We start from the raw sequence: 144,179 nt of genomic DNA on the forward strand, positions 1-144,179 counted from the left end.
AAAACATATACATAGATAACACAGATTCAGCTCATCATCAGATATTTTATGTGAATCAATGTGATTTTTAAGCACACTGAATGAGTCACTCTAGTATATACTTTTGGTCTTTGTGTCAGGAAATGTAAATGTCACCTAGCTTTGTGTCAGGAAGTTGCTGCCTCAGGAAATACTGCATCGCTATATCAAGTTCAGCAGAACATGAGCCAGCATGACATAAATAATACTTATCTCAGCCAAGGTACGACTTTCAATTCCTCTTTGGATGATCAAACCAGGAGAAATTATTTATCTTTGTTTTAACAACAATAAGAAGCCCCTGCAACCAGCAATGCTCTGCAGACCTATGCCCCTGTTGCTCTTGAAGGGGATGAATCTTTTTTCCTACCTCCCAAAATCATGTGGCAGGGTTGGACTAGCTACTCAAAATTACTATTACTGTATACAGAATCTGAGCACACACTAAAAAATATGTATGTAAACAGGCAATTATTATCCCTATATGTATAGAATTTTTTTTAATATACAAATGTAAAGATGATATATGTTTATAGTATTTTTGTTAAATTAAGGCTAGGACAACTGTTTTTTTTTTTTTTTTTAATATTGTACACCACCCCACTGTAGCATACAGGGTTCATCTTACCCTTATACTTAACCTAGAAGAAACTATATTATAGACTTCACTAGTGTTTTGGAGATTGCAGAAAGAAATGTCAATACAAAGGGTAATCCATTAGCAAATAAAATAAAAGACAGGTTCAACAGTTATTTCAAACAAATCTGCACTTTGAGTCACTTTATTACATAATCTTACTCTGAGTATCAGGAAATGGAAATGTCACCTCAGTGTTTGCCAGTAAGTTGAAATGTTACTTTTCTGTAGACATATGAGCACAGTTTGATTGAAAACCTAACCCTAACCCTAGCACCAGCCTTTCTAAAAGTCTAAGGTAGCATGACATTAATAGTAGCTGCTCTTCATCAGGCTGGCACTTACCATTCCTGTCACTGAAATGGCCTAAGACATCAGACACATTCTTAAAAAATATATATATGGCATATGCTGGACTTGATGTTAAAGAGTAAATTAAGACTTCAGGTGCTCTATTTTTGTTATCATGACACAAGGACAAAGACAAGCACACTATGCAGTTCACAGCTGTGCAGAGCAAACATTTGTTTTTTGCTGGCAAAATACTTTGAAAATAATTTGATTTGGAACAATTGATATTAGATTTTAAAAAGTTAAATTATTTCACCATCAACTTAAAAGCATTAGGGGTTTTCAAAAGATGAAAAATATATTCTCATAACAGACATATTAAGCTTATCATCAGATGTGTTATACAAATCACACTGATTGAGTCACTCTAGCACATAGTTTTGGTCTTTGTGTCAGGAAATGTAAAAGTCACCTATCTACGTTTGTCAGGAAGTTGTTGCCAAAGGAAATACTACCTCACTGTATTGAGTTAAGCAAAACATGTGCCTTTCTAAGCATGAGCCAGCTTGACATAAATAATACTCCTATCAGCCAAGGTGCGACTTTCAATTCCTGTATTAAAAATGGCCAGACTAGGAGAAATTTATCTTTGTTCAAATAAGAAGGGGATTAATCTTGGCATGCTGCAGTTAGGCATTCAGTTGCCTGGCCAAAATCTTCCCACATTTTTACTAACACATCTTTTCCTTTTTTCCTCCCACTCTTATTTAGGATGCCACAGCTTAGCCCCTGAGAGCTAGAATGAGGCCTAGGAGTTGCAGATGGACAGGGCAGTACTGGTCTGTCTGTCCTCAAATAGAGGTGGGTTGGGTGCTCCAGGTCCTCCCCAGTCAAGAAGTCATGTACCAAGTACTGGTCAGTACACAACTGAGTACACATCAGGGCATTGGACTGTGAGCAGACCATGATCCAACAAAGCCTGATTCAATACATTACATTGTATAAGTGCTGGGATGTAAAGGTGAGGTATACACTGTATGGCCAAAAATATGTCGATGCCTGACCATTGAACATACCATTTCAAAACCATGGCCATGAATAAGGTGTTTATCCCTCCATTCTTCTGAGAAGGCTTTCCACTGCCCATTCAGCCACAAGAGCGCAAGAAGTCGGGCACTAATGTCAGGCACAAATGGCTGGTGAGAAGTTGGTGTTCCAATTCAGGTGTTCAGTAAGGTTGAGGTCAGGGTTTTGTGCAGACCACTCAAGTTCTTCCACACCAACCATGTCAGCCATGTCCTTATGGACCTCACTTTGTGCACAGGGACATTTACATGCTGGAACAGGTTTTGCCTAGGCCTCTTAGATTCAGTGAAAGGAAATCTGAATGCTACAGCATATGAAGAAATTTTAGACAATTGTGTGTTTCCAACTTTGTAGCAACAGTTTAGGGAGGCCTTCATATGGGTGATATGGTCAGATGTCCACATGCTTTTGGCCATATTATGCATCTCTGGGATTTGCACACTTATCATCTTGTGCTGCTCAAAATTCAACAGAAAGGCTAAACTCATAGAACAAAGGTGGTAGTTAGGCCTCGACTTTCCCACCCAGTAATGTTTGTCACAGGTTGGCCATGGACTAGGAGCGGATGGGGTGGTTTGTGATCAGTAAAGCAATGAGCAATTTGTGCACTCCTAGAGGTAGATGCACTTCAGAGCACAATGAGCAGTACTGACCCTGACAGAGAGCAGGTAGTGGGTTCTATTCCTTGAGCAGGTGTGTTATTACCCTCCCTCATAAACCCCTTCTCAGATTATCAACTGAATGAGATATTTAAGCACACCTTCAATCATGGGGCAACAATTGATTGAAGTTTCTATGACTTGATGAGGTTGCATTAGGTGAGTCAGGACACCTAAATGGGTAAAACTGTAACACAGCTGTTGATTCCAAAGGGCCACAGTGTTGTTTCCCAGGTAGCTCATTATAACCCTGTAGGTACCATGCATCCAAAGATAGGGGGGCACACTTTTATGAAAGTACTTTTACAGTGACCGGAAGGGTGTAATGAGTATACATCACCCCCACAAGCCATAAAAAGGACTTCACCAGCCATTGTTCTGTCCAACGGGCAACTGGGATGGACTGTAAAAGAGAGAAGTTTGCTCTCCCTTAGGCTGATCACCATGCATGATTTGGCCAACAAGAGGCCTGCTTGTTGGGAAGTTTCAGTGTCCCTAAGCTGCACTCTCGAAACAAGTGCCACACCCTTCATATACTGTTCAATTCCTTGTTAGCCCCAAGCTCCACCCATACAAATTCGAGCCAATCAGGACTCCCTCACAGGCTTTATTTTAACTGCACCTGTGCCCACAGCTTCTTCCTTTCTGTTGTATGTGGCTGTACTGTGCAGAGGACTGAGTTTTTTACCCTTGCATGTGTGCGTATTTGACCATGAAAGTGCCTTTATTTGATATTTAAAGATTATTTTTGTATGATTTAAGTCTGGCTTAAATATTTCATGTTTGTATTTCCTGTTTAGGAATGTGTCTTAGTTCTTTAAATGTGCATTATAGGAGCTTATAGTATGAGTAAATAGCCTCATGTATTGTTTAGATTACTTTATTACCTGTGAAATTGATGTAACTCTGAGTTGCCTTGTACCTGATTTGGCACTGTTTATTGAGGCACTAAAACTCTATATTTCTGTTTCCTTGTAGAAACCACACACACATAACACACCCACACAAGTATACACTTTACCTGCTTGGATGTACAATAAAGACTCTAGTACCTGAGTTGACTAGACCTTTTCTTATTGACAGCCCCACTGGCTTCAAGCTAGCTACCTATGCATTCCCCCTGAACTCCTTTTTATGGTCCTTCGAGCCAGATCTCATTGATCAGTGGATATGTCTAGTCACTCCCTGCCCTCATTGTCTCAGCATGAGCACCCACGTCACCAAGCCCATCTCCCTGCACGTTATGATAATTTTATCCTGCAATATGCTTAGCAGTCACAATCTACAGCAGAAACGCCAGAATAGCAACCTCTTCATCCAGTAAATATGCCTGATACGGGTCCTCATTACTAACCTCGGAGAGAGGGTGAGTCCGATGAAGAGCTTGAGTTTCCCACAGAGGGAGACACTCAGGCCATTTCACATCCCCATTCAACCATTCAATCTGAGAGAGTACAAGTACCACATGAAGCTGAACATTCATATGCCCCTCCAACAGTTCCTACCCCTGACACCCAGTCTGTGCTCCTACAGCAATTAATAGAGGATGTAAGAAATCAGGGTAGATTAATCCAGCAGTCCATGCTTAGGAGTAGGTGTAGCACAGTCTAGATCACCATTTCCTTGCCCTGTTAACCTTAACCTTCAGCCAGTAGTATCAATACAAGCCTGTCAGACTATAGATGGTCATAGGCCCACACCTCTTCCACCTCAGCGGCAGCTTCCTTCTCCTCCTCCTGTAAGCTGCATCCCTCTTACTCAACCTAGGCCACAGTCTTTGCAGCCCACTCATCCTTCTGGCCGTGGTCAGTTTCTTGCCACATCTCAAGTTACCCCCCTCAAGTAATAACCTCGTGTATCCAGCCTATACACAGCCAAGTCAATCTGTTCCTGGTGTTATATCCTATTCTGCTCAACCAGCATACAATGTGCTGCCCCACCATCTGACATCTGCTGCTGAACTCCTTTTTACTGCTTTTCTCTCATGTGAGATCATAACGAGAGAAATGTTCCCCTCTCCCAATGGTGTAAAATCATCCAGTGTTACCCAGTATCATCAGATATGTTTTTGTCTTTCTTTTTTTTTTGGTGCAAGTTCACTTTCACGTTTAAGAATATGCGCTATCAACTTTGTTGGACAGCCGTGAGTTATGAAGCCAACTAAACTTCTTCAAGCACTGAATCCAAGGACGGATCAACCTGCAAAATGCAGCTGAAGACAAACTAATGCATGCTGCATCGCCATTCATCAGCACAAAACACTGAACAAGGACACAACTCATTCAAAGGGTGCATCGGCACTCAGACACTTGAGGCTTGAGTCGCATTCTTCTCATGCTCACGACAAACTAAAAACAACTCCAATAAGACTGTACATCTGGGTAGGAAAAGATAGCGTTCACTATTATTTCTTTCAAAGTGTTACTTTGTTGAGTAATTTGAAGCTGTAAACTGCTTGGTAAAATCAGCATTCGTTTAAACAATGGAATTCGTGCTCACCTCCGTGAATCTCCTTTCTTCTCTCTTTAATCTCTATCTTATCTTTGCATGCCATCTCACTCTGTTCTTACTAAAACTGTCTCTCAGTCAGTGATCTCCATTTATGCTGAGGAAACATAAGATCCATAAGAGCATTAGTCTCATTAACATTGTGGCGCTTTGGAACCTATTTTGTCATTGGAAATATTTTTATAGCTTCTAATGCTTGCCATCCGCCATGTGCAAGGCTTTTAAAGCCCCCACCATATTTCTATTCCCTGTTGTTCTGCTTGTTTCATACCAGGTATCTCATGTGATTCATGGTAATTAATGTTTTATAAGCTCAGTGCAAACGCGTACATGCAACTCTTCTTTGTCTGTCACCAATTTAGAATTATGTTCAACAACTCCAATATTCCTTTCTATGTATTTCAATAAATGCTATTATTGTACATTGTATTGCCTTTCAGATGTTTTTATGAGACTGATTAATTAAATTTACAGTGAACCATATATATTGCAGGCATGTACCTTGCAGTCCCAGTGCTTCCTGTATAAACCATTTCTCCTACAATTTCAAGTAAGACTGCAAGACACATAGGCATTCACAACTGGCATTAAAATGTGTCTCCTGTGACAACTTGTGTTCAGATTTCATATGTTTCTGCAGAAGAAAGGGTGTCAGGCACACTTATTACATCAGCCTTCTGCTACAGTTATTTTCAGGCAGAAATGTCCAGAGAAACCTATTTTGCCTACCTTTATGGACTGTTTCAAATGTTTTAATCATGTGGTCTGCTAATGAAACTTATAAACGCATCTAGAGGCAGTCACGTTAACAATACAAATGTTATTTGGCCATATGCATCCCAGACCACCTCCAAATGTGGTTTGAGTGATCAGATCACAATGCATCTTTGTGATGCATTTGACCCGTTCACACCTCTTGTGCGCGCACACCTCTCTCTCACTCTGTCTCTCCTTTGTCTGTCCTTATATAGAATTAAGTTCATAGTTAATAGTTGATTTGTGTTTCTTCTTTTCTATGGATCTCAATAAATGCTATACTACTGAACATTTCATTGCTGTGTTGTGGTTATTACTTTGATATTGCAGGAAGCCAAACTATTCAGAACTTAGCCTTCAGAAACTAAGTCATTGTTTATTATTGTTCTCAACTAAAATTAAGGTTTTAATAATTTTGAGTTGTTTGAAAGTTGGACATTATAGTTAGGGGTCCAAACACCAAAGGCGTGTTGTACCCTGTTGTTATTCTATGTTTTCTTCCTCTTCTTCTTCTGGCTAGAATGTCTCTGGGAACCCATAGAACTATCTGGTAAAAAGTTGTGAAATTTGGCACACTGATTGCGGAGGGTTTAAGGAGCATTCTGCCGAAATTTGGGCCAAGTGTTGCCAATGTTGTAGGGCCACCGTCGGGTCAAGTTTGGGCCTAACTTGAAGTACATTTATGGTTATAACTTTTGAACCATGTATCTAAAATTTAAAAGCCAGGCATCCCTAGATTTCCTGGGTCGAGATGAGTTCAATGCATACTATGACGTCAATTTCTGCCTAATTAGATTTTCTCCCATCTTGGATTCACTACTCTTCTATTCACTACAAATGTTGTCCAATCATCACCAAATTTGGCATACATCATCTTCAGAGTAAGCCTCACAAAAGTCATCAAAAGAAGTTTGAATACTCCAAAGGGTTTGCCTGTAATCGGCCAACGAATCTGATGGCAAAGCCACCAAACAGGAAGTGAGGCTGTATCTCAGCAACGACTTTGTGCATCTGGTAGGCATTTTAATAACATTTGAAAAAATGGCCATAGTTCATCAATTCTTGTTTTCAAAACACCAGCTCAGCTTCTCAAGGAGATCCTCTGTTGCAGCTTATCCAATCACATGCATTTAGGGCAGTCGTGGCCTAACGGATGGAGAGTCGGACTTGCAACCCGAAGGTGAACCAGAAGGTTGTGGGTTCGAGTCTCGGGTCCGGCAGGGATTGTAGGTGGGGGGAGTGAATGACCAGCGCTCTCTCCCACCCTCAATACCACGACTGAGGTGAGACTCTTGAGCAAGGCACCGAACCCCCAACTGCTCCCCGGGCGCCGCAGCAAAAAAAGGCTGCCCACTGCTCCGGGTGTGTGTTCACTACTGTGTGTGTGCACTTGGATGGGTTAAATGCAGAGCACAAATTCCGAGTATGGGTCACCATACTTGGCCACAAGTCACTTCACTTCACTTCATTTATGTAAATTATTTAGCTGAAGACAAATCTACAGACCTACAGAGACCTACCAAATCTACAGAGATTAGCTACAGGGCTAGGGAGGTCAGAAAAGGAAGAGTTTTCACAGATGATCTTAGATTTTTTTATTTTATGTACTCTCTCTGGTCTGATTAGAGAAATGATGAGTCCTGTTTAAAAAGTTGATATAAATATTTACAGATTGCATCATGCATTTATTTTCCTCATGTCAAATTCAAAACAGATGTGTCTCATCTGACACATCTCATTTTGCAATTATATATTGCCATGAACTAATCAATAATGGTTGCAAGTATTAAAAGGTAACTCTTCCCACCATTTAGTCATGTTAGTTATCTGGACTTTTGTGAGTAGAAAATATTACGTCACTGAACTTTCACATGTTGTTTTTTTAGTGAATGAATGACTGACAAAAACTAGTGATGATTTAAACAAATAATGTGCATTAATTCAGAAGGAAAAAAGTTTTCTGACACATTCATCTAATCATAGCATATTTTCATACAAATACTTATTTGGGTTAAGTCATTTTAGTCTTAGTTTGACAGGAATGCCTCAAGGGGTGTAAGGAAATTGAAATGACACCTTTGTGCTGTATTCAATTAAGCAGAACATGAGCTATTTCTATAGTTGTATGTGCTTTGCTCAGCCACCATGACAAAAATAATACTTCCTTGGTCATCACTTGCAGCTTGATGTCAGCTTGCTACAATGTGTTTGTCAGATTTGCTACTGGAAAACGTGAATCAAATAATGTGGATCAGTGAGTCATTAGAGTCACTGGCTCGTCATATTTACCCTGGTATTGTTCAGATTGCAACATTCAATAAGGTAATTTTGGTCAAAAATAAGATTCTGCATTCTCCTACAATGATTCCTTCCTGGATTATAATAGGGCATACAGTCAGGTCCATAAATATTGGGACAGTGAAACAGTTTTGGTAATTTTGCCTCTGTACACCACCACAGTGGATTTGAAATGAAGCAGTCAAGATGTGACTGAAGCGTAGACTTTCAGCTTTAATTCAAGGGGTTTAACAAAAATATTGCATTAACCGTTTAGGAATTACAGCCATTTTTTACAGAGTTCCTCCATTTTCACAGGCTCAAAAGTAATGGGACAATTGACTGATAAGCAGTTTCATGGCCAGCTGTGGCCTGTTTCGTCCTTATATCATGATAAATTAAGGAGATAAAAGGTCTGGAGCTGATTCCAAGTGTTGAATTTGCATTTGGTAGCTGTTCATGGGAACTCTCAATATGCCGTCCAAAGAGGTGTCGACGCAAGTGAAGGAGGCCATCATTAGGCTGAAAAACCAAAACAGACCTATCAGAGAGATAGCAGAAACTTTAGGAGGACCAAATCAACAATTTGGTACATTCTTTAAAAGAAGGAATGCACTGGCGAGCTCAGCAACACCAAAAGGCCTGGGAGACCACAGAAAACAACTAAAGTGGATGATTGCAGAATTCTTTTCTTATTGAAGAACAACCCCTTCACAACATCTAGCCAAGCCAGGAACACTCTGGAGGAGGTAGGCCTATTATTGTCAAAGTCTACAATCAAGAGCCACCTTCATGAATGTAAATACAGACGGTTTACCTCAAGATGCAAACCGCTGGTAACACTCAAGAACACAAAGGCCAGATTAGACTTTACTAAAAAACCTCTAAAAAAAGCCTGACCAGTTCTGATGCAAGATTAACTTGTACCAGAATGATGGGAAGAGAAAAGTATGGAGAAAGAAAGGAAGGGCTCATGATCCAAAGCATACCACATCATCCGTCAAACATGTGGAGGCAGTGTTATGGCATGGGCATGTTTGGCTGCCAATGGAACTGGGTCACTGGGGTTTATTGATGATGTGACTGTTGATAGAAGTAGCAGGATGAATTCTGAAGTGTACAGAGCTATACTTTCTGCTCAGATTCAGTCAAATGCTGCAAAACTGATAGGACAGCGCTTCACAGTACAGCTGGATAACAACCCAAAACATACTGTGAAAGCAGCCCAAGAGCTTGGAAATTAAATGTTCTTAAATGGCCGAGTCAGTCACCTGACCTCAACCCAACTGAGCTGCTTTTCACTTACTGAAGACAAATCTGAAGGCAGAATGACCCACAAACAAGCAGCAACTGAAGATGGCTGCAGTAAAGACCTGGCAAATCATCTCAAGGGAGGAAACTCAGCATTTGGTGATGTCCATGGGGTCCAGACTTCAGGTAGTCACTGACTGCAAAGGATTTACCTCCAAGTAATAAAAATAATCCTAATATTTATGATTATATTTGTTTGTCCCATTACCTTTGAGCCTGTGAAAATGGAGGAACTCTGTAAAAAATGGCTGTAATTCCTAAACGGTTAATGCAATATTTTTGTTAAACCCCTTGAATTAAAGCTGAAAGTCTACGCTTCAGTCACATCTTGACTGCTTCATTTCAAATCCACTGTGGTGGTGTACAGAGGCAAAATTACCAAAACTGTGTCACTGTCCCAATATTTATGGACCTGACTGTATATACAGTACTGTGCAAAAGTCTTAGGCACATGCAAAGAAATGCTATAAAGTAAAGATACCTTCATAAATAATGATATTAAACATTTGTACATAAAAAAGCCACTATTAAAAGCAGTAAACAGTAATAAACTAAACAAAGTCAATATTAACTGAAACAACTCTTTACTGTTTCAAAAATGCACCAGTTGTCTCAGGTACACTTTGTGCAGTTTTATAAGGAAATTAGCTGGTAAGTTTTTCTGAGCATCTTGGAGAATCTGCCACAGTTCTTCTGGAGACTCTGACTGTCATACAATACCTGTTTCTGTTTTTGCAGATAAAACCAGATAGACTCCCCTTTTTTTTTGCCTGAAAAGTGGTGTATTGTGTAATATGTTGCTTTCTTTACTGTTTTTTCTTTCCTGTAACATACATTTTTTTGTTGGAAAAATAATGGAACTTCTTATTGACTCAATAATGCAGAAGTCATAAAATAAACATTTAAGACAAAATTTGTATTTAAAAAAAAATTAGGGTGCCTAAGACTTTTGCACAGTACTGTACATTTAGCCATCATTCCAAGAGAACGATAGCACTCTTTGATAAGTCAGCTCCTATGGCTATTTGCTCATGCTAGAGTCTGCTAGTCTTGGGTGCACCAACTGTAAGCAGGAATTCTCTTGGCAACAAACACTCTAGATTTGGCACAAATAGAAAGATGGTTATAGCCTTCAGTAAGCCATGCAATGTGTCATCTGTCTGGGAAATTGTTTTATTAATATCAAGAAAGGTTATGAAGAAAGATAAATTGGAAATTCAAAAACTGTCCCACTAATTCACCCTATTTACAGTGGGCTCGGACATATAGACCCTTTCAGATTATATGTTATAGATTTAATTTAAAAATTGATTAAATTTACTTTTTTGCAAATTACCAAACATCAGGGTGGTATCACACCAGCCCCTGCCATGTGTTTTTGCCTTACTTATAAGCATTAAAAGTATTATAATGTATTTACCCCAAAAGTTATTTTTAGTATTTAGTATTTTCAGTAAAGTTTTTGTAATTGTTAGAATTATAATGATCTAATTATTTTTTAGCAAATATATAATGGAATAACAATAAATTTAGCTCACTGATGGCAATGCAGACTGAATGCTGGATAGAAAGATCTTTTTCTTGAAACCACGGTGCCATCTAGTGAAATTCTGTGCATAGCATACCTCAGAAAAGGTGAAGCTCAAACAGTTAAAAAAAAAACCTCTGCCAAATGGGATAAAGGGATGAAGTCCTTTGATGAAGAAAAAAGAAGAAAATGATGAAGCATTTCTGAGACAGTTGGACGATCCAGCAGTTTTAAAGCTTTAGAAATGGTTTTATACCCTTGTCCAGATCTACATCTCGCACAATTTGATCGCAGCAGTCTATAGAGCATCCCTTGAACTTCATGACTTGATTTTTTGGTCCAACATGCACTGTGAATTATGTATGGAACATGTTAGTCAAAATTAAGTTTGTTTTGCAATATTTAAATTTGTTTTCATTTCATAATAATGGATTTTATTTCAAAATGGCTTTTTTTTTTTTTTTTGCAAAAGAATACTTTTATTTCATAATGCTCTTTTTCATTTCACAATGTAACATTTATTTCATAATGTCACATTTATTTAATAATAATATGGAGTTTGAAAGCTGAAACAAGTATTAATGAAATTTGAAATTTGAATTATAGATATCACATTAAATATATTTTTTTTTCTGTTCTGTATTTACCGAATGTATATTTTAACATATCTTTCTTTGTTTTGAAGTTGCTTGGGGTAAGATTTCAGATTTTAAAAATTCAGAGCCTAAATACAAATCCCAAAAAAATCTTATATTATTTTATGCAAATTAAGTCAAATGTGAATCATCTGGAATTTCCTAGAGAAAAGTAGAAACTTTCAGAGCGGCCAAACACAGCATTTAGCCAATCACAGTCATCTGCCACACTCATGTCATAGAAAAGGAGAGAAAGGAGAAAGGAGCTGTTTAGTGGAGTAAAGAATTTGATGAATGAGGAATGAGTTAAGTGCATCTGAAGATTTACGTTCTTCTAAAACAGGCAGTTTCCCACAGTGATGTTAAGAACTTCGCATATGCCCAGTTGTAACTTTACCTAGTGTATATAGTTAATTAGGCTATGTTAACACTAGATTGCTGGCCATCATTAGCAGCTAACAGTGTATTAGTTAGCTGTTTTGGCATCAAAAACACGTACACCATCCACTTTAATAAGAACACCTGTACACTTGGTCATTTATGCAGTTATGCAATCATTCAGTCAGGTGGCAGCAGCACAATGCATAAAATCATGTAGATACAGGTCAAAAGCTTCAGTTAATGTTCACATCAAACATCAGAATGAGGAAAAATGTGATCTCTATGGCTTTAACCGTGGCATGGTGGCAGATGGGCTGGCTTGAGTATTTTTTAATAACACAGAGATCACATTTTTCCCCAATTCTGATATGTGATGTGAACATTAACTGAAGCTCTTGTATCTGCATGATTTTTGCATTGTGCTTCAGCCACATGATTGAATGATTAGATAACTGCATAAATGAGGAGGTGTACAGGTGTCGTGGTGAACGGTGAGTGTATAGATCATCCCTGGGAGCCCGGTTCCCTTTCATCATTAACTTAAAATGCATTGAGTAGGATTTAGCAACAGTACTTATAACACTCTATACAGTCTCTGATTTATCCCAGGGGTGTCAGTTGATTACCAGCAAGCTAATGTTAGCATAGCTGAACTAGCAAGAATGTTACCTAAATAGTTACATATATAATATACTGGGCATATACTAGTCATTGAGTGTTTAAAATGAAACTAGAAAACTAGCTATTTGAGAAGAACATAAAAACTTTTTTTTTTTTTTACTCCACTCCAGCTCTTCTATTCTCTACTCTTTTCTAAAAACCATAAGTTTAATGTTTCAACGAAAGGGTTGGAGCGTTTCTGTTTACCGTGTTCAGTATTTGAAGGAAACACAACATGAAGTCAATAGAGCATTAGGAACCTGAAGCAATAAAAAATATATATAAACCAGTATTACAGTGCGTGTCTGTAATACTTTGCCCCAATATTATTATTATGCCATCAGTGAGACTTTATGATATAATCCATTGCTCAGCACTAATAGATTTTTTGTCAAGATATTGATAGGTACATGATTTTAGCCTCCCATCAAACATCACGACTAACAGCCACTGCTTGGGAGGATAAGTGCTTTTTAAGATATAGACAGTGATGATGAAGTTGGCATTCATTAAGACTGACAGTTGTGAGCCTCTGAGAAGTCTTTCAGGCATGGAGTCAAGCAGCCTACACTTTCTCATTGCTTTAACTTGAAAAGAGAAGCTACGTAGTGATTATTTGCTTTAGGCTGAATGTGTGACAGGCAGATTACAAGAGAATGAAATAAATGTGGCATTATGAAATACATGTCATTATGAAATACAAGTCTCATTATCAAATGAAAAAGGTCATTATGAAATAAAAGTACTCTTTAAAAAAAAGCCATTTTGAAATAAAACCCAGTATTATGAAATAAAAACAAAATGAAATGTGATATTGCAAAATGAATAAGATGAAATAATATTTTATACTAATGAGTCCAATGTTATTTAATTGTTTGTGTTATTTATTTTTGACTCATTTATACATTTATTGCTCATTTGATATCGTAGGCATATTTATTTATTTATTTAACTTTTTTTTCCTACTACTAAAATGGCACTCCATAAATGTAGGACTAAACAACAGTGTGTGCTTTTCTAAATCCTGTTCAGTCAATTGAATTTGTAACAGGTGGGCTCCAATCGAATTCTAGAGACATCTCAAGATAATCAAAACAATGTGCAAAAATGTGCAAAAATATCTGAAAAAACATGATTTTTTGTCATTATGGCTTATTGTGTGTAGATTAATGGCCAAAATGTAATCTAATTTAAATAAAATCTGTAATACAATAAAGTGTACAAAAAGTGGAGGGGTATCAATACTTTCTTCTTTCGGGGGCAGTTGTGGCCTAGTGGATAGAGAGTCGGACTTGCAACCCGAAGGTGAACCCGAAGGTGAACCTGAAGGTTGTGGGTTCGAGTCTCGGGTCCGGCAGGGATTGTAGGTGGGGGGAGTGAATGACCAGCGCTCTCTCCCACCCTCAACACCACGACTGAGGTGAGACCCTTGAGCAAGGCACCGTACCCCTCTCCGGGCGCTGCAGCAAAAAAGGCTGCCCACTGCTCCGGGTGTGTGTTTACAGTGCGCGTGCGCACTTGGATGGGTTAAATGCAGCGCACAAATTCCGAGTATGGGTCACCATACTTGGCCACAAGTCACTTCACTTCACTTCCGGGCAAAAGAAATGGGCCAAGCCCAAAATGGTTATCTAATGCAGGTTTTGTGTCTATAAGATGTATTAAAAAGCCTTTGCTGTCTCAGAAAACATCAAAGACAGAATGAAGTTTTTGGCAGAATATGGAAAGTTTGATTCAGAGTGGTTCAGCAGAGTTGTGTGAAGTGATGAATCACTATTTGAGTTGCATGGTGATGCTCCAGAGAGGTGTCTTCAAAGATCTGGTGAGAAATTCAATAGTGAATACATCTCTATCACAGTTAAGCATGGAGGAAGAGGTGTCATGGTGAAAAGGCCTTTACGGCTGCTGGTTCTGGTGAGCTGCTTCACTGTGAAAAGTCAATTAATGCTTTGGAATACAGGAGAATATTGCAGAAAGGCTGGGTTCCCACAATTGAAAAGTTGTTTTCTAAAGAGAAACGATCAGATGTTAATTTTCAACAAGACAATGCTCCTGCCCACACTGCAAAGACCACCAAAAAGTGGCTTTAGAACAAGTCCATCAGGCTTGTGTTTTAGCCTGGTCAGAGTCCAGATTTGAACACTATAGAGAATATTTGCTCTCACATTAAACACAAACTAACCAGGAAACATTGTTCAACTACTCATCAACTGTTTGAAGCCATCAACATTGAATGGAACAATAATGGCTACGTTTACATGCACATCAATTGGGTTGCAGCCATATTTCAAATACAATGTTTCAGAATATTCCTGTATACATGGTTATTGTAAGTATGCTTGAGTTGTCATGCCTGAGTTGTCATAAATACCTAGCCTACAGCTAAGCACCTGTTAGCACCCACAATGCCTTGCAGACTAAGCATGCGCATATATCTCTTTTCAGTGGCTTTTCTGAATAAGGTGTTTACATGCAACAAATTGCCAGTTAAAACAGGCATATTCCAGGAGTGGGAATTTCAGAAAATTCCAGAAAATTGGGGAATCAAAATATTGTCTTAGTCTGAATCAGACAATCAGATTGCAGTGTTTATATGACTCAGTACTAATTAGAATGTTGTCATATTCCGGATTATCGGAATATTGATGTGCATGTAAACGTAGCCATTGGCTCTTCTTTCTGTAAAAAGCTGTCAAGTTTACCCACAAGGCATTACCCACATTTAAAGAAACCAAAGGGAAAAGCTATCCCCTACTAAGTTACTTTATCTGTTTGTTTATTTCTTGCTAATTTCCTGATTAATTATTTGTTGTTAAGATCACTGAAAGCCTAATATTTTGCCATTTTGGCCTTAGCCCATTTTTTTTTTCTTTGCCCAGGAGTGTAGGCTGATAGATATATTAGGACAGTTTTTGAATTTCAACCTTGTCTAAACTTTCTAATATTCCAAAAATGATACATTTCTAAAACCCTCAAGGTTTTGACTGTTTATTTACATGTGAAGGAAGAAGATTTCTATTCTGAAGAAGCATATAAATATGATGCCACCATAGACAGTGTGTGTTACAGTAACAGTAGTACCGCCTCAGCGTTTGAAAAAACACCTCAGGTGTGTACTACTCTTTCACCTAGGTGGAGTCAGCCTTCAGGTGTACGTGTATTGACACTAGGCGACAGGATTCAGTTCATTTTGTGGCGGTTTTAACAAGTGGTACATTATTTCAATCAGTAAGACGTCGACTTGTCAGCTAAATATTGACTACTGACCTCGGCAGTTCGAGTGGACTATTTTGGGAGGGGGGCGTGGCCACCTGCGTTAACGTGAGAACAGAAATAGTCTATAAACTACACTTGACTGAAGTTTACGTTCACGCTCGGAAAGTGTGTAATATTATTTATCTCTGCTATTGCTTGGGGGGAAAATGAAGAAATCATCTTCAGGTGAGTACGCAGTAATTACAGTCGAGTTTATACATTACCTTAAAAAGCATAACACGATGATCTTTTGACTTAATACGGATTAAGAGCTCACTCTGTAGCACTGCTTTCACTATAGCCATCTCTACAGACATACTGCACAGAATACATATCAGTTGGGCTGCACTAATTATGTTACATGAGAAAAACTATAAAGATTAGTTATATTTTATTACTGTAATTCATGGGAGAAGCTGGCAGACAGTGGCTGATAAACAGTTACAAAAGCCTGTAATCCTGCTTATCTTGTTTACTTTTGCCTACAGGGTGTGTCAGGCAACCCCACAAACCCCTAGTTGGCATGTACCTGTGCTACAGTTCCTTACTGAGAAACATCTGTGCAGGAAATTTCGACATGGCACTGTTTTTAGATCAACAAACTGACATTTTCTAATGCACATGAAGCTTTGCCAAGAGACCTGTCAATACACAAGACATTAGAAAGACACCTTCTTATTATTCTGCTCATACTGTGACTTTAACGTATATCAGACGTATGTCAAACACCTCGAGGTGCCTCAGCATTGTCTCAGTGTATTGTTTGGTGTGCTTTTGTGTGGTAACATTCAACTTCCTTTCTAACTGCTTAACTGGTGATGTTTTCCATTCATACTGGGGCGGTTACATGATGGCTTTACATTGAGAAAGGCTGCATGCTTTGTCCTCTGTAATCTGCACAGCCCTATAACCCCTCAGTACACGTTGTGTACACACTTATTTGACTGGAATGTAGAACGTCTTAATGTTAGCCAAAGTCATTGATACAGCACACCCAACTAGTCTCGCAGCACATGTTGGATCATGTAGTCTCCCTCTCTCTCTCCCTCTCTCTCTCTCTCTCTCAGTGTCTATCTATCTACCTATTGTCTATCAGTGTAATTTGCCCTGTGTTCATAGGCTGTAGAGTAGTTCAGCTTGCCTGTGGAGGAGAAAGACAACAACGAGAGAGAGAGAGAGATCTACAAAGCTTCAATCTAAGAAATCTCAAGGGAAATATTCTCAGCACAGCTTTCTTTTCAACACCCAAACTCATTTATTTAAATGTACTTATGACACAGACTCAGCACTACTGGTAAATGAGTAACATATAATATCAATGCAATAAAACACATTTTATTCAACAAGCATAATAGTGGTTGTCGGGATAAATTAGCATTGTTCTGGTCATGTGTGAACATTATACTCCAGATATCACATGGTTTCCTTAGATTTGTAACAGTATTCATATATTGGATTTAATATTACAGGTAGTGAATGACTGAAACTAAAATCTTTAGAGAATTGTTGGAGTCCTCCGAAATTGGGTGTGATATATCTGAACTTATTTGCCGCAAGGCTTTGAATCAGTCAGGGATTCCACTTACTCAACAGGAAGGGAATCATTATAGAGGGATGAATGAATGTCTTTGTTAATCCCTTTGCTGGAGAATTGCCCACCAGAGAGTAATCTTTGCTCCTAGCACATCTGAGCAGCGATAGCTTCTTTATCTCACTCTGTCCTCCTCCTTTGCCTAACCTGATCTGTCGCCACTGGGTTAACAGTTTATTTATTGCCAGGGCAAACATGATACATGGCCTGGTTCTAGTTCTAGGGCCTACACCCTAATTTTATAGTTCATTAGTTCATTTCGGGAAAGTAATATACGCACATATTAACAGTGCATTGTTTTGTTGTATATTGATTAGCCATGTGACTATATAGTTTTATATAGTGAGGAGTTAATGGCAATTAGACCTCTAAGCTTTTAACTGAATGACAAGATGGTTAACTGACAAAATGATGTGGTTTTGGTGAACGATAAACTTGCTCAGTATACAAGAGCTTTTTCAAATATTTTTTCAGTATACAAGTACTTATTCAGAGTTTTTTCTAAATGTTTCTGACATGGTAAACATATGTAAAAGCAGCCAGTGTCCTAAGCAAAGAATAAAATATGATGTGGAGTGCTGTTTTCTGTGTTTTCGGAATATAACACAGGGTGGTGTGATGTCCTAAATTTGATTATTTTCCTATAACAGCTCCTCAGGAAGTAGTTTATTCTTCTTATACCTCAGCAATTTGCCAGTGACTGCCAATTAATTTAAAGACAACACATCATACTTTTTAGCAATTTATAATAGCATTTAATGTTGGAAGCAACAGGTTAGTTCCTTTTATCATGTTATAACAGCTAGCAATTGTTCCCTTACTTTCTCTTGAAGTTAATAAGACAGAAAAAATGCCTCACACTATTACAAAGGCTTAGATTATGTGGAGTGTCTGCCATACTGGTCTCTGTGAATTAGCTGTCAGTATAGAAATAATAATGTATTATAACAAGCATACTAATATAAACCTATGATTTGAATTACAGCCGGCACTATTGCCAGACCTGCTGTTATAGAAAATTAATCAACACCAGATTTGAGAATTAAACAGTGCTGTATTTATATTACGGATATACATTATTTGGATTGAAAAAAAAATGTGTTCTAAACAGATACAGATACAGATGTGAATATTTTATTTGTCACATATGCATTACAGCACAGTGAAATTCTTTTTTTTTTTTTTTTTTTCGCATTTCTCAGCTTGTTAGGAAGTTGGGGTCAGAGTGCAGGGTCAGCCATGATATGGTGCCCCTGGAGCAGAGAGGGTCAAGGGCCCAACAGTGGCAGCTTTGCGGTGCTGGGGTTTGAACCCCCGACCTTCTGATCAGTAATCCAATAATGCAATTTGTTGTTATAATTTGTGAATGAAAAATGAAATATTTCTTCCAGGGCCCTGTTTTTTACCCCAGTGTTTTCCAGTATTTCTGAATTTCCAAATCTGAACATGAATACAGATATAAATATTTGTATAGTAATAATATAGATACAGATAGTGGCATTGTGTTACACCCCTAATATAAATAGGGTTAAAAGCAGACTGAAAGCATTTAACATCAGTATCTTCACATGAAAGATATTCTTAGTGGTTTTTTTTTTTTCCGAATGTTTCTGTTTAGCACTGAAAAGGGAAGTCCATTTTTCACACAAAAAAAATTCTACTAATTTCTTTCCCATACATTGACCTGTAGACTGGTAACAGACTATATTTTACAGAAGCCACTAAGATCAGTTGTTAGTGATACTGTTTCTGCTGAGCAAATTACTCTCAGCTTCTGTGTACTCTTTTGCTTAGACAGCTCTGGTTTTTGTGCTTAGATGCTCTGTTTTCTCCCATGAATTGGGGATGGAATTTAGAAGAACAGATGGTTCTCCCTCTGTCACTCTTTTCCCCTTTAGTTTTCTTGCTCAGTCCCTTTTTATTTATCTCACTCTTTCCCCACCCATCTCTATTTCTTTGAAACCAGATTGTGTGCTTTGTAATTATTATGTGCAGACGCAGGAATGTGGCGGGCTTCTGTTATGGCCCCTCACTTCTCAGGCCTGCTAGGAGTGCAATAGGACTCGTTAAAAATGATCTCAATTCAACTAACATGCTCCTCAAACCGTGTTTTATGAATGAACCCCACCACTATCTTCTTACTTAGTCTCTGTAAAATTGTATATTCTAAGTATAGCTACATATAGTAATAGATTCATAATTTAGTCCAAGGCAGATTAAATCTAGTGCTTGTCTCGGCTTTACACTTCTGAAATGTAGGTATTTATAGGATGTGTGGACACTTGTCAAAATCATTACTATGTCATTATCTGCATCTACCTGCTATCATTGTTGTTTCCTGTTGAAGAGTGAATCATGAGTGGTCTAAAGCAGTGATTTGATATGTACTGTATACAATGCATAAACCTGTAGATAATGATGGAGCAAACCACCCTTGAGTCATGGAAGAAAATTCCTGTCAGTACAAGATTTCATTCTACCCACTGAAACATATCTCTTCTTGTCAAGTTCAGTTTACTTTGGATCAAATAAGTGAGTGGTTCATAATTATACGCTTGGTTACCCTTGCCTTGTACATTGTTGTCTTTTGAAATGTAGTGCATTGGAACCCCAGAACTAGGACTGGGTGTCATAGTGCTGCAGGAACTTTAAGGGATGCATGTGCTGAACAGTGTTTTGCTTCTACTCACTTATCATTCCTGGAGGTGTTGTGAAACAGAGTAATGCTTGCTAGTAAAATAAAGTTGCCTGTGGCAACAACACAGACTACATCTCTGTGGGTGTGTTGTGCAAACGGTGGACCACCTCTTACTCAAATAGTGCCTCTATCAAGCGCCTGAAAGGGGAGGCTCAAATGTTTGCACCAGTATCTATGACTCAAACCATCGGCTCACAATATTAGTGTGTCCAGTCTTACAGACTATAAACTAATCATTTTCAAATCAACTTCCAAATAGGCTTAGGTGATATACTGCAACTTCATATTAGAGTAATCATCCACACAAATCTCCCATAGGAATATCTGACTCCAATGAGGCTTACTATATCTTTATTGAACATTAAAAGAACCAGAACATGTACAGAGTAAGGCTATACTTACATTACTATTAATTACATCTGTGCAAGAAATAGAAATACACCCCAAAAACTTTGTCAGTAAAATCGGAAAAGAAGGCCATGCTAGTATTTTAGCAAAAAATATTTAGTGACAAGGATATTTACTTACTTAAGGATCTTACTTAATTTTGTAGGCCATTTTTGGTGCCTCTAACCATTAAAATGAACATTGTTAATTTTTTCTAATTTTTTCGTTTTGCATATTTATAGGTATAGTAATATGATGTCATGACAGATTTTAAAGGTTATTTACAATCTATGCAATAAACAAATAAACAGAAAAGATAAATTTGTTTTTATTAATAATAATAATAATAATAATAATAATAATAATAATAATTGAAGTTGCAGGCTATAACAATAAAGCTGCCTGAACACATTTCTTGCCTTAAAAATTCAACCAAGATTAGTTTCTTTTAAACTTGCATCTTGTGCCCTCATGTGGTATGAACAGTAATGACACTCAGATTTAGAAGATATCAAAAGCACAAATAATTAAATAATACCATATACCCCATTCATTTACATGGAAGGCATGGTGGTGATGCACGTTACAACTTAAGCCTACTGACAGAAATGTTGAATTCTGCAAAAATAAAATTTTGTTAGCATGTCAAATCTAGGCAGAATTTCTCAGTGAGGTTCCATGTGCGTCACCCTGGCTGTGTTGAGGCCCGTGTTTGGGCCTGGGCCAGTGACAGCTCTGGCTTGTGCAGTCACATCCCATCTTACACGCTGTTGCTTGCACAAACTCTCTTTATGTACACTATAAACAGGAGTAGTCAAAATGACCTCTGGATCCAGTGGTGTGTCAGTTACACAGGGCTTAGGAATATAATGCTTCCATGACAGTATTTTATGTTGGATTATGTGTACCTTTTTCATGGAATTTACCTTATATTTATTGACGTCAGTAGCATCATTTGGACATATGCTGGGAATGGGAAAAGTGTTCAAACTGCTGATTTTGTCTTTCATAAGCTAATTCATGAGGTGGAGTGACATCAAGATGAAAAAGGGTTCATGATGAAACAAAAGAGTGTAAAAAAAGAACAATTTTGTAGTTTTTACAAAATGACTTTTTTATTTAGTGAGATGTTCTGTATGCTATCACTGCTAACATCAGATCACCTTCAGTTTTTTCAGTTCAGAAATGAGATGAGAAAATTCATTAACAAGTTTTATTTATTGACAGGCCCACCAGCCAGGTCCAGCAGTGGCAGGCTGAGGAGGCTAGAGAGAGGAGATTCTACTGGGGCCACGGGGACTGGTAAGTATATGCTGAAGCACTAAATCACAGCCACCAGTTGATAAACTAATTAATCCTATGAGTAGGTTGGGCATGACATGCAAATAAGCCTTCTTCTTAGTAAAGCTCTACAAGAGCCACACATATTTTTAGCATTGTCTGATGCACTGTAAGTGAGTAGCTTTGAGTCAACAGTTAATATTATTATATATAGAGAGATCATTTAATATCTTATAAAATATGAATATTTGTGTTTCTTTTGCAAAGACACAACTGTTGGCATGATTTCTTTTTTGTAAACATTTATTTATTGTTAAATAATTTTATGCAGTGGAAAATGTTGTGCTTAATTGTATAATTGTATAAACAGCATATCACTCATTAATCCACTGCATACTGTACGTTCAATTCATATCAATTAGATATCCTTCTGAATCCTTGTGTAGTAGTGAACACTAGTCCAGATTGTAATTATATTACCAGTAAAGAAAACTCAAGCTTGTTGTAAATGAAGCAATAGTACCACTTGTCACAATAATTCCCCCAACAATAATAGTTTTATTAAAGTTACGTTATTATCCAGATGGTTGTGATTCACAGTTCTATGTATTCATTCATTTATTCGTTAAGCCTAGTGGCGGTGTATGTACGTATGTCAGATGAGGTCATTCTGTCTGTGTCTGCTAGCAACCAAAAAGGCATTTCCTTTCCATGGAAATACTTTGGATCTTTTATTCTGTGTGTGTGTTTGTGTGTGTGTGTGTGTGTGTGTGTGTGTGAGAGAGAGAGAGAGAGAGGGAGAGAGAGAATATCTGTGGTGATGCCTCACCACTAAGTCTTCCTTTTGCAGTGAGATATATCAGCTTCAAATATATTTGTGTTTCTGTCTAAAGTGCCTGGGAGAACATTTAGAATCTGGTTCAGGTGCACTGTCAGTACATTCCAGTATTAAGATGAATGCAGTATACACATATACACAAGGCAAGACACTGTGATATTATCTATATAGCACTATATATAAAACTTCACTACTATATGTATGAATGAAATCTGTCCTATTATTTATTCATTCTGGGAGGCACTGTGGAGAGCTAAAGGTGTTCCTAGAAAGCACCATGAAGAGGATGGACTGTGTAACCCTCTCAGCAAGCTGTTCAAGAAAGCCAGCTCCATCACACAGCTGACCCTAGAATCACTGGAAACAGAACACTGGACACCATAGACTTATAGAACAACCCTAGTAGCCTGCTTCGCACGTTAAAAGACCTGAGCCTCTGTAGGAAGAAGAGTCTGCTCTGGCCTTTCCTGTACAGTGCATTGGTGTTATCTGTCCAGTCCAGTGTGCAGTTCAGGTAGACCCCTAAGTACCTGTAAGACTACACCATCAGTGCATCATTCAAAAGGTTGAAAATTTGCTTCTATGACATGCAGATAGGGAATGGGAATGGAAACAGTATCAGTTTACTTCTGAATGAATAAAATTTAATAAGTAGGTTGTTACTTAAATTATTGCTTTATAACATTTGATTTCTACAAAGAATTACAGTTTCTCCAAACAAGTAGTTTTCATTTAGGAGAAACAGTGAGGAGTTTGGGATATTTTGAAACCTTAAGAAAAGCATTGTAGACGAAACTCCCTCAGAAAGCTGGTTCAGAAGATGCCAAGAATGTGCAAATACTGTTAGGAATTTGAAATATGAAAAAAACCTTTTTATTTGGTTAACAATTTTCTTAGCCACTGCAGAATTTGATGTTTAATAAACAATATGATATACCAAATATGATATTTCATAGTTTTAATGTATTCATTATTATTTTTAAATAGGAGAAATATAATAATGAATTAATAGTAAATGAAGAAAACTCTTCTACAAGCTGGTGTGTCAAAACTTTTTACATTGTAATGCTAAGAAAGTTTTATAACAAAGATAAGGCTGAAGAGTGGCCTTGAGGATTACAAAAGATATCATAGGGACTAGAACACGCAAGCACTGACATTTGTAATTGTGATATTGTGAGGTTTTGGACGTAAGGTTCAGCAATAGGGTGTATTTCTGAACTCTGAGGTTGTGTGTTGCTGAGCCCTTTGACACTTGGAAGATGAAAGAATGTCATTCCTTCTGTCACCAAGAGCTAGTGGAGTAATATGTTCACTCCACAAAAGGAAACACATGAAAGATGTTTGAACAGCAGAGTTAATGGGTGATTGTAGAGGCAGTCACAATGGCAGCTAATGAAAGACTTCAGCCATTAGGGGTCTAGAAAGACAAAGTCTTAGATGAGAAAACTGTAATGTAGGAAGGTCAAATATACTGCAGCAGAGCACTAGGTAGCACAGTCAGGTCTGTAGGACACAATGCAGCACCCTCTGCAACATTTTCCTGTTTCTGAAAGACCAGGTGGTAGTCATGGCATGATTGCACTGAGGGTCAGATGGACAGGGTCAGTAGTGGCTGGATGAACCACAGCTTCGGAGGCTTAAGAGGCTATAACACCAGAAGTAGGGGTAGTCAAGAACCAGCATCAGTAAGAACTGGTGCACTGGAGAACTGGAGGTTGGCCAGACTGGACTGCCAGAGGACAACAAGCCTAGAAGGACCAGGAAGGCAGTAACTTTAGAAAGTACAGGGATTCTGACTTCAGGGATGTTTGAAGGAAGTGGGCTGGGAGTCTGTATTATTGACATGCCTATAGAGTATTTAAAGTATTTAAAATGCAAACAAATCATCTTTAAGAATTTTTTTAAAAAACCTGTAAAATTGGTCTCAGTTTCAGGAAACTCTGTTGCCTTTGATCAAATATGAGGTTGTATACATGAGATTGTAAAATTCTTTTGCCATCCATCACCAGGGAATACAGCAAGAGATTTCAACACAAAAGAGACAAATGATTGTTGACCTGCACAAGTCAGGCTACGTATACAAGCAGTTTAAAATACAACTAAGTACAATCAGGACCATAATAAATAAAAATGATACTTCACAATATAAATATCCTGTTCTGTACATATTGTCATATTCTTTAAGGTGTTTCCTTTACAGTTGTGATTTTAAAAGTGTAGTAAGGATAGAATTGGTTGAATGATTTGTTTTTTCATATAGTTAAAACATGGTGGACATTGTGAGGTTTTGAAATGGTTCTCTTCAAAATTCTAAAGGTAAAGGATTGGGTTGCAGTTTTATGTCAGTCAGTCTTCATGATGATGATCATATATATGGCTTGACTGAGCTCAATGCATAATTGCATGACAGTATATAAAATGGTCAGATCTGTGGCAGGATCTCTCAGGGCTATGTTGAGGAGAGAAGTTGTATTGCGACATGGAGGGTGTGGTTTGACCTCACATGCTCACACAAGTGTATCTTTACACTTGGGTGTGTTTGGGCTTCTCTCCCATTTGTGTGCTTGTCAAATAGCCCTTGACCCCCAGTTGTGGTGAATAAGTTAAAGTTTCTTAGTGTCTGAACAAAGAAACAGCCTCCACACTCCAATCAGCTCCAAAACTCTTTCTTTAATCTGGTTGAGCAATGCACTAAAATGTTTTGTGGATTAAACCCAGCTTTGATAATAATATTTCCACCTAGCGCAGGGTAGCATTCAGATATATGTTTGCTTGGTGCTGGTGTAAGGCTACTGATTTGTGATTTATTTTCTGCTAACTTTCTTTTTATGATCATCCACGTATACACACCGAGTACGTAGTATTATGAGGAGTGTGGTGTGGCCAAAATCAAATGGCGCTCCAGAATTCCTCATGCCACTGAGAAGAGAGAGATATTTTCAGAAGAGGAGCTCAAATCACATGACCTAGAATTTCCATCTCAGATACAATGCTGCCTCAGTGTCACAGTAAAGAGAAAGAGGGAGAGGGAGGGAGAGAGGGAATATAACTAAGTGAACTAAGAGGAAAAAAAAGCAATGAAATCTCCATATGATGAGCACATGGGTATGCTGTAATCCTGGATACACTCATTGTCACAGCACAAGGAATAAATTAAACTGAGGGAAAGGAGAGAGACAGCAAGAGAGAGAACGAGACAGAGAGAGAGAGAGAGAGAGAGTGAGTGAGAGAGAGAGAGAGAGAGAGAGAGAGAGAGAGCACATGTGAGGGAGGGAGACCATGAGTGAGTGAGGCAGGCCATGAGTGAGTGAGGCAGCAGTGCTATTGTGGGAAAGAGAAGGAAAGCCCAGGAAATACTGGAGGAGAAAAGCAGAGGATATATGTGGCCGTGGAGGGTGTGTGTCTGGCTATGGAGGGAGACAAAATCGCAGGTAAGACATGAGCAACTGTCAACGCTTTTTCCTGCTGAGCAACAGGGCCTTACTGTACCTCATACAGTTAACTGTTAGAGACACATTCTTTGGTATTTTTAGTTTTGTTATAGAGTGCGCTGCTGGATCCCAGACGGGCTGTTTTTATGTACCATAAGCTGTAACGTTAATTAGTTAGATCTACATATGCTGATGCCAGACTTTTGCGTAGTTAAACCTTTGGTGCAAAGTTTTAAAAAAGCCACTTGTGTTATACTACTTTTGTCCCTGGTGGCTTTGCTCTTGTGGGTTTGTGCTATGTTCACTGGAACTGCTGTTTTTCCATAGATTTTTTCCACAGGAAAGCAGCCATGCTGTAATAGCAGCCCATAAATGTGTGTGTGTCTGTGTGTGTGAGTGTGTGTGTGTGTGTGTGTGGGTGCGCATGTGCTGAAATGCGTTCAGACTATATGTGTCAGTGCAACAACGCCGTCAGTGATTGCAGTGTCTGTGAGTGAGGAGTTGAGTGTTTCAGAGAGTGCCGTCCAACCAACCAACCTACTGTTAAAACAATAGAGCAAAGTACAGTAGCTTCTCTGCCTGATCTTATTGCCCATGTAACTAGTGCCTGGTTATACACTAAACTGACTCTCTCTCTCTCTCTCTCTCTCTTTCTTTCTTTGTCCCTTCAAAGCAAAATGTCCGTGTGGGCTCCAGATTGAGCTCCAGAAGGGAAAATAAGAAGAGACAGGCTATGGGAATTAATGGAGTTTGTAAAGAGTTCGAGGCTTTTTAAAAAGACAGCTGGTTGGGTAATGGTGACAAACAGAGAATACGATATGAGTTGATAAATGTAGTGCAGTTGGCATAGTAGCATAGTAGATAACAATGTCTGTACTTGGTACTAACGGCAAGTGCATTTCCCAGCCACATGTGGATCCACTTTGCAATCTGACCAATAATGCTGGATAACAGTTTGCACTCCACACTTATTCACTATGTTTGTTTTCTGCTTAATGATAAACTCGACTACACCTTGTACATTTATAGCCCTACTTTCTGAGATTGCTGTGCAAACACTAAAAAAAATGCCTTAGATGGCAGCTTTGGCATGTGTAGGTATGACAGATATATTTTTAGTATTTTCATTTCCACTGTGGCTAGTGAGGTTAGAATGAATAAACTATCAGTTATTATTAATGAAGGTCAAATCACCAGCAATTCAGCACAGTACAATTTTTGTAATGACCTATGATTTGATTTCATTTAAAGATTATAAGTCAGGATTTTAGTAGTAGAAATAAAAGGCTAGCTCACACAATTAACATTAAATTTTGTGTCTTTTTGAGTGTTTTTGTGAAGTTACTCACATGTGATCCTCTAGGACAGCTTTTATTATCAGCTAATTCCTCATCTCTGTGACAGTAAGACACTTTGTAAATCTGGTATTTATTTATTTAGTTTTATTAGACATTCTTTTTTTCAGTGAATAATGTCATGTAGACTGTCTGATTCACATTTAATGGGACAGGACTTTACTTGGAAGTCATGCACTAAGAGGGGGTGTTAGTACAACTTCGGACTCCAGCGGGTTTGCTAATCTCACAGCACCAACAGATTTCATATGACTCACTTCCTGTTGTGATGCTCCACCCACATCAGTGCAGGCGCTTTAATTAATTTATTTTTTATTTTACTTTTGTCCATTGTTTTGTGGACTTGGAATAGAAATATGACTGTGTCCTTCGTGGGATCCTGTGGAGGGTGCTTCAGGAGTATGGGGTGCCTGGGGGACCTGTTATTATGGGCCATTAGGTCCCTGTATAACCGGAGCGAGAGTTTCATCCGTATTAACAGTGTCAGGTCAGACTTGTTCCCGGTGCACGTTGGACTCCACTAGGACTGTAGGGTACAGTGGAGCAAGAGATTGATAGATGGATCAGTGCAGCATCAGCATCCTGTGGACATTGTACCAGTCTATTGTGGTGACGAGAGAGTAGAGCCAAAAGGCGAAGCTATCAATTTACTGGTCAATCTACGTCCCAGCCTTCACCAATGGTCACGAGCTCTGGGTAGTGACCGAAAGAATGAGGTTGCGGATACAAGCAGCAGAAATGAGCTTGCAGGGTGGCTGGGCTCAGCCTTAGAGATAGAGTGAGGAGCTTGGATATTCGGGGAGAGCTCAAAGTAGAGTTGCTGCTCCTCTGCATCGAAAGGAGCCAGTTGAGGTGGTTCAGGCATCTGTCTAGGATGCCTCCTGGACACTTCCCTGGGGAGGTGTTTCGGGCACGTCCAAAGGGGAGAAGAACACAGGGCAGACCAAGGACTAGATGGAGAGATTATATAACTCATCTGGCCTGGAAGCACCTGGGTATCCCCGTGGAGGACCGGGAGGAGGTGGCTAGAGAGAGGGAGGTCTGGGCATCTCTGCTTATACTGATTCCCCCTCGACCCAAACCCAGATAAGCGGGAAAAAAATGGATGGTTGGATTTACTTTTGTCCAATTTTGGCCATTGCCAAGCTACCAGCTACCAACCAGGGAAGGTGAGGGTTAGCATGTGCTTCCTCTAGCATGTGCCAGCCACTGCATCTTTTTTGAACTGCTGCACATGCTGTGTCACACGGCAGCTTAACACACTCGGAGGAAAGCGCTAACTGTCCTTTTCTGCATACATGAGTTCATAGACAGCCACAATTGATTAGCTTTGCTGTGATTGACATATATATATATATATATATATATATATATATATATATATATATATATATATATATATATATATATATATATATATATATATATATGTATACAGTAAGGTCTGGAAGTATTTGGACAATGACAGAGTTTTTGTGATTTTGCCTTTATACGCCACCACAGTGGATTTGAAATAAAACAATCAAGATGTCATTGAAGTGTAGAGTCCATGTTCTCAAAACTCAAATTCTGAGTTTCCTCCCTAGAGATGCTTTGCCAGGCCTTCACTGCAGCCACCTTAAGTTGCTGCTTGTTTGTGGGTCTTTCTGCCTTCAGTCTTGTCTTCAGTAAGTGAAAAGCACGCTCTATTGGGTTGGGATCAGGCGACTGACTTGGCCATTGAAGAATATTCCATTTCTTTGCCTTCAAAAAGTCTTGAGTTGCTTTCGAAGTATGTTTAGGGTCATTATGCACCTGCACTGTGAAGCGGCGTCCTATCTGAATATGAGCAGAGAGTATAGCCCTATACACCTCAGAATCCATCTTGCTACTTCTGTCAGCAGTCACATCATCAATAAACACCAGTGAGCCCGTTCCATTGGCAGCCATACATGCCCATGCCATAACACTGCCTCCACCATGTTTGGCACATGATGTGCTATACTTTGGATCATGAGCTGTTCCCTTCTTTTGCCATACTTTTCTCTTCCCATCATTCTGGTAGTTAATCTTGGTTTCATCAGTCCAAAGAATCTTATTCCAGAACATGGGAGGCTTTTTTAGATGTTTTCTGGCAAGGTCTAATCTGGCTTTCCTGTTCTTGAATGTTACCAGTGATTTGCACCTTGTTGTAAACCCTCTGTATTTACATTCATGAAGGTGGCTCTTGGTTGTAGATTTTGACAATGATATGCCTACCTTCTCCAGAGTATTCTTGACTTTTGTTGATGTTGTGAAGGGGTTTTTCTTCACCAAGGAAAGGATTCTGCGATCATCCACTTTAGTTGTCTTCTGTGGTCTTCCAGGCCTTTTCGATGTTGTTGAGCTCACCAGTGCTTTCTTTCTTTTTAAGAATGTACCCAACTGTTGATTTGGCCACACTTAAGGTTTTTGCTATCTCTCTTATAGATTTATATTGTTTTTTTGAGATTTTTTGATGGCCTCCTTCACTTGCATTGAGATCTCCTTGGACTTCATATTGGTAGCTCTAGCCGAACAGCTGCCAAATGCCAACTCACTACCTGATATCAACTCTAGACTTTTTATCTGCTTCATTTGTCTTGAAGTAGTGAGGGAATGGACCGCACCTGGTCAGTTAACTTCTTGTCAGTCAATTGTCCAAATACCTTTGAGCCCATCAAAATAGAAGTACTTTGCTTAAAATGGCTGTAATTCCTAAATGGTAAATACCATATTTTTGTGGACCCTCTCAAAATAAAACTGAAAGTCTACACTTTGATCACATCTTGATTGTTTTATTTCAAATCCATTGTGGTGGTGTGTAAAGGCAAAATCACAAAAACTCTGTCATTGTCCAAATACTTCCGGACCTGGCTGTACATATATATATATATATCTGGCTATATCTTTTTTTAAGAATAGCAGTTGGATAATTCTAAAACCTTTTGGTATCTTATTGGTTTCCTACTGCATTTGTTTTCTCTCTGATTTTTTTATTTAAAGAATTTAGCATAAATTTCTTTCATCTCAAGTCATGTGGCCTGCAGAATGGTTGTGGTCACCCACAAATACAGTGTCATGCTTTTGGCTGCTTGCTGCATGTTGCTTACTTTATAGCTGCACAAGGTGGCAATGTTGCCCTCCAAAATGTAGACTTCAAACAGAAAGTTGTTTAAAAAAAGTTTCTGTCCTAGTTGCTATAACTGAAAAACTGGTGACACTGTTTTAATTCATTTCATTCAAATTAATGTAGTTTGGGCCCTCCTTTCTCACTCCCCTTTTCTCCTGGCTCACCCACTCTCTTCTCTCTCTCTAGACCTAACATTCAGGAATTCTGGATTTTATTGGGGAAATGGTAGGCAATGTTTTGAGCATAACCTCCTTATTAAATCATTACTAAGGCTTAAAGGCCTGTTCTCTTATATATATATATATATATATATATATATATATATATATATATATATATATATATATATATATATATATAGCTGGGAAGTGCAAGTAATAGACAGTGTTGTTTTACATTGACGCTAATGCAGAAGATGTGTGGCAGGAAGAGACAACTGGGAGCACAGCTGCAAGTGTGGATGCCCCTTTTTATATGTAACTTGCCTGCTTTAATTATTCCACACAGCGTTAGTTAGTGTGTTAGTACTGACCACCATCATTCCCTTAATCACCCCCCTGTAGAAAATGAACAGAAATTAACAGGGAGATGTAGATCACTCTACATTAATCCTGTGTTTTTTTATTCTATATCCTTATATCATCAAATATTAGCAGGGTTTGGAAGAATAATCAGAGAAAGTCTTGATCACTGAATAAGGAATACACCTTACTAAATGTATTCAGTGATGTATTACCTTACAGTGCATAAAGAAATAACTTATTCAGAATAAATTTAGGATACATCCTAAGAAGACACATGGGAGACCCAGCGGTAGAAACGCCAGCACTGGCAGCATGGGCTGTGAATTCTGGCTCAGCTATATCATTCACAATCTGAACTAGAGATTTGTACTAGACTGTTTTTTAATCCTGCTTATGCAGTTATTATGTTTGTACCTGCCTGTATTTTTAAAATGAATTTAGTTGGTTCTATTCCCCAAAATATAAACAAAGTAGTAGAATCACCACCCTGACCAGGCAGTTTCTTCTTACATCTCACACTTCTGCTTTCACTGACACAGCCCTGATAATAAACAAAGTTATCTTTGTTTTTTAAGAATAAAATATAGTTTTTTGTTGAATTTATAGTAAATATTTACATATTTTTTAGGAAAGTATAACAGTTTATTGTTGTATGCCATGGCATAGTTACCCAACAGACTAAAGGAATTTCTAGGTATGTCACATTTAGGGTGTAAAGATGCAATTAGAGAACAATTATTTTTGCTTGATGTATCAACTTTTTTTATTTTATTTCTACGGTGTACATTTCTTTCCCTTGTTAAGGACTATTGCATCTTGCTCCTTGCAAATTTTCCCCTGCGTGCCATCAGACACTTGTAGCTGATCCAGGATGCAGCTGCACACATTGCGCACACACAAGCATGGCGAAACCTGACTGAACATCTCTGAAGGCACAAGACATCCATCAGGAGTCTTCCAAGATAGTAAAAAGAACTTCCCCTGGCTGTCCAAGCAGTCTTCAAATGAAGACTGAAGACACAAGACCCACCTCTTCAATAAACGCTTAAGCAAACAGCAAATCTATACAAAAGAAATGTCGATTTCTCACAGCTGTATTAACTCCTATACTATCCTTTTTCTAATAGGAGTTTTGCTTGATGGTATTGGACCTTGGCCTATTTGTGTGTTTTTTAATAGAGACTACAAGCATGTCTGTGAGTCACTCTGGATAATTGCACCGCGAAATGCTAGAAATGTAATCTCAGGATGGTTATGCAGAGTTCAGAGATGGTTATTTTAATTTAAGAGAGATAGCATTCTTTATGGTGGCACAATGGAGCAATGGGAGTATTGTTGACTCACAGCTCTGGAGTCTCTGGTTTAATTCTGAACTCAGGTTACTGTCTGTACAGAATTTCACATCCTTTCCCCATGTCCATGAGGTTTTCCTCCAGTTTCCCCATTTTTTTCCCAAAAACATGCCAGTATGTGGATTGGCTACACTAAATTACGTTAGAAATGTATACATGTGTGTTTGGTGCATTGCAATGGAGTGGTGTCCCAACCTGGGTGTATTCCCACCTCATGCACTGTATTACCAGGATAGGCTCAGAATGAATGAATGAGTGAATGAAAGGCATCCTTTACTCCTTCTTCAATCCAGTTATCTTTCTTTCCAGAATTTGTATGTTGTGCATATATCACTGACAAATATCACATGACTGGGTATACTACTTCTAGCTTGTGTTACAGTCGGTGGTGGAAGTAAAAATGCAAACAGTGATTTGCATGTGTCAGATTGCGGTGAACCATCTAAATAATCATTCGCCTTTCTGCATACTAAACAGTTTATTTAAGACAGTTTGTCTTATCCTCCAATGTGAACGTCATACCCTTAGTATAATGTGGTTTAATCTGGGTTAAGAATGAATGGGAGATAGGATCCCATAATAGTAAGGTCACAAGTCGTAGTTATCCATTAAGCTGATTTGTTTCCTGAAACCTCCACCTCCTGAGCTTTTTCTTTTATCTACATCTCAGAGCTAGTGGCTTGGTTTATTGCCCTGGCATGTGTTCAGGCATTCATGTGCTCTCTTCTCCACTCCTTACAGCTAATCCAGTTGTATGACTATCATAAATGAGCTTCACAAATGGAGCACAAGTCTAGTTTATACTAGGCATCAGCACTAGTTAAACAGAAGCACCACTTTTCAAATTATGTTTCAGAGTTCATACCATCCCAGTAGCAACCCAACTAAATCCATGCCAACATGCCTGAAGAACTCCTAGATAATTGAGTGCAGGGAACTGCAGCAGTTTCCTGGGTGCAGTCCCCTAGCAGGTGAGGCATCCTTGGGCCAGTGGAAGCTGTCCTGGAAGATGTCTCTGGTGTTTTCCAACATAATTTGTCTACCCTGGGAATGGGATAGTCTGAGTTGCATTATTTTTCAACAGAAACTCAGCTAGGCAGTAGAGGCCCTGAGCCATTTATGTGTACTACAGTGGCAGGGATATGCCTGACTCCACACCAGTGCTTTCCTCCACAGTGCACATATGTGATGTGGTGTGATATGTCTTTAAAGAGATAAGGACAGCTGCCAGTCAGGACCTTGGTCATTTAGTGACAAGTGCTGGGTCTTTTGGTCCATTTGGTCCATTGGTTATTTCATGAGGTGCAGAGTAAGAGAGATACAGAGAACTTTAATGCACTGGAGAAGCCACTGCTCCCACATACTGCCAGTACTCTCCAACAGTTGCAATACAGTAATGGTCAGGGATGTCACACTCACTCAGACAAATCGTCAGGAAGGCTGATCAAAAGTACACTTAGATAAAAGAGCCCCATTTTATTCAACAGCCATAAAAATAGATTAAAATAGAAAGAGTATAAATCAGTGACAACTAGCTGTAGGTGATTCTGCTTGGCCTTGCCTTGGTACACATGTACATTGTTTTTGTGTTGTGTACAGTCCATGGAGATACTTATGGTTGCGAGGTCTGGATGGCAATTTATTGAGGCACATTCATACAGTAAAAGTAGTCTAATCTTTAATAATCTTTATTACTAAATTATTATATGCAATACCTCAGTATTATTGCTCCATTAGGGTTTCAAGGTATGCACATACACACCCAATCGCCAATAAAACCAGTCAAATAGTAAAACTCAAAATCTGACCCTTCCAAACCCTGTATCAAGTCATTACCATTATTGCCAAATGTACTGTAATATTTACAAAGAAATAAAATTCAATACATATATTCAAACAGAGCAGTATTAAATGGTCATAATATCTTGTAACATTTCATAAATGAGGAAATATTATTTAAATAAGTAAGTAATTCACTGATGCACATGCACATTCCTACAGTAATAGTAGTCTATTATTTTTATTTCATGTGAATCTGTTTACAATATGTAATTTCACTTACACCATCTTGACACCATTGACGCCATCTGTCAATTCACTATATTTCAAGCAGTGTTATTATTGCCCTTACAGGTCAGTGCCAGAGAGATTGTTCTCTTGGCGATGGTGCAATTTTCAACTGCACGTGTTTGAGAGTTCACTAGATATCCTTGAAGTGTTGATGGAAAGGAGGAGGCACAGTGTTGGAATTTTGCCAGTCAGAAGGCTGAAGTTGAAGACAGTTCTAAAAAGAAAGAGTTCTGAAAAGGGAATCAGAAGAGAGCTTGAGTACACTATACACATAAATGATAAATAGTGATGTAACTGTGAGATTGTTAATGGTGGCGTTCCAGTTGAGGTTGGTATGTAGAAAATCACTAGCACTGTGTTGGGACTACACAGTAAGTTAAAAGTATCTGAAGTAATAGATGACTGTAGACATGGAATATTCAGGTTGAAGCCTGAAGAATCCACACAGAAACAGACAGAGAAACATCAAGATGGCCTGGAAGGCGACTGACATTAATGTAACAACAAGAATTCAAATGTTTATATAGGTAGGAAGGGGGCAGAAAAATCAACATAGAGTAGGAATTGTTCTCCCATGTGAGTTTAAGGACCTTGAGCTTTGGAACAGAGTAAACTTCAGGGAGATCTGCAGAAGTGACAGTGTTGTGGAGGGTTATCCAAGACACTACCAGGGACGGGGACTCAATATGTAGCCTGGCAGCATACGCAGTGATGAAATCTGCATTTTGAAAAAGTTACTACCAGCTCCAAAGTCCACCAGTGTTTCAAGACTTTGACCTGACACAATAGAAGAGGGTGGCATAAAAACCTTCAGTCCACTGTATATTATTGTATAAAACACAATATGTTATATAAAACACAACAGGGCATGCTGTTATAGGAAAATAATCAACTGGTTGATGTCATATGTTACCACCCCAAAGTTAATTATTTTCCAATAACAGCATGTCCAAATATGTTTTATTTCTCTTATACCACAGGATTAACCCCCCCCACCCCAAATTTCCCAACCTCCTGTCAGCTCACCAGCTGCCAATCGGGATGAAACCTAGCACATACTTCCTCTCAGACCACCAACCACATCTTTTGAAACTACTGCTCATGTTAAATCACAGGGAAGCATAACACACTCAGAGGAGAGTGCTCTCTACCCTCTTCAACATACATGAGCTCATAGACAGAGTTGCTCTGATTGACAAGAGAGATACAGTATGTCATCCCTCCCATCCAATTCCACCCAATGGCTAATTTTGATCCCTCAAACTCATGATCTCCTAATGATAGGGCAAATGCTTTTCTGTTGCACCACGGTTACTATAGAAATGGTAATGTATTAGAATGAGCACATTTATATAAAGCTGTGGAACAACAGCCAGATATAGATGAGATATTAGATATAGATTAGATATAGAGAATCAATTAACACCTTTTTAATGTATTAGAAGTTAGTGCAATGTGTACATTTACCAAAATCAAGGCCTCATACTTATGACAAAGCATATGGTAAAGACTAAGTAAATGATGATTTTTTATATCCCAGCAGTGAGATGTTATAATACTTTACTTAATCTTCAGTTCTGAATGGTAACTATTTGAATTTTTAAAGAATAACTGGTGGATTTGTTCATGTCTGAGTTGTGAGTTAGGTGGAAACTTCTTACTGATAACTGAAAAAAGCCATATAGGGCAAAAACAGGCTACAGGAATACTCCTCCATCCCACCGGTGATCTGAATCAGTTCCTATTGCTGAAAGTGAAATATTTTCTTGTGTTTCGCAGTGACTTCAACTCGAAATGTTGGTTTGCATTATGCTTTATAAGTTTGTGAGTTAGGTGGAGTTGAAGGCAGACAGAGACCTTGTAGTTTCGGTGCTGGAGATTTATGGAGGTCTGTGATCTCAGCTTCTCAACCCCTCCACTGTACGAACCCCCCGAGTGTGTGTACATGTTGGTATGTGTTTATATTTGTGTTCATATGTATGATGTGGATGTACTAAATTCTAACTGAGAAAAAAAGTGGACTATTCGCTAGAAGAACCCATTTCAGAGTGTAAACTACACAGTGGTAGGGAGGAGCGAGGGAAAGAGGGAGAGAGTGAAAGCAAGAGAAAGAGTGTGTGTAGGGGGTGGGGGTGGTCATTGCTTGCTCATTCTGAGGTCTGCTGCATTCAGAGTACTGGAGGAAGCAGAGGAAGCAGAAGAAGTTTTTGTCCTTTAAGAAAGTAGAGGGCTTGGATCTGTGGACAGCGGCAATCACTTAGCTCCCCCTCCCCCCGCTGCCTCCTAATTTGGGATTTGTTTGGAGGTCAGAGACTGGAGTGCATCTGTGAGAGATTGCCTTGCTGGGAAACAGAATACCGAGCTTTCATATTCACCCACAAAATGTCTGATTCCACTGTTAATGCTCATTTGGAGGGGATCATTTCAGACTTTGAAGGTTAGTGTTCCTCTTCTTGCATCAAATTCATATTGTTCTTGCTATCTGGACAGGTTTGAATACTTCACCCCTTCAGTTTGTGGTCATGGGTATATGGAAACATTAATGCTTTTGGGTTTATCTTTTTCAACAGATGACCTGTAACAGTTAATCTATCTAGTGATTGTTAATAATCTCACCCTCTCGTTTTTGCCCATCTGTCTCAGTGGTCTGTCTCTCACTTTGCGTTTTTCTTCAGCTCTGTTAAATGAGTATGTTTTGAAGATCATGTAGGAATTTGGTCTGTATTTTTACGTGTGTGAGAGGAACTTGCTTGCTAAGTACATACAGTTTATGTTATGTCTCTGAACTGCACACCCTGACAAGAAAAAAATGACAGAGAAAACACCTCATGATGGTAAAATTAGAAATTATTTACACTCCATAAACCCTTCGTCATGAATCATAACTGTGGGATTAACACCTAAATACTATGCGTTCTTTATTCCCTCCATTCCCTGGCAATAATTTGCCCTGGCATCTCTTTCATCCCCCTGCAATTCTCTTCTCTCAGCACTTCTATTCACCCTATTCACCTGACAGACACACACACACCTCTTTATTGACATATGTATACATAAACACACACACACACACACACACAGGATACATGCATTTGCCTGACACATGATATATATATCACTTGGTTTGTTCCTAAAGCACCGATAAGTGTATAATGTATGACAAGTTGTGTGTCTGTTAGTGAGTCTTTTACTTCATCTCCTGGGGCTTCATACTTACCAAGTGAGACAGGACAGGAGCCGGGGTCCGGGGGTGGGGGTGGGGGGTTGTGGCAGTGGGGTGGTGGAGCACCAGAGAAGAAAAACACTCCATGTGCTGTGGCGTTTAGTGGGCATAATTACATAGGAAGTGTCAAAGTGTTTGGATAGTAAATAGTGCCCCCAAAAGTGAACTATAAACAGACTTTCACCACACAAACAGCATGCCATTGGCTCGGTGATAGGAGACAGACAGAAAAATGGTTCTTATAATTTTGCTCCAAACATATGACATAATTTATTTATTTTGAAGCTAAATTTGTCCTACAGGATTGCAAGCCGCCTGCTGTGAACATCCTAAATTGGCACCTATTTCAGGATAGGTCTTGCTTCACTGTTAAATTGTACCAGCATGATAAAACCCCTCATCATGCAGCCATTTAGGCTGTTGGTGAGCTTGAACCTTTATGGCATGTGGAAGTGCACCATTAAACAAGACTATTTGTGGAGCCTATACACTGGACTGACCACATTGTAAAGCCAAATATGTTCTTTATGAACAGCGTCTTTGCTACTTACTCTCCAGTGTAGCAGTTTGTTTGGCTAAGATTAAAACATTTAATCTAGATTCATCTAGGGAACACCATTATCTGCCATATGTTCTACTTCTGTACAATACTTATTCTGCAAATTAATACTAGAAATGTCAGTTATATCAAGTGAAGCATCATATGAATTTTTCTGCTGATAGACATGCAGGTTAATCCCTTCAGCTGAAGGCTGATAATCATTCAGTCTTCCAGTCTTAACAACGATATCAGCTTGCAACTTATCTACTGTCTTTTCCCAGTTTTTCTGTCTCCACACTACTGGTGTTGATCTCAGGCTCCTTCAGAGGAGTGAGACGACTTATAGTTGGGTGTGCATACTGCTGCTGCTCTTTGTTTTTCTTTTTCGGACACATAGTCTAAAATTCCTGCCCACAGTCAGACAAGGCCTCTAAAAGTCCATGCCAGATGTCTCTCTTAGGTTAGGAACAGTACTAAGAATTACTTCTCTTTATTTGCATATGCCTTGGTGTATGTGTTGAGTGCTTAGAAATTTGCATTTATCTCCTAACTGTCTCCTAAGGAGATAAAGACCTTCCATTTTTCCATAAACTGCTCCAGTTAGACCCTTTCATTTTATGGAGTTAAAACCTGTTGTAAACCTGTTACCTGTTGATTTCTGTTACATATTGATTGCTGAATTACATTACATGATACTCTGCCATTAATTAATAAATACACTAGTTAATAATGAGTTTTATCTTGCTTGTGTATGTTACCAATGAGTAATGTTACACAATATAACTTAAAATGAAACATTAAGTGTTTATTAATTTTAGCCAAGTAAGGAGCTTGTAGCCCAATTACTGCCCAGTTGCTATGACTAGCAGGTTGATTAGCTAGCAACCTTACACAGTTTTTTTTTTTAAAAAACTGAGGTTTTGTTGCATTTTACAATATGCCAATTGCCTCATAAATACTTAGATTTATATGTTCTTGCATTTACTGAGACTTGTTTATGTCATAGCTATGTCAGATGTTAGCCTATAAGTGCATACCTTTAACAAGAAGTGTGGTAGATATAACTGGCAATTAAGTCTATGGGCAAACCTTAAGCGTCCTTCTCAGTTGCTCTGAGGTCAGTTGAGAACCAATCATTAAGTTTTTCTGTATACATTCTGATATCGCATTATAAGAACATAACTGTTTCCATATTGAATTTGACAGCTGGAGGCTACGTGGTAGCTAGAAAAAAAAGCACACATACACACACAAAACCTCCTGATTAGGCTACAGCCATCCATGATCGCGAGTCAAGAGAGCAAAATTGGCTGAGCTGTCTGGGTGGGAGTGATGACATACTCTCTCTTCCCTGTAAATCACAACAACACTAGCTAATCTAGTGGGTGTCTATGAGCTCTTTTATGCAGAAGAGGGCAAATAGCACTTTCCACTGAGTGTGTTACACTGTCCTGTGATGCAGCATGAGCAACCTGTTGAAAAGATGTAGTTGGCTGGCTTCACATGTCTTGGAGGAAGCATATGTTAGCTTTTACTCTCCCAAGTAGGAAGATGTCATATGATAGGGGAGAGCTGGCTGATAGATAGGAATTGGGAGTTGACAAAATTGGGGAGAAACTGGGGAAAAATACATAAAAAAAAACTTCCAAAAAGCCTTCCTAAAAACTACCACTAAACTACTCGTAAACTACTGCTATAGCTAGTTATGGCCATGTTTATTTATGTTAAGATTATTCAGTGGTATTTGAGTGTTACTTACATGCATAACAGTAAAATTATCAATACCAACAACTGCTTCTGCTGCTCTATCATCTAATAAATAAGTAAATGAACACGTAATTAATTTTGCATGTTATAGTCTATTAGATGTGCCTGTAATGACATTACCTTGCATTCACACTAGCAAGTGACAAGTCACTCATGTTGCTTGTAGTTTGTATCACGTCATACCTAATTTGCATATATCTCAATTACCTGTCGAAATTGCAGCTCCATGTCAGACATGTATATAGAAAATGAATGGTTGCCTGTTGCTTGCTAGTGTGAACGCAGGGTCAAAGTGAGAACAAAGTGGGATCTATCATACTATTATACGCATCACACAAATAGAAACTCTCATATGTCTGAAAAAAGTAACTGAGTGCATGTGATGGATGTTATTTGGCAGTATAAATAAGTGAATGAAAGCTGTGAAAATGAAAAAGAATGGCCCCTGATGGGAGTTATTGTATCCCTTTTGTCCCATTGTATTGCTCCTTGTTGCATTGCCATATCTAGAGATACTGGAGCTTTAAATCTCACACTGAAGATCCTGCCAAATCTCTTATTACAGTAACAGTAAACAGTGCAGTAAACTGTCCACATGTTCTGTGGATGGGTGCACACAAAGAGATACGTGCATTGCATGTTTTACATTATAAGCAACATGCACACTCATGCATATAGGCACATATTTGTACAGTATGAGAAACCATAGGAGCCGTTAGAACAGCAGTGAGTGTCAGAACCGTGTGGAGCAGCTAGAGCACTGACAAATCTGTGTGTGAAAGGGTAAATGTGTGCGTCCATGTGTTTACCTTACAGCTGAGCACTCAATGCAGAGTGTGTGTGCACAGGGACCATTTTATCTGCGCAGACCCAGTTCCGCACCACATTTTAAGGCTGTAGCAGCACACACTCCCCAGTCAAACTGCAGACATACCAGACAAGACAATATTACAGTTCTGTGTTTAATAAGTTTGTACCTCCTGACAATCCTAACAGTTAATCATAAAAGGGCTTAAAAACACAAGGTTTTCTGAAAGATGCAGTATTTTGATATGTCTGTAACTGAGAAATAGTGTCAACCACCACCACCCCTAACTCCTAAGCCACAAACTTTGCTCCACCCAGTTAGATTTGGAGCTAATTTGCATAATATTCAGCGTTGATTCTTTTGAAAACCTCCTAGGCTAAGAGTCCTTGGACCCCCTGCCCTGCATAGTTTGAAGTTTTTCCTAACCTCAACACACCTGGACCAGCTCATTAAGGGTATTAAGGGTTGGATCATGCTGTAGGGAAAACTTTAAATTGTGGAGTGCAGGGGGTCCCCCATGTCCTAGACCATTAAATCATACCAAATTTGGTAAATACCTTCTACAGGCAAAAAGTTATTTAAAGAATTTTATGATGAGTCAGAATCATGCTGATGTTACAGGCCAATAAGTTGTTATGTTACATATGTGGAATGAAATGAGCAATATAGTTTTTGGTCAAAAGGACACCACCCAAATTCTGATACTTTAATAATGTGACAACTGATTGTAAATCTCCTGCTATTGTGTAAGTGGCAGTGTAAGGGGTTAAACTTGACTGACTGATAACCAACCACACAAAACACCTTAATAACCTCTAAAGACAGGATTCCATGGAGTTTTTCCAGTTTAGTGACTATGCCTTGGTCCATAAAGCTCATTGTGTCATTGTTCAGACGTTTGTTTCCTATCACATGGAAGCGTGTATACACAGAACTGCATAAAGCCATCTGACTGCAGCCTTGAATATTTTGAGGGTTGTGAATTAAATAATGACAGGTTTCTTACTGGACAATCATCATAAAATTTGTTAGTCTGATAGAGGACTGACCCAACATTCTTTGCACCAATTTGTATGTCTGCCACTCAAACTATCTAGCACCACTAAAGTTCAAATATGAACATATATTTCTGTGCATGTCTTCTTAACTGTGTGGTCTGTAATGATTGTACTGTATTTTTTATTGTATTTTTATCTGACTCCTTGGGTATTGCAGAGTTCTCTTCAGCTTATGCTTTCAATAATTCCAAAGGGAATTGTACTTTTTTAAAATCCTCCTAGGCCGTTTATCTTAATTTCACAAAAATTTGCAAATACCACCTCGACTATATCAAAAACATTTGCATGCATGATCAATTGGCCAAACTGTATGGGTGCTATAGGCCAATGAATATTTGTGGTGCTACCCATATGATCTAAATAAGCCACATATATCTTGTGAGAACAATGTCCAATATTTTCAAAACACTGAATAAATTTAATGTATTTTGACCATTAGATATTCATCTAACTTCATTTGTTCCATCATTTACTAAAATTAACAGTTTGAGCAGTCGGAAAACACAGCTGCCAACAGGTGAAAACCATCATCAAAATTTTGCTCATGCATGAGTGTTGTCATTTATTATTTACAGACATTGCTGTGAAGAAGTTTCAAAAATAAACTGGCCAAACAGCAGTAAATGCAAATTGGCATCTACTGGAAAAATGTGTGCACCCAGAGGACTGCTGTTTGTGCCTGTATTTTAATATTTTCAGTATATTTCAAAGCTGTAAACCTATATTTCAGGTTTATGCTTTGAAATTAAACATAGTTTGGTATTTTTATTTCCCTTTTTCTGCTAAAACACTTGATTTAAATACTCTTCTTTTTAAAAACCTTTTTAAAGAAGTCTGACATCTTTATGTTTTAATACATTTTGTGATTTCAGTTAGCTAGACATATAAAGCATCTGGGTGGTCTCTGGTGGTTTTGACAGTCACATAACCCTAAAATCCAGTCATGTCTTAGCTGAGTCTACCCCTATTATGAATTCCATCAGACTCATTCACGCACGCACACACACACACACATTCACATGGCTGAGCTTTTTCGCCTTATCCATGAGCACAAGATGTGCTGTATGACGCTTCTCAGCTCTCAGCTTCCTGCAGAGAGTAGGGACCAAATCAGTCTTTCTGTGTGTTGAAAGAAACTAAATCCACATGTTAAATCCACCTTTGTGAAGAATCACTTGGCCTACCCTATTGAAAGGCCTGGATCTTTATTTAGCAAATAGATACCTGTAAAAGACCCCACCAAGACCTCACAAAGACCCAGCGTACACCACCTCGGCATAAGCACGTGGAGACTGGACACAGCTACCCTAGAAACAAAAGGTTCTTGCAGTAAGAGTTTTCAGTGATTTATTAGGGCAAGAATTTATTCAGACAGTCTCAGTGATGCTTTGAGGCAGTTTAATGAACAGGCAGATGTTACCCGACTTAATAAGAACCAGTCCACTTGGTACAGTTCTAGTGGTGTTGTGTGGCACAGCTGCTACTACAGTTAATCATACAAAGATAAAATTTCTTTCCTGTAAAGCTGACAGTATGAATTTTTAAACATTGCCCAGCTGAAATACGTTCCAGCTTTGAAATTCAGTTTTGCATGAGGGGGAAAAGCATACTTTTATCCATGCAACCAAAATGTCAAATAACATTTATTAACTTACTCTTAAACTGAATATTAATCTGAACAATAACATCATATCCAGGACTTTGCTGTCATAGGCTGCTAATATAGCTTGAATATGACTGGAGTAATGTGGTAATGTGGCCTGGCTATGATTTCCTGGTAAAAGGCAGCGTAATTAAGTTACATTTTAAGGCTCAGTTTGTATGTGGAAAACCAAAGGTTATAGAGATTTAAAAAAAAAAAAAAAAGTGGCTCCCAAGTAGCGAAGCTTAGTTAGAGTTATCTCTGGAACAGTAACTGTTTTAAATTGTAATGAGACCCTCCAGATGTCCCAGCAGAAGTCACAGTCTTCCGTAGTGCCACCGTATTTGCTTCATTTTCAGTGGCCAAACACAAAATCTTTTTATACAAATATACTGTATAAATCAAATTTAAAAGTAATACCTTTTCCATAAAAAGAGGAAGAGTAAAATGGCAAAACAACATCAGACTGCACCTCTAATAATTTGCACTGCAGGGCAAAATTATCTGAAACATAGTACACTGACTCAGAAATAAAAGGACTGTGTTCACATCTATGACCTTCAAAAAAGTATAGCAAGTTTTCCTTGTATTTGATAGCAATGATAGACAGTACAAATAAAATATTATTAGAATGCATATTTATTCAAATTTTAACTTGATAGAATGCATATTTATATTAGAATGCAATAGGTATGAATGTACCAGGTGATGGTAAGAGAATATCATGATCCTGATAATGCATTGTTAAACTGTATTGACTTAGAGTGCAATCATCAGTCTGTCTTCATGTCTTCCACTACAAACACAGGCTGCATTTGGTACACTTAAATTAGGGAGCTTCTGTTCTATTTTGGGGGGAGGCTATGAGCTAAAATGGAATAGTATTAACTATAAGCACCAGGGAGGTAAAGAGCAGCATTTTAGCAAACTGGTGCTGATAAAGAAGTCAAACTGATCAAGTGACCAAGCTAAAAGCATGGCCAGAAATATAAATGTAGCTATGCCTGTAAAGTCACAAGGCGTGCCACAACCAAAGGCTGAGTGGATTTCTGTCTTGACAATTTCATGTGCTAAAAAGATGAAATCCGGTTTATTTTGCTTTTTTTTTTTTTTTTGTTGGTTTTTGCCTAGCTATTTAAGTTATTTATATGTTTCTATGTCATTCAATAAAATCTCAGTTCATCTTATGATTCTTTTCCCAAAACTGTATACAAAATCTTAACAAAGTCTCGTACGTGATATACCACATTCCTTTGAGCCAGTTAGATGTAACTTCTCATCACACATAAGGTGAGAAATATTACAATTTTCCAGAGAGCTCAGGTCAGTAACATACAGTTGAACCCAAAAGTTTACATACACACAGGCTAAAGATATTCACTCTCATTTTTCACACCTCAGGAATTCCAGTGGGTCAAAGGTTTCTATTCACCAAGTTGACTGTCTCTTTAAACAATCTAGGAGATTGCAGAAATTGATCTAATGACTTTTAGAAGCTTCTGATTGGCTAATTGTCATAATTAGGAGTTAATGGAAGCACGTCTGTAAAAGGGCATACCTTTAGAGCCAGTGCTTATTTGCCCTTGATACCATGGGAAAATCTAAGCAGCTTAAAAAAAATTGTGGACCTCTACAAGTCCGGTTCCTCCTTAGGAGCAATTTACAAACAGCTGAAGGTACCACCAGCATCTACAAACAACTGTATGCAAATATGTCTTGGGACCACACAGATGCCAGAGTATTCTGAGTATTTTTGCATCTTGGAAGTATATTCTTTTTTTTTGCCCTGGGTATACTTGATATTGCATTTACATGTTTGTATGTTTTGTTAAGTAGATATCTGTTAATATATATCCAGCACTTGACAGGTGAGCTACCATAAGAATTTCAATGTGCAATGTGTCAGCTATGCAAATAGATACACAAAAAATACATAAATATGGTTGGGTAGTGTGCATACAAAATGTGCAAGGTGCAAAATGGTGAGCAAAAAGGATGGCAGTGCAAATGATGCTGTCGCTGACTGATGGTTTGGGCAAAGTAGCTGTTTTTTAGTGCGTGTGTGTGTGTGTGTGTGTGTTTTGTCTGTGCCCAAGAAACACTGGAAAACACTGGGCTGCTGGGAAGTATTTTTCATTCAGAAATTATAACAACAAATAGCAATTAGCAGAACATAACTTTATAACTTGTGCAACCTCCACAAGCTGTAAACTTTTATTTTCAGTATGACATAAGGGGAAAAAAACCACTCAGCCTATTTTTCTCATCTGTATTCCTATAGGACACATTATCTGTTCAGTCCAAATTGCATGTATGTGTTCATGTTCAGATACATGCCTCCATCACCAGACACTGGGAACCGCACTATAATTACATTTATATTTATGGCATTTGGCACTTGCCCTTATCCAGAGCAACTTACATTTATCTCATTTATACAACTGAGCAGTCGAGGGTTAAAAGCTTTGCTCAAGGGCCCAAAAATGGTAGCTTGGCAGGGGCGGGATTTGAACTCATGACCTTCTGATCAGTAGTCTTAATCACTGAGCTACCACTGCCCATATCATTACTATTTCTATTAACTACCCAATAATAATAATAATAATAATAATAATAATAATAATAATAATAATAATAATAATAATAATAATAATAATAATAATAATAATGCTGCCTTGCTGTGGCAAGAGGCGTGGCCATGCGTCCCGCTAGTGGCCCTGGCCACGCCCATCATTCCCAGAAATCGGTTTATTTGGGAGTGACGTGTAAATCGTAGGTAATCTTCTCTGACATATTTGGCCAATGTGGCAATAGGATTGGTTTATAATTCAGGTATGTGCTTAAGTAATTGAAATATTTTCGTGATCTGCTGAGACGTATGTACCGTGTGGATGCTGTTTACTCAGTAACTGAGCCTTTGCAGTTGTCATGGAGATTCCTACATTACCCATAATCCATGCAGCGCTGCTGGTAGGCGAAAGTGAACTCCAGTAAACGGCTGCGCTCACGGTGGCGTTTTGACGTTTAATTCACGGCTGCAATGTTGTCAAAACACGTCAAACGTATCAAGTCAGGTAGGTCCCGGCTGTTATATAAATAAACACATTTATTTAAATTAAAATATAATGTTGTTTGTATTTCAGCTGTCAACTCGATTTACCATTTTGTATTTTATCTCTCGGAGTTGGTTAGTCGTGTAGTACATGTCATACTCCTGGCGGATTTGCAGTGGAAATCTGTTGGAAATCTTCTCTCTTAACTTCTCCATACGCCTGGAAGTGCTCCTTCGAAGCTCCTCAGACTGTTTCTGTCTTCACTTCACTTCTGTGTTTCATCTCTGAAATAGTTACTGATAATTTAGCAGTTTTACCTCTTACATGAGAGTCATGATTTGTTGCTGTAATATTGATATACTTGGAATTGCACCTAGACTGCACTATGTCATTGGAGGCCTATATGTGATTTCACTTAGGATCTATATGCTAGAAAAGCAGTTCTGCCTCTGCTCATTAAAGAAAATACAATCATGGGAAATACTAATTTATTTTTTAAACATATCTTTGAGTACTTTTTTTTTTTTTTTTTTTAATCTGTGAGTACTCTGGCTCAGTCATTTGTTCATGAATTGTACTGGTCTTCTCAGATAATCATTTCTTCAGCAGAATTTCGGATGCTAAAAAGTGTTTAACGATCATAAACCAGGAGACTTGAGGCATTTTGAATAATATTGACTTTGTTGAATTGTCCAGAGAGAGAGAGAGAGAGAGAGAGAGAGTGAGCAGAGGGTGAGCAGATAGTTGTGTGTATCAGACCGCATTACAGTCCAGCTGATACAGGTGAAGAGAGACAGAATATGACTGTAAAATAATCTTACGCTCTCTAAAACACACCTTACACCCGCCAAACCACCCTGCACTCTATGTTGATATCTTAAGCATTATCAAATTGATCCTTGACTATACAGTGAATGTCTCGCTCACTTCTTTTTTTTCTTTTTCTTTTTCTTTGCAGCACTAAAAAGGTCATTCGAAGTAGAGGAGGTCGAATCGCCCACAAATCCTTCACAGCTTTCACGCCGAAATGTCAATCCCCTTCGCTCCTCTGCCACAAGCCGTTTTCACGACCTGGGATCCCGAAACTCAGAAAATTCCTCCAGACATGGCTCAGAATCCTCATCCAGTGGTCAACGCTCTCCCAAGAGCAGTGGTCGGCGCATAGAGCTTTCACGCCGCACTGAAATCTCCATCGACATCTCCTCCAAACAGGTGGACAGCTTACCCAGCCCTGGCATTCACCGCTTTGGCCTGAGGCGGCCGGAGGTCTCGCTTCATAACAGAATCGCAGAGCCGGGCTCACCCAGGAGGGCAGAGATCACCCTTTCACGAGCACAGGAACCATTAGCTGCCTATCGAAGAGCTGATGTGCCTTCCTCAGCTGCGAGAATTCCTGAACCTGCTCAGAGGAAGGCTGAGTCTCCTAGCACAGCGGAGAGTTCATCACTGCTAGGCAGAAGGATTGAGCCACTGGTTAACAGGCAGGTGGAGATTTCATCCCCATCCAAAGAGTCTGAGAACAGCTTCTCTTCAGAGGCCAGCATGACCCCCAGCTTCACTGAATATAAAACCCCACCAGCAGCTCAGGAGAATTCTAGCCGAGCTACAGACAGTGAGTCAATGATTCAGTTTGTTATAGCCCTTGTTTTGCGAAACTATCAAAGTTTTTACTTTGCTTTCATTTTTTTTTTTTTTTTTGCTCAGCAATGCCATGTTCTTCTGTGCAGTTAATAGCCATCGTGTACGATAAAGTTACTAGCATGCAATGAGTGGCAACAGAGGTAGCAATGTAACATGTTTACAGCAGTAGCGGATGGTTAAAGTGCTCTGCTTTATGGGTAACATGATGTTTTGTATACAGTAGACACATGTGGAGTGTTAGCCCATTTTTTTTTTATTTGTTGGAAGCAAATAGCTGTTAGCAAGTGCTAGTCACTTCACCACCTTCCCCTCTTGACTCATCTTTGTCTTTTTTCTGAAGGTCAGACTCCTTTTTTTCTGTTGGAAGTGTTTAATGGATGTCTAGGGTTCCTTCTATTCAGTAGTGTGCTGTGCAGTTTCTAGCAGGTCTAGCCATTCAGTGCATTCTATGCTGCTAAGAAAATAATTTTAAAGTAAATATATTACAGTGTGTTTTACATGTTACAGTGTCTCGACTGGCTTAAAATAAAAAGGTAAGCACTGCATTTTAATAGCCGTAGTGAAAAACACAAATAGCTAGTAAGTAAAACATTTTTTTCTGAGGGAGTCATTGGACAATGGCCAGACAGATAAAGCTAAAATCAGCCTTGTTGGAACAATAACAAATGACCAATCAGTATAAAAACCGTATGTAAGAATGTAAAAAAAATAAATAAATAAAATAAGCGTATACTCCTTGATGAGTCAAGTTTAACACTGTCAATGAATGGCCATTCCTTCATTTTTTTTCTACTAAATCCGTTACCAAACCCAGTTGTTTTCCCTCTTCCATTGCAACTTTTATGGATTTAAATTGTGTTGTAAATGAGACAAGTATGCTAATTTGTTGATTAATTTTCGGAATCTCATGGCTCAACTTAGATGCGTGTTAATTAGCTGTATATAAAATGTGTGATGATAAATCAAGGCTAGATAATGGTTAGTCCTGTACGTTGGTCTTCTAGCCTGTGTTTCTCTTTAAGAGATTTAAAACAATTTCTATAAAAATAAACTAAAAATGATTCCTTCTTCCTAGAGCCCCTAAGAGTTCCAGTCAGCTACTGATTTATTAGTTTCTATTTACCATGCTTTTTTTTAAAGTGGGTAACATGCAGATATATAAATAACTCGTTAATGCTGATTTCTGTTACTAAATGAAATGGCTCAGGTTGATGTGGTTAACAAAATGTCATGAAAAGTGCTTTAAATGCTAAGCCTCCTTGGAAAAAGATTCTTCTTAAGCGTCCTTCAGGCTACCCATGATACAAACAAAAAGATCCAGTGCTGATGAGAATAACAGGAGCCTCTTATAGAAATGAATTTGCCCTGTGGAGCTCTGGATCAGGGTGACGTCAGGCAGCTAGCATGTGATGGCGAAGAGCTGAGGTGCAGAAACTTGTGCTAGGCTGACAGCCATGGCTAAACTTTCACGCTCGAAGCAGAATTTTTCCTTTTTTCCAGCCTTTTTTTCACGATTGAGAGTATCTGTGTTTTTGCATATCAGGACAGTATCCAAGTATTCCATATGCTGATCGGATTGATTATTGTCTTTACACCCAGAGGCTGCTTGATGTGTATAGATCTAAATAACTGCTCTTAGTGTTGACTGTGTTCTGCGTATTATTATAGTATGTGTTTATTATATAGTATTCATATGTGTTTGATGAATGAAAAATTTTTAGCAACAGGATGAAATACTATGATTAATGACCATTGAAGTGGTATGACTTCAGAATACTAGTTAGGGCTTGAGCAAAGGTACTGGGAGTATTGCTACCTAGAGCAGGGTTCAGACTCCATAATTGTTTGGGTCTCTATTGATGTGCTTTATTTGTCACGCGATAAATTGACTCCTTTCATTATTTGAGGTCAAATAATGTTTTCAACAAACCTTTGTAGATATACATTTACTGATCCCCTCTATGGACAGTACAGAACCCTTGTGTTTTTTTTGGGGGGGGTCTTGCCACAAGTGTTGGTTTGGTTTAGTTTGGAATCTAGAGGGGAAGTCAGGGATAAATCTTGATTATTCTGATCTTGACCCTTGTTTGAGTAGCTAATTAAAATGACATGTGTCTGCAGTATTTGGGTTTGAGAGGTAAAAGGCTGCAAATATTGATTTAATGCACCAGTAAATTATATCTAACCTATACCATTTCACTCGGGGTGGGGTGGCTTAGTGGTTAGCATGGTTGACTTGCACCCCCAGGGTTGTGGGCTCGATTCCTGCCTCCGCTCTGTGTGCGTGGAGTTTGCATATTCTCCTCCAGTTTCCTCCCCCAGTCCAAAGACAGGTTGATTGGCATCAACCTGAGTTTGTGTGCGCTGTGATGGGTTGGCACCCGGCCTTGTGCCCCAAGTTGCCTGGGATAGGCTCCAGCTTACCCCGTGACCTTGTGTAGGATAAGGGTTACGCAAAATGGATGGATGCTGTCTTCATATATACAGTCAAGTCCATAAATATTGACAGTTATTTCAATTTTAAATGTCTACAACAGTATGTTGGATTTGAATTGAAATAATGAGTTATGTAACATATGAGCTCAGAGTGCGGACCTTCAGCTTTAAATTACATCCAAATTAGTTTCAATTGGCCAATTGGTTGCTCAGCTGTTCCATGCCTAGGTCTGCATTATCATTATTTCAAATACAAGTAAACAGGTCTAGAGCTGATTTCAAGTGTAGCACTTGCATTTGGAATCTTTTGTTGTAAACTCTTAATATGAAGTCCCAAGAGCTGTCACTGCCAGTGAAGCAAGCCATCATTAGGCTGAGAAACCAAAACAAACCCATTACAGATATAGCAAAAACATTAGGCGGGGCAAAATCAACTATTTGGTACATCCTTTGTACAAAATCTTCGATTACTGTGGATGGTAACACATAGAATCCATAAAGATGGCTGTGGATGCTCTTCCTTTTTCCTTTTCATCATTGAACAGTTGATAACTTCAACACAACAGACTTCAAGTTAAAACTGTAATGAATTCAGGAATGACTCTGATGCTCATATTTATAAGTTGCTCATAAGTTCCCGTTTACACAACTGAACTTTTTGACTATATAGTACACAGTTATAGAAGGGAAATGATTTATAATCGCACTGTCCAGTGTCACCCAGATGAGGATGGGTTCCCTTTTGAGTCTGGTTCCTCTCAAAGGTTCTTCCTCATGTCGTCTCAGGGAGTTTTTCCTTGCCACCATTGCTTCTGGCTTGATCGTTGTGGATAAATTTATAAATTAAAAATTTATTTCTGGAATTGCTATATTTCTGTAAAGCTGCTTTGTGACAGGGACCATAGAGACCATAGGCTTAGGAACACCAAAAGCCTGGAAGACCACAGGAAACAACTGGGGTAGACAGAATAATTGTTTTCCTGGTGAAGAAAAGCCCCTGCACAACAGTTGACCAGATCAAGAACACCCTCTAGGAGGAACATGTATCAAAGTGTATCATATGTGTCAAAGTCAACAATCAAGAGAAGCTTTCACCAGTGTAAATACAGAGGGTTTACCACAAGATGTAAACCATTGGCAAGCCTCAAACCCAGATTAGAGTTAGCGAAAAACATTTTTAAACAGCCCATACAGTTTTGGAACAACATCCTATGCACAAGTGAGACAAAGATTGACTTGTACCAGAAAGATAGGAAGAGAATATTATGGAGAATATCTTCAGTGTTCTCCCGATTTGCATGTAAATGCCCTCAAATTTATTCTCAACTCCAGTACACTGTGGTAGACAGTTAAAAACAACAATAACTTTGTCAACGTCCAAATATTTATGGACCTGCCTGTATATCTAACATCTACTTATGCTCATCAGTATTGCAGTCAGTTCATTTTACCCAATTGAGTAAGCCAGAAGTTTGTGATTGCCCTAGCTGGAATAGAGAGAGAAGCTGTTGGTTAGTGCACAGGATGGAAAACAATGTCATGGTGTCATGATTTCTTTGTAATATTTTTATCTTTGTATCTTGGCCAAGAACCTCAAAGAACATTTAAGAAAGCAAAGACATTTCTCTGATGTTTGTTTGCCATTCTTGGGCACTTTGCCCATAAAGAATATGCATGTAATCACTGAGGCTTGAAGGACCGCAGGAAGGTGTGACATTCCAGAGATGTGCAATGTAAAAACAGAAAGCCTGCAGTTTACAGCTGTACATGTCTGTGGGTGAAAGAGGGAAAGCTTGCTTTTTTGGAGACAAAAGTATTGAATAAATAAAGTAAATAAATAATAAATACAGCATAGTGTATGCTGTAAAATAAAGGCTATTTAGGTATAAATTCTTATTTTGCACATAAAAAAAAGCTTTATTACTTCCGTATTTGTTTCATTTGTCCCTTTTTCCACTGTTTTTTTCCTCTCTGTTTTAAAGTCTTGTGTCATCTTTTGCACTTCTCAGTGTTTTCTTAGTGTTGGTTTTCATGTTTGTATTAGTTTATATTCTCCTTCTTTATGGGAACTTATTTGCTGAAGCATCTAATAACACTAAAATGCTCTCAATGAACTAAAAGTCTCAATGGTCCTCCGAAGGGTGGCGAGTCAAAAAAAAAAAAAAGGCGCTTTGTTGCTAGAGTCAGCTATGTACAGGACTGTACGATTGAATCTGTTTCAAGACAGTTATAAGTAATTATTTTAAGCTGTGGTGTTGAATGTAAGGCATAGAGAAAATCCAGACACTGTAGAAAACATTTTCAAGATGTGAACAATGCACCATGGGCCACATTTGAGTTCAATTACTGCTCACTGACTCTCACACTCAAACTCAGCATGGTCACATCTTTCCCCTGATTCTGCCATGAGTGTATGAGCAAGTGTGTGGAAATGGGTTCCTGTAAAGAGGCTGATTCAAAAGAAAATTTGAGAAACCATGTCTGCAACTCTGATTCAGCTCTCTGCCATGGTTCGGATATCCAATTAGAGTTTCCGTTTTTCTCACTGTTGTGCAAGACGCAATAGTTCTGGATGACTGGTTAGTTCTAAGATTGTTGATCTTATTGATTATAAGATTGATTGCTGTGGTATTACAGGAATAAAACACTTCATGACATGTTGTTATAGGTTGTTGTCTCCACCATATGTGGATTAAAAGGAGCAGACAATTCACTATTCTTGGTGCCCGGGACAAGCAGATTTCATGTCAGGGTTATTAGTTCATAGTTGCCGAGCAGACAAGTAGAGACTATAGTGTGTTCCAAATCCCGCTGCCTGCTGCACTATACGAATCGGTCGAGGCGTGATTTGGTTATCGATAGAACAAATTAATAAGCAGATTACTAAGCAGATTAATTAGCGTATATGGATGACGGGCGATCTTTTCAGAATCAGTAACGTGTGTATATATCAAAACAAAAACATTCCAGTGGAAAGCTGTCATGTACCTCTCCTGCAATAAGTAATAGTCACTTCATGGTTAAACATAAAGCTAGCCAGACTCGAATATCTGTTGTGCTCATAGTAGGCTTGTGTGATATGATGATTTAATCACTAATAAAATGGGAGAAGAGCCAATTTCGAATCTGGAATCATTGGTGCTCTCCCATATTAACTGAGACATCCTGGAAGCCCTACCCTCTTACTTACGTTCTATAACCGTAAATGGAGAATATTTTGAGTTCGTTAATGTGAAAAAGAATCTATTAATGTACGTTTGACTTGGCTAACATTAGAGAAGTATATACTGTATTTAATATCACTTGACTTTATTTACTCAGGATACCACAAAATATTCTCCCTGAAAATGGTCAAAAATGGACCTAACAATTTAAAGTGATATTAGTGGTGATGATGATAAAAAGTGATTAAATACTCAGACACTTTGAGCAGCAGCAGAATAACAAAGAAAATTTCAGCCATGTGGACATTAGACAACTGATTTGTAAAAGCTGATAATAATATTACGCCTTACTCTTCTTAAACTTTAAATGGTGGAAATGCTTGTTTTCCTGTCTTTTTTTTAGGCTATTCTTTCAAGATGTTTTAGGGACAAGCCTGCCTCATAGCCAAAACTACTTGTTGACTTTTTGTCAAAGGCGCAAACATGACGTGCTACATTAAAAACTTTATTAGAAGAGACTAATAATAATTTGTTTCCCTTAGCCCATATTAATGCACTTAACTAGCTAACTAGCTCACACAATATATATATTATAACCTTATGATAGCACTATTTAAGCCTAGTCATATCAGTTTTCTGGCAATCAAAACACAAGACTGGCTAGCACACTGGAGCTTCCACTTGGCCGGTGGGCTAGCTAATGCATTTATCATTTGTCATGATCAATCTTAAGGTTGAAGAATGGAGTATGTGGTTTAAGATTTATGTAGTTTTCACACATGGGCCCCAATACTTTAGTCTGCACCCTGGACTGATTCTGGGCTCGTTTGGTAGAGCGGCTCAAAATCATATGCTTGTGTATATGCTTGTGATATGGTAGTCAGTAGGTTCATCCTTTTATTGTTTATTGCAGGCCAGTATAAGTGTTTTTTGAGATGCTCTTAGCACAAGTACACACATCACAAAGGTAAGCTAATTACAGTGCTCCAGTCCTATGAAAGTCAGGTTTTATATATCAGTAAGGCATTCTGCCCAAGAATAGAGATCAAGTAAAATTGCAATGGGCAATGGGCTCGCTTTCAGCATGGAGTTTCCAGTGGTACCTAGTAACACGTTTCTACCTCCGCAAAGCTGTGTGTGCCGAATCTTTAAACAAGGCAACCTCCCAATTGTTCTTTAGATCACAATTTTACTTTACACTCCATCTGCGTCACCTGTCTGCACCTCGCTGTGAGCACCGCACTGAAATCAGTAATTACTCTCTCAAATATGCTGATATAAGTGGAGCAGAAGCTCCTCATAATCATTTTACCTGCTATTACACTTTTTACCACTATACGCATAGTCAGGAGTGTGCGGGAATATACGCACATCCTTATACACAAAACTATGCATATGCACAGGTGATGAATGAGACCCTTGATGTGGTCAGTTGAATCAACAGGACCAGGGATTGTGAATGAAATAGTTTTCACACTTTACTAAATGTACTCAACTCTTGAGGGAAACAGTCCTGAGTCCGACAAATATGCTGTATGCACAAAAGTGTGACGTATGGAATTGCACAATCAATCCAGGGTTCAGAAAGTATTCTTCTGTATGAAAGCAAACCTGTGATTATGAGCCCCTTCCCCAAACGAGCCCATAATCTGTCCTGGGTGTGGACTCTTGCATTCAGGCCAAGTGTGAAAACACCCTCACAGGGAGGTGAGTGCCGTCACCATGCTATTCCTGTGGTTTCCAAAACACACTCAGACTTTTTTCTTCTTTGCATTTATAACATGCAAGATATATAACAACAGGCATATGATACACAGTACTATTACACCTCTGTTGCTATGATAACAAAAAAAAAAAGAACAAAACATGATTTAGCCAGACTGTAAGTTGAACCAGAACAGAAGCAACAAGACACACAGACGTTGACCATTACTGATATATTAATGGATTATTTAAATTTATATTTGAATGTCTCTCTCTTTCTCTTTCTCTCGATGTCATATGATTATAGGTGAGTTTATTTGCATGCTGCTTGCTTGAACTTGAAAATGAAAAATGAAAAGAAGAGCTTGTGTCCTGACAAGCCACCATTCTTAAGAAATTTGTAATAACTAGAAATGATGAACATTGATCCTCTTAAATTGCTACAGTAAAGAAAACTAATCATTTTTTCTCTTGAACCTTTTGTATCAGCTCATGTTGGACTAGATGCTATAATTAGTTTACCACTTAGCTAATGTTAGAGAATTTTCAGTCGACTGCTTCTGAGTGCAGGGAGGTATTTTTATATTTGACTGCTCTCCATGTGCTCCAGATGTGCGTGGCTGACCTGTGTTGGAGGGGTGAGTGGAGTAGGAGTGCATTCCAGAGCACAGTGAAAAGCCAGGAAGTGCTCTTTGTCCATTTACTTAGTCTGGGACGGACATTCTTCTGAGTCATCAAACCCTCTGTCAATACTAGGGATCTAGACCATTAGGCGTCCTTTTAAAAGTAAATAATGTGATGTTTCCAGAGACAGCATTAACGTGACTCCATGCTTTGTGATGATTCACTTGAGCCGCTTTATCTCACATAAAGAGCTCCCACTAGACCGAGGGAGTAGGACTTGTGCTTGTCACATGAGAGCAAGTGATAAATTTTCTAGTTTGTGCTTTGGGTAATATCTAGTGGCATCCAGTCAGAAGCAGAGAGGGATGAATATTCAGGAGTACAGAGCTGAATAAATGTCTTTGACATTAAATGGCTCCAGAGACACACTCCTTGTATTGAGAAAGACAAAGAGAGGCTCTGTTTTAGGAGATTAGTATGGTTCATGACTTGGGCAGACCCTGCATTGTTCGTTACTTGGATATCCAAGCCATTGCTTGCACAACTGATGAAGGACATTTGTCTGATGAAGGTAATGAAGGACATTTGTCTGAAGTGTCATGTTTTTGTGTACTACACTTAACTTTTACTATACCCTGTATATACAGTCCCCCTACCCTTGTAAGGGACCAAAATTAATTGAATAATTGGTTGCTCAGCTGTTCCATGGCCAGGTGATGATGTATTATTCCCTCATTATTTTACTTACAAGTAAAAAATTATTTTACTTAAAAATAAAAAAAAAAAAGGTCTAGAGTTGATTTCAAGTGTGGCATTGGCATTTAGAATCTGTTACTGTTAACTCTGAATATGAAGTCCAAACAGCTGTCACTGCCAGTGAAGCAAACCATCATTAGGCTGAAAAATCAACAAACCCATCAGAGAGATAGTAAAAACATTAGGTGTGGGCAAAGCAACTATTTGGTGCATTCCTAAAAAGAAAGAATGCACTGCTGAGCTCAGGAACACCAATAGGCCTGGGAAGACCATGGAAAAAAAAAACTGTGATAGATGACAGAAGAATTATTTTCCTTGGTGACGAAAGACCCCTTCACAACAGTTGGCCAGATCAAGAACATCCTCCAGGAGGTAGGTGTATCTGTGTCAAAGTCAACAATCAAGAGAAGACTTCAGCAGAGTAAAGACAAAGGGTTGACCACAAGATGTAAACCATTGGTAAGCCTCAAAAATCAGATTCGAATTTCTAGGGGGGAAAAAAAAGCCCATACAGGTTTGGAACAGCATGGACAGATGCAACAAAGATCAATTAGTTCCAAAATGATAGGAAGAGAAGATTATGGAGAAGGGAAGGAACTACTCATGATCCGAAGCATACCACCTCATCTTAAGGCGTGGCGTGGACTGCTGCCAATGGAACTGGTTCCCTTGTATTTATTGATGATATGACTGCTGTCAAAAGCAGCAGGATAAATTGTAAAGTGTATATTATCTGCTCAGATTCAGCTAAATGCAAACTCATTGGATGGTGCTTCACAGTGTAGATGTACAATGGCCCGAAGCATACTTCACACAAAAGCAACCCAAGACTTTTTTTCCTTTTTTTTTTTTTTTTTTGCAGTGGCCAAGTCAATCGCTAGACCTGCAAGAATTGAGAATTCATTTCACTTCCTGAATGCAAAGTTTTCTATTGAATCCAGATGCCAACAAGAGATCACAATGATTCATCCTAGCACTTTTCTTAGGATGTGTGTGGTGCCCATGAGTGCAGTCTTTTGCACTTCACTGGCTAATAGATAGTCTGGGAGTATCTGAATGTTCCTAATAAATTGTCCTTTCTGGCAGCAGGATCAGTGTTTCTGTGTATTTTTGGCTTGGTAGACTGTTTCTCACCCTAGCAGTGACAGTTAATAGAAATAGTTTCTTCCGCTCCTTAGAGAAATTAAGCCAAATGTATTGTTATTGTTGAGTATGATAGAATGTATAAATTGGATTTGCCAGTACTCACTAAAATTCACCACAACAGAAAAAGGGCAAACGGTCAAGTGTGTAAAGAAGTTATAAATTCAACATGCCAGTCTTGGTTGCCATTTCTGTTAATTTACATTTTATGTATTTGCATTTCTTGGATATGTAAAGATATGTGCACATAATTAGTGCCTCTTAAATCTGTCACAGTTGTGAATTTTGTTGTTTAATAGTCAAACAGTTTTGAGTAGCAGTTCAAATGTCTTTTGTACTGTTTTTAAGCCACTTTTATATTAGAAACCTAATAATAATGAAATAATGAGGAAAATGCAGAAAATAAATATATTTATCAACATTAAACATGGAAGAACATTTGTTTTCAGCTGCTTTTTTGAATTTTGGATACAAACAATAACTTTTTTTTAAACATTTATAAAAATATATAAAATCTATCTAGGAAATACACAAAGATTCCTGAACAATGTACAATAGCAAAAACCACCTGTGTAAAAAAAAAAATTGTAAACGACCTTCTAATAAATGGAACATGACAAATGATGGTTACTAATAGCACAATGTTTAAATCCTTTAATTAAAGAAAATTCAATACATCACTACATCAGTGACCTCTTTCAGAATGAATCTCGTGTTTGCTAATTCACTCTGCTTGACTGATTATGTACCTTCATATAGAAAGGGTTAATAGTAATATCCCCAAATGATCGCCCTCAGCTCTAATAATTATGATTTCGTGAATGTGTAATTGTTACAATCCTAGTATCACTTTCACTCATGTTTTAGTTGCTTACCCAATCAATGTGCAGCTCCGCTCAGCTCCAGCAGGAGTAGCTGTTAGTCAGGTAGAGACTTGTGATTCTCTGTTACAGGTAAGTATAATAATCCAAACTCAGTTTCACAGAGTCACAGCATGTACTGTTTGGAATTGTACATAAATTAGGGTGATGTTTCCATGAACGTTATATTTTTAAAAAATAAACATTCAGGGGAATGCATTCGTATGCCTTTAGCCAGACTAAATGTTTATTGCTATTTTAATATCAACCCTACCATTGACGGAAAAGGAGGTTTTCAGTGTCTGTTAGTACTTTATTTTGACTTTTGTCCATGAACGGTAAAAGGATAACATTCTCTCCATATATCTTTCTAGTGTTTTCCTCAAGTCAGTATCTTCATGTTCCTAGCTTTAGGACAAAAATTGTTAACATTTCTTTATTGAGTACATGTATTTATTGAAAGTAACGTATTAAGGCCTCAGCATACTTAATGTGGAGACAGCATCTGCAAGGATTATAGAAAACGAAACCACCTTCGCGAGCCTACAAACTTGCATACCCTGTGTAGGTTTGTACTGACCATTTTGTGTGAGCGCTCCAGTACTGCAGTTAGTGGTTTTAAAATTTTTGCGACAATTTCCATGACTACAGGAAGAAGAATGCTGCACGGCAAAGTCCTCCATCTTGGAATAAATCGGCTTGGGTACACCTCATTTATAACAACACTTGGTCATGTAGCATGTTAGAACATGGAGTTCACCCAGCTGCCATATGCACATCACAGCAAGAGCCAATGTCCATTTGCTCCACAATTACATCATATTGTTCATGGCAGCCAGCCATATGTCATCTCTACATGAAGTATGCTGTGACAAAATCCAATTCAAGCATATCAGTTGATGGTTTCAGTTTTATAACTGATCAGCTCTCAGGTCTTACAGGGCTCAGTGGCCCAGCTGTAGGTTTATGACATTGGAAATCATAACTCACAACCATCACAACTGTCTGATTCCTATTACACATAGATCTTAAAAAAAATCCACCTTGAAACACATGAAATATATTTATATTTAAATATTTGTGACGTGCTTAGTAGTTCTGGTGCTAATTTATTGGTTGTTTTGGGTTTGGCTTGTGTGCTGAGCTGACATGACAGGGGAACATTGTTAGCGCCGTTGCAATGGTGTTTAGGAGGAGAAAAAAATGACAACAATCTTCAACATAAGTGATGATTGTGTGTTTTCTCATCATTCTCACTATTTCCAGCAGCATTTAATGTCATCATAATGAGAATTCCAGTGTAAAATTAATGGAGATAGAGAACATTGGACTCAAAGACCCAGAATGCAGTGCAGCTACACTATATGGCTAAAAGTTTAGGAACACCTGACCATCACACCCATATGAGGGCCTTCACCAAACTGTAGCCACAAAGTTGGAAGCACACAATTTTATAGAATGTCTTTGATGTCTCCAAATAAAAGGGGACCAGATTAAATGAGGGGCCAGTCATGACAATATATAACATGTATATATTAGTCATAATGACACTGACAGGTGAAAGGAAAAATTTTAATATGTTATACATTCTAAAAGAGAAGCTGCAGGCCAGTTAACATCTGACCAGACTTTGGACACCCCTGCTGTAGCATTACAATTTCCCTTTACTGGAACCGAGGAACCAAGGAAGGAACTAATGGCCTAATGGATAGAGAGTCGGACTTGCAACCCGAAGGTGAACCTGAAGGTTGTGGGTTCGAGTCTCGGGGCCGGCAGGGATTGCAGGTGGGGGGAGTGAATGACCAGCGCTCTCTTCCACCCTCAATACCACGACTGAGGTGAGACTCTTGAGCAAGGCACCGAACCCCCAACTGCTCCCCGGGCGCCGCAGCAAAAAAGGCTGCCCACTGCTCCGGGTGTGTGTTCACGGTGTGTGTGTGTGCACTTGGATGGGTTAAATACAGAGCACAAATCCACAAGTCACTTCACTTCACTTCACTTCATGAAGACATGGTTTGCCAGAGTTGGTGTGGAAGAACTCGAGTGGCCTACACAGAGCCCTGACCTCAATCCCACTGAACACTTTTGGGACGAATTGGAATGGCAGCTGTGCACCAGGACTTCTCGCCCGACATCAGTGCTTAGCCTCACTAATGCTGACAGCTGAATGAGCAAATCTCCGGAGCCACACTCCAATCTCTAGTGGAAAGTCTTCCCAGAAGAGTGGAGTTTATTATAACAGCGAAGGGGAACTAAATCTGGAATGGGATGTTCAAAAAGCCAATATGTGTCCGCTGTCCACAAACTTTTGGCCGTATAGCTTATATGACGCAGCTATGCAGAGTTACGGCAGAGACTCAGCTCGGCTAGTTAGAGATCTGAGATGAAGAGCATGATGCTGCTGACATCAGTATTAGCATGAAAGTTGAAGCTTTGGAAGCTGTTCTGTTTGAGCAGAGTGTACAGATGAGAAGGTGAGAGAGTTGGACAGACTTTGTGGGTAACGTAGGATACTATTAACTAAAGAAAAGAAAATAGACCAACATGTTGATGAAAGGTTTAAACTAAAAATCTCAGCTCAGTATTTCATTGCAAAATAACTCTTGGATGCCATTGAAGATCACAGTTAGAAAGATTAACATGCTCAGGCTGGATTTTTCCTTTAAACACTGAGCTAACACTTGAGAGAATCCACACTTTATTCAATAATAACATTTTTCACGTTAGTAAGCTTATTTACTGTATTGATGGATGGTGAGGAAGATGCTGGCATCATGAAATGTAAAGCTTTCTTCAGCCTGACAAACGAGCTTTTCACTTAGCCTTTCTCGACCGCCTCCGTTTCCTCCAACTGTTTTGTCACAGTGACTATGCAGAAGTTGATGAGAGCAAAGCACCATTGTCCACTCGAGCTCACGCTTCAAACTGTACAATCTACTAATGCTTATGGTAAGGGAAGAAAAATCGTTCAAAATATTCAGCAAATTGTTTAAAATACTTGTCTGCTTATTTTTTCATTAACACTAACACTAAGCTTAGCATCAATGTTATGCGTAGTAGATTACATTATCACAGCTTTATTTTTCCATGGTAAGGTTGATATTCCCATATAACGCCCTCAGGCTCTATTTCTTTGTAATGTGTACACTTCAAATAAACATATGGCGTGTGAGTGAGTGAAAGACAAATAAGCATGATATTTTTGAACTTGGGTACAATTCACTGGTCTTTTCTTTCAACAAGAATGCAGCTTTTATTTGAATAACTAAGAGCCAAATGCCACAAGCATGTATATCCAGCCATGTGTCTGTCCCTCTGGCTGTGGGTCGAGGCTCTGTGGGGCCGCGCTACAAGACGCCGAGCATATGATTTGGAAGGCTCTCTTCTTATCCATGTCTGCTGGTATAAATGGGCTAACCCTAAGCCCTCCCTCTCTTTCAAGGAAAAAAGCTCTTTTTTTTTTGGGATCCACATTGTCTTATTTGCTGTTACCCAGAAGCTTAAAATATATCATTATAAATGCATTATAATATAAAATATATGTGAAACCCCTAAATTAGTTCTTTTAGAAAGAAACGTTTGCAGTCACATTTTTAGTGAAGAATTACTGTGAAGAATGTGTCATTCACTTTTTTTTTTTTTTTTGTATGGTTCTGAGTTTATTGCTCTATTTTGTCCCCTAGTCGAATAACAGACACCAGATTATTTTTTCCGATCTTTTTCAATCAAATTATGGTCCTCAAGATGATTTTAATTTAGAACAGCGATTCTAAATTCATTGCTATGCTGCATTAGAACCTTTATCTGCTTGCTCCTGGCCTGTGACCCATATGTTTGACAGCCCTTCTGTACACTTTTGTTAAGTTTTGGCATAGGCGGATGAGACTGACCATGCCTTTGCCAGCTTTGCTTCATTTGGAGCCAGGAGCCCATTGTGCCAACACACTCCTCTGAGACGGTCAATCTGCTGGCCTGCCACAGCTCACCCAGGCAGGAACTCACAGTAAGAAAAAAGATATCTGGAGATTATGTGGTTTCGTTCTACTGCGTTGTCCCAGTTAGCACGAACTGACAAATTAGTGTTGGCTCACAAAATGGCTCATTCTGGAGTCTGTGACTTGGATTAATTTGCTTAGTCAGCATAATTTTTAAAGACTGCTATAATCAAGACACTCCCAGAAACGTCTAATGATTATTCAGAAAGCTTAATACTATAAACAAAAATTACTTTTTGTTTTTTTTTTAGCATACTCATTAACACATTACAGGCTGCTATGAGAACACTATACCAAGGGACACTATTGTAATAATGATAATAAACAAGTTTTTCGTGCAGCCCTTCTGTGCGTGAGGGCTGTTACTGTGTCATCATAACACATTGCTAACACAGCTGGAGTGCTGCTGTGACACGTCAGCTTGTGATCCATGTGTTAGAGAGAAAGAGAGAGAGAGAGAGAGAGAAACAGTTGCTGTGTTCCTGAACGTGATGTTGGCACTGGTCTTTCTGGAAGAAGAGTCAGTATGCATGAATAAGTACACCAGAAATGTAAACACCAGCAAGTCTTGTAGGATATGGCTGTGAAAGTTCATATTCTTTATGGTTATGATTATTAGTGCCACTGAACAAAAGTGCAGTAGTACCCAGTTGCAACACTCAGTCATAACACAGTAGGAGTGTGAATGAACGTTGAATTTTTTTTTTAAATGTTGTAATCTCATAAAATATATTTGACATTGAAGTTTGTGTGAATTTTCTTATAATTGGTTATGGTGGCATTCAAGACAAGAACTGTTATCAGGTTGTTACAGTGATAATGAAGGTGGCAGAGGTCTATAAAGACTATAGATGGAATCATTTCAGGGTCAGAGAATGCAGTATACCTGATCGAAATCCTCTACTACTAGTTCAATGCACCGTCACGTCACACTTAATCACAAAATGTTGAGCAAAAAACATATATGGCTTGAATAACATTTTCTTTATAAGAGTAATAATGTGCTCGTTCCAGTGTTATTTCAGTACAGTAACAGTTAATTCACAGAGACTTGTATGGCAGATGCACCACATTATCCAATCCTAATAATAAATAGGTATAAATAAATAAAAAAAAGTGTTCTATAACAAAGAAAAAATGATAACGTTATATGGTTAAGCTGTCTATAAGGAGACTTTTAGTTAACATCTTTTGGAAGGAGTCTACAGTGTCAGTGCTTTGTAACAGTCAGAAGTAAAGCTGTAAATTGTTCCGTCATAGGAACGTCTCAGGACAGGGGACTGCGCTTTCTAGTTTCCCAGCAACAAGCTTTTTTCTCTTATTAATGTCAAGAGAAAACGAGGGAACGTGTTTATAGATGCTGTAACATAAGTGATAACAGGAACTTGTTTCACAGACATTCTACAACATTAAATGGAACTATAAATAGATAAAAAGAGCAAAGTAAAAAAAAATGTAATTGTAAAATGTATGTGGTATAAGAGGAATAAAACGAGTGCTGGGATGTGCTGTTATAGGAAAATAAATCAACAACAAAATAATCGCAAAGCGGAGTCACTCTTACCACCCTGAGCTGAATATTTTGCAATGACTGCGTGTGGCACCATGTTTTTATTCCTTACATATTGCAGATATCATCAGAACTTGCTAGCGACCTGAACAGTAGTGAGATTATATCCAACTAGCTGATAGGAAGTTTTGCACACACTGAAAGGTAACTTATTGAACTCTCAGTTGTTTATAGGCTTTTTCTGTGGCACTAGTGTTTTGCTAGTGCGTTGTGAAATTGAAATGAAATATTGTAGTACATATTACTGTATTGTGAAAATGTCTTCAAGTTTTGTGATCATTATTTTGAAAAATATAACAATGCCAGGCTGCTAATTACAGATTAGGTGGTAGTGGTAGTGCTGGTGCCTCACAGCTCTGAGACTGTGTGATTGAGTGTGTCTATGAGTGAGTCTGAAACACTGAGTGAGTGTGTGCGTGAGTGTCAGTATATGTGTGTGGGTGTCAGTAAGTTTGTGCGTCAGTGATTGTGTCTGTGAGTGTGTGTGCTAGCATGTGCTAGTGTGTGCTAGTATGTGTGTGAGGCTTTCCATCGCAGGGTTATTCCTCTGCCTTACACTCAGAGTTCCCAGGATAAGTTCAGGATCAACTGTGACCCAAATGTTAGGAATATTTGAATACTTTGGGAACAACATATTTCATACTGATGGCCCTTTTGTGCCTGATTTCTGCACATGTGCCATTTTCACACGCATACTCTACATCATTACTATACTACACTGAGTACAAGTGAAAGACTTTTTGTGTCCCTTGTTTTTTTTTCCTCTAAGCTCATGAAGTACACAGCTGGAAAAACTTGAGCAGCTGTAAATGGACGGAAATGAACAGACGGGGGGTGGGTAGCGTGAGGACTCATCCAGTAAAGCAGATGCCTGGGTATTCCTAACCACTTATCTCCTTCACTCTTTTTAAAAGGGGTAGTTGAGAGAGAAGGAGATTTACACAATTTCCTACTTAGCCTATGTAGCCAATCAGCCAAGACATGTCTGATGTCTGAATTTCGCTTCTTTTGTTTTGCTACAAGGCTAATGTTAATAACAAGTAAGGAAAGATTGTAGCCTTCCTGTGCATAAGAGAAACTGAACAAAACATTTCTGCTGAATTTACAAAAGTTTTGGAACCACTGATTTTCTTCATACTTGCGTGCGTATGTTGATGAATGTAAATGCCAAATAAACTGCAAAAAAGAATGTTATTTTGTTATTAGTGAATGTTATTTTGACTCACGTCTATAGCAATAAAAATGTGTGTGTGTGTGTGTGTGTATGTGTGTGTATATATATATATATATATATATATATATATATATATATACACACACACAGTCAGGTCCATAAATATTGGGACAGTGACACAGTTTTGGTAATTTTGCCTCTGTACACCACCACAGTGGATTTGAAATGAAGCAGTCAAGATGTGACTGAAGCGTAGACTTTCAGCTTTAATTCAAGGGGTTTAACAAAAATATTGCATTAACCGTTTAGGAATTTCAGCCATTTTTTACAGAGTTCCTCCATTTTCACAGGCTCAAAAGTAATGGGACAATTGACTGATAAGCAGTTTCATGGCCAGCTGTGGCCTGTTTCCTCCTTATATCATGATAAATTAAGGAGATAAAAGGTCTGGAGCTGATTCCAAGTGTTGAATTTGCATTTGGTAGCTGTTCATGGGAACTCTCACTATGCCGTCCAAAGAGGTGTTGATGCAAGTGAAGGAGGCCATCATTAGGCTGAAAAACCAAAACAGACCTATCAGAGAGATAGCAGAAACTTTAGGAGGGCCAAATCAACAATTTGGTACATTCTTAAAAAGAAGGAATGCACTGGCGAGCTCAGCAACACCAAAAGGCCTGGGAGACCACAGAAAACAACTAAAGTGGATGATTGCAGAATTCTTTTCTTATTGAAGAACAACCCCTTCACAACATCACAGTACAGATGGATAACAACCCAAAACATACTGTGAAAGCAGCCCAAGAGCTTGGAAATTAAATGCTCTTAAATGGCCGAGTCAGTCACCTGACCTCAACCCATCTGAGCTGCTTTTCACTTACTGAAGACAAATCTGAAGGCAGAAAGACCCACAAACAAGCAGCAACTGAAGATGGCTGCAGTAAAGACCTGGCAAATCATCTCAAGGGAGGAAACTCAGCATTTGGTGATGTCCATGGGGTCCAGACTTCAGGTAGTCATTGACTGCAAAGGATTTACCTCCAAGTAATAAAAATAATCCTAATATTTATGATTATATTTGTTTGTCCCATTACTTTTGAGCCTGTGAAAATTGAGGAACTCTGTAAAAAATGGCTGTAATTCCTAAACGGTTATTGCAATATTTTTGTTAAACCCCTTGAATTAAAGCTGAAAGTCTACGCTTCAGTCACATCTTGACTGCTTCATTTCAAATCCACTGTGGTGGTGTACAGAGGCAAAATTACCAAAACTGTGTCACTGTCCCAATATTTATGGACCTGACTGGTGATCTTGGACACCAAGCACATCACACAGGGAAACTGCTTTTTTTTAATTCAAAGCAAAGTGTCTCAGGCGACTGACGGTCAGACTGCGCCAATGCACCCTCCCCAAAGCTGCGTTGGAAAAGCAGGTTATGTCATAGTAAGCCTGAGGATGGCACACAGCACGCTAGGGACTGTGCCACATTGCAACTTGAGACATGCCAGAACGGTCACTTAGTGCTGATAAGTCACATAAGCTAATAAAACTTGACCGCGTAATCCATACATAAAAGTTCGGTAACTCATCACAATTTATATATTTAAAGCTGATCATTCAAAGTTTACATTAGTTAGTCTTCTTATGTGTAAATTTACACACACTCAGGACCACGAGTAGGTTACAAACATTTTTTCCGAAATTACGGGAATTTCGTGAATACCAAATTTCTTGTGTAAATGCTCCTACGAAAGATTTACGGATAAATCGGTTCTTATCCACCTTAATAAATGAGGCCCATTGTATGGCATACTGTTATCTTGAAAATGTAGAGATGCTGCTAAGTTATTTTAGTAGTTTACAGTGTAACTGAGCAGGAACTGAGAAGAAAAGGGAAATGCAGACAGCAGAGTGCCCTCTGAGGACCAGAACACTAGGTCTGAAAGCCACAGTAAACCTATCCAAACATCTTAAGCATACATTTTTGCGCTGCCTTATAAAACACAATGTTGAAACTTGAAACCCCTGGTCCTTTTCTAGACAGGAAGTTGGTTGAGATTCCAAGATTGTTGTGGCATGAGTTTTATGATGCTTCATGCCTGGTGTTCCATATTTTCTGTATCTATGTGTGTGTATGTGTGTGTGTAAATGTGTTTGTGCATTGGTGTGGCTTCCTTGTTCGGTATCGAGCACATACTTTACTGTAGGTAGACAAGTGCTTTTATTTATCTGGTTTGTTAAACACAGTCGTCCAATTGTTTCTAATTGTTACTTCTGTCCCAGCTCAAAAACCAACAGTGATGTTTTCTTATAGTTATTTAGCTTGATTTACAGTAAGTCCATAAGTATTTGGACAGTGACACAATTTTCGCAGTTTTGCCTCTGTACACCACCAGAATGGATTTGAAATGAAGCAATCAAGATTTTATTGAAATGTAGACTTTCAGCTGTAATTCAAGGGATTAACAAAATTAATGCATTAATCATTTAGGATTTGCAGCCATTTTTTACAGAGTCCCTCCATTTTCAGAGACTCAGAAATAATTGGACAAACTAAAATAATCATAAATATTAAGATTATTTTTACTACTTGGATGCAAATCCTTTACAGTCAAAGAAAGCCTGAAGTCTGGAGCCCATGGACATCACCAAATGCTGAGTTTCCTCCCTTGAGATGATTTGCCAGGGCTTTATTGCAGCTACCTTCAGTTGCTGCTTGTTTGTGGGTCATTCTGCCTTCAGTTTTGTCTTCAGTAAGGAAAGCAGGCTCAGTTGGGTTGAGGTCAGGTGACTGACTCAGCCATTTAAGAGCATTCCATTTCCAAGTTTTTGGGTTGCTTTCGTGGTACATTTTGTGTTATTATCCACCTGTACTGTGAAGCGCCGTCCTGTCAGCTTTGCAGCATTTGACTGAATCTGAGCAGAAAGTAGAGCTCTATACACTTCAGAATTCATCCTGCTACTTCTGTTAGCAGTCACATCATCAATAAACATCAGTGACCCAGTTCCATTGGGAGCCATACATGCCCATGCTATAACACTGCCTCCACATGTTTGACAGATGATGTGGTATACTTTGGATCATGAGTCCTTTCTTTCCTTTTCTATACTCTTCTCTTCCCATCATTCTGGTAATCTTGCATTAGAACTGGTCAGGCTTTTTTTAATTTTTTTTTTTTATTTTTAAAGAGTTTTTTTTTTGTCCAATTGTCCAATTACTTTTGAGCCTGTGAAAATAGAGGCTGTAATTCCTAAGCAGTTATTGCAATATTTTTGTTAAACCCCTTGAATTAAAGCTGAAAATCTACAATTCAATCACACCTTGATTACTTCATTTCAAGTCCATTGTTGTGGTGTACAGAGGCAAAATTACAGAAATTGTGTCAGTGTCCAAATACTTATGGACCTGGCTGTATATTTCTTACCCATAAAATCCGGCATCTTGAAGTTAGGTTGAATCCCAAACAGCTTCCTCTTCACTATGTTTGTGACCTACTCGGGTATAATGTAATAGAGCTGTATACCCTGTATAGTGCCGTCATACATATGTAGAAGTTCATTTAAGATTATATTCAGCCACAGAAAAGAAATAAATGTTCCATCTGTGAGTTAATGTATGTGAAAGGGGGTGGATAGCGCTTTTCTCTGAGTGTGCTACACTGCCCTGTGACGCAGCATGAGAAGCAGTTTCTGAAAAAAAATGCACTTGACTGGATTCATGTGTCTCGAAAGAAACTTGTGTTAGCCTGAACCCTCCCTGGTTCGTAGTTGTCGTGTGAAAGGGGAGAGCTGGCTGATTGTGGGAATTGGCATGTAACCAAATTGGGGACAAAAAGAATTACAAAATATTAATAATATGAATTATTCATTCACTCACTGTTTATTATTATTATTATTATTATTATTATTATTATTATTATTATCTGACACTCCTTTTAGGTTTCAGGGTTTATTTATTCAATTTTTTGATCCCATGTTCTGAATTTTACAATAATTGTTTTATTTGATGCATCATCACAAATATGCATGTTCTCTTTTCATTTAGTGTGTCTATATATACTTTTTGTGATTTCATGAAATCTCTGAGATTCGTCTGTTTTCTTTAAATTTTTCCCTGGGATACATTTTGGAAGAGAGAACTTCCAAAGTATGTGTGTGTGTGTGTGCGCGTGTGTATGTTTGTGTTTGCAAAAGAGCTTCTATCTTCCTCTCTATCCTAGCTTTTTTTTTTCCTCATCCTGTGGAAGTGAAGAGGGGAGTGGTGTGTGTGTGTGTGTGTGTGTGTGTGTGTGTGTGTGTGTGTGTGTGTGTGTGAGAGAGAGAGAGAGAGAGAGAGCAGCTCACATGAGCTGGCTAGTGGGCGGAGCCTGTGAGAGGCTGAGTGGCTCTGACTGTGTTTCACACTGGAGGATAGAGCCTGAGCAGACGGGTGAGTTTGCAGTCTCTTGTACATTTTCCCCCTCCAGCTTCCATGTTCTTTCTCTCTCCTTCTCTTGCTTCATGCTGCTGCAGTGTTGCCTGAACTACTGGGTTGTAAATGTTATGCTTCTGTGGATTGGAGAAGAGGGTAGCTGGATACTGAATGTGTGAAGAACGTGCAGACTCGTGTTTGTTGGCATTAAGTCAGGTTTCTCTCTTATCCAAAGTAAGATTTGCTTTTCTCTTTGAGCACTGCATGGATATTTAGGCTTTCTCTATAAGGAAAAGAGGGGAGGTGTGGCAAGCTGTGTATGTGTGTGTGGGACAGAGGGGGGTGTGTTGGATTCCACTGCTCTCTTTTTTCACCCATCCACAGCTCTCTGTCTGCACCTTCACTCCAGGCCTTGTAATTACTGTGTGCAGGTTACAGGGCTGGCAGCAGTTCCTCATCCTGGCATTCTTTGTAATTTTACCTTTCTTTACCGCCTCCTCTCTGTATGTTAGAACTTCTTTGCTGGGGTTTTCACTTTGATCCACAGCCTTGTATTTTCAAACCCAAGTGTGAGTTTTGTCGCAGGGTTCTGTGAAGTAACTTCGTCACATGCACTGTACTGGAGCCATCTCCTGTCCAGCGTGTAGACTTTCACATCCAGCTGTGTTCTGCTCTGTCCCTTTATCTGGCCATATCTCAGTCCATTAGCATTGTTCAAGCACTATAAGCATGTAATGCTTCACTCACTCCATATCTTTGTATTTATTTTTTGCAGTCCAGGGGGAGTCTAAAAGATAGCCAACATTCCATGGGGTGATAAACTATGGAGCAGCTGTCTAATGTCACAGCCTTTGCTCTGATGTTACAGTCCACATGTTTGACTCTTTCCAGTAGTGTCATGGTTCAAAATGAGACTACAAAAATAAATCTAAAGTTACAGGATAATTATCCAAAAAAGCTCAGAATGGAGGCAGCCATTTTGTTGTTTAAAGTATACTCTGTGTACCTATACAAGGAACGATGTTACTCTTATTAGCATGTTCATACCACAATGGACTGTTCTGTGGTAATGTGATAGGAAGTGTGGCTTTGGCTTCACTGCTAGTCTACTTGCTTCTTCAGTGTGAACACAGACCATAAACTCTACTTTTTGTTGCATTTGCAAACTTGAATTTGAGGATTTCCATCATACCTGTTTTCCTGATTTTACTAGGATTTATCAGGTTACAAGTGGCTAGTGTAAAACATTTGGCATTTAAAATACTATAAAATACTATGGCAAGCTGTAGTCTGTTGCCTACTTTTATAAAACCATTTAACCTATTAGTAACCACCATAGTATGACCCTAGCACAACTGGGAAAGGCTCAAAAATTACAAAAGCTAATTATAATAACGTAATCAAATCTCCAGCTGTTGCCAAGCATGCATCTGGACAACAGCTACACTTCTGTGTGATGGAAAGTGGCATGTTTATTTCATTATAGGTTAAGGTCATGAATTTCCACTGAATTATGTTTAATGGCACTTATTAGAAATGTACGTTTTGGCACTGTTTTTAATTATTAATTAGCCATTATTAATCTGTGATTAATTGTCAACCAAAATACTACACAATCGGTATTTTTGCAAAATATTTGCTGCATAATATGAAGTTTAAAACACTCACACCTAGGGACTTTTTTTGCATACACAATCCACACACCAGCATATTTTTGGAGAACCCAGAGGAGAGAACATGCGAAATTCCACACAGACAGTAACCCTAGCTCAGAATCGAACCAGGGACTCTGGAGGTGTGAGGCAGCAATGCTACCACCAGACTCCCACAATAATACCATCTAACAAGTAGGATATTTTGTATATATTTTTACAGGTGTGTAGATGACAGCTATTGTAACAATGACTAAGATAAGTAAGGAATAAAACACAGTGGGGGCATTTTGTTGTAGGAAAAACATCAACAGCAAGGTAGTGTGTTCTGATGAGAGGCGGAGTTACTGCTACCACCCAGAAGTTGAGTATTTTCCTATAAATTCAATTCAATTCAATTCATTTTTATTTGTATAGCGCTTTTTTACAAAGGTCATTGTCTCAAAGCAGCTTTACACAAACAAAAGTAAAGTGAAGTGTGTGTGTGTGACGTCTCTGATGAGCAAGCAGGGCGACGGTGGCAAGGAAAAACTCCCTGAGATGGTGATAGGAAGAAACCTTGAGAGGAACCAGACTCAACAGAGAACCCATCCTCATATGGGTTTACACTGTAGCACATCCCAAAGTGGTTTATTCCTCTTATTTAATGAATGTAATGAATGACACACTGTAGATTTTAACCATTTAATGTTAATGTTCGGGAGATAAGTTAGTCACTTCTGTTATAACACTGAATGAACAGTTGTACCCTCACCAGCCTGTCTTGTCTTTTTTTTTTTTTTTTTTTTTTTAATTTAATGACAAAAAATGCAGCTTTTCATGTTACTGACCATCTGGTCAGTCAGGATGCCTCAGTGACCGACCCTTAGAACTGAAACAAGTTTTGATCTTCATTTCCTCTTATTGTTAATTATTGACATTGCAGGCTGATGGGCAGCGTGTCCCATATCACTTACAAATACATTACTTCTCTTTACACTGCCATTCAGCACATCACACATATCTCACCCTTAAAATACAGAGGAAGCAACTGGCTGTTCTAATGCTGTTAAGGCTTTCAGATGTTTATTGTTCATGGAGTATTGCATTCTAGACTGGTAGAAAGTGGTGGCATGAATGTGCAGCACTCTCATGTGTACAATTTCTCACAAGAAGAAAAAAAAATCACGCCATATCAAATCTCAAAGTTGCAGTAAATTAACATTCCATGGTTACATGAGATGTGGCCCAGTTTTAAATGCAAAGGAGAACTACTATCTATAACCAAGCTCAGACGTCTTGAAATACATATAGTATTTATACATTTAAAAAGAATGACAGGTTTGTTTTGTCCTACAGAACCAGCCAGACTGTACTGGAGCAAAGACAAATTCTGTCCTTGCCGTCATCAAGAAGGGTCTTAAACCAAGAATCCAGCTTCCTAAATCATCATCTGTCAGCGCTTCTGCCATTTCGTCATTACAGAGAACGAGAGAGAACCATTCTGGGCCAAAAAGCAGTTAACTAAAATGCAAGACACATCGTAGCTATTCTTCCTTTGCATTGTCATGTACTTGCTGTGCTAATCAGTTGCTAGCAATCAAAGGAGGTTTTATGTTTGTTTTTGTAAGAGCAGAGCTAGTTCGCTCATCTGGAGTCTGTTCCAGAAAGCAGCATTTAGCCTGATAACATAAGATGAAGACACAGAATTTTCCATTCCAGATACAGGAGTTAGACTTAATCAAGATCAGTTATCTTGACAATTTGTGCTCTGAAGCTAACCTGCAAGATGTCAGGTTTAGCCTGAACCTGACTGCAGTATTCAAGGAACAGAGAATCTGAGCAGATCTTTTAAACCAGTGTTGGAATTGTTGTGCTCTTTTATTGAAGCTTTTACTGATATGTGTGATTGTAGCAATATGAACATAAAATATAATATAACAGAAAATAATAAAACATCTTGAAAAGATAACAACTTTGTGCACACATGCAAATTTTGTGCATTAGCCTAAATATAATTTAATATATTAAATTTTATACTGATGACACTTAAGCTTTTGTACAATAAACTTTAGCATAGTGTAGTGTAGTATATATATATATATATGCTCACACACACTAACTGTCCACTTTAATAGGAACACCTGTATATATGCTCATTTATGCAGTTATCTAATCAGCCAATCATGTGTCCTTAGAAGCATGCAAATATTTTTTAAACATATTTGCATTTACAGAAGTAGGCAAATGGATGGCACAGGTAGCGTTGCTGTCTCACAGCTCCACGGTCCTTGGTTCAATGTGCCTGTTTTAATATGTTATCATTTCTGTCGTAACAACTCATTCACAGAGACTCGTATGGCAGACACCCCACATAATCTAAGTCTAATAATAAACAGATTAAAAGTTGCCATTGTTTAACAAAGATGTTTATTTAACATTTACAGAAGGAGTCTTCAGTGTCAGCACTTTGTACCAGTCAATGAGTTTTCCGCCAGGGGAGAGTCTTCAGGACAGAGGACTTTGTTTTTTCCTGTAACATGACAATCTGTGTTTTTTTTGTCTTATTAACTTCAAGAGAGAGAAAAGAAAAAAAAAAAAGAGGGCACTCGTTTCACAGATGCTTCACAAGGTTAAATGTAACGGTAAACAGTTAAATGTCTGTAATGCCTAATTAATTTAAAGAAATAAAGTAATCTTTCACAAAATGCTGCCATATTGAAGGAATGAAACACTTCGGGACGTGCTGTATATAGGAAAATAATCAACTTAGGAGTGGTAATGAGTATTATGCCATAAACAACGTCATTACTCTGTTATTCTGGGGGAAAATGTGGTGGTAAGGAACCACTACTGCTTTTTCTGTACCCCTTCTTTCTTCTTCTTGGCTACAGAATTATAGTAAAGTAGCTCTTTATATGAGGTTTTAGCTTTATTGTTGATCAGAAAACACCTGTTTAAATTATGCTTTTATAGTCCACTTAAATAAGTTGCAACTTTAATTAGGTACAAGTGTTATTTCAGGGTTTTTATTAAAAATTATAAAAGATTTTGGAAATGAAAACAGCCGGCACAAGTGAAAATCATCTTATGACATTTCTTTAGCCTAAATGTTGAATTATAAACTGTTGCTGTCACACTTCCTCGCTGCTGTGGCCATATTATTTATTTATCTTTATTATTATTATTTTTTTTTAAATCGATATGTAACAATAATGTAAGAAATCCCAAAACCTGTTGTACTGCTGCTGAAAAAGTTTGTTGTGATTTTTCTTTGCCGCAAGCCATAACAAGTCACATTCTCAGTTCTTGACTGAGGAGGATGTTTAAAGTTTTCCATGAACTCACGCAATGCTGTGTCTCCAATGTCGTGTGAGCTAACTGTATTCCGTTTATGCGGAACCGACAGATCAACAGGTGGAGGACTTGGGTAATTCAACTTGAGATTCAAGATTAAGTTTAGACTCTTTCAAGTCCTCTTCCTCTTCCCCTGGTTTCACAGTTTCACAGTGTCATCAGCTAAAGGCGTTGCATAAACACACCCTAGAAACCATGTTTGAGCCCTCTGCATCCTCGTCTCAATAGAGATGAGTGATAAGTGACTATTTCTTTCACAAATATGCAGCATTTAATTGGTTTCATCAATATTGTCTATGAAAAGTAAATTTCTAATGGTCACTTAGAACATTAGACATCAGTCATCTGCCGTGTCTGTGAAATTGCGTCTTTCTGTGAAAAGAGGCAGTTTTTGGTCACATTTACTGAAGAAATGCTAGAAGTCTGGCTTGGGAGATTACTCTGCAATTAATTTAAGTGGATAATCTCATCTGAATGGTGACCCAAGAACTGCTGCTGTAGTCACAAAGGCTGCCATGTTCTCATCCCAGGACTCTTACTCACAGTATCCTCATACTGAACATCCATTCAACACACTTACTACTGTTTGACTTTGTAGTATAGCTGTAGGAGAGTAATGATTTCTAATCTCGCTATCCGGTGTCACCCTGAAGAGGATGGGTTCCCTCAGAATTTCTTCCTTACGTCTTCTCAGGGAGTTTTTGCTTGCCACCGTCATGCCTGGCTTGCTCACTGGGATTTAAATCTACATCTGGATTTCTATAAAGCTGTTTTTTGGCAATATCTGTTGTTAAAACATAATACTAAGTGCTCATTGAATTGAAATGCTCCACACTGAGCCTTTCTCTATAAGAGGCTAACGGTTCAGCCATGGGTTTTGGCATCTGCTGGGTTTGTAATTCTTCATGAAGCTGCAGGCCAACTCTTTCTTCTGTACTCTCTAAGAATCTTTAAAGTGATATCCTTAGTCAAGGATATCACTGAACAAGGGCTAAAACAAGCAATATGAACATGATATATGACTGGCTTCTTCGGTAAATAACGGGGCTTAAAATTATAGTTGTACCATTTTCTCAAAGACAAGCTGTTTGTAACGCTGGAATGCGAAGGACCAAGAGTGGACATCAAGTCCCGGAGTCCCAGAACATGCTCTCTGTGGAAATGCCATTTTTAAAAATGCTGTTTGGGAAATAGCAGTTGTTGAGCATATAACGCTGCTTTTAATATGCTGTTATGATTCAGTATTTCCACTGTTCTTTCACCTGGCACTATGGCGATTGGCCGATTGAAATCTCTAGCAGCTGATTTTGGTCACAGGGACAAGCATTAATCTTTTTGGTTTGAGATTTTGTTGTTTTTATGTTTTAGCAGATGATCCCTTTTAAACACAAATTGCTTGAGGTCTGTTTCCAGAGATAAATGCAAAATGATGAGAAGTTCATTCCAGCTCTTTAATCAAGCTATGATTATTTTTTTTATTGCTTTTTGTGAGATCATTACCTCTGCCTGTACTGTATGTAACAAACGAGTGATTCCAACTTTGCTTCCTCATTCCACCTCATTTCTGTGGTTCTTGGGTTACTGGCATCAATTTCAGTGCATAGTTGCTAGCCTTTCAGAAATGAAGGGAAAAAGCTATGTATCTTTAATTGAAAGCAGAGAAAGAAGCCTTGTTTTATTTCAGCTCAGAGGACACTTGTTTGTTGCCTTTAAAGCACTGAAACTGCTCAGTCTTTCCCTGGATTTATTTAATCAAGGCAAATTGCGGAAAATTCAATTTAGTAAAGGAGCAGAGTGGATGGATGCATACGTACATTTTATTTTATAGTTATTTCTTGTGCTTTACTTGCATTAATCAAAAGAATGGATGATGTTTCTGTTAAATTCAGCCATGCATTTGATGATTACTGGAAAATCTTTAGCTATATGTGCCTGGTGGGGGACAGCAAATCTCGGGTTCTTTGCTCCTCCAATCCAGACCAGCTCATCTGTCAACCCGTTCTCCTCTCAATTCATCCTGCAGTTGTTTGTTTTGGACTAGTTGTTATCTCATGCTGTACAGTGCTGTTAGCAGTAGATGTCCTCAGACCTGTCAGTCTGCACACTTCCTATTATAAGTGAGAAGTGAGAAGTGACAGGAACCAGACTGTGGACTGCATTCAGTTAGGCCAGGGGTTCTCAGACTTCAATCACATTATTTTAATGTGTACAATACTGTTTTACTGATTTGTTGGCGTTTTTAAATTTCTGAACTTTTCACCTATAGAATCCATTGTTGTCAAAATTGTCAATAGATTCCAGTTGCCATTTCAGCATTATTTTTGCGGGCTGAATAGAGTGAGGCAGTAGGCCGTATTTGGACCGTGGACTGTGTATTTTAAGTTATCTATCTTGTCCACTTTTGACAGTCGAGTCATTTTTGCTTCATTCATTCATTTTAATTATTATTATTTTTTTAGGAACACTGATGGTTGAACCAAACATACAAAAAAAAAAAACCCTCACTAAGGTTTGGTGCTAGATCATAATCCATTTTTTATGACTTTATATTACAATGTTCCTCCATATTACTAATTAGGCCTTCAGTCTCCTCTAATAACAATGTGGTCCTAATGTTTGCTGCTGATGTGGTAACTTCATGTGCATTTGCAGTAAGCAGGCTAAAGATTTTTTTAGGTTTATGAATACTAGATGTTAAGAACTTATTCAAAGCGGTTTTGTATACAGGTAAAGATTCCACAGTCTGGAGAACAGGAAAAGGGGTCAGTTTTCTTTTTACATGTCACTAAGGAAAACCGTCATTCTTGCCCGAGGATAGAAGGGAAATCATTTGTAGATTGTGCTTGTATCTGCTTGTTCCTCTCTTGTTCCTCTGCGTGTCAGAGAGTTCAAGAGCTTTCAGCACAATCACAATGATTGGTAACTGGTTTCCATTCTGTACTATAGCCAGGAAGTAAAAATGGGCAAGTGTTACGCTATACCTACACTATATGATCCTTCAGCATTAATATTGTACTAAAACTTAAAAAGTGTTTCTAAAGTGCTTCTTTACTTAAGCATCAGAGTTTCATGGAACCACGCTATCATTGTGCGCATTCAGTGAAACAGAACATTGTGTCTGTCAGGATTTTATGACATTTGTCATTGCCACTGTGTGCATTGTGTTTTTAAAGGCTCTAGACGGCTTTCTTCTTGTACAGCGTTTCCATTGACCTTAGATTTCCTTCCTTGTTGAACTTGGAGATATGTGAAGAGATATGAGAGAGGATAAGCAGGACTGTTTGGGATTTTAATATTTAATGTTTCACAAGGTGGTTCAAGGTGCACAGTTGGTACAATATACAGTAATGTGCGTAGGACCAGTGCTGGGCTGTATTCCCTTTTGAAAGTTCCCATGCTGCTTGTTTGGTGTAATAACTGTAAGTAGATAACTAACCTCAGTAAAACTGCATAATCTGGACCCACCCACTAACCAAAGCAGAAAGCAATGGCCTGAGTTTTTATTTGGATGGAGGTTAATTCTGGCTTATTACAAAATGGAAAATGCCACATTGTTTTAATTAAGCTGATTAACATGTATGTTGTTGAAGGTTGCCGCACATGAGCTGCAAAATTTCAGTTTGAGCAACAGATTAAGAAAAACAGATTATGTAATATTTCAAAACTGGAAAACAGTGAATAAATCACTGTTTCTATCCATGTTTACGAAATAGGGATGAGGGACTAATGTTGCATATGGTCTTGTTTGTGTCCCACTTTATATTAAAATTTTCATTTAAGAATGACAAAACACACACACAATGAATGTACAAGTTATTATTTTTTAAAAATTAATGAAGCACGTGGTCTGCATGGGGTATATAAAGCAGCAGCTGTACAAATAAAAGCATGTTATTTAAGGGTGTAATGATTCATTGTTACACCATGCATTGTGATGCAAAAATTTAAGTGTGCATCATGGGAATGTGCGATTCACATCATGTATGTCCGCATACTGTTAAACATGCATCTGATAGCACCAGATCACAACTAACATGCATTATAGGTTAAATGGTTACACAACCACTTTATAACAGTTAAAAAGATCTCTTCAGTAACTTTCAAATGACACCAGACCCGCACCTCTGTGATCTACAGTACCCGAGAATGAGGCCATGGATCACGGGCATTTTAGCTGTTTTGGAGCTCTATTTCTGGTTATAATTATGCCTCAGGGCACTGCTACAGAGCTCAATCCATTATTTTCCCCAGGTCAGAGACTTTGTTTATTCACTCAAATTTTTGTGAGAATTTATAAATTTATTTATTTATTTTTAAGATATGGTGAACCTGTAGTACATTTTGTTTACAATATTGAACCTCTGTTTGTAGCAATTTTTGATTTTTTTTAGTTTTATACAGACAAAAATCCACTTTGTTGTGCAATTGTTTTGTTTATTGTGCAGAAATAAGAAAGGAGTCATAATTCAGTCATAATATTTCTTCATTAATATTTTCTTCCAAATATTCTGAGAATTGAATTGAATCGTGAAGCCATTATTGTGAATGGAAACTGAATTTTTGGCCAGTTTTTACAGAAATATGGTAGAAATATGGTTTTATTTTTATTTTGCCCGGTAGCATAGTGTTTAGCGCGGGCTCCTGGAGCAAACCAGTAACATGTCTCCTAATGGTATCTGTTTAGAACATATTATATGTTCATTCTGAAGAATGTATTTGTACTCGATTACAGCCCTTGTATGTACAGTCACAACCAAGAAAACCAGCAGTTCATACAAAAGTAGTTACCACATTACGCTTCACAGAGAGAATGTTCTGTTATAACTGTCGAGATACACTTGTGTATTTACATGAGCCAAAACTGAAGATACACGTGTATTTTGTTTGTGTATTTACTTCTGTTATCCATCTGTAATAGTGCAAACTTTCTCCATATATTATTGTTACCTGTATAGTTTATGTGTAACTATACAGTTATTAGAGATCCATAATAAAAAGTGGGGTTGTTAGTTTTTTATAGAAGCAACAGGGAACTGAGGAAGTGGTTTGTTAGCCATTTGAGATGGTAGCTAGGTGTGCCATCTCATAGAAAACAGAGCAGTAGGGGGGAAAGTATGAATCACTGCTCATGCAGCTCTCTGCCTGTGACTATATTTCAGCAAAGACTGTGTTTTTGTTCAAAAGATTTTTTTTTTTAAATATATGGTGAAGGACTGCAAAAAACGTTATGTTCACACGTAAAACTATCTTACATATGGGCAAATGTATTTAATATTTCTTATAATGAGATCATTCTAAATGAAATATAATATTATTCAGGGAGTTTTCAAATGCTTTTTCTAATTTCATTTAACTTTCTTATTCTTTTAGCAGATAATTTTGCTTCTTTCTGTAAATAAATGCTTAAAATTATCTGCCAATAGAACAGGAATATTTGAAGCTTGAAATTAGGAAAAAACGTCTAAACTTATGTTTAATAATCATATATGGGTTCTTGTAATTTTGGAAATACTAGATAAATTTGACTATATTCAATATATTTTCACTTGGTAAGACGTAACTGTTAGTACTGCAGTGTGTATGTAGGTGTAACGTAAATATTCTCTAATAATCAGTATCCTCTGAACAGCTTTACGATCTACGATCTTTACGATTCTAGCTCCACCCAGATGCTCTTGTTTAACCAAATTCAGCATGGGTACTTAGTACAGTATGGGTCAGTTCTTGATCATGGATTTATTACTATAGTGTGCCATTTGTAAAAGTGTTTTAAATGAAAAGGGCGGACAGGCATCCGTGTCAGTTAAATAGTGCAGGGTATTGACTTTGGTGCAGAATCAATGGCTACTTCCAGTTGAAGTGGTCAGAATGGGTTTGCCGAAATGTGAGAGATGAGATTTTTGTTCAACTTTATAAACACAAAAATCTCTGATTTGATCCTCTTCACATCATCTACCTGTAATAACAATGGTCAGATCTGAATTTATGTGCTTTATTTTATTTTTTTTTTCCCCATAGCTTTTCCATATCATTCCATATCATTGCTGTTCACACCCACTCACCTCATTGCACAGGAACAGCTGCAAAACCAGCTTCCATTTACATTTGTGGCATCTGAAGCATCTTACCTCCAGAGTAAGTCCTCTTTGCAATGAAGGCTTGTGTTGCTAGTTTGGTAATTTGATCATTACTGCAGTGATGGCTAGCATTGCCAGTTTGATGTTTGTCATGTGGGTCGAGCATGTTATTGATTTGGAAAATGTGCATGTGCGGGTACTTTCAGTAGTCTGCTCAAAATAAAGACTGATGTGGGACACTAACAAAAACAATTAGGAACCATCAAGGCACAAAAATCAGATGTGTGTGATTGTGATGTCTGTGCTTAGTCCCACCTAAATAACACACACAAGCTGGATGATGAGACTTTATTGTTCTTCCATTAGCAAAGGTTTCAGCAGCCACATGCAAATGGCACAAGGGAATGAACGGTCAGCTTAGCCAGCTCACAGCAGGAATAGCTTGTTCTACACACAGCTCCGTGTGTAAATGCTGTTAACATATCAGGGTTCCAACCAGTGCGTGAAGAGGGAAAAAAAATAAATTAAGTGCCTGTACTTCACCTTTAGGCATGCTAGTGCTTGTGTTACCGGTAAATCATTAAGTAACTCTGAAGCTCTGCACTGAATATTTGAAATGTACTATAGACACAGAATATTCAGTCACTAACAAAATGTAAATTATCCAAATATTATTGACTTATTCATTCATTCACCTTCAGTTACTGCTTTGTCCTGGTCAGGGTTGCAGTGGGTCCAGAGCCTCTCCAGGGGAAAACTTGGTGCGAGCTGGAAATACACCCTGGACAGGACACCAGTACATCACAGTATCTAAATATTAAAAAATTATTAAAATCTGCATAATTTTTGGCTTAAAGTGCCATCAGTGCATCTGATCATTCCTCCTTTTTTGTCTTTGACTCTTAATTCTGTTGTTCTCTGGCTCCATTCAGGCCAGTTTAAACCGGACACATTTTTCCAATGCGCCAATGCGAGACACGCATCACATTTAATTTGATCGCATCTAATTATTTCCAGATATCTTAGGATGTCAAGACATTATATAATTATTTTAATATGATAGCCTGTTTTTTTTTTTTTTTTTTAAGATATTATGTCATTATTTTGATTAATATCTTGTTATTTTGACCTGATTATTTCAAAATAGTATGTTATTTGAACTTAACGTCTTGTTATTTGAAAGTATTACATGGAAATAATGAGATGTCAAGTTGAAATAATGACATATAAAACAATTTTTTACAGGTTGTGGTTCAGGTGCTCTGTAGCGTTGACCTTGCTGAACTTGGTGTGTCTTTTTTTTTTTTTTTTTTTTTTTTCCACTGAAGTCTGTAAATGAAATGGAAACTGCATACAGTTCCACTGAAATCACACAATCACACTTCATATACACAGCAGCTCTTGGTTTGGGTTTGTAGCCAAAAAATATTATGTTGTTCTTAGCTAGACAGTCCATTTGATTCTGTGGCTAGACATGGGTGCTGGTACCTAATATCATTTTTTTTTAAACTCTTTAAGCACTAGTTCCAACTGTAAACACCTGGTGAATGAAGTATTAGTTTGCCAGTAATGAAAACTCCTGGAAAAAGTATGAATGAGGGCCTGGAAAAGTTTAGAAAAGTTCAGTTTTTGACATTTGGTCAAGCGTGTCTTATCCCAAAAAAATTTTGTAATTATATGCAACCCAAACATTGTAAAGGTTTGCGTCTAGTTCTTTCTTGATGTCGTGCAGACTTGCTGGTGTGGTTTAGAAGTAAACATCACCATGGAGCTGAACTCTGTAACATCACAATTCGGCTATCAACTGGAGTTCCAACAACTGGAATCACTTTTTTCCTTGGTTCAGTTTGATATCATTCTGCTGTCTAGACCACAGCCTGAATTGTACCAAAAAGCTGGTAAATATGGTGATGTGGTTCCAATTTAAGCCAATTTTTAAAAATGTGGACTGTTTCTACTAATTTACAAAATAGTGGATTTAAAAACAAGATTATATAGCTTAATGGTGTTAAAAAGATTTAAGCATGTACTTATGGGGGGAAAAAATGGTTCATAAATCCAGTGCAAAACTAAAGAAGCAAATGTTGGACACTAAAGATGATTTAATTGCAGCTGATTAAATACAGCTGGGTTAAGTGGGAAATTTGTGTGTATTTCACTTTACCTTTGGCCTAAACTATGTCTCTGACACCGTACATAAAAAATAATTTAAAAAATAATAATGAAAATTGAGCAGTAAGCATAGGTGGAGCGTCCACTGGGGATGTGTCCGTGCCACTTTTTGAAAATGTAGTCTGTTGAGAATCTTTTATATAATAGATTGTGGCAGAAACATATACTAGATCGAAACATATACTAAAATCAGTTTAATTCTCTTCCTGGTGTTTCTTAGGGTGGTGTCTGTAATAAAAATGTCTCCTCTGTAATAAAACTAGACTACAAAGGGCTAACTTTCATGTGAACCTGTTTGATCATCAATGTATATAGTTCATGTTTTGGCAGCAGTCAGAATGGGCAAGCGTAAGGATCTGAGCAACTTTGACAAGGGCCAGAGTGTGATGGCTAGATGACTGGGTCAGAGCATCTCCAAAACAGCAAGTCTTGTGGGGTGTTCCTGGTAGTGGTTAGTACCTACCAAAAGTGGTCCAAAGAAGGACAACCGGTGAACCAGCAAGAGGGTCATGGGCGCCCAAGGCTCACTGATGCGCGTGGGGAGCGAAGGCTAGCCTGTCTGGTCTGATCCCACAGAAAAGCTACTAGAGCACAAATTGCTGAAAAAGCTGGGGAAGAGATGGCACCAGGATGCACTATGGGAAGAAGGCAAGCCAGTGGAAGCAGCATGATGCTCTGGGCAATGTTCTGCTGGGAAACCTTGGGTCCTGGCATTCATGTGGATGTTACTCTGACACATACCCCTACCTAAACATTGTTGCAGACCAGGTACGCCCCTTCATGGCAACGGTATTCCCTAATGGCAGTGGCCTCTTTCAGCAGGATAATGCGCCCTGCCACACTGTAAAAATTGTTGAGGAATGGTTTGAGGAATATGACAAAGAGGTGTTGACTTGGCCTTCAAATTCAAAGGATCTGCTGCTAACGTCTTGGTGCCAGATACCACAGCACACCTTCAGAGGTCTTGTGGAGTCCATGCCTTGACGGGTCAGAGCTGTTTTGGCAGCACAAGGGGGGCCTACACATATATTAGGCAGGTGGTTTTAATGTTATGGCTGATCAGTGTATATGGAAGACAACTACTGCAATTATTTGCATATCGTGGCACATGCAAATATAAAGAGCGAGGATTGAAACCAGTCTGTTTTTCATTCTAACATGTTCTCAGTGAAGACGCAATGTAGATGAAGCAATGTAAACAATAGTCTGAGTTTTAAAAGACTTTCAACGCATCCATCATTCAGTGATTGCTATAAGTGTTTAAAAATGCTAATACCGCAGTGCTTTGGAGTTGTCCATTCTGATTCGTTTGAAGGTGTTGATTATTTTTCACTAACAGCATGGCTCTGACAGTACTGCCAGCTGTAATTCAAAGCTGTAAAATTCAAATCGCAGCTTTATATTAATGTGCTTATTCTAGTATATTGTCGTTTCTATGGTAACTCATACACAGGGACTTGTATGGTGGACTTCAGGACAGTGATGTTTCCTGTTTCTTGGTAACATGACAGTTGTTGTAATATGTAATTATTAACTCCAAGACAGAAAGAAAATGAGTCTGGTGAGAGAACGACTATTTAGCCACTTGTTTCACGGATGTTCCACAACGTCAAACATAGCTATGAACTGATGTGTCATGTATAATATCGTGTCATTCATTAAAAAAATGGAACAATTGTAGTTTTTGGCAAATTTCTGTGGTATAAGAGGAATAAAACACTTGAGGATGTGCTGGTATTGGAAAATAATCAAAGTCATGGTGGTTACAGTAACTCTGCTTTGGGTCCGGAGGTGTCACACCACCCCGTTTTATTTATTTATTTATTTATTTATTTATGCTGTAACAGTATGCCCGGGCATGTTTTATTCCTTACTTACGAAGCTGTTGTGGTTAAAATGGAAACATTCTATAAGACACACTTGATACAGAATTGTGAACTGACCTGGTGTCTCATTAATCACGCAAGGTTTTTTTTTTTTCCCCCAGTTTATTTATTTCTCGAAGTCGTGCCCTATCATCATTCCTATCTCCAGCACTTTTCAGAGCAAACTAACGCTTATTGCAATAATGCCTCGAAAGTGAACATAGCCTTTGTGACAAAGCTCTAGATGGGAGAATTCCTTTCCACACTCAATCTTTTAGACAATCTGTCATAACTTGGGTCAGAGTCTAGCTTTTTCTTTTATTCTTAATCTGTGTATGTTTGTCCTCTTGTCTTCTTGCCGCTATTCTGTCAACTCTGTTTATACATTTTATAGATGATTGACATCCTGTCTTGGCTCACCTGTGCTGTCTTGTAGTGTGGATAAGACTGCTGAGGCTGTAAAATGGAGTGGCTCTTTTTTTCAGAGTGGAGGAATCCGACTGCTAGAGCTTTGTTGGCTGCTGTAGCTAACTGCTCTGTGAGGAGCTGACAGAGATTCTGAGTAGCTAGTGCCAAGTGCGGTGGGCTGCCAGTGGCTCAGGTTACGGGCCTGGGGATTTTTCTTTCCTGGCGTTCCTGTCTTTACAGGGTCTCTGTCAAGCTTCTAGTTATGTCTTGCTTCGCCGACTTTGTGTTTACATCTGTTTTATCAGCATTCTGCATCTCTTGATATTAATTTAAAATATGCTCAGAATTGAATAGTTATCATTCCTTAGAAATGATATTTTATGTAAATAAAGGAGTTTCCCTGGGTCAGAATTGGTCTGCGGTGGTGCCTACCCGAACGCTTGATGTATCGACGCGAATGTTAACTACTGTACCTTTACACAACACACAAAATGATGTAGAAAAACATAGAAAAGGCTTGTAACATTAACATTTATTAACACTAACATCATTAGGTCAAAGCCACTAGAGCAATGCATGCTGTCAGTAGAGCCAAACACGTGTAGAAAAACCAGTAAAAGCTAGATTATTCTTCCTTGAAAACTTTCTTGAACTTTTCAGTCTCGTCTCTGTAGTGAGGGAGCTTTTCAGTCTCGTCTCTGTAGTGAGGGAGCTTTTCAGTCTCGTCTCTGTAGTGAGGGAGCTTTTCAGTCTCGTGTGTGTAGTGAGGGAGCTTTTCAGTCTCGTGTGTGTAGTGAGGGAGCTTTTCAGTCTCGTGTGTGTAGTGAGGGAGCTTTTCAGTCTCGTGTGTGTAGTGAGGGAGCTTTTCAGGCTTGTATATATAGTGAGGGCACTTTGGTAGCCCAAACTGTGGGATTATAAATGCAAGAAAATTTCTCTGAATGGTTTGCATCTTTGTTTAATTGTTGATTAGCCAAGCAGCTTCTACTATTGCTACTTCCACTATAATGGTAGAATATAACTATACAGTAACACAGTAATGCACTAATGTGCATTAACTATACAGTAACACCATAATGGACCGTAGTGCACTAATCAGCGGTGATGGAAAGGAGCACTGAAATAGTGACTGAAACTCTATATGTATTATAATAAGAGGGGAAAGTTTTTTAGCATAGAATTAGCAAATACACAAAATGTGGTTAAATAGCATCCATGATAATAATGTGAGAGCATGAAGGACATTCTACTGATTTTCTTACAATTTTTCATTAATAATTTATTTTCAATATATTGTTTGGGTAACAAGACTTTCACAAAGTAACCACATCGGTCAATATCAATATCACTGCTGAAAAAAAGAATGAGTGAAATTTTTTTCTTCTTCCTATGATGTTCAGGAAATTCAGATGATGCAACTATCTGTCTGTCTATCTATAATACAATATATGGCCAAAATTTGCAGATACCTAACCATCACACCCATAATACACTGTATGGCCAACAGTATATCTTCTCCAAACTGTTGCCACAAAGTTGGAAGCACATGATTGTATAGGATGTCTTTGTATGCTCTAGCATTACAGTTTCCCTTCACTGGAGCTAAGCAGAGATTAGTGCCATTCAGCTCTTGTGGCTGAATGGGCAAATCCCCACAGCAATGCTACAAAATCTATTAGAAAGCCTTCCCAGAAGAGTGGAGGTTATTATAAAAGGAAAGCGGGACTAAATCTGGAATGGGGTGTTCAAAAAGCACATCCAGGCGTGAGTTTCGGGTGTCTACATATTTTTGGCCATATAGTGTATGTATATATTTATAAGTTTAACATCTGGATTATTGAAATAAGTCTCTGTGAAGGCTTTCATATAACATATTACGTTAATATGCATTGCTTTCTGACTGCTAATCACCTGCAAGCTGTAATGTTATCACTGAATATGTGCAAGACTTGTTCAGGAAGTGGTTGACTTTCCGTTGACTTTCCACACAGTAGATACACAAATTCAGGGTATTTTTCATGTGTTCAGCAATTGTTTCTGAGTATCTGAGCTGTTATCTGCTTTCCCCTAAAGGTCAGCTCCCTATGAAAAATGTTCTGCATAGTAAAGAGCTATTAAACCGCGTCTCATAGAAAAGCAGAAATAATATTTCATGGTCACTTGTATGTTGTCACATTTGTTTGTCCAAGTTTTTTTGCATACCCCACAAATGATGTAATAGGAATAGCCCTTAAGGACTTGACTAGAAGTCTTATTTAATGTTATATCAGCCTGCTCCTCTGTGATAAATTAGTACTAGATCAGGTGGAAGAATGAGAACATTTTTGGACAGAGAACTGGGACCAAATGTGTGCAGTTTTAAACAAATCAGTGAGTGCAAGAGCAGTGGAGAGATCAAGCCCTAGCCAAAAAGTCCATGTTTAATCATTTCCTGTGTTTCTTCAATCTGCTGTACATGTGTGGAGAAGCCCTGTTCCCACAATAAAGTCTCTGTATAACATTAGAAATACTTTTTTCAGTACTGTCTTCTGGTGTCAGGAGTGATGTGTTCTCTTGGCCTTTAGCTTGGCTGACATAGTTGTTACTGGATATTAGGTTTTCTTTAAGTTTGTGACATTACAAAGTGGTAACAGCACCTCTTTTTCAAAAGTACTCTACATTTTTGAGGAATTTTTTTTTTTTCATACTCATTATATACCATTTTTCTGTTTATCTCTCAGGGTCAGAGGTCATTTCCAGCCACAGTTATAATAACAGTAACAGCAGTATGGCAGAGCCAGTAATTCCTGAAATGCCCCCGGCCGCGTGCCCAGAGAAGCCAAGTGTGGACTTCAACTATGTGGGCATTGATGCCATCTTGGAACAGATGAGGAGGAAGGCCATGAAGCAGGGCTTCGAACTTAACATCATGGTAGTGGGTGAGTGCTTATACCCAGATACTTCTAAACACAAAAGAAGTTATTTGTTGCCTTTAACAACAAAATTTCCAATGCCTTGTTATAGAGGGTGAATGCATGCACTCACTGCCCACTTTATTAGGAACAGCTTTACACCTTCTCATCCATACAGTTATCCAGCCCACTGGATTATCTAATCCAGTATTCAATCATGTGGCAGCAGCACAGTGCATAAAATCATGCAGATGCTGGTCAAGATCTTCAGTTAATGTTTACATCGAACAAAAAAATGGGATCTCAGTGACTCTCAGTGAGCGTGGCATGCTTGTTGGTGTCAGACAAGCTGATTTGAGTAGTTCAGAAAATGCTGATCATCTGGGATTGTTTTACACACAGCAGTCCCTAAAGTTTGGACAGAATTGTGCGAAAACCAAAAAACATCCAGTGAGCGTTAATTCTTTTGGCAGTATAAGACTTTGTTGAGAGAGCTCAGAGGAGAATAGCCAGACTGGTCTGAGCTGACAGGAGATCTACAGTAACTCAAGCAACCACTTTAAAACCTTGTTGAGCAGAAAAGTATCACAGAACACACAACCTTGAGGTGCACGGCTTTACAACAGCAGAAGACCACATCTGGTTCCACTCCTGTCAGCCAAGAACAGGAATCTGAGGCTACAGTGGGCACAGACTCACCCAAACTGGACAGTTGAATATTGGAAAAACATCTGCTCTGGCACCAACCAGTCCTGTGCCAACAACTACGGCAAAGTCATAGTCTCATTTTGATGTTTGATGTGAACTTTAACTGAAGCTCTGGACTTGTATCTTTAAGATTTTATGCATTGTGCTGCTGCCACATGATTGGTTGAATGGATAATTGCATGAATGAGCAGATGTAGAGGTGTGTCTCTGTGCTTAGTTGCTGAATAACTGTGATTATACAGACAAAAATCATTATAAAAAAGAGTGTAATCTTCTAATCCAGGATGTGCATATGAATTTGAGGCCTAAATGAAAAAAAAAAACTCAAGTTGTGGGAGTGGAAAGTTTTTATTGTTATGTGAGTGAGAGTGTGAGCAATCAAAGATGAAAATTGCAGGCCAAAGTGAGATAACACCCAACTGTTCTGAATGCTATGTAAAAATTGCCAGTCCATAACCACCATCAACTCCACATGCTTTCTATTAGCCATCGGGGTTTGCTAAAGTGACTGCTAGTGGAAGCACACGTCACATTTCACAGTGTTGAAATTACATATGTGTGTTTATATTTTGGAAAAATATTATGTCTCAGTACAAACGGAAATAACTGTGGGAGTGGGCAGGCGTGGTTAGAGTATTTGCAGGAGAGGGCGGGTTTTAAAAAAATGCACAGCTCTACTTTACAGATTCTTGATTACTGGTCAGCTGGGTCCATCTGTGTGTACATGAGCTGACTGTTTCTCAGGGCCGCTCTGGGAGAGGCTACATGTGTGAACTGGCAGAGTGTCTTTGTAGGCTGGAGAGAGTCCAGTGTCTTGATTGTGAGCTGCGATTGTTAACAGAGGTCATATGACACCCCAGTGGTTTTAGTTGCGGGAGAGAGATCAATCCCCAGACACCAGCCTTAGGGAAGCCTTAGTGTAAGTGGGCCTGACTATAGTTTCATTTGTGTTCTTTGTAGCATCATTTATGGTCTGTGGATGCTTGCTTATCATGTGTTTTGGCTTTTTGATGTCTTTGACTTATGCTAGAATGTGTCCACGTGTGTGTGTATTCGGATTTTGTCCAATCTTTCTATCTCTTCCTGTCTCTGTTACACTCACAACCTATCTGGTTCGCTTCCATAAGCTCTATGATGATAACAGCTTCAATTTGAATTGTGTTTGTGTGTGTCTATGCAGGTCAGAGTGGTTTGGGCAAGTCCACACTGATGAACACCCTCTTCAAGTCCAAAGTAAGCCGAAAGTCAGTCATGGGAACAGCTGAGGAACGCATACCTAAAACTATTGAGATCAAGTCCATCAGCCATGGTAAAGCAACATCATGCTTTTGCCCTGAAACAGTACTAACACATACAGCACTGTGCAAAAGTCTTAGGCACTCTATTTTTTTTAGTACAAACTTCGTTATAGATTTTTATTTTATGATTTCTACATTAATGATTCAGTACAAAAACATTTTAGATTTCCAAACATTAGTTTTCCAGCACAAAATTAAATGTTCCAGAAAAATGTGTGTGTCAGTAAAGAAAGCAGCATATTATATAAGAGACACTTTTCAGACAAAAAAACTTAATGAAGGCTGCTGGGTTTCGCTGCAAAAATAAGAAGCAAGTGTGACAGTCAAAGTCTCCAGTTTCATTATTTTTGAAGGCGTCTTTGCTCTACAGCATTTCATTGCATGTGCCTAAGACTTTTGCACAGTACTGTACATTACTTGACACATGGCTCCACAGTGTTAGAAGCCTAGTATTCCTTCAGAGAAACTGTTTCAACTGTGATGAATGGGTCAGATGGAAATCTAGCACACGAGCACTTTGCATTTAATCTAGAATGTGACAAAATCCATCAGAAAATTATTACATTTTTAAATATAATTAAATTATAACTAATTAAATATCGGTTAAATTGGCTGTATGTTGTGTTTGGCTTTCTTTTGTGCAGACATTGAAGAGAAAGGTGTAAGGATGAAGCTGACCGTCATAGACACACCAGGCTTCGGTGATCAGATCAACAACGAGAACTGGTAAAGAAGCACTCCTTTAAATGAACCACATGATCTGTTGCTTTTTCAGTACTTTTTTTTTTTTAAAGTGATTTTTGTTTATAATTGCTTTTACTCTTCTACAGTTGGCAGCCAATAATGAAGTTCATTAATGAGCAGTATGAGCAGTACCTACAGGAGGAGATCAACATTAACAGGAAGAAGAGGATCCCTGACTCACGAGTTCACTGTTGCATATACTTTATCCCACCCACAGGACATTGGTCAGTACAGTTTCCTTTTTTAAATTCACCCTGCTTTGTAAACGTCTCTGCAAAAAAATGACCTTTCCTGTTTCAGCTCTCTGACATGCACCTCCATCCTAACACGTGTATATGTGTTGCAGCCTGCGAAAACCCTTCACATGGTCAATTTTTTTCACTACAATACAGTTCCAAAAACTACAAATCTTCTTGACTTGATTGCTGTCTTATTTGCACGTATATCAACCAGAAGTAACGTTTCAGCATCTTAAATTCTGGTTACTCCCGAAGTTGAGAAGAAAGAAAGTTGCATTTAAAGATTTTAAAGATTTAAAGAGTCCATTTCAGTTCCTCTGTAAGGTGCTGCACCTACCGCTACTAGGGGTGCAACCGAATACATTATTCATCGGGAGGGTTGCCAGGTTTCAGCAAAATTTCCACCGTAACTACAATTTAAAAAAAAACACACAAAATGATTTGAAACTAGCCCAGAATGTTTGAACATAGGAAAAGGTAGATGTATTTTGCTTCTTCTTTTTTCCAGTCTTTTCATGGGAATCAAGTTAATAATGTATCTGTACACACAGATATTATATATGGAACCTGGCAACACTTCTCGTGGAATAAAGATCGAGTTGATTAACATTATACTGAATGTGTTTTTATCAGTGGTTTGCTGCAGTAGTCCAACTTGAACACTGCCTTACTGAGCTCCAAAATAAAAACACTTTTCTGCCATATTTCTGTGCAAGATAAGATAAGATACGATAAGATGTACCTTTACTGATCCCCCGTAGGGGAAATTCAAGTTGACAGAGCAGCACAAGTAGTAATATATAAGTATAAGTAGTAATATCAAAGAAAAGAGAATAATTTCCATAAATATCTATACATCAAGAGTAGTATAAAATAATATAAGATAAATAAAAAATAATAGAAACTATAACATAGATCAGTGTGTATGTACATATGGCACAGTTCAATTTGTATATATACATGTGCAATATCCTTGGTATTTCTATACATGTGCAATATCTGTGGAATGGCGATTAACTGTTGAGCGTGTGTTTGTGAGACTCAGTCAGTGGAGTAGGTGGTACTGGGTGCTGTTGCATTGTGGAGTCTGATGGCTCATGGCACGAAAGAGCCCCCAGACATCTTGAGGCATGTGGCTGGATGAATCTTTGGCTGAACGTGCTCCTAAGCCACCTCAGCTCAGCTTAGAGAGGATGAGAAGGATTGTCCGTGATAGCTTTCAGCTTCCGTCTCATCCTCTTCTCAGTCACTGCCTCCACACTGTCCAGTTCCATCCCCACTACAGAGCTGGCCTTCCTCACCAGTTTGCCCAGTTTGCTGGCACCACAAGTCCCAATGCCACCTCCCCAGCACACCACAGCAAAGATAACGCTGGCTACTCCAGACTGGCAAGACATCCATAGCAGCCTAGTGCACACATTAAAGGACCTGAGCCTCCTCAGAAAGAACATCCTGCTCTGTCTTTTCCTGTAGAGGGCCTCAGTGTTGTCCAGTTTGTTGTTGAGTTGCACCCTTAGGAACTTGTAGGTGTCCTCTTTCTCCACTCCCGCCCCCCTTATGATGACGGAGGTGGGGGGCTTCTTGCTGGGTTGGAAGTCCACCACCAGCTGCTTGGTTTTCCCGATGTTGAGCTGAAGGTGGTTGTTGTCGCACCATCCTATGAAGCATTCGATAAGGTCTCTGTACTCCTCCTCCTTATAATCTGTGATACAGCCGACAATGTAGGAGTCATCCGAGAAATTCCTGAATTGAAGCAGAAGTCAGAGGGGTAGAGGATGAACAAGAACAGTGACAATACATTTCCCTGGGGTGCACCAGTGTTGCTCCTCCCCACGTCTGACAAGCAGCCTTGCAGCCAGGTATACTGCAGCCTGTCGGTGAGGTAGTCTGTAATCCTGACCACGAGGTCCTGATCCACCTGCATCACAGAGAGCTTCTCAGCCAGCCGGATTGGCTTGATCATGTTAAAAGCACTTGAGAAGTCAAAGAACGTTGATCCTCACAGTACTTTGTCACCTCTCCAAGCTCTGTGAAGCAGGTAGATGATGGTGTCCTCCACGGATCCAGGGAGTCACGTACCAGGGGCCTGAGATGCTGCAGAACCAGCCTCTCAAGGGTCTTCATTAAACGTTAAGGCCACAGGCCTGAAGTCGTCGAGAGCGCTGGGACGTCCTTTCTTGGGCACGGGGACTATGCAGGATGTCTTCCAGATCTTAGGCACCTTCTTCAGCCACAGGAAGAGGTCAAAATGCTAGAAACAATAGAAAGCTACCACTCCATATAGCCCATGAAGCCTGTCAGCAGAAATGAGGGCAGTCAAAAATGTTAACTTGTATTACATTGTGTGTCTTTCTTAAATGATCGTTGGATAACAAACCCAAAACTCAAGTGAATCGGATAAAATATTATTAGATAGCTATTTATTATTCCTCGTCAACTATAAATAACAATTTCTTGATTTGGGAAATACATTGTTGTTTTGAAACACAGTAAGCCCGCTTACTATGCTTACCACAAAGTTCGACAGGACATCGGGTTTAGGAGTTAAATAATGTTATATAACTAAAAAATAAATTAATCAATAAAAATAAAAGTTTTTACAATTTGTGAATTAAAATTGACTTCTTTTTCCAGTAGTTTTTTAAACTGTTTCCTAGTGCTTCCAGGGCATAGTGATAGGATTCGAAGAAAAAAAAAAACTGTTATAGGCCACGCCCACTTCCATTTAAAACTGAATATGAAAACAGATGCGAACATTTTGAACACTAAACAAATACAAATACAAATAAGGATAATGTCTTTGCATTACACCCCTAACCTCTACATTTATAACCTAATCTGTGTATGGATAAACAACAATTCTGCTAAATTTAAAGAATAATAAGTTTACAAAAGGAAAAACGTTCTTGCTTTGATTATCCACATCAGACTCTGTCTCATCATTTGATATAAACATAAACATGAGCTTCATCAGCATCTCTTCACGCCACTGTTTACCCTAACATCAGTGGGAAATAATTGCTTATATACATACTATATCATATATTTATATACTTTATTATTATATGCAATATCTGCACTTACGTTAAAATTATATATCATAAGCGTATACAGTCAGCTGTTTTCTTGTAAATCCAAACATTTCTGCAGATCAACTAACAAACGTTTGATCATTTACGCTGTTAGCATACTGCTGAGTCATCTCATCCTCCAATACATGCTAGGGCTTTTGTGGGACAAATCTTTTTTTTTTTTTCTCCTCTGTCTCTGCCTGCTAGGATTTCCTAGTCGACAATGTTGGCAGTGTCTGACAATATTAGAAACTGGGTTTGGTGTAGAACACAAACAGTGTTATATGAACAGTAATGACTTGATGGAGAAAGTTATGGTCCTCCTACTCCTTTTATGATGTACAGCGATGTGTGTGTCTATGTATAGTGGGTTGTTAGGATATAGTTGCTCAAGTAAGTGTATGTGTGTGTTCGCTTAAAAAGACCTGTAAGATAAAACCGACACACCTTTCATCAAGAAGCTCTGTGAGAGGAAATGGCTTCTGATAGTCTGCCAGCAGTGACAGTGATGTCCATTCCAGAGGCTACTCAGTATCTCAGCAGACTTCCTGGCCTGGTTTTCATCATCAAAATATTGTTCAGCTCTAAACTATACTTTGATGCTGTTTCTATGGCAATATACTAATATACTCTGTTTGCATGTGTTTGAGGTTCAAAGATTCTAGCACATCTAGGCCTTTCTGCGTGTACTTGTGTTCACACAAATCAATACAGACACACGCGTCATGGTTTGTGTCAGATGGAGATTTTTGAGCCGCCATCCTTGATGTGTGTAACTTGCAGGCATTTGAGTGTTTGTATAATGTGATGAAAGGCTGATTGTTGTTTATGCAGGGCTGCAGATGTGTGTGCAGCTGCAGTTTGGCTTTGAGCACCTCGAATAGGTAGGGAGAGTCACAGCACAGCCTGAGAGTACACACATCCCATCCTGGCTCAGGCAAAAGATTCACTCAGGTTTGAATTTATTAAAAAGGGAGTTTCCCTTCCTGTTCTGCTACTTCTCACAGGTCAAGGACAAGTCGTACTGTATTTGTTCCTCCTACAATAAAACTCAGCAGATGAGTTGCATTATTAATGTGTGGACTTGGGCAAGTTTTGATCCCTGGTCATAAACATGCTTCGTCATTAACAGGGTGGCACTTTTTGTGTTTTGAGATTAGCCTAGCTACTTTAATCCTTTTAGAAATTGTATTTTATGTCACGGACAGTCCAAAAAAACAATTCCTTGCACGTCTTACTGTGTATGGCTATGTGTGTTTTGCCTGGTGCTCATCTTCTCACTTGAGAGATGCACTGAACAGGTACCCTCACTTTAAATAAAATCGCTATGTTTCACTTGGCTAACGTTAGACTATAAATGTAAGTTTACTTAACATAAGTAGATTTATATAATTATATAGTAACTATATTTATTAGGGATGCACCAAATTGTTGGCCGAAGATGGTAAAAAATGGCACTTTCAGGCTGAAGATTTTGACTGAAAGAAACATTAAATAAGCCTACAGAAATGTGTCAGATTTAATACATTACAATTTTTTTTAATGTTAATGAATATTAGAAAGTGATTATTATATAATAATATAGAAGTGCTATTTGCTCTCCTGCACTGGTTTGAGCAGCAGATCAACAATGAAAATTGTCAGCTGTGTGGAAACACATCACCTGGTACCAGTAATCAATAACACTGTATTATATTAAGAATGTTATGTTTTTTCTGTTGACTGCGAGATTACTCATTATTCATTTTTGGGGTTTGCAGTTCTGCATCTGTATCCTAGATGGCTACAGGCTCTTCTTAGCCTTGACTTTTCTCAAACTTTTCTTATACCTTCTCAAGAAATCTTCCCTAAACCAGTTACCCTCTGTAAAGCTGCTCTTTGTTTTAAGTTTCCACTCTAAAATAGCTATATTTATAAAACTGAACTGTATTTTTTTTTTTCTTTATCAGTCTGAGGCCTTTGGATGTGGAGTTTATGAGACGTCTGAGTAAAGTGGTGAACATTGTCCCGGTTATCGCCAAGGCTGACACCTTGACCCTAGAGGAAAGAGACTTCTTCAAGAAGAAGGTGAGCAGCTTGACTTTTTCTGATCAGTATTTTTCTGCATTACCAAACTGCTTCTTCTTCTCCAGAGTAAAGATCGGCTCAGTGTGCTTCTCAATGCAAGTTTTGGAAAGTTGCAGTGCTGCTCTTTATTTATTTATATATAGATATTTGGATGCTGTGGAACAGCAGGATTTTGTTTTTATGGTTTCGGTTATGTTGCTTTTGTAGGGGTTGTGCGGGCTCTGTTGTGTGTCGAAGCCCATAGTTACATTCCAAGAAAGCAGCTATCATGAGATGTTTTATACATTACTTGGTACATGTTCCTCAGCAGAGCTGTGTTAATATCAGCCAGTAGAGACTTCCTGTTTGCTTAGGATTCAAAGTTCTTATGAAGAGGCTTTGTGGATATCGTACAGATGTGTTGAGTTGACATGTGGCATGCTGGTAGGAAAGTGGCGCATTGTTCCTGCTTTCTTCATCAATGTTGCAGTGCTTAGTGTTAATGATGGGTTATGTTTGTTCTGGCCAGCTTCACTCAGAGAGGAGAACCTAAGCTTTGACAGCGGACATTTCTCTCTGTTTTTTGGAATCCCTGTGAGCATTCTTCCACAGAAACAGGAAATACAGTACAGCTTTTCTGGCTCAAGCTCAGCTCAATGCTGTTGCTTTATAGGCCAATAAAAATCCGTTTCATGGGCAGAATCCTCCGGATCCATTTTTCTGGTTTTGCTGAGCCAGGCCAATAGGCAGTTGAATTCTGCGAGACAAATTTGTTTTGCACAATGAGGACATATTAGAGATTTTGATACTTAAGAAGAGAATACAAGGGGCATACGTGAAAAAACACAAATGAAAGTGTTTGTAGTACACAAACAGTGTCATATTAACAGTAATGACTTGACAGCTAAAGTTATGGTCCAGACTACTCTTTTTTACCATGTACAGGGATGTGTGTGTCTGTGTATATTGGGTTGTTATGATATAGTTGCTCAAGTAATGTATGTGTATGTATGCTTCTGTTTAAGTGATTAGCTCGTGCTTACACTGGGAAGATGAGCACGTGGACTGAGTGAAAAAATACTGCGTAAAATTCTGTCTGGTGGTGTTACCCAGCTGAGCGTTTTCTTTTCAGACATCAAGAACAGTTTTTAGTATTCAGTATTGTAAAGATTTGTCATATTTGTGTGGGTCACCTGGGCAAGAGGAGCTCATGGTTTGCTGTTTGGCCCTGAACGTGTCACACATTTGAAAATGTGCAGTATTCAAACAATTAAAGTATTATTCTGATAGAATAAGATTTCCGGACGTATGTCGTTTAAGTATTGGTGCCACAGGATGTCTGTAGTAATTAGTAGTGTCTTTACGATATACGTATAGTTGTCAAACTAAAAATTCCATGTGTACTGCATGCATTTCATTTTAATACATTTTCAAACCAATTGTTTTGACTTTTATTATTACAGCTTGTAAGTTGTGCTTGATCATCAATAAGTCACATGACCATAACATGGTCCTCTTGTAGGCTGTACCTGTGCTAGGAACTCAGTAAACCCCTGGAAGCATCTATACTTGCAGTCTGTAAAAAAAAAAAAAAAAAAAATCTGCACATGCAGTCTGTAAAAAATTACTGACAGGACATATTTGGACAGGGCTAAAATCCCAGAGATACTCTGGTAATAATTATATTAGTCCACCTCCGCATGTAAAACTGATCCAATATGAATGTAGCTTAAGCGTGCCCTCAGGAAAAAGGAAATGTGTGTCCGCTGTGGTGTTTTTGATATGATTCATGTTTTTATAGATCAGGGAAGAACTGAGGGCCAACAACATTGACGTCTATCCTCAGAAGGAGTTTGATGAGGATACAGAGGACAGACTGATCAATGAGAAAATAAGGGTAAGTGCAAACTACAGTAGTGGGTAATAGCTCATTTTGTCCCTCCTACTACAATTATTGATATAATGAACATGATAGCTTTTTATTGTACTATGAGAGCAGAGGGTAGATAGTTTCATATATTCGAAAGTTGGGAACTGAAACTGATTGTTGTTTGTTTCCTGTGATGCTTCAGGAGATGATTCCGTTTGCAGTGGTGGGGAGTGACCAAGAGTACCAGGTCAACGGGAGGAGACTCTTAGGAAGGAAAACCAAATGGGGAACCATAGAAGGTACTGACTCACATCCACAGAAACTTTTTATTATTTACAGTCCCCTCCAAAAGTATTTGAACGGCAAGGTCAATTCTATTGAAGACATTTGGGTTTGAGATCAAAAGATGAATATGAGATAATGGATCAGAATTTCAGCTTTCATTAATATGATGATATTCATGATATTTACATCTAGATGTGTTAAACAGCTTAGCACCTTTTGTTTGAGCCCATTCGTTTTTCAAGTGATCAAAAATATTGGGACATGTGATTGACAGGTGTTTCTTTTTGCCCAGGTGTGCCCTGTTAGATTGATTTGTCTAAACAATTAATAGCTCTGAATGTTTACTCTTGGTTTGAGCCCTGGGTTTTGCCTGTGATGACTGCGTATGTTGTTTAAAAGGATAAACCAACATGAAGACCAGAGAGCTGTCTATGGGAGAAAAGCAAGCCATTCTGAAGCTGAGATAAAAGGGGAAAATCTATCAGAACCATTGTACAAGCATTGGACATAGCCAATACAACAATTTGGAATGCCCTGAAAAAAAAAGAAACTGGTATACTATCACCCAGACATCAAACACGTTGGCCAAGGAAAACAACAGAAGTTGATTTTATCGGGGGGAAAAAGTGGAGGGTTTTAGACTGGCCAAGTCAATCACCAGACCTTAACCCAATTAGGCCATGCATTCTACCTCCTGAAGAGGAGACTGAAGGGAGGAAACCCCCCAGGACAAAAGAACTGCAGTACAAGCCTGTAAATGCCTCACAAAAGAGGAATGCAACTGTTTGGTGATGTCAGTGAGTTGTCAGCTTCATGCAGTTATTGCAAGCAAGGGATGTGCAACCAAATATTAAGTGTTATTTATTTTTAATTTACTTTAAGACTATCTGTTCCAATACTTTTGCTCACCAAAGAATTGGGCAGTCCGCCACCAAAGGTTCCAATTTGTTTAACACATCTAGATATAAATATCAAGGAAATGAAAGCTGAAATTCTGATCTGTTGTCTCATATTCATCTTTTAATCTCAACCCAAATGTCTTTAGTGTAGAGCTAAAACAAAAGAATTTTCCAATAATTTCATATACTTTCACCTTAAAGAGAGGTAATGCAAAAAAAAAATAATAATAAAAAAAGCAGCTCATAGACATCATTAATATCGAACTCGGGGACGTGGCTGTATATCACATTATGATTGCCTCTCACAACCAGCAGCCAGTTGCACCAGTTGAACATAAGTTCAGTTGTAGGTCAGGGATAAAATTCAGTTTTAAATCAGGACTTGAGAGTAGTTAGTTTAAAACTAGCACTGTGTAGATTGTTGCACAACAGACACTTAAAGTAATCACAGCTCAAAACACACAGTGATGTTGTTTCACCATAACTAGCCAATCAGTAACATGATGCGACATAAACAGGAAATACTACATTCATGATCAACACGCAGGGAAGAAGTTAGTATCCGTCTTTCTCAGTATGACATTTACTTAAAGCTAAGTCTATCTTTCGAATTTAACAAAATCCAAAGAGATTGTTCTTTACAATAAAGTGGTGACTATTTGTCTGTTGTATTTATACTTTATGCACTTGCTCTGCTTGGGCTCTAGTGCAACAGCAACTTTATAGTAACCATAACAAAATGTAACAAAGCAAACTTTATTTACATTTAAATGTGGTGGACATCAGAATAACGTACTTTACATTAAAAACAAAGCTTTTCCATATTGGGTGTACCTTGTCAGTAATCTCAGTTTGACAGCTTATTTGTAGTTTATCCACTGATCACTTAATTTTATAATCTCCTTTCCAAACGCTGCATTTCAGCAAGGTGGTCATGTTCGCTGATTACAGACCATAAAGTACTTTGAACAAAAGAAATCATTATACTCCTCATGAAATAAGAAGAAAAAAAACGAAATGTCTTTATAGTCAATGAACACTCTCATATTACACTTTGAGTGCTTTGAACAGAATCACTGAGTAGTATTGTATACAATGTATGTTGCACCTACTAGATTTTAAGTTATAACTTAAGGCTATAATGGCAACGTAGTGGCCATTTACGTACACACTAGGCGATGATAGAGCTTATGTTCTACTGGTGCAATATATCTAGCGTTTATGTTTTACTGGTGCAACCAGCTGCAGAGCTGTAGCAAGCAGAGAGGCAGCAATTAATGAGATTTTGAATTTCTGGTGTGAAATTGCTGTATAATTACTCTCTAATCTTCCTGATGAGCCCAAGCCCTCTTATTAAAGCCCTCTTTTGAAGTTCCTTCTTTTCTTGTCAGAGATTTCTGAGCTGTTGCTTCGTGGTAGCATTCTTCTGCTCACTTATTGACAAAAATCTGTAATTTATACACACATTCACACTGCCCAGGCAACTACATGTTGTCACGCAGAATTTGTCAGGCCATCCTTATCTTTTCTCTCTGTGAGGGCTCACAGAGAAATTCAATTATTGAAGAATGCTGCTTCTTCTGCCCCCTGGTGGCTACTGAGACAGCTTACAGAAAAAAAAGCGATCAGAGTCTGGAGTTATATGTCTCTTTTTTATGTTATGTAAAGAACTGCTCTCTCTGTTTGTCTGCGCAGTTGAGAATATCGCTCACTGTGAGTTCGCCTACTTGCGGGATCTCCTTATCAGGTGAATGGAGTCTCATCTAAATCTTTCTTCATTTAGTCCCACTGAGAAAAATAGTGATGATTATTCTGAATATTGATAATGCATCTGATTATGCCTTCTCTAAATCGTGTGTGTGTGTGTGTGTGTGTGTGTGTGTGTATGTTGCTTTCTCCTCATGCTGTCTTCAGAACCCACATGCAGAACATTAAGGACATCACCAGCAGTATCCACTACGAAATGTACCGTGTGCGTCGCCTTAACGAGAACAACATGCAGGCCAATGGGCTCTCTGAGCATCACCCAGCCTCACATGAGATCTAGTGCCTTCATTCCCCCTCTCTCTTTTATCCCTCTCTCCACTCCTCCACCCTGCACTCCACCTGCCACCCCATTCCACTCTCGCTTTTTCAGCCAGAGCCAGGATCAGCATGAAACCAAGTCGACTATTTCCCCTGAGAAGGGCATGTAATAACTTTATTCCCCACACAGTCCAGCACACTACCTTCCCATGCCTCCTGCCTGCCTTCTCTCACCCACAGACTGAAGACTGAAGAGTCTTACACACACACACACACACACACACACAGCTCAGTGCTGCCTCCCTGAGTGCATCTACACATCCTGTGTGTCTACTCAACTCACCCAGCTTATATTTCAGGTCTCTGACTAAACCGCAGATTTTCACATGGGTCAAGAGACCAAAATGCGGTGCTTGTAAAATGTATACACTTTTGCTTTGATATTACAATCAGCACTTCATATAAACACCCTCTTTTTTTGATTGTCTTATTGATTTTTGTTTTTTGCTGTGCTGCTTCATCAATAATGTGAAAGTCCAGGCTTTGTGGCTTTCTAAAGCCAATGCTGAAGCACCAGACCCTCACCTTCAGTCATTCAGGAGCCCATCTGCTTTATTGCACTTAGCAAAGTTTAAGGAATAGGCCCAAATGCAGATGGATATGCATATGTGTTCTTTTGCATGAGTGTGTGGATGTATGCGTGTGCCCATGTATGACTGCTTTATTAAACAGTAATGTTATTAGTAATAATGAATAAAAGCCAGTACCTCCAGTCAGTAATGACAATAGTGTTTGCTACACCAGTAATTACCTATGTAAGTCCAAAATGCTTTTTTTTGTGTCATTAACAAACCTTGCTGTAACAGGGAGATACAGACACAAGTAACTGCAGTTTAAAAATTAAACATAGTATTTGGTTTATAAAGTGCATAGCTGACGAAGGGGACTGTTGTCCTGTTTTTCTGGAAACTTTGTGTACTAGGAATAATTTTTTACTACATCCAATACACACACAAACAGAACAATGAAGGGATTAAGTGTCTCCCTGTTACCGCAAATGACAATGACACAAACCAAAAAAAAGCATTCTGAACTTGCACAAGTTGGTGGTGTTGCTGGTGTGACAGGAAATATTGGCTTTTATTCATTATCACATAGAACATTATTGTTTTAATAGCAGTCGTAAAGCCCAGTTGAAAGATCCAGTATAAATTTAGCTCCACTGAACATTCTTAAGCATCTTTAAGCCCTGTTGTTTGTACTGGATGTGCATTGCATGGTGGTTTTCAGCTGATGACTGAATACGTGCTACAACGTGGGAGTCCATCATTTATTAGTTTAAACAGGATGTTAGACATTGATGTTGCAGTTAAGATTAGACACAACTTCCCCTTGTGTTGTATAATTATACCCAGTTTTACAGTTCTCTTCACATATAAAATCACTGCAATGTCAGTGACATTAAGTTCCAGTGTGTGCCAGTGTGCCTTATTATATCTCTTTTTCTTATTTACCATTTAAAGAAGCCATGACTGAAGCATCATTACAAACCAAATCAAAGATTTCCCATATTGTATGGACTTAGAAATGTCTCCAGACCTTTCAACTGCTTTTAATCAGAGAAATGTCAGTCTGCTTATCCTGTGATGTATATTCATAGTAATTAAGTTGTTTCTACTGGTATTAAGAGTAACACAAATATCTTTGATATCTGCTATTTTAATGAAATAAAGATGGAAAATGAAAGATCAGTTTTTGTTTAATGTCGTTATCATGCATTGAGAGTTTTCCTAAATTATTGCAGTTGCAAAAAGGCAACTTCCTTGAGTATAAAATGTATTTCAGTAGAAAGCAGGGAATCTTCTTCTAACAGTTTCCACATCTTTTCTGTGTAGGGCTTGGAACTGAATTGTATTGTATTGTACTTAGCATCTGGTACAAACTGTGAATGTGAAACATCCAAGAGCTTGTCACTGTCCTTAGAGTGCTTATTCTAGTTCATAAAGAACTCAGTCTGTAGATATAGGGTATCTATATCTGTTTAGTGCTTTAAATAGCCATATCTGCATTCGGATTTAATCTCAAGGTCTAAATGCCAGCACTCTCGGCATAGTCTCTGTAAATTCTGGCTCTGACAGTTCCTTAACCTCAGCTACATCACACGAGTTCATAATTTGTCTCAACTAGAGAGCTGTGTGGGACTGTTTGTTTATTATTTTTGTTTGTACCCGCCCACAATATTTTTTAACTAATTTGCTTAGTTAGATTTCCCAGATAGATTTCCCAAATCATTCTTTGTCTCACAGATGCACACTTCTCAACCAGAATTAAAAAAAAATAAAAATGAATAGTGCACCTCCTATTCTGTTTAGAACACATATTATTTGTACTTGGTTTCATCCCTAGTAGAGGGACGTTCCAGAATCATCAAGTTTGTGTAAACACATTTTTCAGTTGTTCATCTTTCAGATCAAATGAGTGATTCTGAGATTGAGGTGTCATTTGTGTCCCACTGATATTTACAAATACAGTATGTATGTTAAGTGAAGGTAAAAGACATTTTAAAGATGGTTAAATTGTCCTTCACAACAACCTATGTACATGTTTCAGATAATTTACTTAAAATATTAATAAAAGCTTATATACAGCACTTAGAAAACAGCATTTTTGCCAGTTTTCTTTGAATTTTAGTCATTAAAATACTTCAAATAAAATCTTGGAAGTTTTGCATTAATGTATAAATCCATGTAACATCTTGAAACATCTTTTCCATGAGTCATTCATTATAGGTTATGAAAAATATTCACTGATCAGCCATAACATTATGACCACTGACAGGTGAAGTGAATAATATTGATTATCGTTACAATAGCACCTGTCAAGGGTTGAGATATATTAGGCGGCAAGTGACCAGTCGGTTCTCGAAGTTGATGTGTTGGAAACAGGAAAAATGGGCAAGCGTAAGGATTAGAGCGACTTTGACAATGGCCAAATTGTGATGGCTAGATGACTGGGTCAGAGCATCTTTAAAACAACAGGCCTTGTGGGGTGTTCCTGGTATGCAGTGGTTAGTACCTAGCAAAAGTGGTGTAAGGAAGGACAACCGGTGAACACATTTTTTCTAGCGACAGGGTCATGGGTGCCCAAGGCTCACTGATGCATGTGGGGAGTGAAGGCTAGTTTGTCTGATCTGATCCCACGGAAGAGCTATTGTAGCACAAATTGCTGAAAAGTTAAAGCTGGCTATCAAAGAAAAAGTGCCCATGCTGACCTCGGTCCACTGCCAAAAGTGCCTACAATGGACAGGTGAGCATCAGAACTGGATGGAGCAATGGAAGAAGGTGGCCTGGTCCGATGAATCACGTTTTCTTTTACATCATGTGGAAGGCCGGGTGCGTGTGCATCATTTACCTGGGGAAGAGATGGCACCAGCATGCACTATGGGAAGAAGGCAAGCTGGCGGAGGCAGTGTGATGCTCTGGGCAATGTTCTGCTGGGAGACTTTGGGTCCTGGCATTCATGTGGATGCTATTTTGACACATACCACCTACCTAAACATTGTTGCAGACCAGGTACACCCCTTCATGGCAACGGTATTCCCTAACGGAAATGACCTCTTTCTGCAGGATAATGCGCCCTGCCACACTGTAAAAATTGTTCAGGAATGGTTCGAGGAACATGACAAAGAGTTCAAGGTGTTGACTTGGCTTCCAAATTCCCCAGATCTCAATCCAATCGAACATCTGTGGGGTGTGCTGGCCATCAAGTCTGATCCATGGAGGCCCCACCTCGCAACTTACAGGACTTAAAGGATCTGCTGTTAATGTCTTTGTGCCAGATACCACAGCACACCTTCAGGGATCTAGAGGAGTCCATGCTTCGACGGGTCAGGGATGTTTTGGCAGCAAAAGGGGGACCAACACAACATTAGGCAGGTGGTCATAATGTTATGGCTGATAGGTGTACACCACACTATCCCTACTATCCCACTTGATCCCTATGAAATTTGCAATATTCCACAATTTTGTGTTGTATAAAAATAAAAATAATATTTCATTTTTAGTTGCTAAATGCCAACTCAATCATGGATCACCCATAACTAATATTTCAGATTAACATCTTTTTACTTATTCTATTCAAAGATCCATTACAAAGCTTAAATTGTATTGAATTCAAGCTGTTAGCAGACATTGAATGCACGGTTTATAAAGAATGCTGATTGATGAAAAAAAATTAATGATTGGACCAGTGTACAGAGATATGTCATTCTGGGCAGAGTATTAATGCATTCAGAGAAAGCATACATATGAATAAATATTAAAGGGTACAAGTGTGCAAAAATAAAGTATAAACAGCTTAGTGTAGAGTTATGCATGTAACACACAGTATTGCGCAGTGGAGTTAATTGCACTTAAGATAATAAATTGAACTAAGATAACACAAATAAATGTAATATACAGTATTGCTTTGTAATATTCCTCACTATTGCACAATACCATGGAGTTAATTGTATTGTGGAATATCTAGTTGTGTGGAATGTGCTTTGTTACTCTTAGTAACACAGTACAGGGTACTGCACAGCTAGTCATTACAGCAGTTTGGAAACAGGAAATGGATCAAAAGGAGGGTAAGTAGGAAAATTGGCCTGTACAGTTATGGTGGGGGGAGTTAACTCTCAGGGGCAGAGGTAAGGTAAAAACTTGGTAGAAACTGTTCCTTAGTCTGGTTGAGCAGGCTTAATGGGTTCTTGTAATATTTTCTACAGGCAGGGGGGTGAGATCCTGTTTTAGGAGTGGGTCAGATCTTTGGTGATATAAGTGCAAGTTAGAAGCTGTGTAAAATCCAGTGATTTGTCATGTTGTTTTGATGATAAGCTGGAGTGATTTCCTGTTTTCTGTGGTGCAACATGAGTACTACACTGTTATACAGTTCTGTAAGTGAATATGGACTCACTGGTACAGTTCTCAAAAGCTGTTGGGGAAGGTGTGCTTTCCTTTTTTTGACCAGCGTGGTTGGTCAATGTCTGAAATGGTTGGCGCTCTCTCACACATTGTTTTCTAAAGTCCAGGAACAGGTCTTTAGTTTTCTTGGAGTTGAGGGCCAGGTTGTTGTACTGACTTTATTTTTCCAGAATCTGGATTTCCTCTCTGTAGACAGACTAATTGTTATTTGAAATCGGTCCTATCGTGCTTGTATCACCTGCTACTGGACTTGTGAAAGGGTTTGCAGTGCTACATGATGAATGAATATAGTGGAGGGCTCCGCACACAGCCCTGTGGTTTTTTCCATTGTTCAATGCTATGGGGGGAGGAGTGCTTACCTAGACTGTTGGTTGAAATGTCCAGAATCCAGTGTTCCCAGTATGCAGTGGTTAGTACCTACCAAAAGTGGTCCAAGGAAGGACAACCCAGTGAACCAGCGACAGGGTCAAGGCTCATTGATGCGTGTGGGGAGCGAATACTAGCTCATCTGGTCCGATCCCACATGAGAGCTACTGTAAATTGCTGAAACACTTAATGCTGGCTATGATAGAAAGGTGTCAGAACACACAGTGCATCCCAGGCTGCTGCGTAGGACCGAGTGCCCATGCTGACCCTGTCCACCACTGAAAGTGCCTACAATGGGCATGTAAGCATCAGAACTGTACCATGGAGCAATGGAAGAAGGTGGCCTGGTCTGATGAATCATGTTTTCTTTTACATCATATGGATGTCTGGGTGCATGTGCATCACTTACCTGGGGAAGAGATGGCACCAGGATGCACTATGGGAAGAAGGCAAGCCGGTAGAGGCAGTGTGATGCTCTGGGCAATGTTCTGCTGGGAAACCTTGAGTTTTGGCATTCATGTGGATGTTACTTTGACACGTACCCCTACCTAAACATTGTTGCAGACCAAGTACACCCCTTCATCACAACGGTATTCCCTAATGGTAGTGGCCTCATGGCTCTTTATATGAGTTAGGACGAGTCTCTCAGGCCACTTAATGATGGGGGACAGTGCCACTGCATGATAATCATTCAGGCTCAACTGTTAGTTTTGGCACTGGAATGATGGTTTCTGTATTGAAGCAGGTCGGGACAGTAGTCTGTGTCAGTGAGATGATGAGCAGGTGAAGAATGCCGTCAGCTGTTCAGCAAAGTACTTCTGCACAAGTCCAGGAACTCTGTCTGGACCGACATTCATTTGTTTGGATTAATGCACACCCCTGGGCAAAAAAAATGCACCAAGCCCAAAATGGCGCAGTATTAAGCTTTTAATGGTCTTAACAACAAATCAATGGTCAGGAAACTAGGAAGAATTAAACAAATATATAAGTTAACTTAGTATGGGATAGCTATTCCCTTTATTTCTTTAAATATTTAAGCCTTGTGGCCCTTGATGGGCTGTGTCAGGTGTGGCAGATAACCAAATAATGACTAATTTTTTAAGAAAAAAAACATCCCAGAATATATTTTTGGAAAATTTTGTACACCCAAACGTGTTAGTTTGAATTATACATCAAACATTTTAATCATTGTCGTGATTTTACCTTTGCGTACAAGAAGACAATAGAAGTGAGTTTCTAGCTTTTCCCCAAACACCAAAAGTAAATGAGCAAATGGAGCTCTCTGTAGTGCATTTGTTTAATTCTTGCCAATTTTCTGACCTGTAATTTGTTGTTAAGACCATTAAAAGCTTAATATTTTACGTTTTGGGCTTGGCCCTTTTTTTTTTTTTTCAAGCTGACTTTGCGTCAAAAATCCTTTCAGTCCACCCAATTCCCTGAGCGCAGCTTCATGTTGTGGTAATTACTATAATTAATATCATATTATTACTCTAGCATAGACCTTATAATATTACTATATACTGTATAATACTATATAGTATATAAGGTTATATATGGTATTAATATATTTATAAGTTTAAGTACAGGTGTGCCTCCAAGAAGCACAGTTACACAATAAATAGTGTACCAGGGGTATGTGTACAGATTTGTTGTACAGACCAGTTTAAAAAAAAAAAATTATTGACCATGTATTGTACAGATAATTGCTAATGCAATTCTGAAGCAATATGTTGTGTTTGTTTTCCTGATGTATATTCTGAATGTTCACCAAAAACAAGGGGGTTAGGGGTGAAATTATCTTGAATACAGCATGCCACTTGGAGCAAATGGCACACCTCTCAAAAACTGCCATTACACTACTGAAACGTATTTTCTGAATAATACTGTATGTGTATTAAACATATCCTCCTATGCCAGTACACAGAGTCGCACAGATCTGCCCACTTCAGGCTCCATCTTGCCAATATACTACTTATATACACTACTTACCACTGCTTTGGAGAATGGCTACTTGAAATTGGCCTTTATTTTCTGTAATTAATCCTAAAGTGAATTGTGTACTGCATTTGTTTGGCGTTGACACTGAGCAACTTCAAATTCGTCCCTTGTCCCTCTTTGCAGACATCTGCACCATTTGCCTTTCCCCCTTTATCTGTTTCATCTCATATTTCTTGTTCTCCTCTTTTTTGCTGCCAACATACTGCCCCTCCCCCTCATCTCAGTTTTTCCACTTAAGGTTCCTCGTTCCTCTCTGTCTGCTGGCTTGGTGCCAGCCACGCAGACACGCAGGGGTGGGATGCCAGCTTCCACCAAATGCAAATCAGCTCTGTCTTGATTAGAAGGCAGCTGTGAAATCAATTAAATTCTGGAGTGGGGGATCTCAGGGTCCAAAGCAGCGTTCCCGGTATAGCCCTAAAGGTGGCTTGTGATGCTTTTCTGAGAACAAGGGCTAAATTGAGTCGAAGAAAAAAACTCAAGCTTTTGTTGGCATGGTGTGTCACTGAAAATGCCAAGTTTTTGTGCAAGCTCATGCCTGGCATAAGAGAAAGTCACATTTAATGCTTGTTTCACTGCAAAGGAATGTGATTTTGTCACAGATTGGCATGGGGGGGAGATGGAGCCAGAAAAAGTGATACTGGTATTGCAAGACAGGATTCTCCCTCATTTTCTCCTGATATGATGAGTTTGCCTGAGGCTAATGACTGTGAGTAATTCGACCAATCAGTCAGCTCTGTTCTTGCCACTTTTGCGCAAGTGTAATGATGGTGAGCCACTGTGCATATATGTTCACATTAATGTATGCTAATATGTGTGTGTTTGTGCATATCAGAGAAGATGTGTTCTTTGCTTTGTGTGTGAATTTGGGTTTTCAAGGATGTTGGCTTTGTCATTCCAATTACAGTTGTATTCTGGCAAAACATGCTAAGTGCATTGAGCATTGTCTTCAGGACTGTCTGCATCCTTAGTGCATCCTTAGTGCCTCCTTAGTGCCTTCTATGGGGGCAGTTGTGGCCTAATGGATAGAGAGTCAGACTTGCAACCTGAAGGTTGTGGGTCCGAGTCTCGGGTCCGGCAGGGATTGCAGGTGGGGGGAGTGAATGACCAGCGCTCTCTTCCACCCTCAATACCATGACTGAGGTGAGACCCTTGAGCAAGGCACCGAACCCCCAACTGCTCCCCGGGCGCCGCAGCAAAAAAAAAAAAAAAAAAAAAAAAGGCTGCCCACTGCTCTGGGTGTGTGTTCACGGTGTGTGTGTGTGCACTTGGATGGGTTAAATGCAGAGCACAGATTCCGAGTATGGGTCCTCATACTTGGCCACAAGTCACTTCATTAATTCTTTCATCTGGAATTTTTGTTCTTGTGTGACTTCCTTTGCAGGACTAAGAGGGTGTCCCTTTTGCTATTCTTGATCCGGTGTCAAGGTCGGAAAGGGTAGCATGCGTGTGTTTTAGAGAGTAATGATGCACACTTACCATTTCACTAAGTATCAAAAACTCAGTGTTACCAAGCATGGAATTATATATGCTTTCCATATTTTACCTTCTGTTTATAGGCAATATCGCCTAGGCGTCAGTGTGTTATAGTGTTTTAGTGCAGTTCCATGTGTTGTCAGTCAGGTTTCAGTTGGAGTCATTGTGCTAACTACGGATGTTTTTCTGTCATTGAGCCATGCTGTTGATAGAGACTTCCCACCCATAGTTGATTAAAAGTTACATTGTTCTTTTCAGTGTTTCTTGTGTAGCTGTATGCAAGGTAAAACACAAGCTGTGGTGCAAGGAGTATCATGAAAGCATAATCATTCAGATAAACAAATCTAACATCAACTCTATGAAAATACACATTTTTGTTACATACATTGGATGTGGCAAATGTATTAACTTAATTAAATCTAATCTAAATGAAATTAGACTTCATGCAGCTGCACAATGGAGTCTTTTCCTGTATGTTTATGCAGTGATTTGGCTCAGGTGAACTGACTTTGGAATATTGTGTGGGAACAATGATGGCTGGTCGTGATATTAGATGGGAGAGCTAAAATCAAATATCTATGAATATCTAAAAATGTAATGTATATTAATAGCTTGACAAACTAGTGCTTGTAGTGTTACAACCTGGAATTAAATTGGACTTAATTAGGATTTTTACCATTTGATTTACAAAATATGTCTAACATTTGAAGGTGAAAGGTAATTTAAAAAAACATTTGTTTCCCAATCCCTGCTGATGAAAAGTACCCCATAATACTGTCACCATCATGCTTCACTGTGGGGATGCTGTTCTCAGGGTGATGAGCAGTGTTGGATTTCCACCAAACATAGCTCTTTGTGCCTAGGCCAAAATATTTTTGGTCTCATCAAACCTCTCATTAAACTTCTTTTTTTGAGTTTGCTGAGTGTTTGCTGAGGCTCCAACATGCCTTTTGGCAACTCACATTTTTTCTCTACTCATCACTCTTCCGTGAAGCTCTCCAGCTCCTACAGCATTAGACCCTTGGTCTCTTGGTTGCTTCTCTGACTAACGCTTTCTTTACCCAGTCCTTGACTTTTGGCAGAGCTGTGTTTGTGCCATATTCTTTACTTTTTAAAAAAAAAAAAAAAAAAACAGATTTAATGCTACTCCATGCACTATTTTTGGGATAATTTTTACCAAACTGATTCATTCTTTTCCAAATCTATTTACATCGAGATGGCACTTTAACCACACACAGTGGACTCCATTCAACTAATTTTGTGATTTTTGATGACAACTGTACCAGAACTAATTTTCTTGATTGACTTATACCTGGCAATCACCCTCACTGGCAGCTCTTATCATTCATTTATTGACAAAAGTAGGACAAATGTAATCTATTTATTCTCAGTCACTGCATGTGGTGTGTTATTCATGGTCTCCAAACCATATTTATCGGTCATAGTGAGAAAAACAGTCCTTCTATTGCTGACTTTCTGTCGCTATGCTTCTCTCTCTCTCACTCTGTGTCACTCTCTCTCACCCACACACTCACACCCACACACGCTTATTTTGAACATGCTAAGCGAACTTGTTATTTCTCAATTATAGCTACTTTCAAAGTACAGAAGACACTGAATAAACAGTAGGTGGATTCCTAATGGTTTTATTTATGTTCTATAATGCCAGAATGGCAAGCTAGAAAATTTGAACACACACACAACACACACAATAGGGCTGCAACATGATAAAGAGGAGGTTGTCTCCCTGTATACAGTTACCACTCATAGGTTATATATCAGTAGCATATTGTATGCTTGTTTTATACCCCCTCTGTTTTACACCCCCTCCCCATGCTGTCCATTTGACTCATTAGGCATCTTGCTTTATGGGACTTGTGTACTAAACGTACATTGGTTCAGAGTTACCTCAATTTAATATTAAATTGATTCATTAAACCAATGACATTCTATAAAATGATAATCACTCCTAAGCACTGAACTTGACTGACAGCTGGCCTTACCATGAAAAAAAAATCAGCCAATAAATTTCCAAAGAAAAGTGAGGAATATGAGTAATTTTATTGTGATATGTTTAGACCAAAAACGTATCATCCTGTAAAGGTATAATTTCAGGACAGGATGCAAACAGTCTTAGGTTAAACAACAGAATACGAAGGTAACAGAAAGGGAGGGCTGGAGGCTCCAAAGAGATAAAGGGTAATGGGGTTTCTCCTGGGTTATTTTAGTATTCCCATTGTCTTGCCTGCTATAATGTTGATGTGGAATATTGAACGGTATTTCAGAACCATGCCTAATGGAATAATCAGTTCATTTTCTTCTTGGCTATTTTATGAAGGTGGGGTGGGGTGTGAAATGGAGCCATGGGAGCCCTGTAATTTTTCCTGTCTGTTGCTACAGTCCAGCAGGTGTCATGCTACACCAGCTTTGGATGAAACTACAATCCCCATAAATCTTCAGCTACGTCTGTGAGAGGTTAAAGAACAATTTCCCCCCAAAAGTAGATAGGTTAGTTTGTCTCTGTTTAATAGTATAAAGACATTCTTTATTGATGAACCAAAAAAGTGCCATCTGTGAAGCCAAGCCTATTTATATACTTGACACCTCTGTGTGGCCTGTGTGTGTGTCTGCGCGTGTGTGTGTGTGTGTGAGAGAGAGAGAGGGAGAGAGATGCTGACATTGTCATATTAATGTAATTTGTAAGGCAACTCACAGTCTCCACCTACTTGCTCATTCTTCCTCTACCTGTTAATTAGGTGCTGGGAGTGAGTGAGTTTATAGCCAGGGTGCTTCCTTGTTTAAGGCTCAGTGCCATCAATAATCCATTCCTTGCCAGAGAAAATTAATTTCTATGGCAATTGCGGAGGCTGTGTTCCTAAGTGCTAATGGAGCTTAGTTAACACAGAAGAGACCACTTGAAGGAGATATAGAATATAGAGTAGAGAAAGAAAAAGCCAAGAAAGAAGGGCTGGAGTGAAAGCAAGAAAGAAAGTAGGTCAGTGGCCTACCTGTTTTGTCACATTTGTCTTACATTATTAGCGGGGTCGAAGCGATGACTCTCTAATATGTTCATGTAGAATTAGAGAAATAATCTAGGTGCTTCCAGCAAATGGAAATGGAACCAGTCCCTGGTGCGCAGACAATGCTTCCATATACACCTAGGATAGACCCAGAAAGGTACTTCTAGTCAATTTTGAAAAACCTTCAATATATTGTTCACTGTGCAAGATAAAGGCTTCATGGTGTGCACCTGCCCACTTCCAGAGCCTGCTTGCCCACCTCAACATACGTGTGATTTTTTTTTTTTTTATTGCAGGTTTTGACATTGGCAGGGTTTTCACAAATCCAAAACATCAATACAAGCAGTGCAAATTTAACAAGACAAATAAACAAATGATATGGACATAAACATAAGTTATTACTCAAGAAGCGGAAGAAAAAAAAGAGAGAAATAAATAAAAATAGAAACAAAAAAAAAAAACAGTATAGCCATGAAAATACAGTACAATAGGGTAGTCTTTCAATAATACTTGTGATTTTGTGCCTTGATAGTTGATGTAAACCAACACCATGGTAATCGTAGTCCCATTAGGGGTTTCTGAAAAGGTTGCAGCAAGAGTGATACAATTTTCATTTTAAAGATGTTGACATGCTGGTGTCAGGTCCTTGCTTTTCTACCTCTCTTCATTCTCAAGTTGTACCTTCTTCCTGTACCCTCATTACATGCAGGGCCTCATTACATGCAGGGCCTCATCAGCCTGTACCACTTGTGTGGCCACCAGTGTCTCTACTCTAGGGCTTCCCCACATGCCACTGTAGCCAGTTCTTTTTATCAAGTTTATTATGCTTTTGAACATGCATAAGAGTGCTAATGAAATTGGTACACTTTCCTTCTTCTTTTCCTGATGGGATTCAGGCATGTCCGGGTAAACAGAGAGCTTCACTGGAAAACTGAGCTCATGCTTCACCATCAAATTCATTTCTCAAACTCATACTCTTTTTTTTCATCACACATATATACAATCCCAAGGAACTTAAACTCCTCCACCAGGAGGAGCAGCAAGGTCTCTCCCATAGCCTGAAGGGAGCCTTCCACTCTTCTGGGAGAGACCCATAGCGTAGTATCTCCCATAGCAATTGTTACGTTCTCCAAACGCATAAACCATGTGTACACTGGATTTGCATACTCCCATAGCCCCTCACAAAGCTGCGCAAGGCTAAAGAGCTAGTCCACTGTTCCACAGCCCGGGCAGAACCTGCAGTGTTCCAACTGAACTCCACTGAACACCATCAGATGAATTCTTCTCTCCATAACACTGGCTTTTCCTGGGTGGCTGTGGAGTTTGGTTCCCCTATAAATCGAACACATGCTCTGGTCCCCTTTTTTTAAAAACAGGGACTGCCATACCAGTTTGTCAGTACAAAGGCACTGTCCTAGATCTCCATACTATTTTGAATAGGCATATTAATCACACAACACAAACCTCGTCCAGTGCCTCTGGACAAGACTTATCCACCCCTGCTTCTAACAGCCATAGTAACCTCAGCTACAGAGATGGACTCCAAGACACCAATTTCTTCCGCAATTGCTTTTGCTGCAGCCCTTGAGGATCTCCTATAGTTCTTAATTGAATGAAGAGAGCCCTCTGTGAGCATTATTTGGAAGGCTTACTTCATCTGCTTCCCTCACTGCTGGTGTCTACCAGTGCATCCTAGGATTACTGCCATGGCAGGTATCAATATCCTTCCAGCCGGGCTTCTTAAAGCTGCCTCTATGATTGTGGACTTTTTATTTTCCATTCACTCTCAATGACCGCAAACATAGGAGAAGTCCTTTCAGAGATTGGCCCTTGAGAGCAACATGAAAGGATGTTCTGAGGGTAAATTAAAAGCTGCCCAGCACTTTGTGCAATGAATCCAACTCACCACCAGTGCTGATCAGCTGACAGCTCTGCCCTTCTCTTTACTTAAGTGTTCAAAACATATAGCCTCAAGTCTGATGATACAATCATCACTGTATGAAAATTAATCATTGACATTTAGCACAAAGTGCTAAGTACATTCATTAGCAACCTTGTGTTTTATACAAAGTGTTTGTTACTGACAATCTGTGGCTTCAGATGAGAGGCTGTTCCTCCCAATCATGCCCCTCCAAGTATCTCCATCATTCCTCATATGAGCATTGTCCCCCGGTACCTGGTAGCACTGTGCACTATGGTGTCAGTAGGAGATAGCCTCTCAAGCACCTTTTCCAATAATGCTATGTATATATACTCTGAACTGCTATTTTGTGCAGATTTCCTTCCTGAGATCTCATACAGACATACAGGATGGCCACCTATATCGAATCCATACCTTTCCATCTCACACACTAACTCAGACTCATTCTCTGTCAGCAAAGTACCATTCCATGTCCCTAAAACCAGTTTCCATTGCATGTTTATCAAGGGTGGTCCTACCAGGAGTATTAAGCTCTGAGAGTAATTAGCCCTGAGGTTCACTGAAGTGCAGAAGCCCCTTCACCATGAGAAGATCTAAATTCAAAAATGGTCAGATAATAAAATATTATAAAGTTAATGTTTCTTGTAAACTACTCAGTGTGTATGATGATAGCCTATTATATGAGGTTGAAAATGTTTTTTGGGTTTCAAGCTGACTGAATCATTTATGGCCATTCAGTGAACACATAAACCTCAGATTACACCGTGGTCCACAAATCTCAGTTGGCCATTAGTTGTTTTCCTGGTTTCTGTTATTTTTTTTTTCTCTTGGAAATGAAGCACTCATTCTTTGTAGTATATTTTCTGTAATATTGTATAAACACGTACCCCAGAGACTTAGTCCAAATAACCATAAAGTTCATAAAATCCTAGTACCCTTGTGACTTAGTTCCATCTTTGAGACTATCCCGTTCATTCAGAAAGTGTAATGAAATCCTTAAGCAAAACCCCTGTGCTCTGAAACACCAGCATCATAAAGCTAGTCATCCCATATTAAACAATAAAGAGAAAGTGTTTCCTCTACAGTTGCTCTGTTTATTAAAGGGAAATAGGATTTTTTTGTCTCTGCAGAGATGAATGCCCCTCTGCTTTTGTTTATTATCCTTACTTTCTATTTTCTATCTTTTTGTGTTGTTCTTTTCAACATTATTTGAGCTTAGGGGTCTGTTCAAGCATTTTCTCTGCCTGTGAGTTACTGTCTCAAAGTGGCAGAGGTTTCATCAGTTCTTAGAAACATGCCTACTTGTCTCATTACAAATGGTTTTCATTATTATTGCATAGTATTTTGACACTACACTGTCTATTTATTTAGTATTTTTTAGTATTTTAGTATTTAAATACTATTTGAATTTTTCATAATCACATTTCATTTGAAAGCTTTATTATTAACCATGCACTACTGGGCTGTGAAATTGCTTGAAATACTGGATTAAAATTTTCCATTACTTTTAATACTTAGTACTGAATGCATTTGAGCTTATATTATTATATTGTTCATGTAATGTAAACCACAAGGTGAAAACTGTGTCACTATTTTAAGTAAAGAATATCACAAGGAGGCAATATCAGTGGTTCAAATTTGTTCTTATTTATCGACTGGAGTAATGTCACCAGATTTAGGCACCTGAGACCCATATGAAAAAAATCCACTCCCTCCAAAATGCTGAATCCCAAATAGCTTCCTTTTTCAATATATGCTCACTAGATATGGTATGACATAATAGTCTACTACAACCTACATAGTGCACTATACATTCATTAGAATGGAATTTGAAATTCAACCACAGAAACAGTGTGAGAGATAATGTCTGTTAGGCAGCTCAGTGGTGCAGCGGGTAACGTTGCCTCCTCACAGCTCGAGGATCCCTGGCTCAGTCATAAGCTCGGGTTACTGTCTGTGTGGAGTTTTGCATGTTCTCCCAGTGCTCACATGGATTTCCTCTGGGTTTTCCGGTTTCCTCCCACTGCACAAAGACATGCACGTAGGAGGATCATTTACGCTAAATTGCCCAAGTGGGAATTAGACTGTGAATGTCCGTATGGTGCCCTGCAATGGACTGGCTTTGCATCTGGGGTGAATTCTCCAGTCTTGTACCTGGTGTTACTACGACAGGCTCAGGATCCACCATGACCTTGACCAGGATGAAGTGGTTACTGAAGATGAATGAATGAATGAATGATTATGCCTGTTACAAATGAACTACTTACATGTAATATTTGTTTATTTCTTTTTTAAATTTGTTAAAGTAAAAACTGAATTATTTAGTAGTTTACTAGTGGCACGATGCCTATTTGGCTAAAAGTAGAAAAAGGAATATTAAACATTTGACAGTGGAGTTTTGTTTGTTATTATTGTTGTTTTTTCATTCTGACAGTTCTGATGCACATGCAGAGATTAACTGAATTACAGACAATAAGTAAACTCTAAGAGAAAAAGGGACATCGATATTAAGAATGAGTATGCAGGATAATATACACACAGTGCTATGAATTGGAAAAAACATATGATGGCAGCTTTACTGCCTCCATTCCTCCTATACTTTTCCCTTTACATCATGCTACTCCAGCTCTTCTTTTTCATTTGAGCACATGAAGCTTTTCAGGCCTCAATTCATTAACGCCCAGTGAGCAAGACAAGGGCATGCAAAATAGTCCCTATGTAGTACAAGGAGAAAGAAACCATAAGAAATACTCAAAAGTAGGAGGAGCCCATCCTCCTCAGGCTGGCACTAGGACGTTGAGATGGCAAGGACTGACACTGATCTAATTTGATTTTGACACTGTGTTACTGCAGACAACGTGCCCAGCAAAGCACAGTGTCAGATTAGATTGCTATCCGGAGGTATGATACCATCTCTATCTTTATTTGACAGAACACGTCAGTGTCAGTGGAGTGAAAGTGCAGGTGAAGAGGGGAATGATGAATGGATAAGTGGACTGGCTGTCTGGGTTTCTATTTCAAAGCCACTCAATTAGAGGAAATGAACAGTCTCGTTGGTATTACAGATTCCAGTATAGATCCTTATCACATCTTAGGAAAATTACTACTAGCAAGTCAATGAGAGAACATGTGTGCTCCTACGCACATATCCCTTGCTGTATGAATGTAAATAAAGAAGAGTTTCATTATGCGTGGGTGTGTCTTTGGGTTAAAAAAATAGATGATTATTAAATATTATTAATTTATTAAATATTAAATAAGTTAAAGAAGTAGATGCATTTAGATCCACAACTTATAATTGAAAAAAATAGATTTTTAAAATTTTAGAGCCACTATTAATTAGGTTGGACAATATTTTGAAAAATAAATTAAACTAGTATTAGCGCTCTTACGGTTTCACTGTGACATTAAATACACAATATAAACAGTTGAATTTGATAGTGCTTTATTATCCCAAAATCAAAATGTATAATGCCACCAGACATACTAACATTGTCAACAGCTACTCACAACACACTACATACATACAGTGAATTTAATATTGCAAGTATAAACCAAGACTATCAAGAGTGAACAGCTATTTATACTCAAGAAAAAAATTTAAAAGTTCCTTGTTCTGACATACCAGTCAGTTTTATAATCCTTCCAAAACTTGTTTTGTGAAGAGAGTATATGATCACCTATAATACACCATTTCATTTAAATTAAATAAGCACGTTTGCCTCGCACCTCTGGGGTTGGGGGTTCGATTCCCACCTCCTCCCTGTGTGTGTGGAGTTTGTATGTTCTCCCTGTGTTTCGGGGGTTTCCTCCAGATACAATGGTTTCATATTGGACATGTCTTTGGCCTGGAGAGGTGTCCAGATGTGTCCATATTCACATATATATGTACAGTATATGTGAACGTTACATAAACATTAATCAAGTTGTACACATCTGCAAAATAATAATAATAATAAAAATAATAATAAATTGTACCTGGTGTCATTATAAAAACGTTGTCATTGGTTGAGAAGATTTTATGCAACATGTAGCAATCATGTTGAAAGTACAGAAGCTTCCAAAAGTTCTGAGGGACAACATTATTAAACCACATCCATATGGAAAAAGAGCCATAGCAAAGACCTTAAACATCTCTTTCAGTACAATTAGCACCATAATATGCAGGTGGAATGTTCATGGAACTACAACTAATCGTCCCCTGCCACAAAGAGTTCACAGTGTGCTCTCAGACTAATGCCAAGGAAGGTAAGAGAGAAGCCAGCAGTCACTCAAAAAGAGTTGCAGGATGACCTGAAAGCAGCAGGAACTACAGTTACACAGAGAACAATAAGCAATAAACTGCACCATTAGAGGCCCACGAAATCTAGGGAGAAGATTGTTGTTTCTACAAGACAACCCCAAACATACAGCCAAAATATCTCAAGACTGGTTTCTAAAAAAGTAGGTGAAGGTGCTTTTATGGCTTAACCAATCTCCTCACTTTATTTATGAAGGATTTTGTAATTGCGACTCCGTGAGAGGGACCCTCAAAACCTTGGGGATTTAAAGACGAATTGCCAAGAGTAATTGGCCAAAACTGAACCATAATGCCGCCAAAAAGCTAATTACTTCTTACTGTAGATGTCTCAGAGCTGTAATTGCCAACAACAGCTTTACAACAGCTTTAGTGTTAACTTGTGGTGTCCAAACACTTTTTATAATGTTTTTTGTTCACATTTATTAGGACAGAATCAAAAGACATTACGTGTGTAAATATGAAGTGAATATATGCCCTGAAAATATATTAAATAACAAAAACAAGTGTCCAAATACTTATTTCCCCTCACTGTAATCTTCAGCTTTCTAGAAAAAGCTCTGAATAAAGTTCAGAGGATAGTGTATAAAAATAAATAAAAACAACAAGGAAATTGTACATATTTAATTGCACATTCGCAGTGAGTATAAGGCAAGTTTATAATAATGCACTAATATGTTATTTTTTCTAAAGCAACAGAATGCTTCATATAAACGGGTTGAAAAAATTAACGTGTAATTGTAGATATGGTGAGGTTTCCTCTGAGAAGACATTTAGTTAGTATTTTTAAAGAGAGTCTCTAATGTCAAAGCTTTGTAACAGTCAGAGGCGAAGCTGTAACTTGAAGTTTTCCAACACCGGAATATCTTCCAGATTGAGGGATTTGTCCTTTCTTGGTAACATGACAAGCTGCAAAAGAGAGACTGGTGAAGAAACGTCTGTTTATAGCTTTTATAATGTATTACGGACATTCCACAATATAACTATAACTGGATTTAAAGTATGGTGAATTGTTCTTCAATTTAAAAAAAATGGTTAGCATTAGCAAATTGAGAGAAATAAAACAAAGGGACGTGCTATTATTGGAAAATAATCAACTTCTGCGTAGTAAGGGCCCTCTACTTTGCATATTTCTATAACAGCAAAGCTGCATCATGTTTTATTCTTTACTTAATAATCCATTATATTAAAACACAAGCCACAGAAATTTTTGTTTCACACAGCAAAGAGACTTAAGATACTTCCATTCACGCTGACTTCCAGTAAAGCACAAGACAAATAACATGTAGGTGGGGCATTTATTATGAGGGGGGAAAAGGGGGAAAGTGGCATTGAAACTGATTTTGGGCAACGTGTGCCTGAAGCCTCATTTTGAAGAGAACATTCCATATTTCTAAATCAGAGCCTCTATATTGAAAGTGTCATGTAATTGAAAGTGATTTAGAATCCCAGCAGTGGCTGGCCGTGCGCATATAAATTTTCTCTTGACGGCTGTTCCAGTCTTTCTGTTTCCATGTTATGAGGCATTTGCATGGCAAGCCTTGGAGATTATGCACCATGCAAATGACGGCACTGGCTAGATAAGGTGATTTCTTGCACACAGCATACCCCCATACACACACACACACCCCAGGGGATGGTAGCGCTACTTCTCCACAATTTCATTCTTTTACTCCTGTTTTGTGTATGCCTGGATTTTATGGCTCTCCTGTGAGCACATCTCACCAGCTTGCGAGAAACACAGAGCCATTTTTCATTTGAGACAGGTGGTGCCCAGATCTTGGCCCCATCCTCCATCTTACCTGTTAATAATGCTTTCTTGCAGATAAGGCTGAGTTTCCTCCTGTTGTAGATATGGTTCTGCTGAGATAACCTTAAAGCGGGGAGCATTCAAAAATTGGCTCTGTTCTATCACTATTGGAATTAGCTCTTTTGTTTGGTAGGTCGAAAATAATGTGATTAATGCATTTATCACAAATATTGTATTACAAGAGTCATATTTCATGTTAAGAGTTTTATATATATATATATATATATATGTGTGTGTGTGTGTGTGTGTGTGTGTGTGTGTTATTTTGTCATAAAAGGTGTCAAAAAATTACAGTTGTAATTCTGGTTCTGTGCATCTGGAGATAATTCGATCACCTCATCCTCTCATTTTGATTATATACTGTACTCTTCATAACGTTTGCCACAACTGAAAAATTACCACTAGTTTGCTCTCACATGTATGTGTAGGTTTGTGCGAGGACAGGCAGCTTCAAACTAACTATATTAGGCTGTCACTAATTGATCTACTGCTGAAACAAGTGCATTAGGAGTTATCCACACAGCTATTAGCACCTGATGGATGACACCTTTCATTCCGCTCTGACAAGGGTCTTCTTCATCACACCACATAACAGAATCAGAAATATTTCTCTTAGTGTTGATATCATTATTAAAATTGAATTAGTTTCCAGCTTGGATTCAGGTCTTCAGTCACCGAGAAATATTTATAATACAATTCCGACTCGGTTTTGTACATGTTTATGTATGCACGTGTATGCAGGTGCACAATGACATATTGCCACGGATTTGTACGATTACAAGTTGCTTAATTGCTGGTGCCACTTTGTGTGGATGTGTTACTCTTACCACCCTGAAACCAATTATTTCCCAATAACAGCACATCCTGAAGTGTTTTATTCCTCTTATACCACAGCAGTTTGTCAGCATTTAAAATTTTTTACTGAATAAAGAATTCCACGTTATACTTCTTATACATTTATAGTTATATTTAATGATGCTGAACTCCTGTGAAACAGCTCCTGTTATCATTTACAATGTAATCATAGCTATAAGCAGTTGTTCCCTCACCAGACTCTTTTTTTCTCTCTTGAATTTAAAAAGACCAACAAAAAAAATGCAGCATTTAATGTTATAGAAAAATGGCAAAGCCTTCCATGTGCCGTGTTCCCTTATTCATGTGCTTATTAGAAAGCTGAACTAAAACTAAAGCTGGGTGAGAAGAAATGAATAGTAATGAAAAACAAGCACACAGTGTGGGGGAAGGTCAGTGGAGATTCATTCAAGCAGAAGCATTTGTTTGTGTCGAGAACTGGCAAACTGGCACATAGCAGTTTGTCAGGACTTAATTAAACTAAAAAAATCAACACACGTAAACAATAAAAATACAAATAGATAAAAATATAGCACATTTTTTGCTTGATTTTCTGTAATTTACCTCAAATTATGTCAGTATGCAGTAGATACCCATACCTGAATGAATATGGGTCATCAAACTGCAAATTAGTAGCAGTCAGAACTTTGTTACTGTATAATTTTTTGCTACGCTCTAGTTCTGTCATTCTAGCTTGTTACCCTCCACAGCTGTTTAATATGTTTTCATTTTACATATTTATATTATTTTTTTTATTGATCTTATATTTACATTTTAAATATACATTTCAGTAGATTAAGGCTCTGTGTCCTTTGTCACAAACCAGTCAATTCACTATGCTTTATTTTGTTTTCTGATTCCAAGCTTATTGTAATAAGACTACAATATATATCTGCTGTGTGCCTAATATAGGCTTCTGTTTATAGGCAGTACTCTGCTGCAGTTAAATCTAGACCTCTGTACTGACCATGCTACCCTTTTATGGGATAGCCACTGGTTTCATTAAATGTGAAAATATAACGTGAAATGAAACGTGCACCTGCGAGTGTCACCTGGTTGATGAGTAGTCACCAGAGGTGCTGTAATATGCTGGGCTCTTCCTAGGTAGGGCATGACCCTGGAGAAAAATCGTTCTGGTCGCAGCTCTCCAGGACCTCAAACTTCAATTACCTGCCCCTCCTCCTCCTTTTGCCCAGCATCCCCACAATAGCTTAAGTCCTGCTTCAGCCGGTACTGGAGTGACAGGCAATACAACACGGCACAGCACAAAATCAGTCATGTGACAGAGGACCGGGCTCAGTATGGACAGAACAATCAGCATGGAAGAAAGATTCCAATGAGATAGTGCTGAAAAATATAGAGGCTAAGAGGTTGTTGTTGTTGCTGTTGATGGGATCCAAAGTTGGAGCATCACCTGTGTCTTATGAGTAACCCCAAATGAGTAAGGCAGATTGGGTATAGCTTTGTTGTTCCTGGCTTAAACTTATACTTTTACAAATTCAGTTGAAGTGAAATCACGATTGTTTCATCCTTTCCTTTTATACATAAGACGTGCCATACTGTCTTTATTTATATAATTATTTTGGATAAAGACACACCCGTTATAATGAAGCTTCACTGAATAATTAATGTTTTTTTTTTTTCAGTATGAATCCACTGTATATGTGTCAGTGCTTAATTAAGTCAATCATTGAGTATGAAACATTACTTTGGTTCTAATTTCCAGCCACCCTCAGGGGCATTAATGTAAGTACCTGGACTTGTAATGCCCTTTCTAAAGACCTCTGCCAAACACAGACTTAATTAGCAAAACCTCATCGGTGTAATTACTGATTAAAACACACCATTTCCCACATTACCAGTGTTTTGATTAGAGATTTGCATGTGTAACTGTTTAACTGTCCCTCAGTGAGCTGCATTAAAAAGAGAATCATTCAATTACATGACAGGACTGTTTAATTGATTGAATTTGTAATAGTCTTCACTCATGTGTTCATCGCAAAATTAATTTGTGTACATCGGTGCTCTCTTGGTGTCCTAGATACTATTTAGAGCTTAAGTGTGGGTGGAGGTCTAGAGCTGATCAGATATAACCGCACTGCAGCTGTGCTGAACTGGGGCTAAGATGGTTCAAGAGTGAGGTCATCAGGTGTTTATTAAAGTAACACAAATGAACTTTTGGGGATTTTGAGGGATCATCAATTGAAATATGTTATTGTAGGCTACCATTAACAAAGTAGTTAAAATAGCTAGCTAAATAGAAAACAAATAAAATATGTGACCTGTTCAGCTAAAGCTAACTCCAAATCACTCTCCTTCCTATTATAGTAATCTTTTCCTCCGTATTCTTTCCTCTGGCTTCCTCTGGCTGCACACTAAGCCTGGAAGTAACAAGCCCTTTCTGCCTAAGGTTGGGGTGATCAAAAATAAACAGATCATTAAAAAACCTGCCCTATCCTGTGAATTACTATTACAGGCTTTCCAAGGTAACTCATAACAGCTCAGGAACACTTTTATAGTACACGGACTCAACAATGCAATTTATTTCATTTTATAATGAACAGTGTTTTAATGATGCAACAAAATTAATACTGCAGAACCTCTGTGGTGTTACTCTCCTATTCACGGAGGGTAAAGGCCACCAGTTGACACCAACCTGAATTAACAGCACAGTGAAATTCAAAAAGTGTTGCATCCGTTTGTGGAATGTTTCAAACTTAGAAATTATTGGTTAAAAGTGCATAATGTGTGGACAGCATTTTTAATGAATATGTGTGACCTGCAGTGCTTCAGCAGGGTAGAGTAGCACACGCTCACTATCATGTGCTCTACTGCTAATACCAAGGCAACAGAAGCTAGTCTACTTCATCTGTCTTGTATGGTGAAACTGGTGTGGCATTTAGCCTGATCAAGGTTGGGACACTGGCTAATTAGAAAGGCCAACAAACAAGAGCTTATCCCATGAATTCTGTCAGTATTCCACAGCCCACAAAATGGAGCCTGGTGTACAAACAGTGCTGGCTGGTCATGATAGATGGAAAGCTATAATCTAATCAATAGCTTGACAATGAAGCTATTCAGGTTTAGCAATGCATTATATCATGAGGCCTTATCAATGTCATAATAAGTATGACTTGGCACAAACTACTACATACACAGGCACGTTTCAAGGCAAATAGGCAGCTGCATTCATAATTTCAAGTCCAAAATGCTCTACTGTGTTCATGCCATGTTTCCTCCAAATACCAAACATGATGAACAAAAGATTTGCAACCCTTTCTTTCAAACCAAAAACCACTCAACTTGAGGTTCTGTCATTTATCCTTTTGTGTAATTTATGCTTTGATTGGAAAATGTGTGCTTAGTTGATCTATGTTTCTCCTCCAAAGGCATTTTGGGGGGAAAAGGAATCCACCTTGTTTACATTCATTATACCCTTGAGTGTATTTCACATGCAACTTCTCATTCACCGCTGATAGCATGTAACCGATGAGTCAGCGAAGCGGGCTGGAAAATTCAGCCCAAATGGAAATCAAATCTAGGGGACATTTCAGTCTAATCACCTGACAAGCCTGCATGGATCTACAGTCTAGACTAGAAAGAAAGCAGCGCTAGTCCTTACTTTATACCATCTGCTGGTGTTGCTTTGCACTTGGTTTCACAAAACTCCAAAATAATCTGCTTCAGGACAGTTGTTAATGGCAAAGAGCTGATACGAATGCCAAAAATGAACTGTTAAATTAATGTTATTTGTCTTTGAAAGACAGTGGGGTTTAGCCCTGCTGTCTCATTTATACTAGCTGCTCCTGAAATAACGGCACTCTTTCTATGATTGTATATAAATTTCTCCACTTAGATTTTTTTTAAGAATTCAATATAAGAAAAGCATTTCTTTTTATTTAGCTGGGTTTTTTTTTCAGCTGTTCCCAAAGTTTCCTCTACTTTACATAGGGTCTACAATTACTAGTAATCCTAAACTCAAGGTCTACAGTTGCTCTTGTTCTAAAAATAAGCAAGTTGGAGGGCAGGGCTCCTCCTGTCAGTAAGGCACTGCCAATCACCCACTTATGAGTGAGAACTAGAGGCACAGAGGGAGCTAATTTGGCTGAATGCAGATGAGACGCATGGCTGTGAGAGAGAACATTCTGCTTAATCCTTAACTAGAATGTATTTGTCAAGCAACCTTCTAGGGAACAGAAATATGTCAAATTTCTTTTTGGAGCAGGCTTCTTAGCAGCCCCAGATACAATGTGGAAATCTTTGCACTGCATACAACACTTTGAGCTTCCAAGGCATTTCTGGTCCCCACACTCTCAATTAGCTAATAATGTTTAAATAGCAAGCCTGAAACAAACTGCTCTACTGAGAATTCACTACTAATGCAGGAAGGCAAGGCTGTATCAGCTATACTCTAATTAACACAGGAAATAGGTTTAGAAAATAGTGGTAGGTAATGAGGTTAAGATCATTTGTGCATGGGTACATGAATTAACCCAGAGCTATGAGCCATGCCAGAGGAACCAGCTTTCTGCCAAAACAAAAAAAATCCTGTTCAGCAAATATGTACCTGCTTCACATAATACACACAACACCATCACATATGCATGCACATAAACATACTGTGCCGAGCCAGCAGACTTCATTAGCAGAGCCAGAACTCTGTAGTATCCTGCTGCGAGCAGCAATGGCTGTGATGACTTCATTGTCACATTGGGGCCTTTCGAAGAGGCGGCTTGGCTCAGAGTGTCGCTGCATTAACAGAAGCCTGCAGAGAGGCCCTCTGTCCCTCGTGATTTTGACCAGACCATCTGTAGAAATCAATTCTGCATTGGACCAAGAAGGGACTATTCATTTTCAGAAATGGGCTTTAGCGCTGTTAGAGGATACAGTAAACAGAACAGTAGATTCTGATGTTTATCAAGGTAAAGTGCACATGCAGGTGCCAGAGGTGCTAATATCTATGGTAATTTTTGACCCCTTATTACAGCAAGACAGGAGCCACCCTAAAACTATGTTTTTCTGCTCTGTATTCTACTGAAAAGAACTTCACCTAAAAAGTGCCTAAAAGCCACTTCACTAAAGGAGAAAGGATGCAGGAGATGAAAGGTACAAGTCCCTGGTTACTTTGGCTGTATGCTGGTTTTATTTAGAGGAACTTTGACCTGTGAATTCACAAGGCTTATTCTTGTGAGCCAATAGGAAACAAGTGGGTGGGACTATGGTGTTTTTGATAAAAATGGAGGAGCTGCTGATTAACTGCTAGCTGCTAGGATTTTCTTGTTAGCAAGATTGGCATCTCTGAGGGCCTTCGTTTGGTTAAAATGGTTCAGCAGTTTGATTTTGTTGGACAGTTTCAAAGACACAGTTTTTGCTGTTTTTAAAGCATATGTAAGTTATGAAGATTACTACTGTGTTACTTGCGAAGGTGATTTGGGACTGTCTACTAACACTATTCCTGCAAAAAATTAATCAGACCTTCAGCATTCATGAAATCACCTAGAGAGCATGGGTTGCTTTAAAGGTCCATACACATTCATCATCTTTACGTGATTACAAAATGCATACTTTTAATATTTTATTAGCAAAAATGGGATTTGCACATTCACCTCAGTTCTCATCCATTATGCATATCTAAAGATTGTGGAAAACCTTGCTCTTTCTTTGAGTTTTCCAGGTAATATTTTCTTTAAACATGCCCAGATACACTTTAAAACCATGCAAGCAGCAGTGCTGTCTGTAATGGAATGACCTGCCTGGTCTCCTGACCATAACCCACTCAACCTGCTTTTTGGAAGAGTTAGATTGAAAGATTTGCTTGAGATGTCTGACTAGTTTTACGACCCTCTTGACAAGTCCTGCAACAGAAAAGTACTACAAAGAAATGCTCATTATGCAAGAAAAAAAACATGACAGTACATGGTCTTAAAGGAAAATAATCAACAAAAAGGTGGTGTGATGCAGCCTATTGTGAGGTGCAGTTAGTGTGACCACTTGAAGCAGCACATCCTTACATGACTTATTCCTCTTGTACTACAATAATTTCTGAATGCTTACAATTTATGCTTTACTACAGAATGATATTTTATCTGTTTATAGTTATGTTTAATGTTGAGGAATGTCTGAGATGAGTTAGTTCTTGCTATTGTCACAGCACCAGATACAGACACGGGTGCAGGTATAGTGAGGTATAGGCAATCAACAAACAGCATGAACTACAGCAGACAAGAGCAAAAGGAAAGAACCAGAAACTAGATCATATAACCTGGTATGCAACCACAGAGCATATACTTCACAATGAGTAGCCTGACTAAGAGTCCTTATATGCTGTGGCTGTGTAATTGAGTCCAGGTGCTTGTAATCAGGTGAGTTACAACATGTATGCTGGGTATTGGAGTCCTTGGTGGCCATGTTTGTAGGCCACATTGTTCTCTGGGAACTGTAGTTTGAAGCCAATTCCAGCGTTAACATCACAGCTATCAATTATAACAGCTATTAACAGTCACTCCCTCACCAGCCTCTCTTTTTATTTCTCTTTTAAAGTTTATCTCTAACATTTACAAAGCTCTAACTGGAGACACCTTTCAAAAAATGCTAAGTAACCGTCTGTTCACAGAAAACGTCACAATATCAATGATTACACACATTTTTTAATCTATTGTTGTGGAATGTCTGCCATACAGGTCCCTGTGTATGTTCATACTATAGACTTTTTGTTGTTGTCATTGTTGTTGAATGAACTGTTTAATTGTTTTTGTAGTTACTATCACAAATATTAATGTGTTACATTATTTTCTCCAAAAATGGTTGGAAAGAAATTGTTCGTCTATTAAAACACTGTAGACAGCAAGTCGTTGGCAAACTTTTGATAGGCAGAGTATGTTCAGACACATCCATTTATAATGAATCTGTAAATATTGATGCTCGTTGGGACTGGAGTGAGACAGGCTGGCAGTAGCATATGTTACTTCTCAGACAGCAGTTTCCCACAGTGTGCAGACCTGCCCATGCAGGGTTGCCAAGGAAACTGGCTTTTTCAGGTAAGTTACTCTTGGCATGTGTCTCAAGTACAGTTAGCTCAGTGGTTGGCGCCTCAGAAAAGGCTGGGGCCAATGCGCAATTAGGACTCAGAGGAGATTTAACAGAGCCAAGAGGATAATGGCCATTGAACAGCTTGCTTTTTGATACGTCCCTGTACCATTTAGGAGCCTGTGAAACATAGGACATCACATATAGACAATGAGAAAAGAATAGACTTAAATACCCATTATGATCCATCATTCAGGTAGGATTCTTCAGAATCTTTTTGTGGAACAAGATGACCTTATTTCTGTATTGAAGATAACAATTCATTTGAGGAATGAACTCTGAGCCAATTATACTCTCTTGGACTTTCAGCCATGGATCTGTGGTATCATCTGGATTGTAAGGTTCTATGCAGTATCCTTTACCTTGCTCTTCTTAATGTCACAGTTCTTCTGCGTGTGGCGTGCTGGTATTTTGTATAAAACTATATACTGTAAAGATTTATGATCCCTCTCTCCGGTGTCATCCAGAAGAGGTTTGAGTCTGGTTCCTCTCAAGGTTTCTTCCTTGCCACTGTCGCCACTGGCTTGCTCATTAGGGAGCTAAATCTGCATCCTGATTTCTGTAATGTGGCTTTATGACAATGTGTAATTGTTGAAAGCACTATACAAATAAAATTGAATGTATCAATAGCTATTTTTTCATTCTTTTTTGACATGGTCAAATTCATGTTATATTCTTCACATTCATGCACTTTTTATGACTTAATTGTTCCACTTGTTTCCATCTTCTGACTTTTTTTAAATTATTTTTATGTGGGAACATATATAAACACAGACACATACACATTCATATATATACATAACTTATCAAGGTTGGTACACTGGCTAATTAGAAAGGTCAATGAACAAGGGAGGCTATAATCTAATCAATAGCTTGACAATGAAGCTATTCAGGTTTAGCAATGCATTATATCATGAGGCCTTATCAGTGTCATAATAAGTATGACTTGGCATAAACTACTACATACACAGGCACGTTTCAAGGCAAATAGGCAGCTGCATTCATAATTTCAAGTCCAAAATGCTCTACTGTGTTCATGCCATGTTTCCTCCAAATACCAAACATGATGAACAAAAGATTTGCAACCCTTTCTTCATATATACACACAGACACATATATACACACAGATACAACCCTTTCTTCATATATACACACAGATACATATATACACACAGATACAACCCTTTCTTCATATATACACACAGACACATATATACACACAGATACAACCCTTTCTTCATATATACACACAGATACATATATACACACAGATACAACCCTTTCTTCATATATACACACAGATACATATATACACACAGATACAACCCTTTCTTCATATATACACACAGACACAACCCTTTCTTCATATATATACACACAGATACATATATACACACAGATACAACCCTTTCTTCATAAATACACACAGATACATATATACACACAGACACAACCCTTTCTTCATATATATACACACAGATACATATATACACACAGATACAACCCTTTCTTCATATATACACACAGATACATATATACACACAGATACAACCCTTTCTTCATATATACACACAGATACATATATACACACAGATACAACCCTTTCTTCATATATACACACAGATACATATATACACACAGATACTACCCTTTCTTCATATATACACACAGATACAACCCTTTCTTCATATATACACACAGATACAACCCTTTCTTCATATATACACACAGATACATATATACACACAGATACAACCCTTTCTTCATATATACACACAGATACATACACATTCATATACATACATAACTTATGCAGACATTGTTAGGAAAAAGGAGTTAGAGGACAAAGACGGAAGAAAATAATGCAAAATAAAATAAAGATAATAAAGAAGGGAGAGAGAGGGAAAGAAAAAAAAATACATCCATGCATCCATCCAGTCAGCCAGTCATGTGGGATCAGCACAGAATACCGGGTCACACGGACACAGATGAGGAGTCCCACACAACGTACACACCAAACACCAGAAAGTGGAGGGAAAGGGCAGACCCTGCAGGAACTCTTGCGGTATGAACCGCCAGTGCCAGACAGGTCAGCCTGACATCCCCCCAAAAAAGGAAGCATTCCTCCAGCGTTCTTCTGACTTCAGTCTTTATTGCTGACTCACTTCCACACATTTCATTTGTATATCAGAGAGCCTTAACTCAACATTTGCCTGTTACTGTCTATGGTCTGTTTGTTACTGTTTGCTGTAGATGTCTACTTTTAGAGATAAAAAGAACTCTCAGAAGTTTTTTACTTTTCACCAGTAATCTAAAGGACTTAGTCAGTTGAATTGTAAATGTTCATGCAACCTTATGAACACCAACTTCATTGCTAAGAGATGAATATACCCATTTTTGCTGTTTTTTTTTTTTTTTTTTTTTTTTTTTGTTAAACCTTCAAAAGTTACAAAGAAAAGAACAAAAAGTTATAAGCATTTTACTGGGAAAATTTGTCAAGCAAAATAAGAAATGTGCCAACTGAAAGAAAACTGATCTTTAATTAATTTCTTTACACATACACTAATAAAAGGAGTACAGTTTTGTAAACTGATTTACAATTTACAAAATAAAGATTTAAGCCAATTTTGCCAGATTAATTCAAACCTTTCAATAAAATACACTATACTGTATATGGTTTGTTGATTTTTATTTTTATTTTTTGTCTAGAAGTAGGCTTAATCAGTTTTCAAATAGCACAACATTTTTAAGAAGCGCCTTCAGTCGTGTGCTCTCTTATGCTCTTGCAAAGAAAAGGCTGCTGCACTCTTCCCTTTAAAGCTGTTTTTCTTCAAAGCTGATTTATGAACTCAGCTTCTTCACTCTATCAGAATAAATATGCACTGGCCAGCAGCAATGGAGTCTGTGAGTGTGTGTGTGTGTGTGTGTGTGTGTGTGTGTTGGCTTGCAGTAGAGCAGCTGTACCCTGTAGTTTGAGTTTAAATGATACAGCATGTTGACCTTGCTCATTTGGGCAGAATTTAATGATCTTTCTTTTATGTTTGTGTTAAACTCTAAGAGTGTACTGTTGTATAATTATGATTTCTGCACTGAAGCCCTTTATTGCATAATGACATGTTCTACAGGCACAAACACTGCTTAAAGCTTAAGCATTAACTAAAAGTACAACACATGGCCTTTATTTGTATTTGTATTCATCCACAATAAATGTTGTGACTATTGGTACAATGCAAATTCTTTCTCAATCTCTTTTTTCTTTCCTTCTCTCTCACACACAGTTACCACTGGTACAGTACATTGAGCCAAGGCTTTGCTGCAGCTATAGGTAGTTGTGTTTGTGTTTTTCCTTATCATTGTTCCTTACATTATCCAGCCTGATTAAAAATTTGACAGTAATATCCTTAAATCTTCTTTTTCCCCACCCATTAGGTCCGTAGTTGATTTACTGATGCATTTTGGAAGTTTGTCATTGTGATGGTGGCTGTCTCAGTTACTTCAAAATAAGTGAGTCAAATGTCTGTCCTGAGCAGCTTGGCACTACAACATATTACTGTGTTTCATGGTAGTAATTAAATAAGCCGCAGTAGTAACACAAATGTTAAAACCATCACTTTCTGTGCATATACAGTGCTGGGGGGAAAAACTGTATATGTGTCACACTAAATGGTTTCAGATCCTCATACAAAATGTAATATAAGACAAGGAGAACATGAGGAAACAAAAACACAGTTTTTAAATAATCGTTTTATTTATTGAAGGAAAAGGGTAATGAAAACACCTACATCACCCATGTGAAAAAGTAACTGCCCCCTAAACCTAAAAACTGGCTGTGCCACTTTTAGCAGCAAAAACTGCAACCAAACGCTTCTGATGACTGGAGATCAGTCATTCACATTGCTGTGGTGTTTTTCTGGCCCACTCTTCTTTGCAGAATTGCTTTAGTATAGCCACATTGCAGGGCTTTCAAGCATATTTAAGGTCCTGTCACAGCTTCTCAATGGGTTTCAAGTCAAGACTTGAGTAGGCCACTCCAAAGCCTTAACTTTGTTTCTTCTTCTGCGCCATTCAGAGGTGACCTTGCTCTTGTGCTTCGATCATTGTATTGCTGCTTGAGCTTCAGATCACAGACTGATGACCAGAGATTCTCTGTTAGAGAGCAGAATTCATGGTTCCGTCAATTATGGCGAGTCACCCAGGCCCTAAAGCAGCAAAGCATCCCCACGGCATCACACTACCACCACCTCCATGTTTGACTGCTGGTATGATGTTCTTATTGTGGAATGTTGTGTTAGCTTTACACCAGATGTAACAGGACCCATATCTTCTGAAAAGTTCCACTTTTGACAGTCCACAGAACATTACACAAAAGGCTTGAAGGCCATCATCGTAAATGGCAAGTGTGAGACGAGACAAGCTCTCTCATGGATACGATTTGTTACCCAGTCTCTTTCTAAAGGTGGAATCACAAATGCTGAACTTATCAGAGGCAAGTGAGGCCTGCAGTTCCTTAGATGTTCATCTGGTTTTTGTTTGTTTGTTTGTTTTTGTTTTTTGTGACCTCCTGGAGGAATCATCCATGTGCTTTTGGAGGAGTTTTGGTAGGTCAGCCCTTTCTAGGAAGATTTTTCATTTGGAGATAATGGCTATCACCATGGTTTGCTGGAGTATCAGAGCCTTAGAAATGGCTTTGTAACCCTTTCCAGACTGATATAGGTATATGTATATATATATAATAAATGAAATGGTCATTTAAAAACTGTATTTTTTTTGTTTACTCAAGATGTTTTTGTCTTACATTAAATTTTGTTTGAAATTTGGTCTGAAACCATTAAGTGTGACAAATGTGCAAGAATAGAAGAAGTAAGGAAAGGGCACACACTTTTCACAGTACTGTATTTACTTTCTATCCTGAAAGGTACTGATATGAAGTTTGCATCTTGTGTGTATTCTTTATTCAATTGACAAAGACTTCTGTGAACAATTGATCAGATTCATTCATTCATTCATTCATATTCAGTAACTGGTTTATCCTGATCATAGTCACAGTGGATCTGGAGCCTATCCAAGGAACACTGGGCACAAGGTGGGAATTCACCATGGATGGGACTGATCAGCTTCCTTCCTTGCTACTGTCCTTCTTTCCTTCCTTCCTTCCTTCCTCCACTCACTCATTCACTTACTTTCAATAAGCACTTTATCCTGGTCAGGTTCATGGTGGAGCCAAAGCCTATCCCGAGAACACTGGGCATGAGGTAGGAATGCACCCTGGAATGGATGCCTGTTCATCACAGGGCACATGCGTGCACACACACACACACACACACACACACACATTCTTCTGAAAGACAGACAAGCAATGGCTGAAATAATGGCTGAATTTGAAAAATTGACAACACACACATTCATAGCTGTTATCTTAGCATGCTGTCCCAACACTTACGCTTAAATAACATCCAGGATATGAGTACAATAATTGTTATAATTCCAAACTGATAAAGCAAAATTGTATACCTTTAAATAAAAGTATACATATGGAGCACAATGTTCTTTCAAAGCAGTGTGGAAGCTTTCTAATGTTTTGAGATTGAGTAACCATAGTAGCGTCATTCAGAAATATATTTCAAAAGAAAATTGGAGTGTTTTTCTGCCCTGCTGGATGTTCATCTGCTTTTATCACCGCATTTCTGTTATGCTGCCTTGCAGCCAAGTGGCTACATGAATCTGAGTGTGAGCATACTGCTGTGTGAGAATACACACACAAAGTATATAGGTGAAAGTGCTTATTATAGACACAAAAAGTAGGTTTGTGTGTGGGTGTGTGTGTGGGATGTAGAAAGGATGTGTGAGTGAGATCACAAGTGCACATCAAAGCAACCTTAGAGGAATCATTCCTCCCCCAGTTGCCTGCTAGAGTGTGCCACAAATTAAGATGGTAATGGATATTGATCAGCTACTTACTAATAAACCCAATGCAATTATTCCATTTTATTAAAACTTACTCTCTCTCTCTCTCTCTCTCTCTCTCTGTCTCTCTCTCTCTCTCTCTCTTTCTTCCTTTCTCTCCTTTACATGTCTGTTAGACATACAAAGATACATAAATAATACAAATATCATAGCTACACTTATATGTAAAAATTAGTTTTGCCATGTAGATCTGTGCAACTTGAATCACAGTAATTGAGGCTGTTTTATATATCAGTCTTTGTGTCAAATTATGCCTTTTTCGATTAACCTTAAAATATAATAATAATAATAATAATAATAATAATAATAATAATAATAATAAGGGGAACGATGGCTTAGTGGTTAGCATGTTTGCCTTGCACTTCCAGGATTGGGGGGTTTGAATCCCTCCCTGTGTGCGTGGAGTTTGCATGTTCGCCCAATGCTTCAGGGGTTTCCTCCTCCCCCAGCCCAAAGACATGTGATGTAAGCTACTTGGCATTTCCAAATAGTCCGTGGTGTGTGAGTGTTAATAATAATAATTATTATTATTGTCGTTGTATTAATTTTACATAATAAATTATTATTACATATATAGTATATATAGTATATAACCAAATACAGACACAAATAGTAGCCTCACTGTTTTTTGTTTGTTTGTTTGAGTTGCTTGAGCAGGAGGTGCCAATGGGGAGATCTCGCAGAACATATCAAGATCACATTCATTCATTCATCCTTAGGAACTGCCTGGTCAGGGTTGTGGTGGTTTGAACTAATGTGTTTATATTTTGGGAAATAGAATCAACTAAATTCATTAGAAAATATTGTGGGAAGGTGCAAAAAAAACCCCCGCACAAGCGTGATTAAAAGTCTCCCACACACATGGTCTAGTTGAGACCAATCGTGAAATTATGAACTTGTGTGATGTAGCTGATGCTGAGGAACTGTCAGAGCCAGAATTCAAATACCATGCTGACAGTACTGGCATGTTTTTTTTTAACAGTCATTTCCAGTGTTTCCTACCATAGTGGTGGGGTTCATTTTTAATTAAAAAGAAAAACCTTTTCTGGTTTAGAACATATCCACCTTGGGTTTTAATCCAAATATAGATATAGATATTTATGAAACCAAGATAAATAATGTCGGATCTTTTTCCACCTTTGATGTGATATAGCAACCAAAAATAAAGTGAAAAACAAATAGAAATGTTTTAGGAAAAAAAAAGAAATATAAACTGGTTGCATAAGTGTGCACACCCTTTTATAATGGGGCATGCGACTGTGCTCAAAATTAACACCTCCTGTTCAAAAGTAATTATGATACATCTGTTATCAGTGAAGTGATTCTGATTAAACCCAAATAAAGGTCAGCTGTTTTTGTAGCATTTTGTTGGAACATTGTCTTGTCCATATTGACATCTTCTTGGCTTTGACCGGCTGCTAAAGCAGTGGTGTGCAAACAGTTTACAAAGTATTTATGGTATTTCATTGTTGAAAGTTATCGATCTGGAAAGAGGTACTACAGAATTTCCAAAACATTAGATGTACCATGGAATAATCATGATGGCCATCATTACCAAGAACAGGACATCCCTCCCAAAATTCAAGAAAGGACAAGGTGAAAACTTATAAAGGAGTTTGCCAAGACACCTATAACATCATTAAAGTGGTTGCAGGAATATCTGGCAAATACTGGCTAATCCCTGCATGTGACAACAATCTCTCATATTCTTCACATGTCTGGGCTTTGGGGTAGGATGGCTAGACAGTAGTCTTTTCAGAAAAAAAAAATCCAATGTCACCTAAATTTTGCCAAACCATGTGGCAAAATGTTTTATGGTCTAATATTTGGCACAAAACAAGATAGTTTATCACCCAAAGAACACCATGCCTATGCTGAAGCATGATGGTGGCAGCATCATGCTATGGGCCTACTTCTCTTCAGCTGGGACTGAGGATCTAGTGCATAAACAGTAGAGTGAATCATTGATAGCTCCAAGTACACATCTTTTTTGGCACAAAACCTGCAGACTGCTGTTAGACAGCTGAAGAAGAAGAAAAATCTTCACTGTCTACCACAATAACAACCAAAACACAAATCTAAGGCAGCAAAGGAATAGTTTCAGAAGAAGAAGCTCAGTGCTTTTGAATGGCCCAGTCAGACCCCAGATCTAAATCCTAGGGTAAATCTGTGGAATGACTTAGAGAGAGCTGTGCACAGGAGATCCTCTTGCAGTTTGATAGATCTGCAGCATTTTTGCAAAGAAGAGTTGAATAAAGTTGCCTAATCAAGATGTGCTAAGTTGGTAGACGGTATTGCAAGCATACATTACATGCTATCTCTCAGGGTACAAGGAAGGCATGCATCAAGACTTTTCTCTGTTCTGGCACCTAGGTGGTGGAATGAACTTTCCCTAGATGTCCGAATAGCTGAGTCACTGGCAGTCTTCAAACAATGTCTAAAGACTACCTCTTCCTGAACTTAAATTAGCACTTTAATTTTTTTTTTAAATGTTGTCTGTGTGCTTTTTGTACTATATTACCTCCCCAATAGAGTTTTTGTGACTGATGGTATTCTATGTCCGTGACCTAGTGAACCAGTATCAGGATGTATTTATTGATAGAGACTTCCAAGCACTTCTGTAAGTCGCTCTGGATAAGGGCGTCTGCCAAATGACGTAAATGTAAATGCAAATGTAAATGTATTAGTGTGCACACTTGTGCAGCCAGGTTATTGTAAGTTTTTTCTTTTTTCCCTAAAATGTTTCTTTTTTTTTTCACTTTTGAATTTTATTGGTTGCTATATCACATCAAAGGTGGAAAAAGATCTGACGTGATTTTTTTTGTTGTTGTTGTTGTTTTATTTTTTTTACATCACATAAACCTGCTATTTTAACAGGGGTGCGTAGATTTTTTATGTCCAATGAACAGAAAAAGCAGCCAAAGCTAAAAAGGAAAAAGGTTACCATTTTGAATTGACAATAAGAACTATAGAATTATCCCCTTATGTTACTGCCTTTTTCCATTTAATTAAGGCCACATTTGTCTGATAATGATTTACAGTAATGAGACAGCTATTGATTTTCTCTTTGTATGTGTTATTGGTTGAGCTTGCAATGAGGACCAGTTTGTATCAGATATTGATGGTTAGGCTGAAAGGGTCAATGGGGTTAGACAGAGCCCTTGACCTTGGGTTTCTGCCCTTTGTCTAGAGTCTGTATCCAAGGTTAGACATAAATCACTGCCATTACTTTTTCTGGAAAGCACTGGCCAGTAGCACAGGCACCAGTAATGAAAAATAAAAACTCTGCCAAAATTTCACACATAAACATGTACAGGTTTATTTCAACATATAGCATGTATGTATATGTGCATAAGTCTGTATGAAACCCAGTCCTCTGGTTTCGCAACCTAATATGGATGTGTTTTTCATCTAATAAATGCTTTCTTCTTCTAATGTGCACAAACTCACACAACATGGTGAGAAATAATGAGACACACCAGAGTTCACAGCCTCAATAATGGCCTACTGAAGAAGTTAATAGGATCCTGCTAAGGTCCACAAAGCCGCAACAGAGCGACTTGTTTGAAGCCTTGGCTCCATCATTCCAGTCCCAGCCTTTTACTTACTGCTGCTCTGTGTATTTGGCAGATATAATTTCTGCTGGATGACCTGACATAAAAAGCTGGAGCATTTATATGGAACATAAGTGAAGCTCCAGCTTAGTGTTTTCCCAGGATTTGTAACTCAACTAATCTGATCCAAACTCACAGACACTGTCCACACTGGCAGGGGGATATGGGCAGTTAAAGCTGTATAATATGAGTATTATTCAAATCAATTCAATTTTATTTATATAGCACTTTTAATAATGGACATTGACACAAATCAGATTTACAGAAATCCAGATATAGATTTAGATCACTAATGACCAGCCAGGGGCGACATGAGGAAGAAACCTTGAGAGGAACCAGATTCAAAAGGTAGCCCATCCTCTTCTGGGCGACACCAGATCATCCACAGCAATCCACAGCTATCTCATGGCAATCTTTCGGGTATCCATGTAGGGTCATCCTCAGCAGCAGTGGGTGATTCTCAAGTGAAGGAAGCTGGAAGCAGTAGTAGTCATGCAGAAGTTGAACATCATGACGGGCCAGAAGTTAAAAGGAGTCAGGTAAGTTCTAGCATTCCTATCAATAGAGAGAGAGAAAGAGAGAGAGAGAAAAAACAGATTAGGCAGGTGTTATATTTATATACAGTATATATTTGTAATAGTTACTGAGACTGTAAAGCTGCAAAAAAAAAAAGTATCTTAGCCCAACATACTGACACCTTGAACAAGGGATTGGCAAACATTTACATTAAAATATGAACAGAACTGTTACAAGGATTTCGAATAGTGTTTTTTTTGTTTGTTTTGTTTTTTTAAGAAATGCAGTTGTACAATATGCAATCATTTATTTGTTGTCAGTAACCACTTTATGCTGATCAGGGTGGTGGTGGATTCAACTGCCTCACTACTGGGAACATTGGGAGCGAGGAAAGAATGCACCCTGGATGGGACACGAGTCCCTAGCAAGACACCATGCACACAGATATGTACATGTTGATTCATACCTAGGGACAATTTAGAGTAATCACTCAGCTATAGGCATGTTTTGCGAGGAAACCAGAGACCCCAGATCATGTGAAACTCAAAACCTGGTTAACCCAAACAGATGCTTGATTGGATTGTGTGGGAGATGTCAGTAATCTGGTGAGTTTTAGCATGTGTCTTGGGGAGCTAGAGTCCTTGGCAGCCATGTTTGTAGAACACAATGTCTCTTGGGAGTTGGAGTTGGACCCCAATTCCTACGTTGACCTGACAATCTGCCAAACTGCATATTGTACATTTAAACTTTAAGCATGACTACTTGTAAGTGTTTACAGCAAGACAATGTTCCTGATTATTTGGCTACACATTTGTTCAAACAGTAAGTGCTGTAAAAGCAGAATGCTGTATTCTCTCCTTAACAGACCCCCTTAGTTTCATAATTGAGTGAGAAAATAAAATAAAATAAATACCCAGAAATGTGAAGAAATCTCACTCCACGTAATATGATGCTTTGAGCTGCATTATATTTAATCATCAATGATTACTTAGAAAAACCTTGCATGACCTTCGTTCCAGACGATAGTAACAAGCCAGACAGTACTCCAGCTGCTTCACAGTGATCGCCTCAGAGAGAATAGCTTTGTGAATGTGTGATCTAGCTGTGCTTTTATGTGTCAGTTTTATACCCAAGCAGGCACCTGAAGTAGTGCCACTATTTTATTTCATTTTCTTCACTGCATAAATAAATGATATGTGTGGTGGTGTGGGAAAACCGGTCAGATGTTGCTGTGGCAAACAGCCAAAAAGTTTCAAATACAGTTTTTAACTTCGATGCCTCTACTTTAATAAACCATACACATATCTCTCCAGTTAACCACACATAGCAGTAAATAGAGTCAGTCTACATAAAGATGTCTTAACGTTGCTAGCTAAATGTGATTTCCTCACACAGTGAATGTCAAGCTTTGATCAGTTTGTTGGACAGCTACAGTATGTGCCATTGCAACATAGACCTAACCCTAGTCAATTAATCTTTCACTTTTAGGTGTAAGCACATTTAAAAATGCTAGCACCTTGCTTGAGATTGACATACATGCACAAGAGAAACATAAACCAATCAGCCATAACATTAAAACCACCTGCCTAATATACTGTAGGTCCCCCTTGTGCTGCCAGAACAACTCTGACCCATCGAGTCAAGGACTCCACAAGGCCACTGAGGGTGTGCTGTGGTATCTGGCACCAAGACATTAGCAGAAGATCCGTTAAGTCCTGTAAGTTGTGAGGTGGGGCCTCCATGGATCAGACTTGTTTGTACAGGGCATCCCACAGATGCTTGATCGGATTGAGATCTGCAGAATTTGGAGGCCAGATCAACACTGTGAACTTTGGCATGTTCCTCAAACCATTCCTCAACAATTTTTGCAGTGTGGCAGGGCGCATTACCCTGCTGAAAGAGGCCACTGCCATTAGGGAATACCGTTGCCATGAAGGGGTGTACTTGGTCTGCAACAATGTTTAGGTAGGTGGTAAGTATCAAAGTAACACCCACATGAATGCCAGGACCCAAGGTTTCCAGCAGAACATTGCCCAGAGCATCACACTTCCTCCACCAGCTTGCCTTCTTCCCATAGTGCATCCTGGTGTCGTTTCTTCCCCAGGTAAGCGATGCTCACGCACCCAGCCTTCCATTTAATATAAAAGAAAATGTGATTCATCAGACCAGGCCATGCTCTTCCATTGCTCCATGTCCAGTTCTGATGCTCACATGCCCACTGTAGTTGCTTTCAGTGGTGGACGGGGTCAGCAGGGGCACCCTGACTGGTCTGCAGTTACGCAGCCCCATACTCAGGAAGCTGCGGTGCAGTGTGTGTTCTGACACCTTTCTATCATAGCCAGTGGCTCTTCTGTGGGATCATACCAGACAGGCTAGCCTCCCCTTCCCACACGCATCAATGAGCCTTGGGCACCCATGACCCTGTTGCCAGTTCACCAGTTGTCCTTCCTTGGACCACCTTTGGTAGGTACTAACCACAAGACATGCCGTTTTAGAGATGCTCTAACCCAGTCGTCCAGCCATCACAATTTGGCCCTTGTCAAAGTTGCTCAGATCCTTACACTTGCCCATTTTTCCTGCTTCCAACACATCAACTTTGAGAACTGACTGTTCACTTGCTGCCTAATATATCCCACCCATCCCATTGACAGATGCCATTGTAACGAGATAATCAATGTTACTCACTTCACCTGTCCCTGGTTTTAATGTTATGGCTGATTGGTGTATTTCAGTTCAGGAAAACCTGTAGTATTCACTGAGTCACTGCTGGGTTGAGAACAACTGGAGAACAATTAGAACAAATTGTGGATGTGCAAATGTACTTCTACGTGGAGTACTAACAGGGTAGATGTGTTTAATAAAGTGGACTGTAAGTACAAAATGTTGAAATACCCTAACATTGCTACTATTGCTATGCCTTCACCTAAGTGGTATGGAGAGTGGTATCCCTAAATGTCTGGCCCCTGATGAGAAAGAGCACACTGCACTACTGCTTTTCCACTCACACGGCTATATATGCTGGCTCATCATTCAAAAGCTTCTTTAAAGCCCCACAGCTGCACTATATGGCCAAATGTTTGTGGACACCTGACCATCACACCCATATGTGCTTTTTTATAATAACAACCAAAGGTGTTTAGTGGGATTATGGTCAGGGCTCAATACAAGTGGATACTTGGAATTTTCCACTCCAACCTTGGCAAACCATGTCATCATGGACCTCGCTTTGTGCACAGGGGCATTGTCAAACTGGAACATGTAAAGGGAAATTGTAATGCTACAGCTTACAAAGACATTCTAGACAATTGTGTGCTTCCAGCTTTGTGGTAACAGTTTGGGGAAGAACCACATATGGGTGTGACAGTCAGGTGTCAACAACCTTTTAACCATATAGTGTATGTACAGGTCATGTTAAGCAAATAAGACAGAAAGTAATGGAAGGGAACGATTGCTCTGAATTCATTGTCTCTGTTTCCATTTTTGCTCGGTTTATTTCCAACCGTAAGATGGTTCAAGGTTGAAGACACTGGATACACAGAAAGTTAAGTCTACTGAAGTCTATGCATTTGGAAACTTTGCACATTTTATTTAGAGCTGTGAACGAGATCAAATCTTGCAGATTCTTGATCAAAAAAGAGAACTTATAAATGGTTTCTGTGTGTCTATTGACCATATTGGAGTTGAACAAAAGATTAATCACATCATTTATGCCTCAAACCTATCGCTGTGTAGCTTTGATACTTACAGATCAGATGTGTCACTGTACTCTACTGCATTTCATCTGCACACTTTTGTTTGTTCAGCCTGTCTCCTGAAGGCCTGCAGTTTGATTGGACTAATTGGATTATGTGCCACAGGAGTGCACCTCCAGATGCTGCACAAACGGAGCTAATAAAATGTGCATTGGAACTAGCCCCATCATTTGCATGGCAAGATTAAAAGAGATTATGTAGGAATTAAACGAGTGCAGTCCCACTAGTGTGTTCATAAAGACTGTCACCTTCTGTATGAAAATGAGGTGTCGTTAGTTACTGTTCACTGCAGCTGTGTAGTCAGTAATGATACAGACAGTAATATGCATGAAAGCAGTGTAGAAAAGACAATAAAGGCAGTAAAACATCTGGGTGATAATTCATAAAATGGTCTGATGACTTAGTTTAAAAAAGGTTCTATTCTTTAGTATTATAGTATTATAGTATTATAGTATAGTATTAAAAAAATCTAAAATATAGTCAAAACTATTTACTATTTCCAAATAAAAAAAGATTACAATAAACCAAATATAAGACTATTTTTTACCACAGAGCAGTTGATTTGCTCTGAAGGTGTGTATTTTTTGTGTAACTGCATGCCTCAGACAGGAGTTCTGGCTGTAACATAAACGACAGATTTATATTAATGCTTATATTAATGTTCTAATATGTTATTGTTTCCACTGTAACAGGTAATTCACAGAAACTTGGCAGGTATTGGCCTCCACATAATC

At 38.6% G+C, this 144,179-nt stretch overlaps 1 protein-coding gene across 5 annotated transcripts; it reads left to right on the forward strand.

Moving 5' to 3' along the window:
- The first annotated feature begins 15,913 nt into the window (after window positions 1-15,913).
- Window positions 15,914-103,566, forward strand: septin9a (septin 9a). 5 transcript variants are annotated; one of them, XM_026916477.3, is made up of 12 exons: window positions 15,914-16,188; window positions 21,906-21,980; window positions 47,713-48,366; window positions 88,460-88,657; window positions 90,519-90,647; window positions 91,281-91,362; window positions 91,467-91,604; window positions 96,640-96,757; window positions 98,538-98,633; window positions 98,809-98,905; window positions 101,486-101,537; window positions 101,705-103,566. In XM_026916477.3, the coding sequence occupies exons 1-12, from the start codon at window positions 16,170-16,172 to the stop codon at window positions 101,835-101,837; spliced, it is 1,791 nt and encodes a 596-aa protein (XP_026772278.1). In that variant the 5' UTR covers window positions 15,914-16,169; the 3' UTR covers window positions 101,838-103,566. The 5 variants fall into 5 exon arrangements, with proteins under 5 accessions (XP_026772278.1, XP_026772281.1, XP_026772279.1 ...); XM_026916480.3 differs by lacking the exons at window positions 15,914-16,188; window positions 21,906-21,980 and adding an exon at window positions 26,049-26,231; XM_026916478.3 differs by lacking the exons at window positions 15,914-16,188; window positions 21,906-21,980 and adding an exon at window positions 36,816-37,099.
- The last annotated feature ends 40,613 nt before the right edge of the window (window positions 103,567-144,179 follow it).

This window comes from Pangasianodon hypophthalmus, chromosome 13 (assembly GCF_027358585.1).
Source record: "Pangasianodon hypophthalmus isolate fPanHyp1 chromosome 13, fPanHyp1.pri, whole genome shotgun sequence".
In the NCBI taxonomy this organism is placed as follows: Eukaryota; Metazoa; Chordata; class Actinopteri; order Siluriformes; family Pangasiidae; genus Pangasianodon; species Pangasianodon hypophthalmus.

Bases quoted from the DNA above. Each gene is read 5' to 3' on its own strand.
- septin9a (XM_026916477.3), top strand. The intron at 48,367-88,459 runs GTGAGTCAATGA...TTTATCTCTCAG, and splicing joins TTCTAGCCGAGCTACAGACA to GGTCAGAGGTCATTTCCAGC. The intron at 88,658-90,518 runs GTGAGTGCTTAT...GTGTCTATGCAG, and splicing joins ACTTAACATCATGGTAGTGG to GTCAGAGTGGTTTGGGCAAG.